This window comes from Neopsephotus bourkii, unplaced genomic scaffold (assembly GCF_033783945.1).
Source record: "Neopsephotus bourkii isolate Nb327-2 ecotype Australia unplaced genomic scaffold, CSIRO-AGI_Nbou_v1 NB_107, whole genome shotgun sequence".
Taxonomy (NCBI): Eukaryota; Metazoa; Chordata; class Aves; order Psittaciformes; family Psittacidae; genus Neopsephotus; species Neopsephotus bourkii.
The window spans coordinates 5,114,968-5,259,146 of NW_026900624.1; the positions used below are offsets into that span (position 1 = coordinate 5,114,968).

General features: G+C 40.4%; 4 protein-coding genes across 6 annotated transcripts; 2 read left to right on the forward strand and 2 right to left on the reverse strand.

Annotated features, from left to right (window-relative positions):
* Window positions 1-1,285: 1,285 nt before the first annotated feature.
* Window positions 1,286-21,709, reverse strand: TTC38 (tetratricopeptide repeat domain 38). Of its 2 annotated transcripts, XM_061358705.1 has the most exons (14): window positions 21,625-21,709; window positions 17,709-17,786; window positions 17,167-17,248; window positions 16,668-16,839; window positions 15,526-15,699; window positions 13,621-13,696; window positions 12,388-12,507; window positions 10,782-10,841; window positions 9,638-9,676; window positions 8,750-8,831; window positions 7,178-7,343; window positions 4,180-4,339; window positions 3,836-3,909; window positions 1,286-2,893 (listed from the first exon to the last, which is right to left on the reverse strand). In XM_061358705.1, the coding sequence occupies exons 1-14, from the start codon at window positions 21,646-21,648 to the stop codon at window positions 2,800-2,802; spliced, it is 1,401 nt and encodes a 466-aa protein (XP_061214689.1). In that variant the 5' UTR covers window positions 21,649-21,709; the 3' UTR covers window positions 1,286-2,799. The 2 variants fall into 2 exon arrangements, with proteins under 2 accessions (XP_061214689.1, XP_061214697.1); XM_061358713.1 differs by lacking the exon at window positions 9,638-9,676.
* An 8,262-nt stretch (window positions 21,710-29,971) lies between these two features.
* On the forward strand, window positions 29,972-38,171 carry PKDREJ (polycystin family receptor for egg jelly). The gene has a single exon (XM_061358394.1). The coding sequence runs from the start codon at window positions 30,152-30,154 to the stop codon at window positions 38,090-38,092; it is 7,941 nt and encodes a 2,646-aa protein (XP_061214378.1). The 5' UTR covers window positions 29,972-30,151; the 3' UTR covers window positions 38,093-38,171.
* Window positions 38,172-39,889: 1,718 nt separating this feature from the next.
* Window positions 39,890-59,174, forward strand: CDPF1 (cysteine rich DPF motif domain containing 1). The gene is made up of 4 exons (XM_061358855.1): window positions 39,890-39,948; window positions 50,305-50,428; window positions 52,639-52,750; window positions 58,380-59,174. The coding sequence occupies exons 2-4, from the start codon at window positions 50,316-50,318 to the stop codon at window positions 58,524-58,526; spliced, it is 372 nt and encodes a 123-aa protein (XP_061214839.1). The 5' UTR covers window positions 39,890-39,948; window positions 50,305-50,315; the 3' UTR covers window positions 58,527-59,174.
* A 7,590-nt stretch (window positions 59,175-66,764) lies between these two features.
* Window positions 66,765-102,423, reverse strand: PPARA (peroxisome proliferator activated receptor alpha). 2 transcript variants are annotated; one of them, XM_061358679.1, is made up of 8 exons: window positions 102,405-102,423; window positions 99,404-99,525; window positions 82,774-83,018; window positions 79,754-79,914; window positions 78,232-78,370; window positions 75,667-75,869; window positions 72,339-72,786; window positions 66,765-69,704 (listed from the first exon to the last, which is right to left on the reverse strand). In XM_061358679.1, exons 3-8 carry the CDS (start codon window positions 82,979-82,981, stop codon window positions 69,457-69,459), a joined length of 1,407 nt encoding a protein of 468 aa, XP_061214663.1. In that variant the 5' UTR covers window positions 82,982-83,018; window positions 99,404-99,525; window positions 102,405-102,423; the 3' UTR covers window positions 66,765-69,456. The 2 variants fall into 2 exon arrangements, with proteins under 2 accessions (XP_061214663.1, XP_061214674.1); XM_061358690.1 differs by lacking the exons at window positions 99,404-99,525; window positions 102,405-102,423 and adding an exon at window positions 86,176-86,392.
* Between the last annotated feature and the right edge of the window lie 41,756 nt (window positions 102,424-144,179).

Below are 144,179 nucleotides of genomic sequence, written 5' to 3' on the forward strand. Positions count from 1 at the left end.
GTATCTCCTCTTTGTAGCTGTTGTGTTCCGGGATACTGATTCCCTGGGTCTGATATGATAAACATGCCTCGCCTCCGTCAGTGATGTACAACCTTACCAATGGTGGTTATGCCTTTTCTTACAAAGTTACATGCATTGTATTGTCCCCAAAAGAAAATACCTAAACTTGTGGAGTCTCTACTGAATCTTAATAAGCTTGTACGTTAAGGGAACTGAAGACCTTCTGTACAAAGATGTCTGCTTCAGGCAGTCTAGCTGGCAAGAGGGAACCATTGCCAAAGATAAAAGAGCAGTAACTTTTGCTTTTAGGTAAGCAAGCTTTACAGTAACATGAATAGCCTCCCACTTACTTTGTCTTCAATACTGATCTGTCAACTACATGTACTACTCAAAGTTTGCATATTACCCAGAGGACAGGGGAATGTATAAAACTAGGAAATCTAACTAAGATTGCAGTCTTGGAACTAAATGAAAACATGCATCAGGAATGCATTACAAAGATTTTACCACTTTTGAAGAGCTCTTTCACATTTGGTTTTCTGTAGAGTTCCTGAATCAAGTTTTGCCTTCTTTGCAAATAAAATGTGGTTTCACTCACTTTTTGCTTAGTGTGCAGTTTCTCTCCATATATAAACTTACGTCTTCTCTATGTTTCTAAACCAGGGAACTGCAAGAATGCAGGTTAGCATTTTAGTGTAGATTCTTAGCTAAGCAGAAAGGATAGAGTACAGTCTGATTCATGGAAGACGGTTCTGTAAAAGAACTTCCTTAAGATACTTTTAATAAATTCAATTCTAAGTTGCTGTGGTAGTTTAGTTGGATTCCTTGTAAATAAATATATCTATATCCCTATACACCTGCATCCAGCTCTGGGGCCCCCAACACAAGAGAGATGTGGAACTATAGGAGCCAGATCTGGAGGAGACCACACTATCTGAGAGCTGGAGCACCTGAGCTATGAGGACAGGCTGAGAGAGCTGGGCTTGTTCAGTGTGCAGAAGGCTCTGGGGAGACCTTGTGGCTCTTTTAGGCACTTGAAGCGACTAAGAAATCTGGAGAGGGGCTTTCTACAAGGGCCTGTAGTGACAGGACAAGAGGGAATGGCTTTAAACTGACAGATTTAGATTAGATATTAGGAAAAAGTTCTTTACCGTGAGGGCAGTGAGACACTGGAACAGGCTGCCCAGAGAAGTTACAGACTGTTACAGGTTTATGAAATGAACCTGAATAACCCATTTAATGCTTCATCCATACATGCAAAGAAGTCATATACTTGCTGCTCAGCTGAGCACATCTTTGAATTTATTGATGTAAAGCAGGCAAAATTCTCAATCACATATCAAAAGTACTACAAATGTCATTCTTCAATTTGTGTAGCAATGGATCATCGCATTAATTACACACTTCACAAGGAGTCAGCAGAGTTCTCAAACTTATCTTCCCTAAAATGACTTTATATTCCCTGAGGGAAAACGTACCTGTCTATCCATATCTTACTTCTCTATGCAGGACCTCCAGAGGCAGTGCAGGGCCAACTATGGAAGTGCTTTTTTAGGTCAAAAGGGAACCCTATGTGGAACATGGGGAAGAGCCTGAGCTGGACAAGCATGTTTGTGTGAAGGAGAGCTTGTAGATGTGATATCAAAGCCAGAGCTCAGGCAGTTGAAGAGCTGAGAGGCATTTCTATTCAGGAAAAAGAAGAAGAGGAGCCATTAGGCTTAGTTTTGGTTTGAAACATCATCTTTTCCTTCACAAGGGACTACTGAGTTACTGTTGCACGACAATCTCTTAGCTCTGCTATGCTGCAGGAATCCAGAGGCTCAAGAACATCACAGAGGTACATGGCTCCCATCGTGCCTCATTCGCAGCACCAAAGCTTATCACATTGCTTGTGCCACACAAAGCTTTGTGTCACTTCCCATTAGCGATCCTTCTATGGCAGAAGCTCCCTCCCAGTCTTCACCTGCTCTGATACACCTCTATAAACATTGTTTTTAAACTCCGCTTTGCTAACATGTAGAGACTTGTGCTTTTGAGAGGGTAGTAAAGCCTGACTTCCCAAAAGTCCAACCTGCCATCCAGCGATGGGGGTGGTTGAGCTAAAATCCAAGCTTTTTTCTTTTTTCCCTGAAAGATTTAAAAGGGCCAAGAGAGTACCTGTGTTGGAACAGTTGCAGGTAGCTACTATCCCTCTTGTCTGGTTTCACTCACACAGTAATATCAGAATGCTCTGAGGTGTTACATTGAAAGGAGAAAGTTAAACATTTTATGAGAGGGAGTTCAACAAAACACACCTGGGAAGAGCCTGAATGCAGACAAATCTTTAGGACAGAGTCTGCAGCTTGTGCCTGAATGGAGAGGAGGCCTGATACAGAATTCGGTTTATCCCTGTATTGGCCCTGACCCCACACTTTCCTATTAGCTATGTTTAAAAGATGTAACAAATTGGGCAAAGGAAGGACTCAAATCCAGGCCTTGTTACTGCACTGTATGTAATCAGGGTCAGAGAGAACTTTCAGGAAAATATACCAGAAAAGCAGTGTCCTAGGATGCTCCCCAAAGCTATGCATTATCAGCAGGTTAGCTTTTTCTTTCCTTGTAGAATCAGGTAAGATACAACTTCCTGAAACAGCTCTCTGTATTTTTTGGAAGGAAATCACCATCAGATCTCTGACTCCTCAGGTACTCTTACCTACCATCAACGTCTACCATGGTTTACAGCAGAGCACCCTGCCGCTCCCTTCACCCAAACTTTGATTCGTAAGCGTATTGTTATATAGCTGAAGCACAGAGGAAAGACTATGCCATTGAGTGAACAGCTGCTGCCTTCCTAATAAGTCGCTCTGTCATCGGTGAATTTGGTCTCATCATATCACGTTCTCTCAGGAGGCACCTGAGAAAGAAGAGGTAGGAGAGAAACAGGGAGATCGTCATCAGTATCCTTGTAAAAGGAGGGAAACAGTGTGTAAAGACCTGCTCGAGGTGAAAGTTTCCCCTGTTGGAAATAGTTGGTCTTGGTAGTAAGTTTAGGTAGAATTCTCGGCATTGTTTTCAGCACTGGGAGAGATTGAAAATGAACACCCGAAGATCGGAGTGCACAGAGGAATCACTTTGTTATTGTATGTCATTTTAAGTTTCAAAGAGACCTCAGGAGGAGAACAGGGAAGGATTCACATTGTCCCAAGGATTCATTCTTTTAAGAAGACCCAATCAATACAACACAACAGAACTCCATGTGGATGAAGCAGCAATACCTACGATTTCTACCAAATGAGACTCCTGTGATTTATACTAAGGCAAGCTCACCCATCAGACTCTGCAAATCTTATTTGGCAGTACAGCAGCTGTCATCATTAGGACAGATCTGATTTTCAGCGCTTCACAGAGAAGTTTAGCAGTCCATTAGGTACACTGACAAACAGGCAGAAGGCCATGTTTTAAGACAGAACCATTTGAAAATCAACTGCCCTTAACAAATACAGAACATTGCTCCAGACTGCAAAAGTGTACTTTTGGAATTGGAAGCTATGTTACTGGCTATCCTAGTTAAATGTTGCTGAATTTAACATAAATGCTCCTGTGCCCAGAGAAGCTGCGGCTGTCCCAACCCTGGCAGTGTTCAAGGAGAGGCTGGAAGGGGCTTTGAACAACCTGGCCTAGTGGGAGGTGTCCCTGCCATGGCAGGGGGTTGGAACTAGAGAATCTTAGGGTCTTCCAACCCAAACCATTCCATGACACAATTCTAGCCTTAATGTATTGGCTTGAGAATACCTGCTGCTTCATACTTTTAGTAATACTGCTACTTCCTCAAATATCTAGCAGGAAAAATACTCACCTTGCAAGGTTTTGTTTGGCTTGTGATTTAGAATTTAGAGCTGCTTGAATCAGTAACTGGCTGAAAACATCTCTCTGAAAAATACAGAGTAGTAAGTAACTTATGAAGTACTGCTGGTTACAGTGTCTTGTTTTCCAAATTATTAAAACCACTGAGGAAGGAAAGGTATCAACAAGAAAATATAAACAGCCAACACTGCTGATAGTGTTTGCAAACAGAATTTAGTCACAAGCACATTTTAGCTTTTCAATTTCTAAGAATGAAGGGTTGTTAATAATGCAAGTGCCTAACAGAGGCTACTGAAAGAGGGTTAAGTAGCATCAGAAAGTCTTACTGATCTTTACCTGAGCATTACTGCCTCCTACTTCGATCAGCTGATACCGGATTGGGTACAACAGGTCTACAGCTTTGTCACAATTTCCATTTTCAAACTCTACAAATGCCTGGCACAATGGCAACCCCAAACTAGGTGCCAGGGAAAGCTCGTGGTCTTCACAAGGTGCTCTGTAGAATGAGAAAGTGTTTAACTCCTGTAAGTCAAATTATGAATACAAGTATTTCAGTGTCACTCCATCATAAACACAATTTATTTTACTGTACAAAGCCTGATGTTTCAGGTACTTCATTTAGACAACCTGCACTAAAGTGTACGGTGTCCCTGCCCATGGCAGGGGCATTGGAAGAAGATGATCTTTAAGGTCCCTTCTAACCCAAACCAGTCTATGATTCTGTATCTTTCGATGTGGCTATGTTACTTTCATCCTTTTGTTAGTCCCCAGTAAATCAATTTTCATTCTTCTGAACTGAGCTGCAAAAGGCCCAAGCCCAGTCCCTCCTGCCTTTGCAATGAACAGCTTTGGTCAGAAAAGTGACAACTGCAGTTTCTCTTCTAGTGATCTGATCAGAACATCCTGCTGCTACTTCTTTGACTGTCCTCACCTCTGCCAAAAGTGGCCATCAGTCCTTGCAAAGAGCTCACCACACAGCACAGTGCCTGCTTCCCCATCTTTCTAATATGAACTGTGACAGTTCTCAAGGTCTCTTTCATTCTAACCATGGCAGACTGCTTCTACACCCATGAACAGCAATGGACTTTAGCTAGCTCTGAAGACACTGGCTTTTCTTTCCTGTTTTAGTGCTTATATCCTAACCCACCTAAGAGTGTAAGAGGCAGAGAGCATGACAATATGCCTGCAGAATAACACAGACATTCTAGTGGGCATCTCTGTCAATATTAAAAAATAAAAATAAAAATAAAGTAACCAAACTGTAGCTAAAGAGCTGGTTTTAGGACAATGTGGAACTTTGTTTTTCCACTCCTACAGCAGCAGCTGACAGTGATCAGGCCTTAGGTAGTGCCATTTCAGTGCCAAAATGTTGGCTGGCAATATGAGGACAGGAGGGCTTTCTATCCCAAGCAGTGTAAGTGATTCCTGAGAACATTGAGCGCACAGTTCAATACTTTAAATTACAACTGTTGTTTGATTCAGATTTTTCTGTACTAAAGTTTCCTAATTAAGTCTTTAACATTGAGGAGCCTTAGTCACCAGCATCTGTTTTGAGTGCTTGCAATGACAGCCAAGAGTCACACTCCCATGCTAGTACCTTAAATTCACCAAACACAGAGATGCTCTGCGTTTTCCTTTTTGAGTCAGTATTACAAACTTCCCATTTCTTCCACTAGGTCAATGTTGCAGTATGCAGTGCTGCTCTATGTGTTTATCAATTCTTCAGCAAAACATGGAACCCTGGGAAGTTAGAAGTGCACAAGAGACGTGCCTTTTAAGTAACCAGTTTGAGATAGCTAATGAAGAAAATGATGAAACAATTCTTCACTTAAACGTTGGCTCCTGCTCTCTGATAAAATGCACAAAGATAGAAGATTCTTTTTTTTCTCTTTCAAGTGATCTGACGCGCTGGTTCATGAAGAACAACATACCCTCTGCATCAACTACAACATTTCTATCCCCAAAAGTAAGCACGTGACAGCAACCACCAGAGAGCGCCAGGGAATACTTCACCAAAAAAATTCTTGTCAACTTCAAATTGCAAAGGCTGGGGAAAAATACTAATGAAAAGCCAAGGATGACTGTTGTTTGTGCCGAAGTTTCACAACTGCTTTTTGAAACACATACAAAACCCATCTTAGCTATAATTCAGTTATTACATTCTTGTGATACACATAAATTAATCCACTAATCTGATCTTTACTATAATCCCTTCATCTCACAGTCTGTTTCCTCAAATAATAAAGCAAACTTTATAATACTTCCACCTACAGCTAGAAATGTACAGCTGAATTACTATGAAAGGCTCAACACACAAGCAAAAGGAAGCACTGGGTGAAAGGGTAAGTAGCATATGTTCATTAAAGCTTCCCTGAAGCGGAGTGCATGTGCAGTTTTAATACTTTATATATACTTACATCTATTTATGTACTTACATAAAAGATATTTACCATTTTCTACTTTAGTCAGACATGCTTAAGATTGATTTGACAGTTACTTGGTTTTGTAACTATTCTTTAAAATTATATTTACTTTTTATGACTTTTGATTGGCAGGTATTACAGGAACAAACAGTGACAATTTCAGTTCTCCCTCCTTTTTGAAGGCAAGTGAAGCAATAGATGTTGAAACAAAGGTAAAATGGGGGAGAGGGAATTGCATTTAAAGCATCTATACCCCTTCAAAAACTTGAGGCAATCTACAGTTATTTAATACATAAGGGAACACACAAAAAAACATTGTTTAGATGAAATACTTAAATATTCAAATCTTTCAAATAATTTAATTTGCGAGCAAAATATTCTCTATTTTTACTTTAACAGTACTTGAAATTCAGTTTCTTGCAGAGGTACTTCTCACACATCAAACACTAGGTATCAGAATATCACTACCAATGTTCTATTATAAAAGAACCTTTCAAACCAGAGTCATAAAGAAGAACCACCATAGACAGCTGAAGTACATTGTTGAATACCCTTACTAATATAGAGGTGAAATACTTTGTTCATTGTATATAACATAGCTTAATGTGAACCCACTGAAATGAAATAGATAGCAACTGTTCAGTTGGTGTCCATGACTTCAAGTATAAGAGATCTCTGCTTAGCAACGTAAGAAACCCCTCTAGACATTAACTCAAAAAATGAATAATTACAGGGATCTCCTAACTGGAGACTGACCTACTTGAACCAGCCATATTCCAGTGACATGCTAGAGCAAAGAGCATGCTGTAGTGCTTTGCTTTACAAAGCAAAGCCAGACACATTATCAGAGGATAAAATAGTTAAACAGAGGATAAAATAATTAAATACAATACTTCCATTCACTTGCTTACTTGGCAAGTTCCTGAAGGGTTGTTAAAATCTCATCAGTAGTTTTGTGGTCTTTGGCTCCAAGTGAGGACATCAGGAAATGCACATCATTGAACAGAAGAACGTGATCTCTGCTGTGCTTCTTTGTCAGCTGGAGAACATTGTTCCACCTGTCTCCAAGCTTTACACCTAAGAATAAAAAGTATTTTTCTCAGTAAAAATACCACACACAAAAGCATGAACTTGCAATGTACTTTCAGCCACTCAGCATAAACTGCATTGCTACTAAACTGAAGAAATGGCAAAATGTATACAGTAATGCTCAGCTGCAGCATGCAGTATTTGCGCAGTTCACTATCAGTAATTTATCACAAATATTCTAGACTGCATTATGTGAGGTTCTGGCTTTATTATGGCACCGCTCATGTGCACATTTTCTGGTGTCCTCAACATAAAAAGGACATGGAACTGTTGGAACAAGGCCAGAGGAGGGCCATGAGGATGATCAGGGGACTGCAGCACCTCCCATATGAAGACAGGCTGAGAAAGTTGGGGCTGTTCAGCCTGGAAAAGAGAAGGCTGCGTGGAGACCTCATGGCAGCCTTCCAGTACCTGAAGGGGGCCTGTAAGGATGCTGGGCAGGGACTCTTCATTAGGGACTGTAGTGACAGGACAAGGGGTAATGGGTTAAAACTTAAACAGGGGAAGTTTAGATTAGATATAAGGAAGAAGTTCTTTGCTGTGAGGGTGGTGAGGCACTGGAATGGGTTTCCCAGGAAGTTGTGAATGGTCCATCCCTGGCAGTGTTCAAGGCCAGGCTGGACAGACCCTTGGGTGGCATGGTTTAGTGTGAGGTGTCCCTGCCCATGGTAGGGGGGCTGGAACTAGATATCCTAAGGTCCTTTCCAACCCTAATTATTGTATGACTCTGATTCTACGTCTTCTTGGAGATAAGGTTCCAGCGAAGCATCTGTAGCAATCAAAAAAACAGAGTGACAAGATGGATTTCATATGCAAAGCCAATGTATCGTTAATGTTTTAGCAGAATACTGTAAATGTCCATCTGTCTGTCATCCCCTCCCCTTCATGAACTCTAGTGTATAAACACTAGCTTAAAAAAGTAAAGGACAAATGCCACTGAGTTAGCAGAGTACACAAAAGCCAGAGGCTAATACATATATACTAGCAATTTCAATCAGTATCAAAATAGGAGGTTAAGTAACTAGCGTGACATTTACTTCAAGGAAACTCTAGAGATTTTTAGACGATTATGTACTTGATCATTCAGCCTCCAATCTCCAGGGACAATTGAAGTGAATTTTTCAAGGAAAAGGTATGTGACCTATGCTAGCTTAAGCTGAACGATACACTATAGTGGCATCGGGAAAAAAAAGCAGCTCTTGGGAAGAACGAAGGTTACGGACATTATGAATTTCACATTCAGGCTTTTCTCAAGAGCAGAATTTTCTTCTGTAAAAGAACTCCTCTGTAACACTGACCAAGCTCACTCTGTATTTCAATACTTCTTCAAAATGCAAGGCAGGGGAAGGGGCGAAATTACAGCTCTAAAAAAGAACGTCAGGTGGACATCCTACCTTCCAGATGAAGCCTGTACAGCATTGAAGAGTTATCTACTATATCCAGCATACTTCCACTTGACAGACACCGAGGAGCAATCTGTAATCACAGATATTCATAAGCTGCCCAACTAATGCGCTAGTGGGAACTCAGTCAGATAATCAAACTTATTTTCACAGTACAGTATTAATTTTATCTTTTTATTCATTGAAAAATACCTGTTTTGCAATAGCCCTAATTCCTGAATACAGCAATTTGCAGTGACGAACACACTGCTTCATTTGTCCTGTTTTTTTCTGCTACAGAGTCAAACTTAGTAAGTATGGAGAGTTATCAAGGCATTCCATTTAAAAAAAAAAAAAAAGCCGTAAGTATTACTTCACTTTGGCAAGGTTAGTAGATAGGATAGCCCAGCAGCTTTCTATTCTATATGTTTCTATTCTATAGCTTCCCCGTTTTTATAACCCTTACAAAGACACGTTATCCTAGAGTTTGATATTGCTTATTTACAAAGATTGCCTTGAAATCTAGACAATGAAGAACTATAATAAATTAGCCAGGAAAGAAAAGATATGCTTCTGCTGACTTAGTGCCATACATGCAACATTCAGTTCTTTGTAAAGGCACGTTGAGACTTGATAGGATAACAAACAGTACCAACAATGCCATTGTAGCTCTTTCAAGCACAAGTGTAAGAAACACTTGAACTACATGAGAGTCTTTTGGGCATTTTACCCAAAACCACTGAAAAATACTTTTCCTTAAAATCTGTAACAACAGATGTAAACAACACACATACATATATATGGCACTCTGTGATAGGTTTCAGTCTCATACAGAAGGAAGAGTGCATGTATGATGGTTTTAAGCTAGTTCTCGGTAAAGAAGAAAAAGGCCCTACTCACATGATTGTCATAAATTGTCAAAGCAGCCTCATATTCACCCTGTGAAAGCAAACAAGCACTGCATGATTAACAGTCAGATACAGTAACCAGAAGTGACTAGTAGTAATCAAAAGACACACATACAATTAATAATGTCATAATACTACTTCACAACCACCTCATGACTTCATCAAAACAAATCACGTCAAAGAAATCTTGAGGTATTAGAAGAAAGACTGAAGTCCGAGATAAACCAGGATTTACTAGGCAAAATATTCAGTACAATTAGGTTTCATTTAACACTAGGTACTAACACTGGTGTAAGTTACACATGAAAGAAAAAGACAAGGTATTACCTCTCATTTTAATGTTCCTTTCAGGGATTTTTGCAAAAATTAGTGCATCCCATGGTGTATGCAAGAAGGTAGGAAGAAAAATAATTTTAAGAAGGCTACAAAAATGTTGTATACATAGCAGGTGGCAATATAAACAGGCTACTAGACTACTATCAAGAATAATGCTCCTTCTATGTCAATAATACTCACCACAATGAAGTTACTGTTTTCTGACACAAAGTACACTGCCTTCTCGATGTCACATTTATCTCCCTAATGAACTGAACTCCACAAGTGCTAAGTATTATTAAATCCAAGGGAATTCTGTATTGCAACCTGACAGGTTGGGTAAAACTGCAATCATTTTTAAAGGGTTTCAATAATAAGAATTACTAACATTAAAAAATAATGGCATTCGTGACCAAACTTAGAGTTACTGCCTCTTTCTTTTACTAAGATTTTGGGACCAAGAAATTCATACTGAATTTGAAGAGATTTTTGCTTAAAATCAGAGATCCAAGTTAATCCTTCTATCAAACTGTGCCAAGTGTAATTAATGAGACTATTTCATCTTCAAACATGCAACAATCTCACAGCAATTTTTCAACATTCTAACAAAGATCCTGGAACTTTGACCAATGTAATTAAAAGTTCTCAAAATAACTGTAATAACAACTAGCTTGTAAACATGGCATTGTGCTATTTTAGAAAAACACCCCTTTAAATAGCTGAAAAGAAAACTACAAATATTAGGTCTTCATTTTTAAAAGGAAGCATTAGGTGTATGACCTATCTGAAGCATGAAACACCTATATGAAAATATCTCATACCTTTTCAATGAAGTATAAAGCCCAGTGCCAGTAATTATGGCAAGCAAGCATATCGCTGTTCTGGGGAAAAAGAAAAGAAAGAAAACATTATTTACAAAGTAACTTTCCATTTAAACATATCTAGTCAGATTTCCGTTTCCTTCTTCAATAAAAATGAGTATTTCACAATATGGAAAAGACAGAAGAGACAAGAACTTTAAATTGGCTGGCCTAGGCACCGTCTCATTTGGTATGTTTGCTCTTGCAGCTATTCAGGCAGACACTTCAAAAGCAAGGTTTCCCCCACATCATTTTCCAGAGAACAATTTAACTTGGATGCCTCAGAATTCACTCTTTTGCAACTTTTTTTTTTTTCCTTAGGGAAAAAAAATCCCATCTAAAACCTAGGTGTCTTATGTAAAGTAACCTAGACAGTGGAAAGAGAAACCCACCTTAAGAGGGCCATTCATCCCGGCGGTCTAGACACCTATCTCAGACACAGAGAATCACTTTGTAACCGTGTTCTACTAGAGAATACAGAAGCTGCACTAGATAGCAAACGCATTGGCAGCTCATCAGATGAGATGAGTATCTGCTGGACTGTACCAACTCTTCACTGTCCTTTTCAGCTGGCACCAAAACTTCAAATACTCTTCCCCAGCTTGCACTTCAAGACAATGTCACTGCAGTTCATTTTTGTGAGTGCATTGAGAATAGACAAACAGGCATATAATTTCACAATCCTTTGGTGGAAATTAAAATACCAGAAATGTTCATCCCCCTCCTCCCATTCTCTCTCCCAGTGCTGTAGTTAAACTTAACATCCTTACAAGTGGAAAAAGCATCTTCATTTTCATGGTAACATCTGTAATATTCCCAGCACATGAGAGAGCTTTAGGGGACTAAGATAAACATTCTGCTAATCTTTACTTGTTTAATATTAAATCACAAACCATACTTGAGCAACTGAAGTAGTGAAGTGTTTGGCAGAAACCTGAAAATACCACGTTTAATATCATACTATCATTCCAAATGTCATACAAACAAGAACATGTGATCACCTCATAAACACATCAAAACCTTTTTACTGCTGCTGACTCTGAGTTCTGAACAAGATTAAACTGCTAAAGGAGAATAGGCTTCTAGATAACTAAAATAAAGAAATAAAAGCAGGCTATGAGAACTTACCACAACAGCTCAGGAGAAGACCCACTGCCATTTAATAGTAATCCTCACTGGCAGAAAAGTCCTCTCTGGTAAGATAATTTGACCCTTTTGATTTTGGGTTGAAATATACATTAAACTAAATGGTACCTGATTTTTTTAGGGGGTGGAGAAGCAAGCAAAATAAACCATTTTTCTAATCTTGGGACTTGTAGGAATGATGACTTAAAAGTGGTCCAAGCTATGTGTCCAGTATGCCATTTTTCCTGCCTCTTGCTTCAAAAGTAGCAAAGATAAATAACAGCTCCTCAAGTGATGGTTTCTTCTAATATGCAAACTTTGCATTGCTTGTAACATGTCTGCAGATAGGAAGGAACTGCATACAGAGGAATCGAGAACTTGGCTGGAGGAGATAAAGGAGATCTAAAAGGAGGGTTTTCAGAGATGCGACAAGAATACTTACCTTCCAGTTGGTTTCTGTTTCCTTCATGAATTCTAACCCTTTCCTCACCTCTGCTTTCATCTCATTTATATGAGCTATAGTATGAACAGACCATGCATCCGTCTTATTTATAGCCAAAGCCTGCAAGTGAAAAAAGGGAAAGCTTACGAACTTTATTTAACAGTATTTAACACTGCTGATATAGAAACAAGGGACTACTTTTTACTTGCTGCAGGTACGATTCCAACTAACCACAGCCAGGAAGTTTAGTTTGTACAGAAGACAATGTTTATTGGCTGATTTCACTTCCCAGCTTCTACGGCATAGAGATTAACACCTGCAGAACACTTTAAAATCCAGGCTTTGATGAAGACTATCAAATGATATTTTATTTCACAGACATGCACCAGTACCAGCTGTGAAAGAACTGCGTGTACAGGCACAATATATTCCATGACATAGTGCCTTGCAGGTAACAATGTCTTCTTCAAGAACACAGCGAGCTCTGAACATTCAGAAAATTCCTTTATGGCACCAACAACTCCCACTAGGTTTTAGGCATTTTGCAAGGTTAACCATTAACTTGGTAAATGTTAATATTTAGTCTTTGTTGTCACTTTCAGCAATTTGATGTAACGGACATTTTGCAAAAACACCCATGAGAGATTAATTATAACTGAGATTCCTGGAGGACAGGGATAATCCTGAGGACTGGAGAAAGTCAAGCATGATTACTATCTTCATAAAAATGAAATAGACGAGCCAATATTGATCCCCAGGAACACTGTAAAGTTAACTGTGCTATAATCCAGAAACAACCATCTGGGAATAAAGGGAGGCGAACCCAAACAGGATGGATTGTCAAAAGTATATTACATCAAACCAATCCAACATTCTTTAGCGGGAGTATACAGTCAATTATACTGAGGGGAAACAGCAGATGGGATAATAAATGGATTTTAAAGTGGTGTTCTGACACCATCTGACAAGGTATGTTCATAAGCAAATGAAGGAAATACAGTCTATATGAAACTGCCATTGTTTGGCAAAGGTGCGCAAATCTTTCTAAGGAACAGTTACTAATAGTCTCTCTGTAAGCATTTCCATGTTAAACTTTAATCTCTTTGCTACTTCAACTAACAACTGGGATGACGGAGACAGTCAGGTCACAGCATTTGTGCAAACCACCACCTAGAAACAGGGACCATGTTTAAGAATTCTGAAACCTTTTAGCACCAGTAGCAGGCATCTTACCTCATGGGCAAGCTCCTCAGCACGATCAAAGAAGTTTGTTTCCATGAGTCCAAAGGAGTAGAAGCCCTTCACATAGCTAAGCAAAAAGGGGAAAAACAGCACATCATCCATTTAGAACTAGATTTCATCTAGGACTGAAAACCATATTCAAATAGCATTTAACTCAAAACATGCAAGTCACAACGACAGTTTTAAGTTTGCAGAATACAGAACAACTAGCCAGTTCTCAGGGGAAATGAAAGGCCCAGAGACACCAGCACAGTAAACAGTAACAAGATGCACGTCACCAGTGTTCTGACAACTGACATTTACATCTTTGGTTAAACTGGAATTAAAGAGTCACACAGAACAATCTGCTGATCTCCGTAACAGCTGCAAGATGAACAATTAGGAGGCTGGAAGCGAGACAGTGCTGTCACCAGAGCTATCTGAGCATCTCAAAAGCTGTTACACACATACCTGATGCAGTCATTTTAAGAAATACTGAAATGCTTTTTTTGCAAATTCATAGCTTGCAAAATACCACAGGATATGTTTGTGCTTCTCAAAATATCTGTTGCGGTTTTGGTTTCAAACTCCTATGGCACAGGAACTATTAAAACACGTGGGGTATGTTGCAAAACATTTATTCCATGGATCGAGATGAATAAAAGTTGATTTCTTTTTTGCCCACATATCAATTAATGTGTTAACTCTATCTACCTGTAAGCTTGAGGATAAGGGGTACTTGCCAGGGTTTTATACTTTAAGAAAAGCTTAGCATAGGAATGTTTCCTGTTGCTTTACTATTGTGCCCACTAAGTGGATAACAGCCTGCACTTTTGTAGCATAGTGTCTAGAAAAGTTTACAAAAATGCTGTCAAAATTTCCAACTTGTCTGTCTTCCCCAGCAAATGAAACCCCCCTATTGTAGTTAAAAAGAACTAAGGGGCTTGAATTTTTCAGAGCCGAGGTAATACAGCTAGAAAAATGAAACTCCTGATACTACCCTCTGCGCCATAAAGATTGTGGGGTACCTCAGGGAGCTTCACTATTATGTTGGCATTCAGTCTGTATTCTCTGCACTGTCTGTGGGAGAAAAAAAAAACAAAAACAAAAGAGAAAAGGTTGCATTCGATGTAGATGTACAGCACATTGGTGTACAGCAACATTCATTATATATTCAAAAAAGTTATGCTTGCCTGTGGGCTGTCTATTCATCTACCTCAGAGTGTTAAATACATGCCTTGACTGATAATTTAATGTTAACTTTTACAGAAAGGTAAAAGCTTTCAAATAATTTAACAGGTCTTAAAAATAATCCAAAAAAATCATCCCAAATTACTTTTTATTAGTGATTCACTTGTCAATAGATTTGGATTATCCTCAACTAACTCTGGGAAACTGAAAAGTTCAGGTATGAACTAAACACATTTTATTTAAAAAGTTCTGCCTTCCTCTCAGTCTTTGATGCACCAGCTATTAAAGTATATTCAAAAGTTTTATTTCAGAACTGTACTTGTGTATTCCAAGTTACAATTCCTTTCTTCCTTCCACTGTTGTGCTCTATCACTCACAATATGAGCCCCAAGTGAAACACTGTAGTACGCATAAAAGCTCAAAAGAGTTCTGCCACTGCCCTCAGTGAGGATGCGATTTTATCCTGTGTGATACATGTCATGTGCTGTATTTGACAGCAAAATTTACTAATTGAGCCTCAGCTCACTTAAGGAAAAAAACAGTGTCAACAGGGATACAGGAAAGATGTTCTGGCTCTGGCCAGGTCTAATTCACTTATACGCCCTTGATTTTGTCTACGTGTCTGTTTGCCAACGGATCCTGTTATTTAGATGTGTCTGAACTTAGAAAGTACAAAGTATGCGCACACCAGATAAAGAGCAGTTTTCAAAATGAAGCATGACCCACCTACTTAGTGGAATATCAGGTGTCCAGAAAGGATAAACCCGGGCAACAGAATCTCGCATCTGTATCTGATATCCCAGGTAGAAGTAAGTGTCCTGAGAAAATCTGAGGGCTAGCAGGTCGGTTGGGTGGCTCTGCAGAATCTGCTCCCATAAATCACAAGCTTTTGGAAGCTGTCTAGAAATAAAAAAGTATTTTAATTGCTGCAAGAAGGCACATATACATGTCTCTACTGTTAGTTCTGAACTCATGCTATTCTGAAAAATACAAAATTCAACATCAAATTATGTTTGGATTTTTTTCTTTGATGGAATTTTTTAAAGTAATAATGGCAATATCTTCACTGAGCACCTTCTGGGAAATCTGAAAGATATGTCTGTGGGTTACAAGTCACTGTAACACCCAAGGAAAATTAAACAACCTTAAACCATAAATCTAACAATTTTCCTACAGGGTTGAATAGCTTTTACAGAGAGAGATCTACCACAATTAACCTAACTTCACAGTCACAGACACCTTCCCTCCTACTGAGAAACAAATCCATACTAACAGGGTTTCAGTAGCTTCCTCTTTACCTTTGTTAAGAAGTATGTGAGGTACATCCATGCTCACCTGTTTGCTTGACAAATAATGAAAGTGAAGCGTTAGCCCATACTTTCTGTAGTGCACGTAAATTCATTATATTGAACGTAAAAATGCGCCTTTACAGCACTTCTGACCCTCTGCTGTCTTCCTGTTTTACAGGGGAAATAGTTTTTGACACAGGGAGACAACAGAGAGAAGAAAAGTCTGTAGCTTTGCTTTTGTGCATACAAGTCTGTGTTCTATCATATTGGACCCTACTGTAGTCAAATATTTAGCATCCTAGTCCTAAACCACTAATCCACTGATGGATCTGTGACAGTTAAAACATGGAGTGCTTAATGATATGAAGCAGTGGCAAAAGAGCACTTCCCCTCCTACAGTACTGCTCACTAACTAGTCATGGTGCTTAGTATGGAGAGATAAACTGAAGGACAACCACTGACATCTCACCCTTTGCTAGATGTCAGTGCATGTGAGGCAACACTACTGCCAACTCTCACTTCCACATGTGGTAGCTAAAACTCTTCAGAGTCCTTTAAATGGGATGACAGTGGACTTACCCACTTGCAAACATGTCCAATGCTGATACATGAAGCTTCTCTCGCTCAGTCAGTGGCTGTGATTTTGAAAGCATCATCATTGTTCTCATTGCACTGTCCAGCTCTTTGTTGAGCCTCACTGAACTTCCAGTACCAATCAGCTCCAAACCGTTAGCAATCACATGTCCCATTGCTACGGAAAACAACACACTACAAGTTGAACTGTACAGCAGCACTACATTCATCCCTACATAAACACAAGAATTGTTTATTTTGAACAAGACTGACTTGTACTCACAGGGGTCCAGAAAGTCTTATAAGCCTAAAGTTCTTAGAGGCTTTTCATGAAAGCCATTTAAAAGACTTGAAATTAAAAGCAAAAGAAAACAAGCCCAAACACACAAAACCATTCCAGCCTGCTCTAGATTCTGAAGACACCTTACAGAATTCTCTAAGCCATCACACCAAGACACCAGGTATTATCCAACACTGCATGCTATGAATTAAAGGTTATACTCACTAAAATTTGGATCTGCTGCTTTTAACTTGGAGAGACATCCCTCAATACCTCCCAGGCTCTCATTATTGGTCCAGGTTGCATACTGGAAGAGACAGAGAGAGAGAGAGGCAGTCAAGGAATGTCCAATGATATTGCTCTTCATTTTGTTCTCCTGGGCACTTAAAATTCAAAAGCAAGCAATGCAAATGACTAAAAGACAAACATTGCATTCCGATAGAGGTAGCATAGTAGCAAATCAGAAAACCAGTTTTCTTTAAGACAGTTTGGCCACCTGCAGAACTAATACCCTGGATTTCTATGTAGTTTATGTTATTGGGTTAATTCTCCATAAGCATGATGGCTGTGACCTTCCCCACAGTGGCAGCACCTTGCACAGCCCTGTGCCAGGAGGGTTTTCTGCTGCCTGCTAATGGCTGAAATCCTCTGGCAGCCTGATTTTGAGGCTCTCACAGTCGTTAAGAAATTTGAAGGTGAGCTACAGCGAAGACTATTTCATGCACAAATTACTTCAAAACACATTTTCTTAAACGTTTTTGTCATACCTGTGCCAACACAGCATCAAATAGCTTACACGCTTCATTGCTAGTAGTGGACAGGACAAGTCCAGCATCTTGCCAGGCCTGCACAACAAACAGATACAAACACACTCATTTTGCATACTTGTTTTCCAAACTACTCCAACAGATTTTCAAATTGATCATATACCGATATTTTTGTCAACTATGCTTTAAAAAAAAAAAATAAATAAATAAAAGCTGGAAGGACAGTGTGAGCAGACACACAAACTTATTTTGTTGTAGTCAAATATAAGGATTCAATTAGTTGGGGTTAGCAATGGAAATAAAGCAACAGAAAGTTGTAAAATATAATAGATCTTGATGGGTTATGCATCTCATTATGACTCATTCTTAATTCATTACAACTCAAGTTTTGGCTAGTCCCCCTGCTGCAGACACACCTAATGTGAAGTTCTTTTAGAACTGAAGTCAATACCTCAGGTATCTTGCAGGCCGAACAGCTTGGCAGAGCAAATCCACCAAGTCGCTGGAGTTAAAGAACAAAGAATTTGGGCCACAGATTTGCACAGAAGCCTTACAAAAAAGGGTCGTACAGAATGGTTTGGGTTGGAAGGGACCTTAAAACTCATCCAGTTCCAACACCCTGCCATGGGCAGGGACACCTTCCACTAGAGCAGGCTGTTCCAATCCCCGTCCAACCTGGCCTTGAATATTGCCAGGGACCAGGCAGCCACAGCTTCTCTGGGCAACCTGTGCCAGCGCTTCACCAACCACAGAAATCAGGCAGACAGAGTTTCTTCAGAAGCTATGCAACACTGACTGAGGTGCTACATCTCCTGGTTAGCTGCTGAAAAACGAAAACAGCTCATTAGCCAGAATGGTGAAACTGAGCTGGCAGCACCCTGTTTCATGACTGTCTCCATGACTGCTCTATTAAGTAACTCGGGCAAACAGGCATGTGAACTCCAGCTGTTTGCAGGCCTTCTCCCCTACACAGGACGGCAACAAAGCCTGTCGTTTCACCAGCTGAGGTGCTTCCCTCAGCAATCTATTATATTTTTAATATGTTTGGGTTTATTTCCAGTAATCACTCTTCATTCAGCATTCTGATACTGCAACCATCATTACCTCTACAACTGTTTCTCAAGCACAAATTTATATTCAGCACACCATATACATTCCCATCTAAGCATACACACTTTTGAGAAGCTGCCCCAATCACTTCAGCATCACTTTTTTTCCAGAACAGAGAATATATAGGATAGACATTTAAAAAAAGAAAGACCTGGGGCAAACCAATTTTAGAGTCCTCCTAACAGATTAGTCCTTGCAGATGCTGCAAAAATTCAGCTCATCTCATTTTACACTTTAACGTAATTCCTGGTTCTAATAACCCAACTTTCACAAATTTTAAGTACCTAGGCAATAAGATCTTTGTTAATATATTCTAAAGCTTTCCCACTGTGACTGGATTAAAGGCTCACATTCCAGCAGCTCAAGCACTTGAGTGTTCCAATTACAAGCCTGAAAGACCAGACCTGAATATAAAATTACAGATTTTCTTTACAATTCATACTGTATCCAGAAACAGTGTAGAGAGAAAAGTCAAGAGGGTAGCAAGGTTAGGCCTGCTACTTACAGGTTACCTTTCACAGTGCCCTAAAAAATAGACCAGGAGCCACTTTCATCACCAGTCATGCTCCATTTGAAGATGCTCCATTTGAAGCAGCTCTTTGCCACAGCCCATTCTACACAACAGCTTAAGGTATTTCCCAAGTAGAAAATGTCATCTGTTTTTGAGATTTGTTAGTGCTACAATTATTAGGAATGAAAACGTTTCTGTATCATCAGAAAAAAAACAGCAGAAAAAGGGTTAGTAAAAAAAAAGGCCTGCACCCCTGATTAAGGACACTGCTGACCAAGCTGAGGTACATACTGTGAGAAATGGTCTCTAGATAAAAATTCTTCTTGTAAAAGCTCAGGGAAGACACAGCTGTGAAGCAGCTATTTATTAGCATTTTTGCAAAAATGGGTGTCCTAGCAAGTAGGCACACACAGCAAAGGCAGAACTTTTACATTTCCTATCCTGTCCACAAGTTACCTTGTTTCCCCATTGCTTGGGTACTCCAAGGTTTACAGCCTATCCATTTATGTGCTAACTGTCCCACCTCTGTTTACATCTCCCCTTACTCAATTTCATATACCCCTTCCTCTTATTCATCTCCTTTTACGGTTCAATTTTATAACTCTCTGGCATACATGCAATACCCCAACTTACTGTTTAATTACAGAACCCATTCACACCAGCTTAGTTTCACAGGTTGTACAAAGACAGCATTCTTTTTAACCACAGAGTGTGTCCGCTGCCCAAAGATGACACTGTCTTTAACTAGTGTGTCTGGTTCAAGTCATGGTATTTCAAACCCTTTGCTTTATTCCCTTGGTAACGTAACCCCAGCCCCAATACTTCAAAGCCTTAATATTGCAAAGCCCCACCCCTAGCATGTGAAAACAACACTGTTTCTCTCATACATGCTACTTCTACCCACTCTACCAAGCCTAGCCTCTAGCCCACATAACTCATTCCTCACTGGAAGACTCACACTCTGCCAACAGGGTGGCAGCAAGGCTCTTCCTGTTGGCGTACCAGGACAAGTAGCTGCAGGGAAGAACCACCCTGTAACAGCTGCTGACTCCTCAGAAAAGAAAAATACCTGCTCCAAACCTAATCAGTTGTTGTCACCAAGAACCAAAGAGCACAGAAAAGCTGGCAACCCTTGTCCTCTGCACCATACACAAGTGGTCCTGCTCAGACTACCTGGTACACTCGTGACTTGTCTGTACTCATATATCAGACTGTGACTGAAGAAATCCACAAGAGAGGGAAAGTAGGTAAAACTCAGCCAGAAGATGTTGTAAAACATTATCAGCTCCTCTTCCCACAGAAGCTGCCTTTGTGTTACACAAATTTCCCACAACCTTTCTAATTCCAGAAAACTCTGTGATGCTTGTTGCAGGAGAGTGCCATGGCCTTGGCTCTCCTTACTCCTCCTTGGCAAGACCAAAGCCCTGCCCTTTATCCTACTTTAGTGTAAGAGTTTAGTCATGAGATCTGCTGGTTATTCGCATTTTTTTCCCTGCTAGAGTCCCAGCTGCATCTGAGAAATATGCTCTCTGCATGCTGCTGTTAGCATATCCTCTATTACTTGAGTGGCAGTTCTCCAGAGCTCTGCTGCTCATGAACCTATGACTCTGTCAGAAGATCTTCAAGACTTCTGGTTACTTCCCCTTGCCTAATTAAACAAAAAATAACAAGAAAAGGAGTGACAACATGAACTTCATCGGGAAGAAAGCACTCAAATAACTAATCAGTAACTAGCCCCCGCAGACAGATTTTGAACTCTTGGACTCAAAGACGATTTAGAGTAAAGTAGCCTGATTCACCTTTGAAACCCACAGAAAGGGCAGGTGTGACTGGTGTGCACTACGAACAAGACCCACAGATGTTCAGCTACGGGTTTGCTTCCCCGGTGGCAGACAAGGCTGCAGTGACTCGTCCCCATTTTCAGATCCCAACAGCAGCCTCACCCCACCTGAATGCACCCGAGTGTCAGATTCCACGGGTTGAGGCTGACGGGTTCTCTCCAGCACAGGCCTCTCCACGCCGGGGGGGCTCTCCGCACCCTCCCGCCAGCCTAGGCCGCCTTCGCTGCTCTCCCGTCCCAGACCCAGCGGCTCTCCCGCCATTCCCTCCCCTCCCCGCCCGGCTCTCGGGCCGGCCGGGACCCCTCCAAGGCCCACCCGTAAGGACACCGCCCGCCACAAGGACGCACCCCGGCAAGGGGGTACGGGCAGAGCGGCCTCTGCGGCAGGGCGCGGGCGGGCGGGAGGGAGGGAGGGCTGCCGGCTCCCGTCCCGCTCCCCTGAGACCTGCCCTCACCTTGCAGTCCCTCAGCGGCGCCATGAAACCCGCAGTCAGAGCTCAGTAGCTCCGCGCCTCTTACGCAGAAGGAGCCGGAGGCGGGGCTGGGCCCGGCGCGGCAGCGGGGAGGGCAGGACGCGCTCGGCTCGCTGGCAGCGGCCTATCCCGAGTACCCGTGTCTTGGGGGCGGGGTGCTGCTGGCGGATGTGTTTCGTGTAGTTTGTAGCCGCCGAAATAGACCCCCCTCCGGCTGAGCACAGACTAACATAAGAGCAGAAGTGGCCTGACATCTGAAAATGGTGATAAATCCCTCCCACTCAGAGCATAAGGGATAGGAAAAGACCGGAAAATGAGCAGGGTGCCACCCGGCAATTAAAAAACAGAGCTTCACAATACTACATTGCATTTATATGCAGATGACTTTGTTAGGATGCCCCTTTGGAAGGCATCAACTGTGGACCATAAAATCCTGTTCCAAAGCCTGGGGGTCTTTACAAGACTTCTGTCTTGTAAAACTGCACCTGCACACGGGTCACCCTGAAACCCCCGTAAGGAAGGGCAGATTGTCCAAGTCAGCTGGGAATGCTACTGTTTGGAAGGGAGCTCTTTAGGCACACTCCAAGTCTGTTTAGAGAGGAGACACTTTATTCTGCGCAGGGTGCTCAGTGGTGCATTTCCACAAAGCAAGTACACCCGATGCAATGCCGGCTTCCTCCTTACGTTTATACGCATAGGTTGCAAGACAGTAAACCCCCATTTTTGCAGTGATTGGTCAGCAGTCTACATTCATTGCCTCCTACATTCTCTCATCTGTTAAAAACATAGTGTAAATTTCATTTCACCACGCGTGTTCCGTGAGTACGGGTCTCTGTGGGCAAGGGTCTCTAACCGCACAGGTCCTGAGCCCCCGCGTCACCGAGGTGGGCCTTGGTGCTGCCAACAGATGTGCTTCATGGAGGTTACTGGCCCCCAGATACTTGTTCCTGGGGCATTGTGTATACCCCCAGGTTATCTGCTGTTTCTGCCATGAAGCACCTTTGGTACCAGCTGTGCTAGGGAGGAGGGTGAAGAGCAGGTTCTGGTTCCAAACGGGAACTACCCAACAGTCAACATCATAATGCACTCGGGCTGGGGGGGGTGGGGGGTGGGGGAGCTACTCAACTGTCAACATCATAATGCACTCTTTGCTTTGTCCAGTGCCTCACAGAGTAAAGCCTTAACCCATTGTTGAGGTCTGTGGCTATTATTGCAGCAAAAATCAGTAACACACCTTGTTTTACTGAAGGTCTTAAGCTTTTACCTTTCCTACTTCCCACACAAACAGGGACCTGGGTATTTTGGTGTCCTCTCTCCCTGCATTATCTTGGATATGATGGAATAATTCAGCTCAAATACTGCCTCTCCTCCCAAAATTTGTATATACATTCATCTCTGCTATGATCTTTTTCCCAGACTTGATTCAGAAGTAGAAAAGTAATCTTACAAAAAGCTTGTATTGCTGAAATTGCCTCTGATGTCCAGAATTCATTACATAAGGACTTCTAACTCACAAGAGCTGCAAACAATGACATCTTCTTTAAACTTTCAAATATACTTTTTCCTTGTCTTTAATTTTAACCTCGTTAACAGTGAAATAAGTGCAGGCTTATTGATTTGTTTCTTTGTGTTCTATACTTATCTGCAATTTCTGAAAGTCAGTGTTCTCTCTCTGGTAGTGCAGTAGCTGGTTTGGAAAGAGCTATCATTGTACGTTATCAATGATGTTTTCTGAAGGAAAAATAATGATTTGTTGATGTGATACAAAGCACTGCTACCAGAGTAAGAAAAACAAGAAAATGGGTAGCATGTTGGAAAGAAATATTGGTAAGGGTAGCTATTACCCACCCCATTGAACTCAAGACGGTTGTGTCTGTGATGCAGTGTGTAGGATTGTAATGTGTTTACATATATATTCTTTCACTGTGTTGCTGCTGAGTGGTAATTAAAAAGGCAAAACAAAACCAACCAGTCATCTCTTTAACATCTTAGTCCAGCTGTCCAAGTTACCACTCATACTTGCGCCTTCTGCTCTTTTCTTAGTTGCAAAGTTGGTTTGATATAGTTTCTTCCTCTTATTCTGGTCACCTTATTTTTATTTTTGCCAACTCAAAACCAGAGCGTTTTGAAAAAGAATAACCAAAACAGCTGGGAGGCATAGAGAATTCTGAAAAATGCAAGACTGAAAAACCTTTCATCTCAATGTTTGTTCCTTACAAACTATTTCCGCAGTCCTGCATAATCAGTAACTTAAGGGTTATTTTTGTTAAACTGTGGCGACCTTGGTTCAGCTGTCTTTACTGTGATCTGCAAGAGGACTGGATATTTTACCACAGTGAAAACAATGAATGGAAGAAGCTCATCAGAGCAACTTCAGCTGCTTGAAAATTTGACTGCTTAGATACCTATCATTTACTATTGAAGGGTTTTATTTAGTTAAGTTCTTCAAGCAGCCCAAGGATTTGACTACTGGGATGTGTAGAATGTGATTTAAGCTAGCAATGCCACTGTTCCATTAAAGAAAAGTAAATGATGAGCAGTGCTGATTTAAGGTGTCCCTTAAATCACACACACCTTTTCAAGAATTTAGACTTCCCCCCCCCCCCCAGTAACAAAAGGATAGTGATCTACTTGAACATCTTCCTTTCCCTGTTTCTTCTTACTAAAAAATTAGATTGGGCAAATGCTGGGAATAAACAACTTCAGAGCCAAAGAAATCACATAAATCTTCTTGAGAAAGCTACTTCATAATCAAAGCCACCAAACTGGAAGCTATTAAACCAGGATAAAAGCTTTAATTTTCTCAGTCCTTTATTCATCAAGTTTATTTTTAACCACAGAAAAGAACGAAAATGATGTTTTCCCTGTAGCACAACCCTGCTGTAACCTTCTCTGCTTGCTTTTATTTGATCATCTTTTAGTATGTTCAGAGTCCCTGCAAGCAGGATTATACTTTTAGGTACACATCAATCATTTCTACCTAATACTCATAGCAGATTGCTAGAACTAATGTGATAATAGGCTAAGCACTTGTATGCCTAGCACTCCCATACAGGCATTTCTTTAACCTGCTGGCCAGGCAGCTGACAATCCAGCGGGAACCTGCTGGCCTGCGCTATTTAAACAGGATCGTCCTTATTCTTCTCGAGTGGCCTTCTGGCTTTACAGTATTTTATCTTGAGATATGGCACTTTACATGTTGGTATTTTTTTCTCAAGTCATTACCCCCGTCTCCGTCTCAAATCCACTTTGCTCTTTACTTTTCTTATCTTGCATGGGATGCTTTTCTGCAGCTTGAGAAAAAAAACTTTTTTCTAAGCTTGCCAAGATTATAGAGCCTGTGCTTCTAAGAAAGGGGCTAATGGTTAGGAATAGGTGAATACCTGTATTGTAGATAATGGAAAAATTATTTTTCTGGAACTTTATTGGGGTATGGAGCCTAGCAATTGCTAATATTTACCAGATACTTGGTGTTTAAACTTGCTTCTAGTGGTTTTTACTAACGGTTTCCACACCTTGAAACCTTTTACTGAAATGCTGAAACTCCCAACTCATGCCAAGACACTTTATGGCAAGGACTACATCGGAAAGAAATGACTGGAACAAAATATCTGAAAGAGGAGACTGCTATCGAACTGCAAGAAGACAAAACATTTGCACATGTAAGAAATTAATATTACCAAATGAGACACAGAAATGAGAACCAGGAAATCAGAGTAAAGAACATGTTAAATACTTGTACACTTTTGTATAAGAAATTGTAGTAGAAGTCCATATTTCTGATATAGATCTCAGTTTCTTTAATACTTATTTCTATGTTTGCTACTAGAAGTACTTAGAATCATAGAATAGTAGGGGTTGGAAAGGACCTTAAGATCAGGGACACCTCACACTAAACCATGCCACCCAAGGGTCTGTCCAACCTGGCCTTGAACATCGCCAGGGATGGACCATTCACAACTTCTTTGGGCAACCCATGCCAGTGCCTCACCACCCTCACAGTAAAGAACTTCTTCCTTATATCTAATCTAAACTTCCCATTTAAGGTTTAACCCATTACCCCTTGTCCTGTCACTACAGTCCCTAATGAATAGTCCCTCCCCAGCATCCCTATAGCCCCCCTTCAGATACTGGAAGGCTGCTATGAGGTCTCCACGCAGCCTTCTCTTCTCCAGGCTCAACAGCCCCAACTTTCTCCACCTGTCCTCATACGAGAGGTGCGCGAGCCCCCTGATCATCCTCATGGCCCTCCTCTGGACTTGTTCCAACAGTTCCATGTCCTTTTTATGTTGAAGACACCAGAACTGCACTCAATACTCCAAGTGAGGTCTCACGAGAGCAGAGTAGAGGGGCAGGATCACCTTCTTCGACCTGCTGGTCACACTCCTTTTGATGCAGCCCAGGATACGGTTGGCTTTCTGGGCTGCGAGCGCACACTGAAGCTGGCTCATGTTCATTTTCTCATCAACCAACACCCCCAAGTCATTCTCCACAGGGCTGCTCTGAATCTCTTCTCTGCCTGACCTCTAGCTGTGCCTGGGATTGCTCCAACCCAGGTGTAAGACCTTGCACTTGTCTTGGTTAAACTTCATAAGGTTGGCATCAGCCCACCTCACAGGTGTGTCAAGGTCCCTCTGGATGGCATTCTTTCCCTCCAGTGTATTAACCAAACCACGCAGCTTGGTGTCATCGGCAAACTTACTGAGGGCGCACTCAATCCCACTGTCCCTGTCAGTGACAAAGATGTTGAACAAGACTGGTCCGGTCCCAACACCAATCCCTGAGGGACACCACTTTTTACTGGTCTCCAGCTGGACATTGAGCCATTGACCACAACTGTTTGTGTGCGGCCATCCAGCCAGTTCTCTATCCACCCAGTGGTTCACCTATCAAATTGATGTCTCTCCAATTTAGAGACAAGGATGTCGTGTGGGACAGTGTCGAACACTTTGCACTAGTCCAGCTAAATGATATCAATTGCTCTACCGCTGTCCATCAGTTCCATAGCCCCATCATAGAAGGCCACCAAATTGGTCAGGTAGGATTTCCCCTTAGTGAATCCATGCTGGCTGTCACCAAGCACCTTGTTGTTTTTCATGTGCCTTAGCATGCATTCCAGGAGAATCTGCTCCAAGATTTTGCCAGGCACAGAGGTGAGATTGACTGGTTTGTAATTCCCCAGGTAATCCATTTTCCCCTTCTTGAAAATGGGGGTTGTATTTCCCTTTTTCCAGTTGTCAGGAACTTCACCTGACTGCCATGATTTTTCAAATATGATAGACAGTGGCTGAGCAACTTCATTTGCCAGCTCCTTCAGGACCCATGGATGGATTTCATCAGGTCCCATGGACTTGTGCACATTCAGGTTCTTAAGATGGTCTCTAACCAGATCCTCTCCTACAGCGGGCCTAGGGTTTTCATTCTCACAGTCCCTGTGTCTGCCTTCCAAGGTGCAAGAGCAAGGTGCAAGGTGCACTTCAAACGTGCAAAAGCAGTTAGCCCCTGAACAATGTTCCTACTGACTTGCTCCTTAGTAGTTCCACCAGATTTTTCTTGCTTGGCAAGCTTCAAGCAATATATCTGCTATATCTTATCTTTGTGCTACTCATTTTAAGTGTCCTTTGTGCTAGTATCTGGGTTTGTTTGTATCTGGTTTTGTAATGGCATTAAAAATATTACAAATAGCTGGAAAGAGGCTTGCAACCTTGCATGGTCTGCTAGACCTTATGGATTTGATGCCAGTATGCTTATTGGACTATCATGTATTTGCTTGTGCTATTGCACCTTGCTGTTGGCTTTCTTTATTTGATTCTCTGAGATGCTCATCTAGCTTACCTAGTTACAAGAAGTAGATGATGGCTCCATCATGGACAAAGACCTCCTTGTCTAAATATGGCACTGCAGCATATTGCCTTCAGCTTCATTGCTGTTGCTCTTCCAAATCTGGAGCTACAAAGTGCACACAGTAGCTCACAGAGGGTTAGACTGCCTTGCCTTTGCTCTGTGTGGCTTTCTCATGGCTGAGCTCGGTCTTGCTTGCCAGTGCTCAGTGGCCTCACACACTAAGCCCTTTTGTCATGGAATAATGCTTCATCCCTAAAGCCGTGGACAGAATTATACAATATTCTGTAGGAATTATATAAATAAACTGGGATTGTGCTTTCTTTTGCTTAATTGATGAGGTGTCTGATACTTTCTTTAGTATGCTCAAGGAATATCTGGTACTCCATATCATTACCTAGACGTAAGAAGGAAATAACAGATAACATGAGATAAAGAATTGAGTGCTTTCAGAAAATCTAACGCATATCTCTGCCTTTCTGCAAAATACCACTAGGTGCCCTCTCATAGTAACTTTACTCCTGTAATACGTATCTGATTGTATTCTGGAATGGGAAAATCTAATAAAATGAAAAAGCCTTATAAGTGCATACCCCAGAACTGCTTTTATCTTGGCTTCTGTAAGATTTCTGAAGCTCAATTTCATTTCTGAAACACTAGAAATATTGGGGTGTTGTCAACTCGTATTTCTGTGCAGTATTGATCTGATTTCCAGATCATACTGTTTGGTCTAAAGATGAAAATAATTTGGGGAAGTAATAAAAAATATGTTACAGTACAAAACTATTTACATGTCTTTCACGTGGAGGCCTACAGGTCAGATGATCAGAAAATAACCAATTCCACCTTTGGACTCCTATTAAAAAGCTGAAAGATTACAGTATAAACATTGTAAGGTCTATGGTTAAAAATGCTGGGTTAAGGCCCATGTGACACGAAACCAATTTCTGGTTGGTATCAATCACTCCATGCAAAGTGGCTTGACATTTTGTGATGTAAGGTACTTAGACAAGCAGAGCATTATTTATTTAGGCATAACTTGACCTGAAAACATGAGGCATTTCATTAATTCTTTGAAGTGCTATGCCATGTCACTGCTGGTTATTCAGTATTCAGTGATGACACTGAATTGGTGAAAAACAGCAGATGATTTAAAATCACAGAATCATAAAATCATTTTAAGTTGGAAAAAGTCTGTAAGAGCATCAAGTCCAGCCTTTAACTCAAATCCACCAATAAACCATGTCACTGAATGCCACATCTACAAGTCTTTTAAATACCTGGAGGGACTCAATCACTTCCCTGAGTAGCCTGCTAAAATGTCTGACAACCCTTTTGGTGAAGAAATTTTTCCTAATATCCAGTCTAAACCTCCCCTGGTGCAGCTTCAGGCCATTTCCTCTCTTTGTATCACCAGTGCCTCACCAGTTCCAAGCACAGGGGGATGATCTAAAAGCTGGGTCCTGCAGCTGGGCCACAACAACTGTATGCAACACTACAGGCTTGGCAAGAGTGGCTGGAAAGCTGCTCACTGGAAGAGGACCTGGGGGTGCTGATTGATGAAGCTGAACATGAGCCAGCTTGTGCCCAGGCAGCCAAGAAGGCCAATGGCATCCTGGCCTGTATCAGCACTGGAGGGCCAGGGCAGTGAGCATTCCCCTGTACTGGGCACTGGTGAGGTTGCATGCTGAGTACTGGACCCCGCACTACAAGAGAGACATTGAGGTGCTGGAGCGGGTCCAGGAAAGGACCACAGAGATGGTGAAGGGTCTGGAGCATGAGCCTGATGGGGAACAGCTGAGGGAACTGGGGATGTTTAGTCTGGAGAAGGTTCAGAGGGGACCTTATTGCTCTCTGCAACTGCCTGAAAGGAGGCTGTAGTGAGGAGGGGGTCGCTCTCTTCTCCTCAGTGACAGAACAAGAGGCCTCAAGTAGAACAAGGGCAGGTTCAGACTCGCTATTAGGAAACACTTCTTCACCAGATGGGTGCTCAGGCACTGGAACAGGCTGCCCAGGGCAGTGGTGGAATCACCGTCCCTAAAGTGTTCACAATCCATGTAGATGAAGCCGTCACTGACATGGTTTACTGGTGGCCTTGGCAGTGCTGGGGTAATGGTTGGACCTGATGACGTTAAAGGTCTTTTCAAACCCGGCTGATTACACGAATGCGCCCCGAGTGGCAGGCTCCGCGGTTGAGGCTGACGGGCTCTCTTCAGCAGAGGCCTCTCCGCGCCGGGGGAGCTCTCCGCACCCTCCCGCCAGCCTAGGCCGCCTTCGCTGCTCTCCCGCCATTCCCCCTCCTCCCCGCCAGGCTCTCGGGCCGGCCGGGACCCCTCCAAAGCCCACCCGTAAGGACACCACCCGCCACAAGCGCGCACCGCGCCTCCCCTGGCCGCCCGGCACGAACAGAGGCCACAGTCCACTGACAGCAGGGCGCTGTCGGGCGGGCGGCTCCCGTCCCGCTCCCCTGAGACCTGCCCTCACCTTGCAGTCCCTCAGCAGCGCTACGAACCCCGCAGCCAGCGCCCGGCAGCTCCGCGCCTCGCGCCTCCGAGGAGGAAGCGGAGGCGGGGCCGGGCCGGGCGCGGGACCAGGCACCTAACTGTCAACGTCCACAACGCTTTCCAGTGACCGTGTGCCTCGCTCCGTGTCCTGCGGCTCACACGCAATGGCAGCGCTCCACCTGCTCCTCCTGCTGCTCTGCTGCAGACCCCAGGGCTCGGGGTTCTCCTCTCCCTGCTTCCAGCCACCGCCCCTGCTGGTCAGCTGCTGGGGCAGTCACTGGCAAGTTTTTCAACGGCAGGACAACGAACACCAGGTCTCATGCCTGTGGAGCAGCACCATGAACCTGCGTTACAAGCCCGCCCTGGGAGCACGGCCCAAGGTAGAGAGAAAAGGGGGGTGGCCACAATCCCCACCCCACTGCTCCTGGTACCTGAACTCGGCCTGGGTGAAGAACACCTCGCGCTGGTCGGGCCAGGTTACGCTGCAAACAGGTGTCCTACCGGGAAGTGAGCCTTCACCCATGGGCTTCAGCCTTCTCACGGTGCAGTGCTCATCTGCTTCATGTGCTGCACCCAAGTGCTTCCATCACAACGTGAGCATCCAGATGGCTGCCCAGGATATGCGGCTCTTTGTGCTTTGGCCACAGACACACCCAATCCTTGTGTGGCAGCCAGTAGAGCTGAGCTGGTGTGCGCGTCTCAAGAGTGTCGGCTGGCAGTACCGCTTCAGCAGCCAGGGAGGCAGCCCCTCTACCCTTCTCCTTCCCAGCAGTGAGCACCAAGAGACGCTACCACTTGATATCTACCCAACAGCTGAGTTGCAGCAGACCTGTGCCACCTACTACAGCTACCGCTTGACTGTGCGCTACGGGCATCCCGGGCTCCATGTTGCTTCAGTCAGCATTGAGCAGATGCCTCAGATAAGCATCAGTGTCTCTCTCAAGGTAGAGCCTGACCTATTGCATGTCCTCAGCATCAGCTCCAAACTCCTTAGTGTTTCTCAACAGCCACTCAGCCTCTCCTGGAGGCTTCAGCCTCTTACCCTGCAGGCACTGGCCTACAGACTGGTGGACACACAGGCTGTAGGAGGTTGGGTCCGTTCCTACAGTGCCTTTACTTTGCAGAGCAACTTCTGTGCTGTTCCCACACCTCAGAGCCTGGGTGAGGTGGTGGTGGCCAGTATTTACTTTCCTGTTGATGGAAAGAGGTTTGAAGAATTGACAGGAGAAATACATCTACTCAATGGTACTCTCAGGCTAACTGCAGGCAAAGAAACACCCACCCATGTCAACCTTCAGCCAGGGAAGACCAACAGTAGCACATACATTTTCAGGTACAACCATGGAATGTTTTACACAACCAAAGATAACCACAGCCCTATTTATACAAATGGCCCTAACACACACACTGTGTTCTACCAATACAAGGGCCTCTCCTACTTATTCTCCATAGAGTTTGTGGCCTTCTATTTTTACAAGTTCAATATATACCTTTATGTAAATCAGAAGAGGGCTTTGTTTAGGTCCCTGGCAGAAAGAGACCTTGAAGTCCATGTTTTCAGCAGCAGCCATCCTTTTCTGCAGAGCTTTACTTATTTAGTGTGGTTTATCCCTGCACAACATCCAATGCTACAGTGTGAGTGGACCTTCCACCTGCAGATTTTTGGAACACAAAAAGACCACCTTCTCCAGAATAGCACGTACACATACAATGATCAGGTAAGAAACGCCACACGTTTTGTCCGTCGCTCTGCTTTACCATTTGACGCAGAGAAATATACAGGGTTTGTGGCAAAAGTGAACTGTACCAGAAGTGCACTTACACCGGCTCTTTTAAGAGCCAGAGTCAACAACTATGCTGAAAAAACCATAGAAGCACCGGTGTCTTGCCAGGAAAAAACGTGTCAAATACACAGCGTGTATATACAGAGACCTACTCTTCATACCTCTATCTTGCATCAGAAAAGGGCATCAACTTTCATCCTCTCTGCCAAAGTGATAGCAGACTGCAGAGTTGTCAGAATTATTAAACCCTTATGGCGAGTCTATCCTCTTCAGGACATAACCACTATTCCAGACTGGACAAACCCAATGAACATTTCTTCATTAGATGGTATAGAAAAGATACTCTTAACAGTTCCTGGATTTGCTTTAGATTATGGGCTGTATTTGTTTAATTTCACTTTTGAGATAATCGTTGCTGCTACCAAAGAAGTTGTCAAGGATTCAGATGGGATTTACGTTCTGATTGAGAGAAGCAGTCTAGTGGCAAATATTGCAGGAGGCAGATTCCGCACAGTGGGTTTTTATGACAACTGGGTTCTCAATGGCTCTGCATCCTATGATCCTGATTCATACACAAAGGAAGGACTAGTGGGAATCACATTTACTTGGTACTGTACTAAAGAGGCATCAGACTACAAAAACATGAAAATCAGCCCAGGAAAAAAATGCCATCCAGCCCAGAGTGATTTGAAATGGTTAAGATCCTCAGGTCCAGTTCAAGCAATGACACCAGAATCCCTCCCTGGAAACACCATGTACTACTTCCGTCTAGTGATTCAAAAGGATACAAGGATGAGTTACGCTGACCAAACTGTAAATGTGCAGCCTGGCTCCCAACTCCTTCTGGACGTGACATGCCTCGAAAACTGTGGGAGCAGTCTCATTCCAACAGAGAGATTTACCTTGTCTGGAAAATGCCTGAACTGTAGAACACACAACCAGCCAGTCTACTACTGGTCCCTTTTGTCAGAAAACTCTACAGAAATTAGCTTTGACTGGTCTTCCAGAACCTCAACAGGGAGATATGGGACTTACCTATCTATACATGCTCTGACTTTTACAAAGACTGCACATCAATCCTACATACTTCTGTTAAAAGTAACTACCTGGGATGGCAGGTCCTCCATCTACAAGTACGCTTTTAAGATAAATATTCCTCCTAGGTCTGGCAAGTGTACCATCAACCCACGCTGGGGTACTGCCTTTCTAACAAAATTTGTTGTTCAATGCAGTGGATTTTCTGGCAGCAATTTACCTCTGACATACAAAGTGATAGTAGCTTCTGACAAAACTACCAAAATAACTTCTGTGAAGGAAAATACATTTGGCATAATTATGTACTTTGGTTACCAGCCTAAAACTCCTCCATCTTTTCTCCCCATTGGAGTGCCATCTCGAAAGTACATCTTGACACTTTACGTTCAAATCCATGATTCCCTTGGAGCATTTACCCAAGTGAACTTATATGCCCATGTGCAAAATCCAGCTGACAGTCGACCAGTAGCTGTTGTGTTTCATGAACTGCTGGCCTCAGTAAGCGGTTTTAGCGCACCAATGACATCTTATCTCCAGACTGGAGATTATTTTAGTGCAGGATATTTGGCTTATCTGACAGCCTCAGTCTTAAACTATATTAAAGCCACACCAACCATCAAGCTCCCTAATGCTCAGTTTCGGGAAAGCCTGATTAAAATAGCTGTGAATATTTCGGTTGAAAGCATAATGGAAATCAATCAAGTAGTTGCTTCTCTTTCTCAAGTCACAGACAACCCTGGTGAATTGAACTTTAGGTCACAAGACCTTGCTGTTAGGAAACTGACAGAAGTTACGGGATTGCTGAAGATACAGAGGAACAAGAAGCACTGGTCTGAAGAAGCAGAAATTCAGAGTAGTGGAATACTAACGTGCTTGTCCAACATCCTGAGAGCTGCTCTTCTGCATCATAGAAATGTCAATGTAGGTGCAGTTAAACAAGTCTTCTCCATCATGGAAAATTTAACGGACATAGTTCTCCAAGGCAAAGTCCCTGGAGAAACAAGTACTTTAATGGAAACAAAACACTGGAACATCACTCTGAGGAAAGACGAAAACCTGAACAGTGTAAATGCTTCTTCTACAACAAACACCTGCAGGAATTGCTTTTACCCATCACTGAAAAAGGGAAATTATTCTGAATTGCCCCATAATGCTGTGATTTCCACTGCCCTTTTTGAGTTTGATGAGAATCCCTTCCCCTGGTTAGGTTACACAACAGAAATTGTAACAACGGTATTTGGGTTCAAAATGGCAGAAACCAAGGCTAATGGGGATCAGCTAGGGATAGTGCCTGAAGGAGCAGAAATTACAATTGCTAGAAAGGATAAGGAATCTTCACCTTTTCAGTTAACAATGGGACCTGATAAAAAAGAAGCTTACACAACTGGAGGATTTACTTTAGAAGTCAACGGAAACACCAAGAGCATATACATCCAGATCCTGACAAAATTAGAAGTTACTTTCAAGGTGCTAGTATTTACAGGCTCCAACGTCACTGATGCTCATCCCATAGCTTCGTTTACTGCTTCTCACAACATGCCAACAGTTGCAAGCAAAACTGAGACGGCCAGCGCTGACTGTAACATCAAGGCTCCCTACATTATCTGTCTCCCAGAGTCACTGCTGACAGCCGCAGCTCAAGAAAGCGAAACCAACACTCAGAACATCTCTGTTGTCTTGATGACACCCTATTTCATAAGGTATCAAAGCCAGAGACTGGTGAGCATATATGTTTTTAGTGATCAGTGCTTGTTTCTGGAGGGGGTTCTAAGTCTGTGGAGAGAAGACACGTGCAGGCTTGGCTCCATGACCAACTGGCAGAAGATACACTGTGTCTGCAATATGAAGCAGCGTCACAGAAGCCTGTCAGTCCACACTGCATTAAATGCATCCACAATTAACATCAGGTTCCTGGCAGCCAAAATAATAGTTCCCCCCAACACAGTAGATCTGGGGAAAATCCTGATAGAAGACATCCATAAAAACCCAGTGACTCTTTTAACAGTGCTGTTTATTTTTGCCATCTACTTTCTTTTGTCTCTCTGGGCCGTAAGAAAGGACAAAGCTGACAGGGTCAGCAAAAACAAGATTCTAGTTCTGCCAGACAATGACCCCTTTGACAAAGTGAACTTTTTGATCACTTTATACACAGGCAGTCGCTGGGGAGCTGGAACCACAGCCAATGTCTTTCTTCAGCTCATCTGCCAAAATGGCATGAGCGACGTCCATTGTTTATGGCACCCACATTTTCCATCTTTCCAAAAAGGAAGCACGGACTGCTTTCTGTTAACTGCTAAGGAAGGCCTGGGAGATGTTTGTTCCCTCAGGGTCTGGCACAATAACAAGGGCCCATCTCCAAGCTGGTTCTTAAGCAGAGCCAAAGTTGAGAACATGTCCACTAGGAAGACCTGGTTCTTTATGTGCAGGAAATGGCTTGCACTCAACAAGGGCGATGGTTTAATAGAAAGGACATTTTCTGTCACAAGCCACAAGAAACTGCTGTCCAGAATTGACTGTTTTTTTATTAAATTTACCAACAGCCTAATAGAGGGCCATCTGTGGCTCTCCATTTTTGTTAATTATCTCACTGGCACTTACAGCAGGTTCCAAAGGTTGTCTTCATGTTTAGCAATACTGTTATTTAGCCTGCTTGTTAACATCATGTTCTTTAATGCTACGAAGAATGAAGAATCATCAGTACACCTGAGGTATTTGAGATCAGTAACACTAGGAATTGAATGTGCTTTGCTTACCATACCTGTGGAAATGATGATAATTGCCTTCTTTAAGTATTCCCAGAAGGAATCTCTTCCTCCTCATGGTGTGGTTCAGAGAGTCCCAAAGGAAAGCTTATACCTCCTATATGGAAACTGTAAGAATTCGAAGGAACACTTGCAAAAATCATACCTCTCAGAACAATCAAGGAGTATCAGTCCCTCCAAGACCCTTCCTGGTGCCAACAACTCACAGAGCCCACCACGTTCCAAGAGGACAGGAAGCAAGGGAGCTCCCCCAAACTGGAGGAATTGCACTGTTCCTGAAAGAGATGCAAATGTAATTGGAACAGAAGAGCAGGCAATAACTGCAAGTTCCCCTCCCGTGGCTGAAGCCTGCCAGGGAAGGCCACCATCACATTCCAGTTTTAGTAAGAACTATGGAGAAGCAGGCGGCAACTCTCAGGAAGAAAGGAAACCACCAGGCACCACCTCCATGCTCCTTCACAAGAGAACACCTATCGTTTTTCATTGGTGGTGTGTCTATGTCTCGTGGGCACTAGTTATATCTGTAACTGGGCTATCATCATTTTTCATTGTATTATATGGTTTGTCTTATGGCTATCAGACTTCACTAGAGTGGCTTATAGCATCTGCATCCTCCTTTATTGAGAACGTGTTTTTCCTTTCAATTCTAAAAATCATTTTTTTCTCAGCGGTGAGTACAATTCGCCCAAAACACTGTGAAGACATCCCATGGTTAACTGAGGACAGGTGTTGTGAGTTTATGTTGGCTGGAGAAACAATGAGTGTCGATGAGATGAGACAGTTGCACTTGAAACTGGCTGAAGTCAGAGGCAGCAAGCACTACAGGCCTTTAGAAGCTGATGATGTTGCAAAAATGCGTAAAAGAGCAAAAATTAAAGTCAAGGCATTTATTTTCACCACAGGTTTCATCAGTCACCTTGTCTTTTTAACACTGCTGTTAAATTTTGCCTATTCTGCTGAGAAGGCCAGCAGTTTCCACTACAACAAGTTCATACATCACAAATTCTCTCTACAACTTTCCAGTGTAGACAAGCTAGAAGATATCTATAAGTGGGTGAAAGACGTGTTCTTACCTTTGATCCACAATGACATTCAGCCAACCTTTCTTCCTGAGAGCTGGTCCAAAATCATCGGCTTGCCCCGAATGAGGCAGGTGCGGGCTAAAGGGACTGAGAAAAAATGTTTCCATCCTCACAGGTTTCTAAATAACTCTGTGATCAGGAAAAGCCACTGTCTTCACAAGTATGGCAGCGATATCCCAGAGAAAGGTGACTACGCCGGCACCTGGACAAGAGTTGCCAACCAATCTGTTTTCAGATATGCCAGCAGTTACAGTGGTTTCACGTATGAGCCAAACGAGACCCCATGGATGTATTATTCATATGGAGATTTGTACACATATCGACCTGCAGGATACACATTTTACTTCTTCCCTGAAGAAGGAAGATCTAATTCAACAACAAGGTTGGACACTCTACAACAGAACAACTGGCTTGATGAAAAGACATGGGCTGTGATCATTGAACTAACTACATTTAACTCAGATGCAGCTCTCTTTTGTACCATCTCAGTCATATTTGAAATGTCTCATTTGGGGATCATCAAACCAAGTTTGTCAGTCCACTCTTTTGCACTCCCAATTTTTAATCAGCAAACCAAAGCTCAGATGTTTGTGTCTGCAATTGGTTTTGCCTTTCTGATCATTTACATTGCAGATGAACTTTATGTCATAGGCCAAGAAAAAAAACACTATATGAAAAAAATTTCCAATCTAATCAACTTTCCCTTAAAATTAGCATTCCTCCTTCTTTTTCTTTTAAAGGGCATAAAGTTTAAGATGGGAGCAGATATAGTGAACTTTTACTTACTTCACCCAAATGATTTCATTTATTTTCATGCAGTTTCTCTTTTAGATCAGTTTTTAAGGGATACAATGGGCTTTTTAGCATTTCTTGTAATTTTGAAAACTCTAAAATATTCTCAGTTCTTTTATGACATGCACCTGGCACAAAGATCACTCTTGGCAGCCCTTCCTGAAATCTCCTCAGTGGCCGTCATAGTAGTGTTGTGTTTCTTTGCATTTTCAGCTTTCGGCTACCTTGTGTTTGGTCAGCATGAAAAGAGTTACAATAGCATTATTCACTCAGCTCAGACCATAGTCTCTTACTGTGTCTCAGCTTTCAGAGATACCGAATTTTCATCCAACAGGCTGCTGGGTGGCCTTTTCCTAGCCTGTTTTGTGGTGGTGATGGTTTGTGTCTTGATCAATCTGTTCCAAGGTGTCATTATGTCTGCCTATTTAGATATGAAACAACCCATATATGAAGAACCATCTGATGAAACACAAATAGTTACTTTTGTATTGCGAAGGCTCAGAAGGATGTTTTATCTTCTGATCTGTAAAAATCCAAAACCAGCGAGACCAACCTTTTTCACAGGGCAGTCTGAGAGAAGATGTCGGCGACATTTAGGACTCAAGAGCAGAAAAGTACATGGAAAGAAAATGGTTTACCTTGTCATATGAGAAAAGAGATACTAGTTTTGTACTCAAGACCACTTTATTCTGTAATATTTATATTTCAAATAATTGTTCATGAATAAATTATTTAAGACTTTTTTATCATTCATCCCCTTACTAGTGCTTGGGCTTAGATGCTCTCCAGACTGTTCTGCATCAATTTCAGTGGCACTTGTCTGTCATGGTGCCACTGGCTGGCAGGTAAGCCCCCCCCAGCTGCTTATACACTCCCCTTGCAGGGAGAGAAGTGAAGGGCAAAAGTGGAGGGAAAAAACACTGTGGGTTGAGGTACTGACAGTTTAAGAAACAAAAAGGAGGCAAACCCCAAACCCACAAGTGATGAAAAGCCGTCACTCATCACGGGCAGGTGGATGCCCTGCCAGTTTCTGAGTCAAAGTTACTTTCAAAAAGCTCCCCTCTCTCCAGTTTTCTTGCGAAGCGTGACCTCGTATCTCATGGCTTTACTAGCTCCGTGCCAACCAGGCCCGGTTTGCACAGGAAGGGATGCCCGTATCACAGAGGTGGTGCATAAGGAGTTGGCTCAGGAGTGTGAGCAGAACTCTCCCCTCTGGCTGAGCACAGGCTAACATAAGAGCAGAAGTGGCCTGATATCTGAAAATGGTGATAAATCCCTCCCACTCAGAGCATAAAGGATAGGAAAAGAGTGGACGAGTTAGCAGGGTGCCAGCCAGCAATTAAAAATAAGAGCTTCACAATACTGCATTGCATTTATATGCAGATGACTTTATTAGGATGTCTCTTTGGAAGGCATCAACTGTGGCCCGTAAAATCCTGTTCCAGAGCCTGGAGGTCTTTACAAGACTTCTGTCTCGTAAAACTGCATCTGCACACGGGTCACCTGAAACCCCCTCTAAGGACGGACAGACTGGCCAACTGGGAAGACAGGGCAATTTGGTGAAAACCCTTATTTCTTATTCATAAAGCAGGGGGCGTCCTTCAGGCAGTTCCCTCCGAATACACAGAGCCCGCTGAATTTTTTATTATTACTGTTTAGTTAAGTCTTACATGCTCCTCGCAGTGCAGCGCGTTTACAGGCAGCACTCCAGGCCATGGGATGGTGTCGCCCATCGGCCCCCAGCCACTTGCTCCTCGCGGTGCAGGGGCAACCAAGACCAAAACCAAAGCCGTTTTCTCCCTTAGACTACAGGAACTTCAAGCACCGCAATGCGGGCCCAGCGGACCCAGTTACCAGGAAAGGCGCCGGCACCGCCTGCCAACAGCCGCGGTGCTGAACGGAAGACGGGCGACACCCGCGCAGGGGCACCCCGACCGCGGGAGCCCTGCTGCACTGGCTCTTTAAGGAGGAGCGGCGCAGGAAGCTGACGTAGGGGTTTGGGAGGGAGCGCTGGTAGCGGTCGGGTGGATCTGGTGCGTGTCGCGGTGGTCGGGGGCCGCGAGTTGGCCTAGGGGTGGACCGAAAGGAGCGGAACAGAACCGGGGCTCCCCTCCCCCTCCCCCTCCCCCCCCCGAAAAGGGGCCCCGGTGTACGGGCAGCGTGGGAAGCCCGAGCTCCCCGGCAACAGGCCAGGTTGGACAGAGCCTTGGGTGGCATGGTTTAGTGGGAGGTGTCCCTGCCCATGGCAGGGGTGTTGGGACTAGACGATCTTAAGGTCCTTTCCAACCCAAACCATTCTGTGGTTCTATGATTCTGTATTATTGAAAGGAGCGAGTTTATATTCTCACGTCAGCTGGGATCTGAGAAAGGTTTTTCTGTGCTCCTTACCAGCCGTGGCCCCTTACTGAAGACCTCCCTCCTTCGGACAGGACCCGGGCTGGCGCAGCGGTTGCTGTGGAGGCTTCTCCATCAGAGCGCACAGCAGTGCCAAAGCATCCCTGCAGAGGTGGGAGAGCAGAGTTCAAACCGTGGATGTTTTCCCCTTTGATGCTGAAAAAGGCCTCTTCATCAGGGTCTGTAGCAATAGGACGAAGGGTAATGGGTTTAAACTTAAAACAGATGAAGTTCAGGTTGGATACAAGGAAGAAGTTCTTTACTGTAAGGGTGGTGAGGCACTAGAATGGGTTGTCCAGAGAAGTGGTGAATGCTCCATCCCTGGCAGTGTTCAAGGCCAGGTTGGACAGAGCCTTTGGCAACATGATCGAGTGGAAGGTGCCCCTGCCCATGACAGGGGGTTGGAACTAGGTGATCTTAAGGTCCTTTCCAACCCTAACTATTCTATTATTTGCTTGGGGTGGGGAAGGTTTAAAGTCTGCTCCTCGCACCTCCAGGGTGCTTGACTTGCTAGAGCATGAGTTAAACTGCCTCTTCCCTTCAGATTTCTGAAGCAAGTGAGCATGAGCCTCTTCAAAGTAGCCTGCTGAGCAGGTTGACTGCTTATTGGGAGATGCTCATGATTCTGGATCTACAGTCAAAGCTTGATTCTGACTTTTCTTCAACACAGGGCTTTTAGTATGAAGTATATTATTTGTGTAATAGAATGTAGTGGCCATAGATGGCTTTTTCTGAGGAACTGCATGAGTTGAGATTGGAGCTACAGGATGCAGCCTCAGAGGAGACTGGGGAGAAGATACCAGGGAAATTCTGAGCTGTCTGAGGGTACTGCTCTTGGATATACACAAAGATGGAGCTTTAAGGACTCTAGAGGTCTTAGGGGAAACCCTTGTTTCCTGTCATATGTAGGCATTTCCAGTTTGAGGTTGCACTTGGATTAGGTGGTGTTGGGACTACAACCTTAGGCTTAGAGGGCTGTAGAGCTCTGTAAATAATTGGGTGCTCAACTCCTCTTGCAAAATGAGGGCAGGTTGCAAGATGTATGAGAGATGGGGTGCCACAATTTCTCTCTGACTCTGCTCTGAGAGCCTATATAGTAATATATATATCCATATCTCAGTGATGCTAGAAATGGTCTCTGCTTAAGGAGAGGTGTTAATCACATGGCTTTCCTTCACACTCAATCCAGGTTTCATTGCTGACCTGTTACTTGTCTCTAAGGCACTTGGGCTTGTGGAAGTCTCTACAGACACTGCAAAATGCCATCAAAATAAAGCCAGTCGGGCCTTAGGCATGATGGCCTAAGTAATCTCTTGAGCTGTCTTCCATCTCTACACATCTATGAGTCAAAGAACTGGATTTATGTACTAACAGCTAGTTATACTAGTACTCACAGGTTTGTGCACTGGTTACATTTGATTTTTTTTTCTTTTTCTGTTAGGGTTTTTCCCCTGCTGTAGTCACAGAATCAGGGAATCACAGAACGTTTTTTGGTGGAAGGGCTCTTCAAAGGTCATCTAGTCCAATCCCCTGCAATGAGCAGGGACATCTTCAACTAGATCAGATTGGCGGCATTACCAGTATACCACCTTGGATGGACACTAGTGGTGCAAAGACACCATGTGCTGATTCATTTCCCTTAATTGGTGTAGTTTACAGGTTGTATTGATACGAACCCTTTTATATTAGCGTAACTAATTATAACACTGCCTTAACTATATGCTTATAATTGAAATTGTATGTTTTATACAAAACAAAATGTAAAATGTAAGAGCTTCATGCTTCCATGCCAAAAAAAAAAAAAAGAAAAAAGTTTTTCCTTATGCCTTAATTTCCCATGTAAACATACAAGTTTGCCAGGCAAAGTAGCTGTTACAAGGGTGTCACTTTATACCTTGTCTCACCTTGTCTTCCCTCCAGTAGAGTCAAGATGTACATCTGCGATCTCTATAAATATGATAAGGTTACATCAAGACAGTGGAGGATCCCCTGCAAGTTTTACTCTGCACAGATACAGCAATATGGGGTTGCCTGGAGGTATTCTGACCAAAGAAGGTTTTTATTTGGTGATAAATAACAGTGGATTGGATTCTGTTGTTAACCTGAATTGGAATTGAGGTCTACTCCCTAGGTTTGTTGAGGTGCTAAACTTCCTAGCCTGTGCATTACCTTTGCACTGGCCTGTTTCCTACTGGCACAAAAGTCAATCAACCAAAAAACTGCAAAGAGTCCCAAAAGTCCAAATAGATAAGTAAAACATGAGATTTGGATTAATAAGTTATCTCTGTGGTTGCAACAGTTTGAGGTTTCTCTTTTGCTCTAGGCCAGGATAAAGCAGGAGAGTGTGTTTTGTTATGTTCCTTTTCTAAATACCTTGGGTAGGTAAAAAATGAAAGCATTTTTCACCTGCTTTATGTTTTATTTTTTTTACTGGCCCTCTAATGTGAACTATGCTGCCTCCTGTAAAGTCTCCTTATAACTACATGCCATAACAGTTTTCCACTAAGCTTTCTTCCCCACATTTTCATTTATTCTGTTTAACACTGAGTAAAGTTACTACTAATTAACCACATGTAGAGGTGTGCTTATGTGCAAAAAGAAAACATGTTTAATTCTGTAACAGGTATCACAGCTTTCTTAAGCCTTATCCATCTAGCTATAGCCAGTACTTTTAAAAACTCTTGATGTAAGTATATGGCATATAAAATGTCTGTCAAGACCCTGTCAACTCTCCTGCTTAATTAGCTCTACTCTGCAGCCCATACTTTCTTCTTGGACCATGGTGAAATCTTAGTCAGACACATCTATGCTTGCTGAACAGATTAAGATCTTAAAACAAAGGAAAGTTCTTAAGTATCTGTGACACATTGAGGGTGCTGCTAATTCTCACTGGATTTTGAGCTGCTTGGGCAAAAAGACACAATTGCAAAGATTTTGAATGTCTGCCCTCCTAGCATATGACCCAGTAGGAGCAGTTTACTCTGTTTATAGAGAATTCCAGGGTCCACACCCTGGAACACCACAGGGTCCATGATTAAATTTGTCACATATCAAAACCCCAGCTTTCTCATCTTTTACCTGTGATGAACAGAGCAGTGAATTTGTCCAAAAGAACTTCTTGAGGGGAAAAGCATAAACACACGTGTTCTGGAGAACAGGCTGTGCAGGCTGCAGAGCATGCACAAAAGAAATGGCTTGGCTGTCTATTGCAAAATGTCTCCACATACTTGCCTAATAATAAGCATAATTTCTCTGTGTCCTACAGAAAACTGTAGAAGTGGTTCTTGTATATGTGCCTCAATACCTGTTTGATGAGAGTATCAGGTGTTGGAAGAAGTAAGTGCAGCCTTAGTACCTGCCTGTTTTTTAGGCACAGTAATTCCAAGCACTGGTTGGGAAGCAAAGTCTGAGAGGAGCAAACAGACTAACCTGAAAAAATGCAAAAAACTCACTGTTTGTACCTACCTGTCTGGTTTCACTTTATTTCATGTTGCTACATGGCTAGAAAAAAGGAATTTACCAGATGAAAGTTATGAAGTCTTGAAGCTGTTTGGATTCTGAAGCTGAAGGATTAATTTCCAATGTAAAATGTAACCAAAGGGGCAAAACTAAAATGACCTCTGTGTGAAGGTGTGAAACAAGGCACCCGTTTGTAAGTTCTTGTAATAGAACTCCCAGCAAGTACCCTGGAAAACTCTAAGGGTTGAGTGACAATGGACTTCTTTGCTTTGTCAGACACACTGGAAATACTCTGGTGTTTTCCTGTGCTCGCTCTTCTCAACAGTTGGGATAACAAAACTTGATGAACATGTCCTTTGGTGGAAATGGGCATGCCTGTATGAAGGTGTGTGTGTGTGACTATGGGCATGAGAAAGTTGTAAGTGTAGTAGGTACAGACCTTTCTTTATTCTCAGGCTTTCTTGAAGCTGACATTACCCCATGCCCCCTGCCCCACCAATAGTTTTGTGTTTTCTTTTCTTTTTGAAGATTTTGTTTTACTTCATTATGAAGTCTTCTGCTTGAGCCCAGTCCTAACAAACTGAGAGCTTCATTCACATTTTACTGGAAAGAATTCTCCTCCACAAGTGTATTAATGCTGAACGCAAGGGAAAGTGGGCAGTTGCTGTCACAGCAAGGACACTGTAACTTGCAACCCCACACAGTGGGAGCTGAGTGTTTCCTTACAGTACCAACTTTGCTTTCTGTAGGGAGATAAATCAGTGAAGCTATATTTATTTCTTTCAGGATTATGTCACGTTGCAGTGTCTTATTTCCTGAAACAGCATGTTAGCCTCTCCTCATGTATTTCCACAAATTCTCGGAGTTCCTATTTTTAGACTCTGTTGAACAGTGTCCTTAACTATTCTTTAAGGACAACTTAAAAGGAATCATCATCACTTATATTAATAGAGCCTTACTGACTTATTCTTCCCCACTATGGATATTAATCTAACAAAGCTATAATAGGGAGCTGCAGTTAACCTCCTCTCTTGTAAGTCCCTATAACTGTGCTGTGAGAAGAATAATAATCTTGCATTGCCTTTCTTTAATTTCTAGGCCATTTTACTGATAGAATGTTAGAATGGCATCATGGATGATGACGTGATAAGCTTTATACTCTGCTTAGGAAGGCATGTTGGAAGAGAAGGAGAAGAGGAAAGAGGGGTATTAAGCAGAAAATCTGATATGATAGGTTAATTCTTGGGAGAAGGAAGAACTAATTAAGAGTATAGTTCTCCCTCCTCTGTCAGGACTGATTGTTCTGTTACACGGCAAAGAGATCCACCACACACTGTGCCTCTCCAAACAAACGTGGAGATGGCTTCCAGCAGGCATGCTTAGGCAGCTTGCTTTTATTTTATTCTGTCATTCACTCCTACTGTGTGATCCGCTTAGCTGGGCTTTTGCAACTAAGTTACTCTGAACAGCTGAGGTGCTGAAACGAGTATTCCCTGCAGCTACTAACGGGGATACCGCCAGTTACCAGGGCAGTGCATGTCCTATGTGTCCACTAGAGGACAGTGGTATCTGCTGGTTAAAGTCTTGTTGCAGCGTTCCTGTGTGAAGCTGTTAACATTCTCGCCTAATTTCAGATTCTTGATTATTAAATGCTGTCTAATTAAGAGCTGGCTGCCTGCCATATTCAAGTAAGGAGTACTTGGGCTAGATTTTTTTAAGTTTTGGTTTCTCAGCTTTGTTAGATCATATGTCTTCTCAATAGATGCCTTTTAGAGATTCATCTTGTGTTCATAAAGCCTTTTTACCTAAGGTAGTGTTTTGATTTGCTTGTCTGTATTACTCATCTCTTCTGACACACCCTACATTCCCTACAACTGTTCAGAAAACATGCTCACATCTGTGACTACCTAAGTTGTTTGTCCTAGGGGATATCCACAGGGAATCTGCACAAGCTGTTGTTGAAAAGCAGGGCTTGGGGCCTGTGATATGACCCTGTGATACTTAGAGAGAAGCCTGTGTGCTGCAGCAATCTCAGTTCCTTCAGAGAAGAGAAAGCATAGCAATACCAGCACAGTCCCCACAGCCTGAAGGGAGAAGTTGCTGCAACAAGTCAAGGTTTAATTCAATCGAGTGATCTTTGCAAGAGGTAGTAAGGGTAAAAGACGTAAAGAGTAAAAAGTGGCCATGGTTGGTGAAATTGCATTCCTGGGCTAATTTGTTATGCTGAACCCAAGGTAAGCCACCTCAAAGGAAGAGCAGGGAGGCAGCCAACAGGCGACCTAAACATGCCTTCAGGCCAGTAACGTGGAGGAACTGGAGGGAGAGAACTGTTCACCTGGGGATTAACTAGTAAGTAAGAAGGTTCTGCTGTTTCATTTACTACCTAAGCAATTAGGCAATTTTCTGAAGGAGACGAGTGCATTCTTGGTGCCAAAGTGTATTTAAATTTATGTCACACCACATACTGCAAAATAAGTTAGCATTTACCAGGCTATGAACTTACTGGCTCCTGCCCTTCTAGTAGAAAACACTCTTTCCCATAGAGAATCAAGCTGTGAATATTATAGTAGGCTTTTGTCATCAAGAGTGGATACTGAAGGAAAATCTTGGCAAGTGAAAGAAACAAGGGTTTAATTGGAGAGGATTAAAGGTGTGTCAATGTTGGTTTTATCTGACACCCTTTCAAATCAAAGCCTGCATCTGTAGGCAGTTTGTTTCTTGTATAGTTTCTCTAGTTTATCAGTGACTTAGAAATACATGAGTCTCCTGTGGAGTATTAAGAGGGGCTTAACCTGTGCATTGTAAAGACTTGTGCTAATGAGGTTTGAAGCAAAGAAAATCAGGTTACTTATCTGTGCTGCTACTTTGCCACTGACCCTGACAATTTAATGGTGATTTATTATTTCTGGCATGCCTTCCAGGCCTGTTAGCAGAACACTCTAAGCAGAACTGCCCTGAAGTTTTTAGGAGTCCCTAGAGAACAACACTGAGAGCCACTACCCCACATCCATATCATGTATCAGTCACAGACAGCATGGAGAAACACTCCTGTATCACTGTCTAACCTGCGCCTTTCTTTCATTGCGATTATTTCCTTAGTATGGCATGCAAATCTGTGTTCTTTACCTTTCACCATGACACGTGGGCCAACCTCACGTCCTGCAGCATTCTGGGCTAGACTTGGCAAGTTTCTGCTGAGCATGCTAGTTCAGAGTTTGCTTCGTAATCAAGCATGTGTGGGTAGCCGTATTCTTTTCAGGAGAGCTATGCATGTGCTTAAAGTAAGTATGTGTTTAAGTACCTTGCAGCTTCCAGCCAAAATGGCAAACGCTTGGGCAGAGTTTAGTTCTAAACAAGCTGTTCTGAAAGACTTCTTCAGTACCAGCCAGGCAGATATTAGACGTGTTACTGGGACATGTTGCTGCTTCAGAAATTTTCAGGGAAAGGACAAAAAGCCAGTGGTAGCACAGGTGATGATTTGAGTCATTTGAGATCAGAAATTTGCCTGTCATTATTATGAAGGCCTAGACTTTTATCTGCTCAAGAGATCCTTCATCCTGTTGTTGGCATACTAGAAAGAAACAAGTTCTCACTCACTCTTCATATGTCTGTGTGGAGGGGAGGCAGACACCCTGTCATAGTTGTCATATCAGGCATCTTACTAAGATGGTGTGTGGAGACAAACCAACAAACTTACTTTGTGATAAACCAGTATTTGTCTCGACTGTGGTTTTATTCCAGATTTGCTTCTGTGTGTTTGCTCTCTGACATACTGTTCTTTTAATTGCATACAAGGTTTTTGGAAGCCTTGTGAGAGAGTACATCTTAGGACTTGTTTGCTTGGTTGCTTAGACTAAAGGTGTGAAGCACATGCATAAACTAAAAGCTTGTTACATTTGCCATTGAATCTCCTTCATAAGAAGGGAAATGGCTTTACTTGGTTATATAGCAATATATGTAACTAATAAATATAACTTCTGAATTGAAGCATTCGCTCTGAAATCTATACATTCACTTTACACCTTGAGTTGGTAACTTTAACATTCCCAAGTGCTGCTGTGTAGACAAATGATGTTCCCAGGGAAATAAAACTGATACCAATTTTATACCAGTGATACAGCTGATACCAGTGACTTGTAAGCTGGGAGTAAAATGGAAAGCATCATAAATTCATCTGTGTCTTGCAGGCAGGGTCATATGCTTTTCAACTGGCATAGCCAAAAATCTGTTTGTACATAGATATCATTCCTTCCCAGTGGTAGTCACTGAACAGATTCTGTTCTACATGCCAATGGACTATAAGAGAGCAGGTGTTTCTATATCTAACGTACTTCAGCTCTGAACCCATGGCTGTTATTTTGACTTGGAATCAGCACACATTCATTCCAAAGTCTATGACCCTCACTGCCATAAATACTCTTTTTTGTTGTTGTTGTTCTGAGTCTTTTGCATTATTTTAAAGAAAATATCACCGTGATATTCTTCTCTGTTTGATTCAAGTGACTTTCCATACGCTACCTGTGTGGGGTTAATTATTTCCCGCTTTAAAAGAAGATTGGTTACAAAAAATTACATACAATGTACTGGACTGAATCTCATTCAGCCAGGTTGGTGTCTTGATAATGCTGCTGACTACCTACAGAAAAGGTAAATTTAGATATGTTTCAGGGGACTTACCTAGTAATCCTAAAATGCAGAGGCAGGGTTCAAAAAGCATATTCTTAGTTGCGTTTGTGTTTTAATATACAGGGAGAAATAGGTAGCATGTTCATGACTCATATCTAACTGAAAAATCTGAAAGCACTTTAGTTAATTAAATCCTCTCAAGCGTCCCTGTGAGGTAGAGAAAATACACAATATCTGCGGGTTACATCACTTTTGAAAAAATGTAGTTGCCAAAAGTATTCATAAGTCATATTTATTTATTAAACCAATATCCACCCCCATTTGTGTTACATTTGAAGAATTTCAAATGACAGGAATGGAAGTAGAAAGGATGATGGTGGAAGAATTATGGGGTTAGGGAGATTATTCCCGAAATTTAAAAGGGTAGGGCTTTCTGAACTGGATGTCTGTTATGAAGCCTCTGTAACCTCTGAATAGCCTGGGGCTCCCTGTTCTTCTGGAACATTAGGTGACAAGTAGTCACAACTCTGCTTCACCTTGCCCCTAATTCACCTTAGCAGCATATGTCCCTAAGGATTCAGTTTCACCACATAGGGTGAGCAGAAATAGCAGCTTACTGTCATTGAAAGAGGGAAATACAGGTCTCTCGTCTCAGACCTCCCTTTCTCCTGGTTGTGTAGTTTTGCCTCTTACCTTGAACTGCTGTTAACTGTTGTTGGATTCCTCTGCAAGCCAATTTAGTTCCCTAAAATAAGAGCAAAAAAGGACGTTGGAGGAAAAAAAAAAAAAAAAAAAAAAAAAAAAGAAGAGGTAGTTCTTTTACTTGTTATTATAGAACCATAAACCAAGGTGCTTTATGTTGGATACCAGCTGCTCACTCGATATTTTAGGATGTTTCAGATTACCTCTGGTGCTAGCCTGTAGACTGTATGGCCATTAGTTAGGTCTTCAGGTTGAAGTGTATTAGGTGTGCTTCTGGAGCACATTTTTCAGTTTAGTTTCATCTGAAACTGTCCAGTTTGTGTGCTTTAAGACTGCTTCATGATACAAACCAAGTGTTCACGTAGTGAACTGAATCAGCTGTGTAGGGGAAGGGTATGACTGCAAAGCTAGGTGAGCGGGAATCAGCTGCAGTCCTTTGGCAGGCCGTGTATCTGCTCAGCTGTGAGCACACTCAACCTAACTGCTGAGATATTGCTCAAATTTGAGTTCCTACTGCTCACCTTCCTAACAGCTTTGTGTGACCTTTACTTCACTTAAAAAAGCTGGCAGATTTGCAGCAGCAAACTGCATGCCATGGAAAGTGTGAATAATGCAAATCTGGGGACAAATACATGGTTAGTTGTGTTTGATCTGATCATACATACACACTAAAACCAGTCCTAAAAGCATACTTGCCACACCACACTCTTGAAAAGCTTGGTGTATGACACCCAACTAAAGTGGTACTAGTGAAGGGTGAGCTCCCAAGTGTAAACCAATGGCCAAGATGTTAAATAAGTCATCTTGTAAGCATCAAAGCTGATGAAACATGTCTTTCTAGGTTTTATATCTCATTGACAGGTAGCTATACCTTTGTAATCAGTGTCTGAAGTCTTTCAGATAGGTACAGTAGCTTTCCTATGTGCAGATTCTCTGATTCATAGAAATACATAGGTATCCTCCATGAGGGTAAAGCAGAGTATCCCTCTTCTGCCTATTTTCATAAAAGTTATAGAACCTAAACTTTTTTAAAGGTACCTCTTCCTCTGTCCTCTGTGGCTTGTATGGGCCAGCACTCTTATCTAGGCACAGGGTGATTACATCGGCATCATTTCCATAGGAAGCCAGATAAGAAGACGGAGCCAGGGTTAAGCTTCCAAAACTATTCGAAGGTGAACCAGAAGCAGAGAAAAACATGTAGTAAATCATTGCAGTGCCTACCTTTCTGGTGCCTGCCTCCTGAGCAGGGTCCCAAACCCCTTCATGGCTCCATTTGCAGGGAGGAGGAGACAGGCACTGCAGACCTGGGATTCCACACAGCATATAGAGAGTCATTTCCTGGGTAGTGCTTAGGGAGTGTAGGCCTTGGCTGAGCAAAGGGTTTTCCAGATCACAGCCGTGTGCTTTGTTACCTAAATTTTTTTATGGATCAAGTTCCAAATTCACAGGTGAACTTTATAGTCAAGCCTAAAGCTATCTAAGGGATTTGTAAGTGTAACTGGGACAGAGAAACCAACTTGATTTAGGAGAAAAGATTTACTCATCAAGGTTTGCAGTAGTCAATTTTCCATTGGATTTTAATCTGCATAGGCAGATGTCTCACATCAGTTTAATCTTCTTGCAGGCAGGAATGTTCCCAGTATTGCTTTTTGGCGCTGAAAGGTGTTTGTGTTGCTTGTAGGTAGCTTAAAGATGGATGCTCCCAAAGAAGTTCAGCCTACAGGAGAGTTCACATGTCAGCTATGTAACTTAACGGCTCCATACACGTACTATGGGCAGAAGCCACCATACACACGCTTTATTGTGTAAGTACAGTCTTTCATATTACAGATTTCATTTATGCTATGAGCATTAGAAGCCTTGTAACATGGAATGACATACAGTGCATGAATGCAGTAACATCATACTGCCCCTGAGTATAAGGCTTGGTACTTAAAAGTGACCTATTTCCAAAGGGAAGAAATATTAAAAATTGTAAGCATTGATAGCAAAGACAAAAATCAACTTTCCAAATCTGCATCAACACCGTGCAAAGATTTTCATTGAACTTATTTCCTAACCCCACTGACCACCCTAGAATACAACTATATTTTCTAACTAGAATGCTGTTGATTGTCAGCCTATCAGTTCTGGAAATAGCCCTCTCCTTTCAGCTGTGTCAGCTGGGAAACATGTAAACACAGAATCAATTAAATACATATGGTAAAAACACTTTTTTAAGAGCTGTTTGACTTGGAGTTCTGAACAGCCATGCTTTTTTTGCATGAATTAGACAATTATTTGGCACATTGTGTGGTATTTAAGTGTGTGGAAATGTAGTGCAAATTTACACTGTAGGAGACCAAAGCCTTTTCCATCTGTGCAAAGTAAGGATAGTTTGACCAGAAACTATGCCATTACAATATTGTCTGCAGGCATTAAACTGCACAAAGCAATTAGCTTTAAATGTACGAATTGCTCTGTTTTGTCCATCCTGGTCAACAAACCCATCAGGCAAGCATTGCCAGGAACTCACTGGAACTGGAAGTCAGGCATGTACTCAGTGTGTCACCCTAGTAAGACTGCTAATTTCTTACAAAATGGACACAGCTGTTGATCACTACCTGCTTGGGCTGTTTTTTATTGGACAGCTGTATTTTTATCATTCCAAATCCCACGCTCCTACTGGTTTTCTCTCTTCTACTCAGCAGAGCAATGGCCTACCTTTGATCAGGTCCATTCCTGAAGAGTCTAAATCAAAGCTGAACATAATCTTTAAGTTATCCAAGCTCTCTGTTAATCATCTCAGCTTTATTTAGGTGACTGAGATTCAAAAAGCAAAAGAATAATGCTGAAGCATAATAATTCTATACATGCGTATAAGAAATAGCTTTACACACTACCTTTATTGGCTTTCTTTCTAGCCTACTCATATGTCCTAAATGCAGTTGATGCGGGAAACGTATGCCAGACATAAAGGCTTGTATAATGCCCAGGTCTCTGCATAGATGATGACTACATTAAGACTGTGAATCTTGCAAGGGAAACTTTGCAAAGGTAATCCAGTCTTTGTGTATTGAGAGACTTGTTGACAAGGTGATCTCCAATCATAGAATGCCTAATCTTTCCCATTGAAGGCTTGAGCTATGCCATTTTTTGTTTGAGTGGAGATTAAAAAGAAAAAGGAATACACTCACAAATGCACACATAAGTGTGTATGTATGTAGACAAGGAGAAGGCAATATGAATTAAAAGAATGTCTTTTAAAATATATATTGTACTCCATGTTACTACAGAATCCGAGTTTAAGTCCAACAATAAGCCAGCCTTGCAGGATGCCATGTGCAGACAGGCACCCAAGTGACTTCTGTAGTACTTTGCCTGGAGCTCAGAGGAAGAATAAGGCCTTAGTCTTTCCCAAGCAGATTGCCAAATTATTAATAAATACACTCCCTTAATACCCTGAAGCAAACAGTGGAGTCTGTGACATAAAGTAAGCATATTCCAGGTCATTGCAAAGCTCTGTGCCAGTAGCTCCAGCTTTCAAGAGGTGGGAACCGTAGCTTTACAGCAGTGACATAACTAAGAGCAGTAAAAACTTCCTGTACTGCCATGCACACAGCTTTGGAATAGAACTTCTAATAAAAAGCTGTGAAATTGAAATGCTAACTTGACAAGGTACTGAAGTTGGCCGTGCTAAGGTGAGCCTGTAAGAAATATGGAAGATAAGAAAATACTTCAAGGTAGAGCACTGAGAAAAACATAGTAAGATAATGATAAAAGGATCACCAATTCCCCTAGTTTTAGAAGACACATAGGAAGTGCAGTACAGGGCTCAAGGCAGCCACAATGTTGGTATTTGAAGAGGAAAGGAGCTGCATATGGGCTGCATTGCCTCATGTGCAACACCAGGCCAAGGAAGTCAAGTAGAAAGGGCTGATACCTTTTCAGCCTCCACAATTGCCCCAGCCTTTCAACTCTCCCCTACTCTGAAATGTACCCTTAAAAGCCTGAAATTACTCTCTTTTTTTTATAGGCTTTTGGAAGAAAGCTACGTCATGAAGGATCCTTTCACCCCTGACAAAGACAAATTCCTCATCCTTGGGTCTCATTGCAGTTTGTGTAGAAGATCAGTGTGTGTTGGTACAGTAAGTAACAACTAAAACAAGCTTCTTCAATCTCTTCTTTTTGTTGCAGTCCAGTGACCTGTTGGAGAAAGACCAAACAGAAAAAGAACAAACAGCCTATTTGTAAGGCAAGCTAATTGTATGTTCTTGTGGATTCCCACAGATAAAGCTTTTTGTATTAAAAGAAAATGATCAGCAATTCAAGTGTCCTGTTTACAGATGAGCACAGTCCAACCTCACAATGAGTGTTCTTTTCCACTTTCCTAGCACAAGGAAATGCAAGGCAGATTGTATGTCACTTCAAGACCTTAAAGTTTCAGTAGATCATACCATACCCAACAATAGATTTTTCTTTTTTGCCTCTAAAGGGAATATGAATGTAGCAATAAGACAAGGGGCAATGGGTTTAAACTTAAACAGGAAGTTCAGGTTTGATATAAGGAAGTTCTTTACTGTGAGGCACTGGAACAGGTTGTACAAAGAACTGGTAAATGCTCCATCCCTGGCAGTGTTCAAGGTCAGGTTGGACAGAGCCTTGGGCAACATGGTCTAGTGTGAGGTGTCCCTGCCCATGGCAGGGGGATTGGAGCCAAATGGGCTTTAAGGTCCTTTCCAAACCAAACCAGTTTATGATTCTATCCATGGATTATTAGGTTTGTCCAGAGCACAGGGCTACCATCCTATTTGCAAAAGTTAATGTTGAAAGCGAGCAGGGAGGAGAGCTGTGGTGTGATAGCTCTCTGCAGAAGAATGCATTTGAGTAGCAGCTGGTAGGCAACCTTAAAACTATGAAATCTGAGTGCGATCCAGAAAGGTGGTGTAAAATTACAGTTGTCTTAATTCCTTCTCCTCAGTGCAGAGCTGGCCCCTTTGTTTGCTGAGAGTTCAAAGCAAAAATGAAGACAAGTTGTTACACAATTATCAGTGTCTGGAGGCTGTACTGTGTGTCTTGGAGGCAGTAAAATGAATTGAGAAAACTTAGGCTCCACTCCTTTCCCTCAGCAAGCCAGTTCTGTGGTTGAAAGAGAGTTGGGACTGCAGTAGTCAGAATTTATGTATGATTCAACCCACGAGGAGGCATCACTGGCTTGTTTACATGGACAACGGCATGTATCTGTTATGCCAAACACCACTGCCCTAATGCCAGACAGATCCTGGCCTCCTCTTTCAAAGTGGTTGTTTGCTATCCTAGAGTAACATGCTTAAATACGAGTGCAGCTAGTAGCATGAGCTGTTAGCAAGAGCACACCTTGGGTCTTCAGTGTCAGCTTTTGCAGTTTTCAGGTTCAACCTTTTCAGCCTGCTCTGTAATTGCAGTGGTTAGGCGCCAGCTCCAGCGGCATGATCCTTACTGCAGGTAGCTAGTAGTGGGAGTTTTAAAACAAACAGACTTAAAACAAAACAGACCTTGTGAAGATGTAGATTTATTTATGTATTTATTTTTCATGTTTGGTGTCCAGTTATAGCTCTGGTGGGACAAAGTAACACTCCTGCCCTCCTCAGAGCACGAGGTGAGGTAATCTGGGCAACTGAGACAGCTCATATGCCAGTGCCAGACAGTTCCTGTGTGGGGACTTGAGGAAATTCTCTTGAGCAAAACAAAGGGTCAGATTACACAGACAAAATTTAGAGGGTTGGACAAACACAGCCAAAAGTAAATTGGCACACTTGGACAAGTTTAGCTGCTATTCTGATTTGCAGGGAGGTAGCACCAAGGATGGATTTGACCGCCTGCCCTAAGAGGAGTGTGGAATAGCACCTTGCTCCTGATTAAATTTCTTTCCTATTTCTGAAGTCTCTTCTGTCATTTAAATGAACGAAAATCACCAGAACGTCAGACTAGGGATTGCAACTGAGATTATTTTTTTCCATTCTGGAACTACCTGAGGACTATGTGGGAGTCAGATGAAGTACCACTGCTCTCTGGTTAAGTCTTTGATAGCTGGGCTCAAATTTCCAGCGCCAAGTAGCTAAAGGCAGTTGTGTGAAGGCAGAGCTCACATGTGAGCAAGATCCTCCTAGTGACAATGTCAATGTCTTGGCTGGAAGTTGACTCACTCCCCCACAGAGCCAGTTGTAGAGGCAGATGCAACTAGTCAGATGGTTAGGACTTATGAGCTCGATTCCTGCCCTGACATGTCAGGTTTAGCCCTCTTTTTTACAGCAGAAGATTGGCAGTTCCGGCACATTTTGGGCAAACTTGAGCACATTTAGCTATCTTCTTTCCCAAATGAATTTCCTGAATTTACGAAGGATTCAACTGGTATTTCCAAGTCTGGCACTTGAATCTGTCAGAAATACAGCCTTTTAGCCTCTCAGTATCTTTCCACACTGGGCATTTCTGAATGAAGGTGGGGCTTTTTCTTTTTAAAAGATTAATTATTCCTGTTAATCTAGGGCATAGCAATGTAAAGAGGATGTTAGCAATGAGCTAATAGAAGCCCCTTCTAATCTTTTTGACATTCCTGCCTATTTCGCCCATTGTGGAAATATATCAATCATTTACTTCTTGTTATCTGAGTCTTCAAGATTCCCCTGATGGTATCACTCAAAGCAAAACCTTGATTGCAAATAATTGAGAATAAATTTCTTACCAAACTGGCCAGACCAGCTAGTGAATCACATCTATGACTATGGTTTCAAAATGTATTTAGCAATACTGCTTAGGTAACATTGAAAGAGACCTGCAGAAATGAAGATTAGTGCTTTAAACACCCACACCACAAAGCAGGTAAACACATACTATTCCTCTTTCATGTAAGGAAAATTAAAAGTCTGGAGAAGCAAAGACTCATCCAAGGCAGTAGAGAGAGATGAAATTAGGATAGTATCTCTCTGGATTGGTTTTGGTTCCTGCTTGTGCTTGACCCAAGTAGATCAACTCAGTCCTGTTCCGAATCTTTCCGTAATGTTGTAACATAACAATTGAAACTGAAGAAGATAGTGCTTTCTTGGGCCTCTTTGGCAAAGAAGCTGGACCAAAGTGATGGGAAGTTTTCTGTGGCAGGTTGCTTTCATTTTTATGTTGACTCAAAATTGCACTGGACTAACCTGTAGCTTTTGTATCTAAGGAGGCTTAGATACAGATCAGATTTTAGGCTTTTCATGAAACAACCTGTGTTAGCTGAAGCGGCTTCCCTTACAGCTGCTCTGCCAGTGAAAGTCAGGACTAAACAACTGCTCTGTTTAATGCTCATAATGCTCACTTCTGCAAGTATTCTCTTAAGCCTCACTCAGTTAATTCACTCCAGTCAGCTTGCAGTGTCCATCACGCTACTGAACCAGTCATTACCACAGTGTATTGGTAAGTGTTATTTGTGGTCCAACTGGAAATAATTCTAATTATTATCTGTAATGTCTTAAAACATGTCAAAACCCCACAGAAAGGAAGATAACAAAAATGCTTTTAAAAATCCTTAGGAAGTTTGAGTGCCCTTCTTCCTGTTTCCCTTTCAGAAAACAGAAGAGGAAGTGATACCATTTCACCATATTAGTAATTTAAAACAGTTATTTCTTTTTTATTGCAACACTCATTAAACATAGGAAAAGAGGTGTCTTTTGGAGAAGAAAGTAGGACAGGGAGCAAGTTTCATCTCTTATTGCTCACCTCAGCAGACAGTGACTACATACTGACCTTGGACATGACTGTAGGTATTAAGTGATAAATGTAACTCTACAGCTACTTTCCACTCGACTTCCAGTCATGCAGGGTCAATCCTGGACACGGTTAGGCAGAACCTTTCCTTTACATGCAACTTCCTTTACAAGTGTGATAAAGATACTATCCCTGTATATATTACTTCTAGACATGATCCATGTCACAACAGAAATAAACTCTGGCAGTTTGCTTTGTCAGCACAGTTTTGCCTGAACCAGATTGTTAAGTTTGAAATTGAAATGGCCTCGTCCTGCCTTGGTCATGGAAGAGGTGAAACCTATTAAAGAATTTTCCAGTTAAGCACTGAAGTCTATCAGGATAATTGTCAAAGAAGGGCTTGTCTATACATAGTAAGGGTAATTTGTAGGGTTTTAAAACAACAGCTAGGCTGAATAATCATAGAATCACATAATGGTTTGGATTGGAAAGGACCTTAAAGCTCATCTAGTTCAATCCACCTGCCGTGGGCAGGAACACCTCACTCTAGACCGTGTTGCCCAAGGCTCTGTCCAACCTGGCCTTGAACACTACAAGGGATGGAGCATTCACCACTTACTTCCTTGGGCAACCTGTTCCAGTGCCATAGCACTCTGATTCCACAGCCCGCCTCCAGGTTAAGTTCATGACTCTACAGTAATGGGCCCAGCGTTCAGATATGCAGTGGTTCATATTCATCATTTGTCTAAGTCCCACTGGCCAAAGTTGGCAGCTTATTTCAGCTAGAAGAATGTAAATTGAGCACCTCTAAATCTGTGAGGAGCTGTGCCTTATCGGAGTTCCCCATCTGCAGAACAGAAGTAAAGCCTCTCCCCTGCTCTGTTATTGCCTGGTGGCACAGTGGCCATCATTGTGGAGCCATGAACTTAACCTGGAGGCAGGGGAAGCTGTGTGTCATTTTGCAATACAAACAAGAATAGCATGGCCAACTTAAACTCTAATCTTCCCTTTTAATTGGCAGCTTAAAGTATTAGGGATACCAAGAGACAAAAAACAATAGGCTCTGGAGGTTGTGCAACTGAAATCCAGTTTCAGGGCTTTTCAGAGACCAAGTCCTCACACTAGCTCTCAATACGAAGGTGCCTGGCAGTCAGCGCAGAAACGGACAATGGATGAAGAAGAGTTGTTCCTTGGGCTTGGAAGTTGCACAGAAGCAGGCTGATAGAGTTGTGATAAAATCGTACTGTTAAAGTCTCAGTAGTGACAAGGGATACAAAAGGAAGAAGCACAGAAATAGCCAAGCCAAGCCCCCAGAGAAAGGCCAGCCAAAAATGACCATGGCAAGAGAAAACTTTGCTGTTTAGCAAAAATGCAATGGAATCCATTACTCCCCAAAAGATGTCCTCAGCCATCTAAATTGATATCGTTATTCATGCTTAAATCCCCAAGAATAATCCATCAGCAATACCAGGACCAGCTTACCCATTAAATCCTATTTGGAATTTAGTGATCAGCATGCTGGGAGAAGCATGTACTTCAGTCTTGCTGCAGGGCAAAGGAATAATACCTTAATAAGCTTCTCTTCCAGTTGCCCAGACTCTGTAGTGTGAATTGGCTGAGACAATTAAACTGAGATTTCATCCATTACCCACCTTTACCTTGAATAAATGTACTCACTGATTAGAAACTAAAAACATACATGGTGCTAAAGCTTGAGCTGATGTCTCTGAACTTTTCATGGCAAAGTATAAAAGCTGTTGTACACAAAGAAGGTATTTTCCCTGCCCTTGAAGTGGAATAATGCTATGATCTGACAGGTTTCATTCACAACTGGTTTGGTTAGCAGTGTTACAGACCCAACATTTTTGTTTTTAAATCAGTTAGCTCTAACCAGAGGTTAGTTATTTAATAGGAAGAAGAAAAATTGCTGGAATATTTCAACCTAGAAGAAGACTTTAATTTAGAATAATTCTAAATATAAATGTGTTTTAATGAGACTGGAATGGAAGCAGTTCCATTTTGTGTATCCTGCTAATAATGTTACTTTCTTTACAGGAATGTAGTCTGTTCTACTCGAAAAGGTTCTGCCTCCCTTGTGTGAATGAAAACCTAAAAGCCTTTCCTTTGGAAATACAAGAAGATATGGATAAAAGGAAGGCCCAAGAAAAATCCTCCTGCAAAAAACCGGATACAAGAACATAAATACTGAACAACCAAGAGAGACAGTTCTTTGGCCAGGGTTTCTCCTCTTTCCCTTTGGAGACTATCATGTTGCTCCTTTTAAAGAAGTGACCTTCATCATCTCACTACTACAGAACACAGTTACACATTTCCTTACAATTGGCTTGGCTTCAAACATTGTCATGCAGCGACTGAAGTGCAAGCAGTATGGCCTGAAGGTGTTGAAGAGCCAGAAAGAAAGGCAGACAAGCCTGTTGTCATCATGCAAAGCGCATGTAGTAAAAAACTGAGCAGTGTATAGGATAGGAACCATGTCCCAGTTTTCACATTTGTTAGTTTAATGTTTTGTATTGTTCTTGACACTCCTACAGTGTTATGAAAATCTGGGACAGATTTCTCTGGCTTAATTCAGTATACGTCCAAGAATGTCAGTGTACACCAATTGTTAACGTGACACAGCTGCCCTGATAAGATTACATTAAGCATGGAATTCAAAGCTTTATTTTTAAGTCTAAAATAAAATAGTTACAAGAAAATGTCACAGATGCCCATAGCAATACCTAGATTCTTCAAGATTAGAATATCAATACTATCACAGCATTAGACTTCTAAAAGTAGGTGATCTTGTAATAGAATACCAGTATAATAATAAAAGAAAGATACAAGTTACTTGCAGTTGCAGTAGTTTTCCCCTCAATCTTCTAAGCCCATATAAATACAGCAACAGGAGAGGATCCTTAACATACCTGGTTTATCTTTTACAAGTAAAGCTGACTTCCTTTTCACTGTCACATCAGTTAGTCTGGAAATAGAAAAGTTCATCTAATAAGTTTAATTCTTTCCTGAACTGGGCAATTAAACTGCAGTGAGAATAGGGGGTTCAGTCTGTTGGGAAAACGGCAGTTTGTTTAGCTCAAAAATTAGGTTCACAATTATCTATGCTGACTTTGTCTTAATTACAGGGAAGATTAAGTGGCATTTATGTAAAAACCACATAGTCCCACACCTTAAGGATATGTCTAGAATGCTCCCTCACCATGAAATCATGTGTTTACTCAAGCTTTTGTTGGCCAGTGGTTCAGAACCCGTTAATGCCTTGGTTAACATCTCTTTGCTCAGCTCTTCCATCCCCATCATTTGTCGTACGTCAGCATCTAAACTTGATCATTTTAGTAGAATGAACCGTGTGTCTGTTAAAAGAAATCAACATTATTTCAGTGAGTTATTTTTAGAGCTTTAAGCTATTTTGGTATCCTAAAATTATCTTAATTTCTGAACCTAGTATATTGGTGTCCTCTGTCGAGGACTGGATTTTCTTGCAGTTACTAGAGAAGCAATAATGGACTTATTCATACCCTTTTCAACCTCTTAGAAGCCTTAAGACATAAAATATATATATTTAATTGTGGGGAAAAAGATACATTTAAAAAATCAGTATTTCAGCTTTCTTTTTGCAGTAACAAGAGCCTATTCTTTTAAAGAAAGTGATATTAAATTTATATAAAATTGGAAATTTCATTTTCATGTTAAGCACACCAAAAAACTGTAAGTGTACCTATCTGCTTAAAAGCTGTAGTGTAACTATCTGCCCTGTACGAGTAACAGAAGGACATCCCATGCTAAAACATCAACTGTAAAGAGAATGAGAGATGCTCAAAAAAGAATTACAGCACTTTTCCATCTTAAAATTCTAGTGTTATAATCAAGCTGACAGAAAGCAACAGTTACATGAGATCACATAATATGTTTATACCAGCAAATGTTTTTCTAAAACATTTTATTTCCTGCATTTCACAATGCTTGCAGCAGGTTGCATCTTAACTCTTAGTTTGAAAATAGGTTTTAAAAGCCTGGCTAGCACAGTTCCCATCTAAATGAGAATGTGCCTTTTGGTTGTATGATGCCAAATCTATTTTGGCACTGGGAAATGCACCCACTAATGTGCTGGGAAGTATCTCATGTCTCTGAGCTATTCTTCTTGTTCAACCTCCTCTCTGCCCTTTAAGAAAAATGCAGTTAACTTAATCATAATCATTATCTTTGCCATCATGCTAAAATATAAGAATCACTTTAAGCCCTCAGAATTGACCCTGCCTTTAAGTACTTATTAAGTTGAACCACAGCTTAATGGTGGAGATGGAGTAGACTCACGCATTGAAAGGTAACAGAATCTGTAACTACAGACTTTTTACTTTGGCCTAGTACAACTCATCTATCTCGAGTAGAGTGCAAAAAGCCAAGTTAAGGATACCTCTGCTTCACAGTACGTGGTTCTGCATACCTTTTAGGTAAAGAAAAGCACACTTCCAGCAAGTACCACAAAGTAGTTCAGTAGCCCAGGGCCATCAGATACGTTCTGTCACCTCTGGTCCATGTTTTCGGGAAAGAAGGCTGACCTATATGCAACTTTGTGTTTCCTGGAATGACAAAGGATTACCATCTGTGCCCAGCTTTTAAAAATTAGGTATTCCATGTTCTCATATTCCCACTGAACATGAGCATTATGGTCTCGGTATCATAATTCTGATATATATGGGATTTCATGGGCCAAATGCCAACATGCCCAACTTACCAGCCACAAGGCCTACTCTTCAAGATAAGAACAACCTTTGCAATTTGGTTTCATCACTGTTTTATCAGCTTAATAAATTCCCAGATTCTTGACGGAAAACAGTGATCTGCGACACATTGAAGCTATGCTCATCAAATTAGTTAGCATGCTACACTACATGTAAAAGTGGATTCAGTGTTTGTGAAGTTACAGAACCATAGAATGGTTTGGGTTGGAAAGGACCTTAAAGCTCACCCAGTTCCAGCCCCCTACCGTGGGCAGGGACACTTTCCATTAGACCAGGTTGCTCAAAGCCCTGTTCAACCTGGCTTTCAGCACTGCCAGGGATGGGGCAGCCACAGCTTCTCTGGGCAAAAACTCGACCAGATGTCTTAAACTGGTCATACAGTCAGTGAAAATGGAAGCACACAGCAGGACTGTGGGTCAGCAGAAAAACTGATGAAAAAAATATATATATTATAATAAATATATTATGGATGCAATGTATATATGTATGTTGCACACACATTCCTAACTTAAAAGGTGTGTCTAACAGTAAATCTGTAAGCATCGGCACTTTAAAGATACCTTCAAAATGTCCTTGCAATACACACATTATGTAGCAAACATAATTAATACAATTTGTTAACAGATACTTGATGCTAACCCAAAACAATCTTGGCAACAATCCCAACAAAGGTTGCTTATCTACTCTTGTTAGTACAAAAATGAGCACGATTACTCCCTGGTATAATGTTAAGCAGCTGAGAGTTTCTGAAGCAGGGCTTTGTATATACCAAATGAAGGCAAATCAGGTTAAGGCAAAACCATTTGTGCAGCAGAGCAGCACAAAAGACACATTTGTGCCACAGGTACTGTTGTGGAAGGAGTGACGACGGGTGTCACCATCCTCAGGTCTCAACTGCAAACATTTACACAAGTTATCAGGTGAGATCACAAGTGGTTGTACGAGGGTAAAGAACACAACTACTTTTGTGTACATAAAAGTTACTCATGCAGGCATGGTCACTGAATGAAGGACTCAGTTAAGACTTGGCAGCTGCTTTGGATAACGTGCAAGAGGCATCCATTAGAGGGTAAGGAGCGTGTTTGTCTCAAACCTATGACATTACAGTGAATTACTTCCCTAGAAATAAAAGATCAGCACAAGTCGTAAAATTCACTTTTAAAAACACTTTATTTTTTTTCCTGAACCATTAAGGCAAATCCGTATTTCAAATTAACTGTGTTTACAGTCTTAAAGGGTTACTCTTTTGTAAAGCACATAGGTTCCTACCAGTCTCTATACAAACACTATGAATCCAACCTCTTGTTTTTAAAGGAGACAGAAAAAAAAAATCAGAATGTAAAAAAGAAAAACGTTTAGTTCAAGTTTGTGTCATCCTAGATCAGAAGGCTGGTAACATTTGAGAATGCATCATCCTATTTAACCATGTGTCATTTTTACGTGCACAAGTGCAAGTCTTTCCCACAAATCCATGCAAGACCAGGGCTTCCATTCTTTCTTGAAAATGTCATTTGCATTGTTCCGACAGAAAGAAACTTGGAACTTGGCTTGAATTAGTGGTATTTTACTGGGAAACAAGCATTCCATGAGAATTAGGTTTGACTACTCCCTGCAAGAAAGGCTGTTCTTTGTAGGTTCCGTATTTACCGTCATAAAATGTACCCAAAACCTAAAACTAGAGGTGACTGGAAACAATGATCTGTTTTTTGTTGTTTTTTTTTTTTTTTAATTCTTTAATATTGATATCTTGGTTTAATTAAACACTTGTTAGCTGCAGTAATTAGGATTTGGCAACCTTAATAAAAATGTGCTTTTTTGTGTCATATCAGATATCAGACCATTTAAGACGTGATAAAGGGTGTTAACATCATGATGTAATTAAACTGTTGTGTTACATTCCTAAAGAAAATTCAGAGCTATTGTTTGCAAAATCTGTGAAGTAGCAGGAGCAACATGAAACAGCTCACCTTCGTGGCTGATAAACCAGACTTTGGCAAACAGTCACGAGGGGTGTTCTTGTTCATAATATCAAAACGTTGATTAGATTTGTCGAGACTAAAGCAATAACTAAAGCCGCAAGTGTTCGTCCACACTTCTGAAACCAGAGGGAAGTACTTGTGGCTACTGAGAGGGAGCCACGGTTTCACTTACCCACCTAACCCCCAGGGTTCTTTTCCCAGGGGAGTGATTTGATCAGAAGCAGCTCTCTGCCGCTGTCTGCAGAAGCACCAGCAGCAGAATTGCTGCAGCAGGCTCCTCGGTGACCCTCGCCGAGCAGCACTGCTGGCAATACCTGCAGATACCTGAATACACGCACGGCACCACAAATAGCTCTTACTAACAGGATGGCAAAGGCACCTTGTCTCCACAAGGGCAACCCTACGCTACCGTGTGGCAAATTGCACCTAGAGTACCCCAATGTGCCAGAGGTAACGAAGAGTGGATTTGAACAGCGCTCTGCATGGTTATTTGCATATGAATCAGCCACCAGAAGGTTTGGTAACCTTCTGATGCTGCATGGCACAAACACGTTTTGAATGATTACACTGCATTCCTACGCAGTAGGTGTAGGATGCGGTATTCGCACATTGCCAACAGTGCGGATGGTTTGTGTTTTCCCATGCCACCAGTTTTTTTTCCTTTCAAGTGTAAAGAATGCCAGGAAATGTCTTGCATTAATCATAAGGCTGGCTGGTGTCTTTTCCACAATGGGGATTCTTGTGCCTGCATATCCAGCCTAAGAAAACATACCAAAATACTCAAAACCAATTTTAAGTACCTCATGCTTGATCTTGCAGTCCTTATTTAAGGCCCAACCAGTAATCAGATTAATCTCTTTTGTGTATGCAGCCTATCCCCTGGGCAGAGGCAACTCATCTGAAATTGAGGTCCTTGCAATAGAAATTCTCTTTTGAAACACCCTGTCAATGGAATCTGACAAGATCACAAGCACAATAAAGGTGCTTAAGAAAAACAAAACAGAACAGCTTCAGAAGCAGAAAAAGATTAAAAACCCCTGTAAGCACATTACAGAAAACAAAAGAGGCAACACCCTTGCCCTAGGATGGGTGCAGTTAACAATGAATTTGTATCAGGTATTTACAGTGTAATGTGACATCTGTCAGTACCTTTTACAGGGGTTTTTATCATTGCTGCCTATGAAATTCAGAAAAGAAGTATCTGTAGGTTACCACAAGAAAGTCCAGCAGAGCTTTCACAAATATGACACAAATGTCTTAGTAGGTAATATACCTGTATGGTGACACCCAGCAAGTGAAAATGGCAAGTTGCAGTGATTTGGGGAAATAAAATACTATCTATTACAAATAAAATGCACTAAGTATAAATTGCAGCTGCAGCATTCGTAATATACTGTGCTTGTACTAGATGCTGTTTCTACTACAGCAAAATAAGAGGCGTACCTTTAAAAGGTAACTTAAAAGTATTCTAGTACCAAGATTTGTTAGCAGGAATGCTGTAGGCACAGACTGTCACACTTGAGTCACAGGACACAGAATCCCTACAAACAGATTCTGACTTCATCTCTACTAAAAATCATCAAGGGAATGCTCCTATATAGAAAAGCCAGTAACGGCATTTCAGCATCTTGTGCTAGAAACTCCACCATCAGTCAACTTGATTTAAAACATTAAAAATACCAACTCGATTTTAGGATTGCAGCTCTTCCTCACCTAGGCTTACTTTTCTTAAAACTGAATAAAAGGAATTCTATGTTCCCTGTGAAAATATATTCTAAAATGTTGTTACAATTATACCAAACACTGATAGGTTGCAGAATTTGTCATACTTCTTCACAAATGGTACATTAATAAAGACAGGGATAAATAGCAGTTTGTCCTTGACTTCAGGCCCATCATCCTTGCCTCATAAAAGTACATCTTTCCTCACTGTACAAAAGGGTTCACAAGATAAAGTATGAAACATATATTTAAATTAAATAATTTATATATTTTTCTTAAAGCACATCTGCAATATAATTTAGTGAAAGTTTATACCCTGCAATTATCTTCTTGTATTTTACAAATTGAAACATGAAGAAATGGTATTACATTAATTTAAACAATAAATCCCACAACACATAACAATATCAATAACCTTAGATCAAACCCACATATAATTTAAATCTCTAGTAAAAGGAGGATAATAAAGCTGATTAAACCTAGATTAAAAAAAAACAACATATGCAATGGACTATCAAGAAAGCACTTGAGACAGAAGCAAGCACCAGATGCCACGTTACACCTTACATTTCAACACTTACTAAAGGATTAGGGCTTTCAGGGAAGGACCATTATTTGTAGGGAAGACCTCATGCCTAAGCAGTATCAGAATAGCTGCAAATGTATTTATTCAGCGAAGTTACAGGCTTTCAGCCAAGTAAGAGATGGTCTGAGATGGTGCATGAGTCTTCCAGGCTTTCCATTAGAAATTAAGGTGGAAATTCAATTCAATAGTATGTGACCCAGCTCCCGTGATGCATAAATCTCCCCAAGTTTTAGCAGTTTGAATAAACAAACAAATGTTTAGATGCTTATTATAAGCTCTTTGATATGCAAACTTGTGCTAGCTCTCTCATGAGAACAGACTTAGTGCAACTGCTGGTATTTCCTAAATCTGTGCGGGCCAGAAATGAGGCAAAAATACACTCTTTGGCAACAGTTCAGCTTCCTAGCAGCTGGCTAGAACCAAAGCACAAAGGCACATAGAAATGACTATTAAATAAAAAAGTTTCTTTAAATGCAAAGAAGGCTTCAATTTCTCAACGTTTTAACCTATTGTCTGTCAGCTGGTGTTTAAAATAGAAGAGGGATTCTGAAATTTAAAAAGGTACAAAGCAATTGATTTTTGCTTTTAAGTGGCAGTTGTGTGCTGTTACACTGAAGACAGTACACGTTTAAATAAAGTATCTAATAGGGAGATGCAAATTAACATCAGATTTCCCTAATACAGGACATGAAAACTTCGGTGTTTTTTAGTTTCCCCTTGTCAAAGTACCTAGGGCATCCCAATAAATAAATAACACCCCCCCCCCCCCCAAAACCAACCGTCAGAAATGAACAAGCTGAGAACTTTAGTCGTACCATTGTTTCCTAGGATTTTTCTCTATCCATCTGCTGTCTCTTGTCTCAAGCTGTTTGTGGGTACCTGGTTGCTAACCAGAGCACTTTGGTGCTATGATAGCAATTACATTGGTAAGAATCAGACTAAGACTATACCTAACCAGTCAGTAAATCTTTGATATTTCTTTAATTCTAAAATCTGATCCCTTTATTTCCCTCCACAGAAGGGGCATTTTAAAGTATTAGATGACCTGTATAAGGTGGAGATGCTGAAGGCTCCTCAGTAATAGATTTCAAACTAGTTCAGTTTCCAAACTTCCAACAAAGGAACACAAATGGGGTCAGTTTGAAATGGCAAAAGCCTGCTGCAGTCACCTACTGGAGTAGTGAATGTACTCCATTAAAAGTGGAAAGTAGAAATTCAGAACTTGTTTGGCCATTAACGCTGGGGAAGTGAATCGTCTGCCCTGCGCCACTCCTTAAAGAGGCTGTGGGTAAGTGCACAGTGCAGCAGTGCGGGCAGTGGAATCCATCCAGAATTTTAGGCTATATGAACATCTTGTTCGTATTTCTGTAATTCAGAGATGTGTTCTTTTTGGTTTTTTTTTCCTTCATTAAAGGTCTGCAATTTAATTTAAAACTTTAAATTAAAACTTCAGTGTCCAAGGAACTAGTCAAAAAATGCTTGCTGCTTTTCAACTAACAAAACAAAATGGATCTGGGACAGGAGAAATGCAAATCACACCCTTTACTAATGCCAGTAATAGGAACCTGTTACAAGCAGCTGCTAATACAGCTAAACATTATGTCTTCCACTGCATTTTGCTGTTTTCAATTCTTTATAGTTTAGCTGAGAATTTATATATTTGTTATTAAATTTTCCAGGTTTTTCAAAATTTCAGAAAACTGGTTTAGACACTTTTGAGAACAAGAGCAGGAAAAACAGGTTTTGTCCATGCTGACTGTGTCTGGGTTTCTTGAGAAACTTCCGTACTGCCAACTATGGAACATGACTTTGGGATCTGCTCTTTGCAAATATCTAAGCTTTGGGGGAAGAAAATTCAGCTTATACATTTTTTTTAGAAGATAAAACATTTGGGTATTAGAGCCATCACAGAATGGCATTGAGTAAGCATTGTTGCAGATCAATTATTTCAATGCTGAATGTCTTGCACTTAAACCCCGCAAGTCCTCTAGTGAAACATAGCTGACTGGAAGAACAAAGCAGCATCACTGCTAAAAGCCTCTTGTTATTTCTGAGGGTACCTGTACTGCTGTAAACCACAAAAGACAACCCATTTCTCATCTGCTGTTTCCTGGGAAGACCAACAATCTTCTCTTAATGAAGTGTTAGAAGTAGCTGTAATGTAAGGCCTATTTCTTCCTGTTGCCCACTGGCAGCAGGGAAGGGGAGAAATTTTTGTGCATGCGTTTCATTGCTTCTATCCTGACCTCAATGGTCACCAAATTTGAGGCCTATGCTTCAATATTTTATACTAAATATATCTGACACCAAAACCTCTGCTAATGACCATTGCCTGTATAAATGACAAGTTGCTTTAAAACCTGTAATTTATCCAGTGTCTAGCCATGCCAACCGACCTGTAAAGAAACGAGTGACTAAAACGAGAATCGCAGTGTGATGTCCACACTTCAATGATCTTACTTAATTTGTCTAGTAAAGGTGTATGATTCTAAAGTCTTCAAATGTGCTATAATAAAACAAGTACAAAGTGTTCTCCTGTGCCGCTGAAAGCTTAACTATTGTGAAAATGCTAAGATTGGCTCCTGAGATCTTTGTGTTATGAAACAAACAGTAAAATACGGAAAAAATGTGAAGTCACCATATTACAATTGAAAAAGAAATAGCACAGTGTCTTGCATGCGGCTAGCACTTTTGTGCGGTACTCTCTGATAAAAGATCCTGTAAAATGGCAAAAGTCAAGCACTTTCCTTATGGCTTATTTTGCATTAGCAGTATGTACTACTGTAAAATCAGAGTTTGCTCTCAGTAATAAATTCACTCTCAACTGTGTTCTCTTTCACAATATTGCACAAACGACACCTACAAATGCTGTTCTTGGTAATATTGTCCCCTTAGCCACTGCGGCTGTATGGACAAGGACAAAATTTGGTGATGTAATCTAGCTAATACTTCTATTGACAAGGCCTAAGACAGAACAGAAAGAAATACAGGTGAGTGGACAATTGGAAAGAATGAAACACCATATTCATCACAAAAGTAAGCAGATCCAAACAATTCTGTACTGCCAAGATACTTGTCAAGAAAGAAGGTGCCTTTCCTATACAATCAAACCTTCAGAGTCAGCTATCACGGCACTAGAATGCTGTGCAGTTGAAATTCTTTCCTCTGGGCTAGGATCAGAGTTTTCAGTCTCTCCAAACCTCTTGCTAATACAAGATAGCATTTTTAAGCCAAAATTGCTTGAGCTATTACAAGTTCTCAAAACTACACATGGTATGACATATTTTTCCTCAGGGACACTTTCATATTTCCTTAAAACACTTGAAAAAAGGGTTCCATCGCTTTACCACATTCACTCTCCAAGACACACCTGAATGGAACCTCTCTGCTGTATTTTAGATAACTGTTTGGACTTTAATCCATTTCATCAAAGAACCATCTTTTAAACGTGCTAGTCCTAAGGTGTAACCTTACCAGGATACACCTAGGCTAATCCTAAGGTATACCAATGTAATACTATATGAAGCTGTACTGCATTTCATGGAATTAAAGCAACAGTGGATCAAAGGTCTTCCAAATTTTTTAGATGTGCATGTACAGTAATATCCAAGCATTTCATACACCTAGACTGACTGTGTAAGGAAAAGTGTTAGTTGGTTCTCAGTAATTACCATTAGCCAAAAGTGCATAACCTTTATGATTGTGCATATACCTGCAGAGAATCTGTGGGATTTGTTACAGTAATTCTAAAATGACTAAGCCAAGAGGAAATGCAATTTTGTTCTTTTCTGTTACTTAACATTCTGATTTATTATACGAATATGTATTCCCTACCGATCTTCAAATTTCCAAGTAAAAGAACCATTGTAAGACACTTCACGAGCACTATGATCAGTAGTTTTCTGCAGAAATCTTTCAAAAAAAGACAAAAGATCCCAAACCAAAAGAAGTGTAACACTCCAGCTACCCAGCATTAGATTCTTCTGGGCTGAGTGAACAGCAGATAACTGTGCAAGTAGTTTTGCTCCCATCCATTATTAGTATTGCTCGTCTTTAAATAGTGTGGAAAAAATTACTAAAAATCCTTAGTACATATCCCTGTAGATTTCCTGTAGTAAAGGGTGTAAATGTGCATCAGATTCAGTCTTCTTAATTATCTGAACAAGCTGAGCGTGCTCTGTGACTAGTTGTCGGAGGTCAGCCATTTTTTGGAGGAGTTTCGGGAAGAGGAAGGTGTCATCAGGATGGTTGGTTTGCAAGTGAAGTTTCAGTACATGCACAATGCTCTCCTGCATTTTTTCAATGTGTCCTACATTCACAAGACCGGGGCGATCTGTTTTCAACACAAGCAAAAGAATACATGTCATCATTTTATAATTATTCCTTAAAGTAAGTTACTTTATAGGTTCTATATTGTAAGCTACAGTGTATATTTACATTATATGCTGAGCGCAATGAGGCGCAAAATGAACCTGAAAAAGAAAGACAAGAAAAAAAGTAGTCTTTCTTATCCCTTTTGCCTAACTTTCATCAATGCCGACAGTTATTTGAGGAGAGATTTCATACCACTGAATACAACTCATGTCACAAAAGTACGAACCCCCACCCATTCTCTCACCCCCAAAACCAGACGTATCCAGTTTTATATTCTGCATGATAACAGAATTCAAACAGTAACGATGGAAAAAGCATGTGGGTATTTCTAGAGAGTTCTTGAAGTTTGGTAGCAATATAGCAAGACATAAGTAGCAGGCCTTCACTCTTGGTTCCTGTACGTTTACTGTCATAGCACAAGTTATTGACAGGGTGTAGAGAAGCCCCTATTAAGGATGTTTCACTCTTTCTAGTACATGAGCTCTTTTTCAGCTACTTAGTCCTCTAATACCTTCACTCTCCAGATTAAACTTCTCTGTAAGAAGTCTGGGACAACAGACTACATATGCTTCTTGAAAACTTAAGCTAGTTCTTAGGAGGAGGATAGAGGGGCAAAGCAAAACAAAACGTTTTGCCTTCAAAGAACTCTCTTCATTTCTGAAAATGTTAAAATACCAATTTATTATGCAAAAATAAGTCAAGATTTAATCTTGATTTGCTATCTAAACTAGCATATAAAGCTTCTGAAAGTCCACAGGTTGTATGTCTCCTTGTAATTGCTAAGGATGCAACCAGGGCAGTGAAACACCCTGCGAGTTTGGCAGAATGCAAAAAAAGGCAGGCAGGAACAGTTGTTGGAACTTTCTTGATCTTTTATTTTCTTTTTTTCTGTTTAATATCTTTGTTGGCAACAACGACAGTGGGATTCAATGCACCCTCGGCAAGTTTGCTGATGACACCAAACTCTATGGTTCAGTCAACACGCTGAAGGGAAGGGATGCCATGCAGATGGACCTTGACACACTTGAGAGGTGGCCAGTGCCAACCTCATGAAGTTCAACAAAGCAAAGTACAAGGTCCTATACCTGGGTGAGGGTAATCCTAAACACAAATACAGGCTGGGCAGAAACTGGATTGAGAGCAGCCCTGTGGAGAAGGAGTTGGGGGTTTTGGTTGATGAGAAACTGAACATGAGCTGGGTTCGGGGTGTGCTCGCAGCCCAGAAAGCCAACCGTATCCTGGGCTGCATCAAAAGGAGCGTGACCAGCAGGTCGAAGGAGGTGATCCTGCCCCTTTTCTCTGCTCTTGTGAGACCTCACCGGGAGTCCTGCATTCAGCTCTAGGACCTAGGGCAACTAAGATGATTAAGGGAGTGGAGCATCTCCCTTATGAAGAAAGACTGAGGGAGCTGGGTCTCTATAGCTTGGAGAAGAGGAGATTGAGGGGTGACCTTATTAGTGTATATAAATACATAAAGGGGGAGTGTCACGAGGATGGAGCCAGGCTCTTCTCAGTGGCAAACAATGATAGGACAAGGGGCAATGGGTACAAACTGGAACACAAGAGGTTCCACTTAAACTTGAGAAGAAACTTCTCAGTGAGGGTGACAGAACACTGGAACAGGCTGCCCAGGGAGGTTGTGGAGTCTCCCTCTCTGGAGACATTCAAAACCCGCCTGGACATGTTCCTGTGTAAACTTATCTAGGTGTTCCTGCTCCGGCAGGGGGATTGGACTAGATGATCTTTTGAGGTCCCTTCCAATCTCTAGCATACTGTGATATTGTGACCTGAACATAAGAGGGACGTGGGCCCGTTGGAATGAGTTCAGAGGAGGCCATGAGGATGATAAAGGGGACTGGAGCACCTCTGCTATGGAGACAGTCTGAGAAAGCTGGGCTTTTTCAGCCTGGAGAAGAGAAGGTTTCGGGGAGATCTTAGAGCAGCCCCTCAGTGCCTAAATGGGGCCTACAAGAAATCTGGAGAGGGACTTCTTATAAGGGCATGTAGTGACAAGACAAGGAGGAATGGCTTTAAACTGACAGAAGGGAGATTTAGATTAGACATTAGAAAGAGGGATTTTTTTTGCAGAGAGGGTATTGAGGCACTGGCACAGGTTGCCCAGAGAAGCTGTGGCTGCCCCGTCCCTGGCAGTGTTTAAGGCCAGGTTGGACGGGGCTTTGAGCAACCTGGTCTAGTGGAAGGTGTCCCTGCCCGTGGCAGCGGATTGGAGTGGGATGACCTTTAAGGTCTCTCCCAACGCAAACATTCTATGATTAAAAAATAATCCTTCAAACCCCAAACAAAACCCCACCAACACTCTTCACATCTCACTTATAACAACAGAGAGTAACTAGACCCCTCTCCAATGAGGCTTAACAGTAACTCCAAGCACATCTAGAATTCTACAGTCAAATACAGCATCAAGACTGCTAATGGTTACACAGTATCTTCCATGAAACATGCTAAAAGGCAAAATGACATTGTTAGAGGTAGAACTGAATCTTCAAGAAATATATAAGCTTTTCCATTAAAATTACTGATTCACAGGAATATTAAAATTTACCACTTTAAAGGCCAAAGATGCAGTTCTTACCTCCACAGCAAATGATGGCAGCAACAAAAAGGGATATATCACTATCATCCAATTCCAGTGCATTGAATTTCATTGCAAAATCAAATTTTGGCTCCATTATATCACAGAATGGCTTTCTCAGGCTTTTCAGGAACTCCCGGGTTATAAAACCATTTCCATAAGCGACTAGCATCCCATCCTTGTTCATCACAGATGCTAACATGGCAAATATGGCTTCATAAACTCCGTATTTTAACAGTGTCACTTGATCATTCAAGTCGAGATTGGAGAAGCCAGGTATAGATTTGGCAAATTCAGTAAGTTCAGTGACTGTCTCTACAGACGTACACTGGCAGCAGTGGAAGATTCGAACCTCTGCTTCCTTGTTCTGAATTCCATTGGCCACCAATTTTGCCACCAGGGTCTTCTCTGCCATGCACAAGGTATCCATATCATGTATAACAAATGGCTACAGAGGAAAAAACAAAACTAATTCAGTTTCAAAATAATGGTTATTAATCACTGCTTTCCTAAAAAATAGGAATTTTGATAATTAACTTTCATGCTGATCAGTCTTCAGCCATCAATAAACCATGAGTTCTTTCATATTTCGACATAGAGAAACCAAGTATTATAGAATGACAAACTGCAATATCTAAGTCTGCTCTGCAAACAACAATGCAAATAGTAAAATATAAATATGTATGATATATCTTTAATCTAGTTCTGTGTAGCAGTTTTAGTGAAGATTCAGAAGTAGTGTGCTTAATATGCATATATCCATCTTAGAGCAAGTCCCAGAAGGTTCACAAAAGACTTGTATTACCTTCTCCAGAAGTCCAGGTTATTCTGCCTACACTCCTATCGATTCCTAAACTAACTACACTTGATGCACATCATGATGCTTTCCTGAAGTATCCTAGGGGGAATACAGACAGTCATTTAAATATAGGACAGCATATTTGTACACGAACATGAATCTTCTACTACTCTTGTGTTTTATCAGATTTTCACAGACCATGTCCCAGCTGATCTTCCACAGAAATTCAACTCATCTTTCTAGCTACAATTAGTGCTAAGTCATCTCTAAACCCAAAATCCCACTAGAACATCAGACAACACAGAATTCCAGTCTTGATCATGGTCTTTTCAATAATCCCCTTAGCTTAAAGAGGTATGTGCATTACAAACTGATGAGCCAGTCTCTTAAAACATCATATAAGAAAAAGTATTCAGACTTTTTTAAGAACAATTAGAATTCAAAAATATTTTGCTACGTGTCTGAAGAGGGCAATCCACTAAAGGAAAACGACAAAACCCAATGCTCCCTGGCCTACTAAAGTCATGGTGATTGAAAATATACCTAGTTCTGCACATGCTAAGCAAAGCACCTTCCCTGTGCTGTTTTGGGCATCTCGGATTAAATATCATGAGGAACACCTGGTGTTCTGTTAGAAACCCACAGAATTCACTTATTTCACTTAGAAACCTGTCAAGCATGACAGTTTCCCACAACTGTCCACTTTCAAATGCTTACGGCAGCTGCACTTTCCAGCTCACTTCTATACTTAGTGTCACACAGAACAAATGAATGGAAAGTGGCAAAGCAATAAACACATTTCTAAACCCTTTGAAAGATGCAGACTATCTTGTAAATCTTTTGGGGAATTTATCATCATTTCACTATGCAGAAAATATGTATGGCCAATGACTTAGAAGCTAAATTTAAAAATGATACCTTGCCATTGTTAAAAACACTAGTTAATTCTCAAATGAATTATAGTGGTGACAGGAATTAGGATTCAGTAAATCAGCTGTTAATACACTGTTCAGAAGCAGGTGGATTACTAACAACAAATCCCCCCTTTTTTTCTATTAATTTTATGTTAAAAAGTCACAAGAAAATTAAAATGTTTGTTTTCCCAAGAGATGATGAAATAGCTTAAAAAACCTCTTCTCTCCCCTGCATATTGAAGAATGAGAAACCAGTCTGTTTCTCTAGTATGCCTAACATACTAGGCCTTATTCCTCATTAATGTTTACTTGTAAATTTACCAAGACACACGCCAGCCACTATTAGCTAGTCAATCAGATGAATATAATCCAAGAGCCTTGATTGCATAAATAGAAACTCAACAATTAGGATGAAGTGATCTGGGATCCCCACATGTATGATACATACTTTAACTTGTGATTCTGACATGTGGCAACAAGTGTGAAAAGAACTTTATGCAGATACCTACTTGGTAAGGTGTTAAAGCATGGTATTTACTGTAGGCTTATGTCAGCTTGTACTCCAAAAAGTTTAAGCCTGTGCTTAATTTTAAACATCCTTTTAATCCAACGAAAAAGGCTGGGATTACTCATATGTCTCTCTTTTAATGTAGAAGTCTGTATTCTTGGCTAGACTAGACTATAATATGCCAAGTTCTATAATTTAGAAGACAGCTTGCTTACAATTTTTGTAACACTCATCCCCACAGTTACATGGGGTTTTTTATTTTGGCATATGTAAAGCCTCTTCCCTGCAAATTTTTCGTGAAATTAAAAATTGTTGGTAAAATAAGAGACAGATCTTCTACATATAATTAACATAAATCCCAACAGAATTTAAAAACATATGCATAAATGAAAGAAGTCAGTCCTTACAAGGGTTATACAATCTCATGTGCTACACAACAAAAAGCGAGTGACAGCATTAGGTAGACCTTGGCTAAATTATCCTGAGAGAAAAATAATCTCTACAGCATACATGTCTTCACAACCTTGCTCGCTTCTCCCTGTCAAGGTAACCATACAGTAAAGACCACGAAGGCTGGGTGAGGAAGTGACCACAACTGTAAATAAAGAATTACAAACTCAAGTTTTCTTTTCCCTCCTGCCATTAATATTATTGTGATTAAAAAAGAAGTCATGCAGAGCTCCTGTATGCCTTAAAAGATAACAGTATTTATTCTGGCATTTGTGGCAGAGAAAAACATATTTATTTTTCCGCTGTCAAACAGGAAATTATTTTGGAACCATTTCCCCCACCCATACCAAGAGGTATTCACATTTAGATGTCATTTTTTTTTTTCCCTTTAAGAACTAATTATCTTTCCCTTGTGTGTCTACTATAATTTAAGATTTTAAGCTTCCATTTACAAGTTAATCACCTGATTTTCCTTAAGTTTCCTATTCTTCTGATGGTGGCTAAAAGCAACTGTATTTACTACAGGTATTCTTTTAACATATTTATTGTCTATATTAACATGATACTTATTTTCTAGTAAATCTGATTAAGAGTTCAACAAATTATTATCTTATATACCTGACAGCTTTACTTTAAAGTTACTGCAAAAATACTTACTGGATTGTTACTAGTTTTCCCTGCAAGGATGATTCGAGCTTTAACCTTGTTCATATTGAAGTTTTTCAGGTAAGCATCGTGAATTCTTTTGGCAAGTGATTTAAGATCTGCCATTTCTGAATCTTCTACATAATTTTCACCTGTTAGAATTTCTGCCTTCAACTTGGCTTTCTCAGACCTTGGCATTCGTCCAAAACGTATTGCTGATGGGAAGACGGAGTTATAAAACAAATGTTAGTTACACAGAAACCTGTACCTTTTAACACTGCTGATTAGAGCAGTAAGACTTTGTGACTAGAACAACTGAGACAGAGGCAGCATCCTTATTATGAGAAATTCACAAGTGAAAAAATCTCATCCTTTCTAATACAGTGATGAAGTATTTATACAAAATCTGAAGGTAATCAGATGTTTCAAAACACAACCTGGTATCTACAATGAGCTAGAATGCATGCTTTTTTTCCTTCTGTATTACCTAAGTAGATGCATTTATTCTTTTTCTCTCCTTATTGTGTTCTACAGCTCTCAATAAGAAACTCACAGTATGCCTCGGGAATTCTAAAAACTGAGTAAACTCCTGCCAGGAGTTTGGCAGAGAGTGCACGTGCCAGCTGGAGACCTGCATGGAAGGTTACTCCACAGGGAACACTGCAACAAGGTTGGGCCCAAATCCCACTGCTGATCTTGAACCTGCTGGGGCATTCAGTTCTTTATGCACTCCATTTTCATTCAACATATCTGTACTGTCTAATGAGAACAAAACAAACCAGAGAATCTGATTTATGCTTAAAGGCTATTGTCAACAATACCTCTCCCTAGCCTCAGCATTTTATGCTTCTTTTTCTTCAACAAAATAGTCCTTCACGACTGGAGAGGATGAGAACAGAGTCTGAGTATCCAATCTAGCCATCAGGATATTCTTTTGAGAAGGTGATGTAAGTTTGCAACTCCACTGGGATGGAGGTCTCCCAGTTCTTGGGCAAGTGGTCTTGCCATTTAACAATAAAACAGGCATGTCAATATCCTTCTTTACTTTCAGTCAAAAACGAAACCAGCTCTATTTTAAAAGGGGCCTTACCCTCTGATGTTGTGCAAGGTTTGAGAATGGCTAATAGAGATGGTTACTCTAGCATGTTTCAGCATCTCACCAGTGAGAGGACAGAATCTCACTGCTTAGACTGAGCAATTCAGAGCATAGGCAGAATTAGCCCTTCAACATACCCGAGCAACTTTCTCCTGACTTGAGGAGATATCTCATGACATAAGGAGGTGACTCTAGGCATGACCTGAAATACAGTTTTGGATTTCAATGGAAGCCCAACATGGAAGGCCTGTTTGGAATCTGGCCATGGGTCTATTGGAAAAGTGGAAGAATATCTGCTCTAAACTGAAGCTTAAAGCTTCAACTGAACGTTAATTCCTGCCAACCAGCACAGCTCCCTGTTCAGCACCCACTCCTGGGCTATTAGTTTGTTGGCTGGCACATTCTCCTCAAGCCAACTGCTTCAGGAAGGTTACCACCAGTTTTGTAGAGACTATTAGCTGTCTCCCAGTGGAACTTAATCTCAGTCAAGGCTCACCCCAAGGAAGTCAGAGTTCCCCAGAACCAGAAAGTCAACTCTCCCAATGTCATTCTAGGAGTCTAGACTACCATGTCATAGGCAGCTTCCCCAACCACATTCCCACCCAGCTATCTATCTTGACTGCGTATTTTCCTTAGGAAGTCTCCTAACCCACAGCTCAGCATTTTCACCTACTTTTCACTCATTCCCAAATTGCACCTGCTGTCAGGGTCAGCCTTGACATTATCGGACCTAGGTAGGAAAAGCAAACTACTGTCATCTGCCTGAACAAAATGTGCTTTCTCATGGCTGGGCCTCTCCCTCTTTGCCAAAGTTGCTTAGCAAGCTACCTACTGTGCATAAAACTGCCTTGTGGGTTGAAACTGGACCGTAAACCACAGGCTTACCAGCCTTATCTTAAATCATTAACACAATAACATAATTTTTAAACTGAATATCTAATCACTCTGATTTTTTACCATTCCATTTAACAATCAACCTACCAGATTTTTGTTCCACAGTCAGCACAGATCTTTGCCCTCCCTCACCACTCCCTGAACCATCTGCCCAAGAGCTGTTGCACTGTAACCTGAAAAATAGTAAGTCTGGTTTCCTACAGACTTCTATCCTACGTCATTCCCTCCCGCAATGAGCTAGTTGTTCTCCTACTCATCTAAAATGCCCTTGATGAGAATTCTTCCAGTATTAAAACTTGTTTCAATGGGAGTAATGGTGCCAAAGTTCTAGGTGAAGAAAGCAACTAAATGAACACTCATATGGACAAATAAGACATCCAGCACAACTGAGTGTAAAGCTCATAACAGTACATTTGGCAGCTATGTATCAATTACATTAACTACTCATTATGGAAAATGGTGTCCCCCACATGACTGTAAAAATCTGAGGTTCAACTCGTATGTACAAGTAAAAACACTATCCAAGTGCATGCTTCCAGAAGCAGACTCTGGGTAGGACCAAACAAATTAAGGGCACTCTTACCTACCATTATGTGACATTCCAACTGAAAGGCACTTTTGAAAACGACAGTATTGGCACTTATTACGATTTTTTTTCTGAATTTTGCAGTTGCGATCACATTTATCATAGATGAGTTTTAAACGAATTGTTCTTCTAAAAAAACCCTATAGAAAGTTTGAGAAAACAATATGCAATGTTAAAGAAAGTTGACTACTAAGCCTCAGTCATACAGGTGATTTTTTTTTCTTTCATTGTTTATTGATGTCACTAGCAAAACAGTACACAAAGTATAACCTCTCTGAAGGTAAGAATCTATGCAGTGAAGTGGTAAGTATAAAGGCATGTACAGAATAGAAAACACAAAAGGAAGGAGTAACTCCCAGCTCTTTTTCTTGGGAGAGGACCAAGAGCCCAGAGTACCTGGGTAGATTTGTCCTTAAGGATTAAGCAAAACAGTGACATACTGCGTTTGTACACATTCTCTCCGCATCCTCTGTCAGAAATAACCTTCATCTTTCATATGTATAAGACACACAAACACACAGATTTAACAAATCTTTTCTTCATCCAGCAAATATGAAGCGTATGACAACACAGCACAGTGTATGGAAAAAGCCAAGGACAACAAAAAAAAAGCATTACAGAAGAGCCTATAAGTCAACATCATACCATGATGTCTTGGTACTGCAATGTAAGGTTAGTCTCATACTACAAAATCATAGGGTTAGCAAATTTAGAGACACTGCACAATTTTGTATTACATGGCATAACAACAAGTCATTTAGACTGTGGGACACAACTGACTACAAACTGGCCCCACACCTCTCATAGGTATTGTAGCATTATTCTGGGAGATTTATATTGGAATTATCATATTCTGACATTGTGCATGAAAGAAAAATGTACACGTATACAATTACTTATCTAACTTTGCATTATAATATAGAAAAAAATGGAAAACTAAAACATTGGAAGGAAAAAGAATCTTCTAATTCATTGGCCAACGATCTATGATAAAATAGATGATGATAACACTGATGATAACATTAATTTGCCGCAGAGACATGCACTGGCCCCAGAACTAAAAGAGGTACAATACTAAGTGATTCAGGCAGAATGTGGTGAAGATGAGAAATCCAGCATTTGTTACTGTTATAATGGAAACCTAGCAAACTGGCATGCTTCTCATAGCCATACTCCCAACACAAATAAAACACTAGTGGAGCAAGTAGGCTTTGATTTTTGGTCACAGTTTAGTGTTTTAAGTTGTTTTAGTGATTAACTATCTATATGCAGAAAATCAGCATTAAAAGTATCATTGTGAATTGCCCCTGCTTGATGAAGGTCTGATATTGAGTTGTGGTATCCAGGTATGTATCTGAACAATTTATTTCAGAGAAAAGAGCACCAATATGTTTACTATTTAAATATTTTTAATGGCTATAATTATATTAATTAAACTTTTATGTAACAAATGTTTATCTTCATATAACCCTGTAAATAAAGCAACATGATTTAGGTTCTTAAAAAGAAAATTATGACTGTACCTTACAACCTTCACAAGCATGTACTCCGTAATGGTAGCCTGAGGCTTTATCCCCACAAATTCTACATTCAATGTTTAATGCTCCACTGGGTGATTCATCTATGCTACCTGGAGCTGTGGCAAAATTAATGGATGAAGGACTGGATGCTGGTGAAAGGGTGTCTAAAAGAAAAAGGAACACTTCATAAATGCTATACTATCAAAACTGGTACCATTGCTATACTAAAACCACAGGAAAAAAAAAAAAAAGCTTATGCTAAAAAATAATGAGTTAATAGTCATTAAGTGATATTATAATTTGGCCATAAGTGTTTGAAAATAATTCATATTTATATTAACAGTGCAAACAAACACAAAACACAGGGTGTGCCTTGCTAATTTTGATGAGACATACAATGTCAACAAACAAAAAGCCTTGCTGAAGTAACTCTGACAAGAGCTAGAAGGCTGATAATGGTCCTTGAGGATTCAATACACAGCACACAAACTAAGAGAAAACCAAGCTATTTTGGATCTTCCTACATTCCATTTTTTATTTGGAATGTTTCAAATGTTTCTCAATTTGATGTGAACGTGATTTTTTTTATCCCACAACTTAAAATAAGTAACAACACCCATCCCTCCCTCCCCCCCCGAATTGTTATTTAATTTAAATCAGGGAAATTTTCTTAACCATAAGAATGTACATATATCATTTTCACAACATGAATTTGAAACCAAAAAAACAGTATTCAGCATGCCCAGAGAATTTGTGGCTGCCCCATCCTTCCAGGTTGGACGGGGCTTGGAGCAACCTGGTCTAGTGGAAGGTATCCCTGCCCATGGCATAGCGGTTGGAACTAGAGGAGCTTTAAGGTCCCTTTCAATCCAAACCATTCTGTGATTCTATGATTCTATGTACTATTTGTCTTGAGCAGTAGATACAAAATATATTAATAAAACCTACCAAACCAAAAAACCCAAAACAAGAAACACCTCAACCCAAAGCAGAACCAAAACCAATCAGCCTATCAAAAAAACCCACAAGGAACTAAAACCCCCCATGACTTCAAGTTTGTATCATAATACCCATTTAACCTGTAAATCGTGCTTTCCAGAAAGGTTATTAACATCTCAACTTGCCATTATATCTTCCATCTCTTGTGCCTTAGTGCGGAGCATAAGATCTATTGCTATGGTATGACAAGAAACACATTCCTAGCTCATGGTGAGTTATACTTAAGATACACTTAAGGTCCCTCCGACTTTTGAAGAGGTACTCATAGTTTTATAAGCTAATCTAAACTGAAGTCTAAAAAACAGTTACACAACTTCTTTTTCTAGAGATTTTCTCGAATTGAAAGCCTGATCCTGCACATCAGTAGGAAGGCTGAACAGGTATTAAACGGAAGGTAACACAAACATCTGCTTCCAAGATAATTTAGCAATAGAAGTCTTGCTCAGGTATTTTATGTTTTGATTATAATGGGAAAAGCATTTCTGAATTGTTGTACAATGAAAAAACCTCTCCACACATTTTACTACTCGATGAATATGCTAAAGACCTAATGCATTCCAACTTTAATTATTTCAATTAATTTTTCCACCTTCTTCAAGGAAAATGTTTTCTGAGGCCAGAATTTCTTTTATCTTCCATCTTGCACCACATGACTAAAGCAAATTAATGGGTGTGTGATTTTAAAAGAAAGATTAAGAAACACTCATGAATGTAGGTCAGCAAGTATTATGTTGGAAAAAAACCTTGGCGTAGAACTCAGTCTGCACTGCCAGCACTGCCAAGTCCACAGGCATTAGAGTCATCAAGAACAGCCTAAAACCCAAGAGGTTTTTTAAGGTGTGATTTTAATTTCTTTTTACTTGACTTATGGAATTTGAGCCTTGAAAGTTTACACTTTCCATCTTCTCCAACAGCAAAACTAGAACGTTTTGCAATGAACACTGAATAGTCAAATTAGAAGGTGACACTAGAAACTTGTACACCTATATACACAATTAATTTAAAAGCCTCATGTTTCAGAAGGATGATGCTATAAACCATATAAACTTTTTCTGTAGAAGGCATCTCTCTAATGTAAAGGTCTACAACCAAAAGGGACACAAATTGCTGTTCTACAAACATTTCTTTGGGCAGTAGTGCCAAGAGGCAGCTCTCCCTGCTGCCTTTAAAACTCACACTATTCCTTTCAACCACTTCAGCACAGAGGCACACCTCAGATGCATTAGTGCAGTTTTTGTAAGGTAAAATAGCAATCGCAGCCAGTAAACTGTTTAAAGTAAGAAACCCCAAAACAAAACATAATGTAAACCAACCAGAAAGTTAATCATAAACTGGCTCTACTGCTAAAAGATTTGTAAATCCACAGTTTCAAAAGGAATACCTTACTGACATTATTGCAGTGCCCCATACCACTTCAATGAATTCCATTTTGATCTCTCAAAGCCTCTCACTAGGATCTTTAGACTAAAGATTATGTAATGTATTAGCACCCTGAGAGTATTACTTGAACCAGGGTAGAATTCATTAGCTAAATAATATTCCTCTTTGGAAGGGGGAGAAAACAGCATGTTCAGAACACCACTGCACCAAAATACGTGGGAATTCTAGGTGAGCTTTTATGGGTCAGGTTTTTGGCAAACATTTCACAACACTTTCTGAATATATGTGATTTGAAGAAACTTAAAAGAATTAGGAATTCCTTCAGTTCAATGTTGTGAATTCCTATATGACTACAATATATAGTAACGTCTTTCACAGTGATTTTTATAAGCTGTTTTGAAAAAGGTGTTGATATTAATGATAATTTAAAAGTGACTTTACAGTCATTTTTAAACAGCATTTGTCTAATAAGTTAACTTCAGCCTTAAATATTTTATGACTGTGCTATAAATCAGCTTATATATTTCCACTGTCACCTAGTCATAAACAACAATTATTATATTTAAAAGGTTTTTAATTTCTATCACTGTGCAATACTACATGTATTTATAAAACAGAGTTTTGGTAAACCAAAAAACTCTTACCTGTTATGACTGATCCATCAGATCCTGGACCATTTCCCAGTGACTGGAACTCTGTTAAACTTAAAGCTCCAGAGCTATCATCACCTAGAGACTGAGAGAGGTCTTGAATGTTCTCCATATCTTGTAGGAACTCTCCAGGTAAAGGGCTGCCTATATCATCCTCCTCCAAAGGAGTAAGGGGATAGAGCTGGTTTTCAGTGTCCACCATGTTGATCAAGTAGAGCGGTCACTTAAACTTCTTTATGCTGGTGAAAGAACAATTAAAAAACCCTGTATTTACAATACCATAATATTGTATTTTTTATACATATTTGAATCACAGCACAGAATACATGAATTCTAATCCAATAGTGAAACACTATACAGCATTCTGTTCCTCCAGAAGCTTTATGCACCATGAATTGTCAACAGGACAGGGGAAAAAAAACCCAAACCATGCCCAAAATATTTCATTCTGAATTAGAGTTATGAAAAGATTAATCTGTGGGTCATTGTTTTCTCTCCTTTGCTGATAAAAATTACATATTGTGTATTATGCACCTCGCATCAAAATTGATATAAAAAATTACAAATATCAACACACGTGCATTTGGCAAGTCTTCTCACTTTATCCAACAGGTTTAGATATGTTGATTTTGTCCTCTGTTCTCACCTCTCAAATTTGTTCAACAGGTCTTATGACACTGTAGGGAACAAAATACTCTTACACTAAAATCTTTGTAGAAGTGGCCAAAACTAATACCTTTTTTTGCCTACTTTGGTCAGATAACATCTTCAGCATTCCAATATATCAGTAATTCCTCGAGTTAATTTCCTACAGTGAAGTAAGTTTTCAAAGTTGCCTACAAAGCTAGCCACCACTGTCATCAACTTTGAGTAACAGCACAAATCCCTTAGAAAACATCACAAATTGTAATTATTCTTTTGTTGACTTCTCAGATAAGGAATTAATAAATGTGCTGCAGAATGTTAACTACTGCTGCATAGATATCCTTTGCTAAAAGAAACTTCTCTGTCACACTGAGTAACTAACACTTGTGCATACGCATAGCGCTGCAAGTCTTGTCTATGCAATGAATATGCACGAGCATTTAGAGAAGTTCTGACTGTTACTGGGGTTACCACTCAATGCTGGCCTTTCCAAAGAACACATGTTCACAGCAGTTTATTGTGAAGCTTGAAACTACCAATAAGTGGCTATATGGACATATACAAATGCTGATTTTAAAATAAAAGTGCAATGTTCTGATTAAAAAAACAAACAAAACTACCTTGATATTGAAGTTTTAAATACCAACTAGTTTGATTCATATGACACTGAACATTTTAGATTAAGAAATCAATCCTTTTCTCTGATAATCTGTGATGGATTCATCCTATGAAAATCAGTCATTTATTCTGGAAAAAAACCTAACATACAGAGTAGCTTAGCAGATGAAGAGTGCCTTACAAAACGTTACTACTACAAAGAAAGAAAGAAAAAGAATCAACTGCAAACATTTCTGGTTGGCACCATTTATTATTCTCTGGCAGTACTTTCAGTATTGATTATCTTTGTACAATTTCTCTGTTGAAGCAGCATGAACCAGCCCAGTAACAGCTGGAACTAACATGCTGTTTGCTGTTTGCTAGGTCCGAGCCCAAAACATTACATTATTCACCTGATATCCCTGACATAATTGGAATATACTAAAGCTGAGAAATGAGAAATCACTTCTGTATTTTATTTGTGAAAATGAAGTTAAACTGCTATCCCTGTGATGTAGCTGTTTTGTGATGAAGAAGAATAAAGAAACCTTGACATACGTTGGTTTTGTAATGACGGCTGAGAATAACTGTTCTCCAGCAATGCAAAGCAGACTACCAAATTTGTCTCCCTAAGGAGCCATCAACAAAAAATGAAGAATGCAATGGCAGAGCACATGATTGGCACTGCTCCTCCAGAGTACTCTTCATGAACTTATACCAGGGTAAAGAGTAGTTCACAACACAGAAACATATTCCTCAGCAGATACATAGCATGTTCTTTACTGTGAGGGTGGTGAGGCACTGGATCAGGTTGCCCAAAGAAGTGGTAAATGCTCCATCCCTGGCAGTGTTCAAAGCCAGGCTGGACAGAGCCTTGAGTGACGTGGTCTAGTGTGAGGCATCCCGGCCCATGCAGGGGGATTGGAACTTGATGCTCTTAAGGTCCTTTCCAACCCAAACCATTCTATGATTCCATGAGTAGTATGCCTCAGGATAGCTGGGAAGGTTCCAGGACACACTACTCTCCTTGTACTCAAATTACTTCAAGTACCCTACTGAATGACATACATCTCTCCAAGTATCACTTCTTCATCTAGCAAGAGCATTTTTAAAAGATTAAGTGAATGCTGAAGTCTACCTTGAAACAACAGGGACATTATTTGACATGAAAGAAAGCAAAGGCTTGATAGCTGAACACAACATGGCAACAACTCTTCCAGCAGCATGCCTGGCATTGCCCAAGTTGCACCGTACTTTTCCACATTTACAGTAAATATTTAAAATTCAGCAGTCATCTTAGCTGAATTGATGTAAGAACAACCTAAGAGCTAGTGAAACATAAATTGAGTTCTTACTGTTTTAACTATTAAATTACATACCCTTTTGTACTTTCAAACACTACTAGTGAATTACAGCTGCTTAATCATTATGGCTCTTGTCAAAGATTAACTAGCTACCTTAGGAACCATGGCCATTTCTGAGACTCTCCATTTCTGGAGACTGTCAAATTATACTGATCTTTTCTTTACTGAAAAGGTTATACTTATTTTTTCTATAAGCACAGAAAACCTTTAGGTGAAATGTCTAGAGTTCATGTAGTAAACCATTTGCCTTCTGTCTTCTCTGTATTCTGTGCGTGTTTATACATGTGTATGCTTTCATTGGCAGGTTTCACTTAATATGCATTGATCCTTGCTTGTATGAAAGTAAAACTTCTAAACTAAAAAGGGTAATGAGTATGAAATTCATTTAAGTAATATTCCCAGAGAGTATTCTGCTTTGAAAAAAAAGCTGTACATGTTACAACAGTAGATGTGGTAGCTGCAGCATGATAATTCCACTAAAGCATCTGTATAACTTCTAACTCTTAAGACTCTAGAAAAATCCTGTGCCAGACATTCACAGAGGATTTTCTCAATTCCCCATGTAATATTTTAGTCTTCATACCCCCTTTCCTATACCCACATACAAACACACACAAAGTAAACTGAAAACGAGAGAGCATGACATGGAGAGGTAAGAACACAATTTCATGTAATTATGACTTTAAGGATAAACAGCCCTCTCTCACAGCCTTTTATCTCTGAAGTAAGTCTATTTTCAGAAGTCTTCCTTTCCCACCACTACACTGCAAATACCCAATGAGTAACTTACCTATAATCTTGAAACAGGTCTTAAAGAAATCATGGTCAGCCTATCAAAGAAAAATACCTAATCATGCAGCATTCGGTTATTTGCTTCATTTTTGGAAAGGGGTAGCGGGAGACTGAACCACTGGTCCTTCCACATTCAATACTTGCCACGCTAGGGATAATCCCTTGGGTTGCCAAGATGCAAAGGTCTCTGAGAAGCAGCAACAAAGTCTGGATTTACTGCATAAACAAATTGATCGTGTAAAGGGCTTGCATGCAAACATCAAGGTTAAAGTTGAAACAATCATTACCTCTCGGTCACTTTGAGAATGCTGTAGCTGAACACAGCACATTTAAAACTAGTGGCTGAAGTAGATAGGTTTAGAAAACTTAGGTAAATAGGAAGAGGTGAATTTGTAAGCTACGGGATATTTCCAATATCCTGGTTCAACACATAAAAACCAACTGAAAATAAAATCTGGCACCTAAAATATGAAGTACAGACATCTGATTCAGTTTTCATGCTTTGTAACCTTACATACTAGTAACATTTTATATATCACAAAGTATTAAGAAGTTAAGGCGAAGAGAATTTACTATGCATGGGATTAAAAACTTTCATGAGCCATCTCTTCAAGACTGCCAGATGAACCCCTCCCCAATACAGAGTTGTGCTCCAAGGTATCCTATGCAACTTACAAGCATCCTGGCACTTAAAACAAATAAAAAATCCTATACCCTGAGTTTGAAAAATGATATTCGAATTGCACACTCTTAAAAGCTATGAAATTTAACAAAAATCTCAGTTCTTAGAATGTCACTGTTTTGTTAGGCATTCAGTTATTTTTACTTTGAAAAAAATGGAAGGAAATTACTTAATAAAATTACAAAATGTAATTAACAGCTCAGTGCTACAAATCCACAAGTTTCCTGGTGCAAACCACTCTTAAAAAGTAAAAACATATGTAAGGAAATACTAACATAAGCAACACCTGTCATGTGGCAAGAAGAGTATTACTGACAGTAAAGCGTAAGATCAGGATACAAATTCTGTAGAGAAAACAAACAAGGGTTGTGAAAGATGGGGTTGCCATACTAAACATGAAAGACTCCTTACATATTACATGCAAAGTAGCCATGATGCAGGATCTGCATTAATAAAAGATTAAGGCTCTAGGAACATCTGTCTAACATTTATGTCCCTCCCAAGTAACCTCAGTCTATATTGCCACAAAAAAACTCAGTTAAAGGCAAGGTATACAAAATCATCTTGGATCACTAGACAAAATGCTACTGTATCTCCTCATGAAATAGAATTTTTAATTGCTTATGATTGCTGTATATACAAACACGCAGTTAGGAAAAAAACACAACAAAATAGCACTTTCACCAATACCACAAATTTTTTTAGGTTGTGACCAAAAAGCCCAAAATACTTGTTGATTTCATAACACTACTCAATTCAAAACTTTGGGCAGACCCTACACAGCAGCAGACAGAAAAAGACAGGAAGAAAGCAACTAATCAGCCAAGGATGGTGTGGAAACGTGGACTGAAAAACTTGGGAACGATGCCATAATCACTAACATCACTACGCAACTACTTTGCAGCTACTGAGCCAGCTTCAATCCCTGTTGGCATCTCCCTGTAGCATCTTTCCAAGATTCAGTGGCACAGGGTAAAAGCTACTTCATGGGTCCCGACTCCAGGAAGTGGGAGACTCATTGCCTAGAATATATTAAAGATACAAGTCTCTGAACAGGACCACTCATTCTCTTTTTAAATGCAACATCTCTGCTTTACAACTGTGCAGCTTCTTTCTGTACCTTCATGATTATGAGCATGACACTGGAATTGGTTGCCCAGAGAAGCTGTGGCTGCCCCATGCGTGGAAGTGTTCAAGGCCAGGTTGGACAGGGCTTTGAGCAACCTGGTCTAGTGGAAGGTGTTCCTGCCTGTGGCAGGGGGGTTGGAAACGAATGAGCTTTAAGGTCCCTCCCAAGACAAACCACTCTGTGATTATAAAATCACTATTTCTTCCAATGTTTTCTTTCAATCATGTAACACATTCATTACACTCCAAACAGTTCTAAAAATTGTTTGTTTTGCCAAGATTACTGTCTAAGAAATAGCTAATAGCAAGACAGAACAAAATTATTCAGGAAGTGATTAAACTATCTATCTCAAATATCATACCCTCTCACTTTCAGATAACAGACACAATTAACAATGGAGAAAAAATATTACAAAGCAGAAATCAGTTTTCAGCAAACAGAAATAAAAGCAGTAATTCATCTCATGTCAAGCACCTCACATGTTTGGGTTGAGTAGAACTCAATGGGCTTTCCAGAGCCACAACTGATCTCTGAGGCCACGATTACAACTTAAGAAGTGGTACTTTCCGATCAGATTGCTTCCCTGATCAAGTTCACTTCAAAGCTTTACAAATATTTGTGTTGGCTCAATGGAGGGAGCAGAAATAAGCAGCTGGGGAGAGGGATACATGTGCTGCATGGCTAACAAATAAATGTGTATGTGCAGCCTTAATCCCCTCTGAAGATTCCCATAATTGTATGAACAGGCTGGCCCTGTAAATCAGCCACTTGCTTTGCCTGAAGTAATGCAATCATGCCTCTTAAGTCTCTGATGAGGGCTGAAAACTGCTCTACAGATCAGACAGCATCTCTATTACATTAAGCAGCAGCATCTTTTGACAGGGCCATGGAACTGTCATATAGGTTGGGGAGATAATGTACATCCTACACTTAATTCATCATCCTTCCTTCCAGCAGTAGAACTCCCACAGAAATCCAGTAAATGGAAGATACAGACATTTACTCTGAGTTAAAACAACATACTCCAATAAATAAATAATTCCAATGCTGGAAGCTCAAGCTGAGAATAGAATCTAGCTTAAAGACAGATTTCAGCTGCTTGTAAAGAATAAAACAACATCCTGGCATCAGTTGGGTTTCTAATGGGAAATTTTAAACTCAACAAGCCCCTAAAGAACTTGGTAACTAGGAACTCAGTTGAGAACACTTTACATTTAAATACATTACTTTAACACTGATTTTATATTAGACCAGAAAATATATTTCATCATATATAATCCAAAACATTAGACTGGTCAACCTCCAGGCAGACAGAGCTCAACTTAAGATGTAAAGAAATACCACAGCTCTAGGTTATCAGTATAATGAGATCAGAAGCTTCCCTTTAAGCCTGCTAACCCCTTTAACATCAGAGGTTTGACTTCATCAGCAACCAACATAAAGATCTTGCGACCTCTGCCTTCAGGCTCTAGAGACAAGACTTAAAAGTCTATCACCTCAGAGTTACATCTATCTGAAGTTATGCTTGCTTTCTTCCACATGAGTGGAATGGAATCAGATGCATTAAACGTGGTATTACTCAAATTTGTATCAATATATTTTGTATCAAATAATATCTTTTAAACTAAACTATATTCCAGTTTGATGTTTAGATGATTCCTGACTCTTAGAGCAAGCACTGTCAAAAAAGACTTAAGTGGAAAACTTTGTGTTAAATTCTTTATTCTCACTTCAACTTTTATTGTTGAGATGCCTAAAAATCCTGAAAAACTGGCTATTTGTAACTTTTCTATTTATCTTGTCTCTGTTTCCACTTTTATAGTACATAATGTGCTCTGACACATGGTTGAGAATTGATTACAAGCTTAATCTATAGAATAGAGATTATATTATTAATATGACATTAAAAAGAAAAATCAGCCTGGACAACAGTATGAGGGGATTTTTTTCAATTTATTATGTTAGTTATTAATGCACGTAAAGCACAATATTCAGATTGATGTTAATAATATTCTATATTTTTGAGACATGATCATTCAAGCAAGTATATTTTATTAACAAGAGATTCAAAAGAACAACAGTAATATTTTCTTTCTGCAAGAAACTAAGCCATGGCAACATCTTAGTAACCACTAGGGTCACAGAGTACTCTGTGTTCTCTGACATGTGTTCTCTTTCAAGTTCAAATACAGTTCCACAAGTACTACTTACAGCTCACCAGTTACTAATAAAACCTCCACTTCACTGTTTTGTATACCTTTATGCTTGCAACACACTCTCCCTTTTCCTCTCTCCAAAGAATCTCCAGGTTTTGCGTTTTATCCAGTGCATTTTGATGTCAATATCTCTTCAAGTCACTGTTCTATTTACTCAAATTATTTCATATTTGAGCAAGATTCAAATGTTTACATGCTAATCACAGCAGCCATGGCAATTTGTGCTTCAATCTTTTACAGATTCTAAACCCTTCATGACAATATCTTGTCATGATAAAGCTAGACAGTGAAGCTAAAAGAATACACCGTTTAGCACACTGATGCTCTGTGTGTTTGCTGAATGGTGAAGACCACAGACACTGTGAAACGAAAATTTGATGCATCATTTAAGAGGCCGGGGTTTTTATATGCACATTAAAAGCTATGATTTGATTTATGACTGATATTTGAACCAATGCAAGGTCATCTTCAGACAAACATGGCACTTATGTATTTGCTATTTGATCCAAGATCCAAGGTCACGTTCACATAGATGTATCAACTGAGTATTTGCTGTATTTTCATTACCCAGCTAATGAACTCAAAGCTCTCTCAGTTTCCCTGTGTGTCCCAAAACTCCTTACCTATTTATATAGAAGTAATTTGGTTTTCCTACGTTTTGCAATACTGTAGAAACGTCTGACAGGCTTATTATATAAGCGAAGATTTTGAATTGATTAACAGTTAGGGATATAGTTCGGGATACTGCAACTTCAGAAATCAGTGCTCAGGCTGAGGCTAAATCTGGTTGCACGGTATCCCTGGAATTAAACCTTTTTTTTTTTTTTCCTTTCTTTTTTTAAAAGGAATAAACCAAAACCACCACAAAAACTATGTCTTGTGAACTCCAAGCACTAGTGCATGTTCGAAATCATTACCAAATTTTTCCTAAAAACAGTATGTAAAAGTAACTTCGGGTGGTGAATTCCAAGTTGATTCTGACATGTACAGCATTTACAAACAGCCTACGCATCTGTCCTGACATGCCACTGACTGGAAACCAGATCCTTCAAACTAAATTGGAATGCTGCAATTGTTTCCTTACACACGTGATTACAGCATCTCAGATTATGCAAAGCAGCTTCTCAACAATTTTCTAACGATACCCTGATACTCTACAGAGACTTCATTTGCTGAAAGATAAAGATATCTGAGAGTAAGATGCAAATAGAAATTGCATTTTAGTGTGGTGACTAAGTGATTATCTCCAATATAATCAATTTTTGAGGTAAATAAAACATCAGCCCCTTGCTAAGTCTCCTGCAGAGTACATTTTCGCTACATATGGTAAAAATAAACTTCAGAGGGTACCAAATTAAAGACATCTGTGCAACTAAAATTGTCAATTAAAATTATAATCTAATACATACAGAGGCAGTGCCAGGCAAAACTGGCCATTTTCCATTAAACATCCTGGTTGTGCTGTTACATAAACCTCTATAAGCCAAAAGCTTTACTTGCTCACATGCTTGATAAAAATGAAACAAAACAAAACCCCATCAAGACTAATGACTGTTCTATTCAGAAAGACATCATACCTTCTATAAGCAAAGCTTAACTCACACTAACAAAAGTGAAATTTTAGACATACTAATTTATGAAAATAAATAAAAAACAATTGCTATTAACAGTCAAAGACTTTGATGCACTTTCTAAAACTGGTATTTCAACACTCTTTAGGGTTCATGTACATGTACGGATAACTTAAAATGTGTTCTTATAAACTAGGATATAAAAATCCCCTTTGTTTTATATCCACAGATTTTATGTGTGATAGCAATTTCTATATATTACCAATAATCCCTTGGCATAATTATTGGCAGGACTGGTAGTAACATACTCTTTACAATCTAGAATCCTTGCTGGGTTATAATTAAAAGTACCTGTCTTAAGTTAAAATTTATAGTAAAATGAAGGATAAGATATAACTAATTAATCTTTTGTTCTGAGAGCAGATTTATTCTTCCTGTATGATTTCAACCTTGCTTGAAGACGAATACTCCTATGACATCAGTACTTCAACTGAATACAACCTAATTCAAATTATATATAATATGAATATATTATTATTTTTCAGCCACATAATTTAACATTATACAGAAACCAACTAGCATTATTTTAAGTTGTACATAATTTTGCGATTTTAAACAACATGATAAAAGCTTGAGAGCATTAAGTTGTGACAGTACACACATCTGAAAGGTAGAATTCATATCAGTATTTACTATTACTGATATTAAAATACCAGGAAAAGAGCAACTTTGGTGAGAAGAAATAAAAAAGCAACTTTAATTTTTATTGATTTGTTCCCAAGAACATAACATTTTCATAGCACTGTCACCCCACATTGACATGTCATGTCCCCCTGTTCCTTCCCCTTCTCATTATACTTACAGCTCCCCCTCCCCACACAATGTCCCTGAACTACTTACTATGCAAACAGCAAACATGCTGTAGCTGGTTCAGAGCTGCATGTTGCAACTGGCTCCCTATTGCTCCTATGCTGATTGGCAATTGACAGGCCAAACAGAACATATAATTGTTGAATTCATATTGCATCATTTCCTCAGGAGAGTCAATTACTTGTTTTCCTTTCTTCTTCCCAGTTACCAACTTCCATAAAAATTAAAGAGCTTTAATGCCTTTGACACCACTACTCTTCTGTCAAATTCAAAAGACCTGCAGGTTCAAAGTTATTGGTGGAGGAGTTATTGGAGAGGACAGCAGACATACTGCATATACCTGATGTTCTTAGGGAACTAGACTAAGAGAGATGAGAAAACAATCTTGAGAACAGTTTTCAGAATAGCAGTTTTGGAGCATAAATTTCTTCCAAGACAGATTTGGACATTTCCTTCCCCCCCCCCCTTTTCCTTTTTTCAGTTCACTTTAAGTATTTGTTTTATATTTACTAAGGTTTGTAGAACACACAAACAGAACAATGGGTGCCTGAAATCATGTCAGTACTCAGAGTATTCTACAGTTTTCCAGGGTCACTCACTTTTTCTCCTAATCACATACTTTATTTAGAAAAAAGCAACTGGCTGCCCTTGAAATACTGGTTAAATATTCACTTTGGCTGATGATTTCTGACCTGTGGGCAAAAATACTAGTTCTTACAGACATCTTGATGGCAACATTCTTTCTGAATGAAGAGCTATTGTTTTGTAACGATACTTTTAATCTGAAAAGGGTGGAGGGGGAGAAAAAAGGTATTTTACATTAAAATTACTTAATGTAAAAAGTTGAAAGATGACCTGGACTTCTTAGCATACTGATTTAAGAAGTTTCACTAGAATCCTACCTGCCCTTCAATCATAACCTACACCTTGCAATCCCCCTTTTTTAAAACATCTAGGCACAACTTTCCACCTGACCAAGCACAGATTTTGCCACCCTGATCTCATTGCACAGGTCCTGCTCAGAATAATCAAAATAACTCCTCACCACAACACTGCATCTGTATGTTACTACAATAGCTCTCCTACTTAGGAACAGCATTCCTTTAAAAGGAACATGAAGTCGCATAGTTTTCTCCTTTCATTTACAGCTTAAACTTCCACACCTAATCGCTGTCTGGCTTGGGGTAAAAGTCCAGTTACTTTGGCATCTGACGTTGCAACTTCTGCTTCAAAAATCAACAACAACAACAACAAATATCTTTCTGCCTCAAGTGTACCTCCTTTTCAGTCTCCACATCCCCAAATTTCTGTTCAGTTTTGCCTTTACCCTGGCATACTCAGCTTCGATACTCTTTCAGCTGTCTTACCCTTCTCTTTCATAAGCCATGTCAACCCATCCTCAAATCACCTCCTTCATCCCCTCAGGTCTTCTAGTCTTCTATCTCTGCCCTCTAGTATCTGCACAGCTGCACTCCTCTCACCATCTGCAACGCCTTGCATGATTCATCACCAAACACAACAGACCGTGATTATTCACTATTTGAAAAGCTACAGTGGAATTTACATCTGTTTCTGGAAGACATTCAAGAAGCTTGAATTAGCCTTCTTAGTAGAGAACACCACCACTGTGTATTTGCAGTGGTTTTATTTCACTGATAAACTTTATTTCCTTGCCCACACATAATAACAAGTCATATTCGATAAACTAAATTCAGCTTAACAGGGTTTATATCCTAGTGAAGAGAATGACCCTCAGGTAAGATATTACAAGTTTAGGCCCCTTCCCCTTGCAACTCTCTTTTTGAAAATTAATTCAGCAATCCCAATGGGCTAGCTTTTATACTCTTCTATTGGTAGACAAAGTCTAATGCCTCCTATAAACAGCACCTGGAGTTGTGTAGTTTACTCATTTTTTGGTGTAGCACAATTTTACTTATTCCTTCAAAGTGTTTTTACAGGCTCTTGTTGCTCAGCTAGTACATTTAAATAAATAAATAAATAAATAAATAAATAAAGCTATCTAAAAATAAACTAACTGATTTAATGGCATGCCACAACTCAGAGCACCCAGACTGGAACGTGAAACAAAATTCTCTTTTTGTTGCTGGTGGTTTGGGGTGGGGCTTTTTTTTTTGTTAAGAAAAAGACCTTCAGTTTTGTTCTGGTAATTAGAAATTCCCACCTTAAAAAGTTTTTCTTTGTGATAAATTCATCACACAAAAGCAACATTCACACTGAATTAGCACTGCTGACAGGAGTCTTGGCAACAGGTATGAATGCAATGAATCTACATTATTTGGCAAATGGACATCCAAGTACTTGTACTTTCAAGCTACTGACACGTCAGATAGAGGATATACTTGGGACACATGACTTCACATTTCTAAATCAGGTCACTCACTACAGTATAGAGATCACAAGCCTCACACTCCTGCACAATTAAAAATATGTCAAAATATAACCAATTACTTTCCTGATATCTAACCTCTCTACTCATCCTTCAAATGACATGAAGGGCGTCTACTTACTGGTTTAACAGCCCCATATTAAAAGCATCATCACTGCTGTCTGCCTGCCACTTCACTTCTCCTTCCCACTTGCTTTGACTAAGGAAGCACCTGAATTGCAGAAAAGTGGAATAAAAACAGCAGTCCAATGAAACAGGATAAGATAACTTGTTTAAAAAGTCATATATGTACTTTCACACACCAGTATTAATTCACTTTGTAATGTATTTCAGCTGATTGAGATAAAGCAGTTATAGGGACACAGCACTTGAAGCCTTCTGCTGAGCTAAACTAAAGTTGGTTGCAAAATAAATTTATGTTAAGCTACAGTTAGACAAACCAGCTTAAGTAATGTAATAGCTCCCTGACATCAAAAGGATATCCCTTCTATAACTCCCTGACATTGTCAGCTCTGCATCTTCCCTCTCCCTTATTTCCAGCCACACAGCTCCATCCTGCCTGTTCTGGCTCTCTCACTTGCCTGACCTCTCTGACCACATCTGTAACAGTAAATAAAACAGGGCCAGAGCACAGGCTCAAGCCATGCTGTTGGCATCCTCTCTGACACCATTTTGGCCCATAGCAGCTTGGCACTCTCCCAGACAAACGCCCAGGCACAGTTAAGGGGACAGCAAATGAAGAGCAGCAAACTGCTCTCCACTGGTACCTGGATAAGACCAGACTCCTTTTCAGGATGAAGACTATTAGGTACATGCAATCTTGCTACTTTGTTCTAGGTCCAGAGAACAGTCCCTGGCATATTTTATTCCCTAGTGTAGACACAGCCTTAGTGAAACAATTCAGCTCATTTAGCTGGTAGAAGTGTAACAGAGATAAAAAACATTAATAGTTAGAAATCGCTGAACAGACTCACTCTCACTAAGGGGCAGCAAAGAGGAAGGATAGAAACACATGAATGGTAGCAAAGGAAAGAAACATAAAGGAGCCTGGCTGATCTTTAACAACAGTTGCTACATCAGATCAGGCCATGCTGTATAACCACACCTCTGGCTGTAAGCCTTAGATCTGCAGGTCTGTCAGGAACAACACAGAGAGGGGAATATCCTTTTTTTTTTTTCTTTTCTATTTATGTGTTCATTCATATACACAAATACACCTCTGTGCTATATAGAAGAGAAAAAAAAAGAATGATAGCTGCAAATTGAACAATTCTACATTCTTAAAGGATAATCACTATTACGTTTCCACAGGATTTATAATCCTTAGAAAATGCAACTCCATGTAAATTTGGTTAGAATTATGGCAGGTCAGTAGGCAGAAAAATCAGTTACCCAAAACATATATGCAAGTTGAACATTTGACAGCTGCTTGAAAACATTGGCCTATTTACGTATAGTTACACCTCTGTAGAAGCACAGTACATAAAAATGTACAGCTGCTGCATTTTTCAAAACCAGTATCCCTTGCTGCTTGTCTCTTAGTTACATATACAGTTAAGCTTTTACCTGACTTGCTTCTAATCAGACTGGCCTGCTTAAGTGCACATAGCAGTCTTGTGTCCTTAGGTGGGTTAGAAGAAAGAAATTACATTTATGTATGTTTATATATATATATATATACACACAAGTTCATTTCAGAGGTAAAAAAAGCAGTTCTAATTTCTTATGTGCTCTTCTCTGTTGGCAACTATGTGCAAGATGAATAAACACATTATACCATATATACAGTATAACAACATAAGTCTTACTTATGCTCACAGAGTAAAATTTCCAACAACCAGCTGGTCAGAAATAACCACAGACAGAACATTCTCCTGCTTACAGCTCTCTCTTACAATGAAACTGTATCCATTCAGCATGTTACACTGATAGAAACCCCACTCAACCCTCCCTCACAATGCAGCATACTTACTGCAAACCGAATATTTACCTAGAGTAAGAAAAAGGTTTTGAAAACCACACTTAAGCATTTCCAACCCTGCTGAGTAAACTTCAGTGACCAATATTCTGTGCATACCTGCATTGGCTAGTTTTTAAAATTATTCTTAGAATTCCTAACCATCAAGAATCCTCCATCAGAAACATAATTTTTATGCTAGCAATGAATAGTTCTTGTATTCTTCCCCTGAAAATTGCCAACAAGCCACCAATATTCATTACAACCTGCAGGCTGCAATTAATTTTATTTTAACATCAGAGCGGGTGAATTCCTCAACCATTGTAATACAGCATTCATCAGCCCTATTGTAAAGAGTACTGCTAAGCACTGCCTGCTAATGAATCCAGGAGTCACCAAAGCAGTCCTTCTGACACAACACCCACCTTCTCCCTCTTCCTCCTCCTCAAACCCAAATGGTTCCATATTGCATTTTTCAGCTTTACTACTCCAGGAAACATTTACCATCCATGTTTAATAAAGATGAAGGAAGGATTTGTTTTGTTTAATGTGAGCCAGCATCATGACTCCAATGCCATGTACTTCATGACATTCCTGATGAAGCAGTAACACTAACAGGAGGCCAGGAAATACCATCAGGAATTCAAGTCTCCGCTTTCAAACAGATTTTGAAAATACACAAAAGTTGATCTTTGCATCTGCATAGTCACATTCTGGTTTAAATTCAGTGTTTTCTTCTGTGAATTGTTACACCAAGCATTTCCAGTAAATAATTATTTAAGCCAAAACAAAACAGGCATCTTACACTCTTATGTCTGTAACAAAAAAATGTAGTGGCAATACAGGCCTCTATGAAGATAACAGAACTTACTCAGACAGAGTAACTTTGCTGGATGCATAGGTTCATAAAACAAGGCAGTAAGCCCTGCCCCCAATACTTAATCATAGGCTGTAGAACAGTTTCAAATGACCCCGTTTTTGTTAAATCTAAATAAACGTAGGACAGATTGTGGTATCATTTTTCCATGCAAAATAAATCAAACTCTAAACTATTCACAACAATTGCTCTCAGCTGTAGGATATTATACACTTATCTGAGTAAGAAGTTACTCAACCAGCAGTTAATTTGCACACTGAACAGCAGTTCTGGTTTCCTTTTATACACTTAGCAACAAACTGAAAATTGACTAATGAGATAAAAAGTACAAGATATGAAAGCACTGGACTAAGTTGCTTTCACATGTATTTCAGCTGCCTGGAAACAAATGCCAAAGAACCTTACAACTTCAGTGGCTCAAGAAAGAGACATTTTTTAACAAGTTCATTTTACTATTTGGAAAGATTAAGTGAATAAGTTGACAATTTTTTAAAAACCATGGCAGTATGTCAGCATTTCTAGAAAGGGAGAGGTAATTTGCCAAATGCTTGCAATTCTATCATACTGTTAGTGTTTCCACAGGCATGAGAAAACTTGAACATAAAACAATAAATTTAGGTTAATATAGTGCCATAGAACAAAAACTGTCTGTTTGGTAATTCTCATCTATCAATCTCCAAAGTAAAACAAAATAAAAATCTACTGCTTATGCTTACAGCATTTTAAAACACAGCAAACAATCACACAAACCAGTCATGTAACAACTCAGGCACCAATCAGGACTAGCACACCAATGAATTGTAATTTGTATCAACCTGTGCACAAGAAGCCCTCCACTGGACACAGAAATTGTATTTCCTAGGTACTTAAAAAGACATCCTAGATACTTAAAAGGCACATGCAGTGCACTTATAAATAAATATTGTTTCATAAGCAGAAACTATGAGAACTGGTATGAGGAAGTGGAATCAGATTTGGCAACACTTCAATTCCACATGCAATCTGGTCACATAACAATCTCCTCGTACCAATTTAATGTTTTTAAAACATGCCAAATATCACACTTCTTAAAATTGAGAGATTTTACATTTGAGGATATCAGTGACTTTGAGCCTAACTTTACTGGTTAAGTACTTTTTCACTTGGTGAATACTCAGCATTCTACTTCATAAAAAGTCCTTCAACATTTAATTTTACAGACCTGTCCCTCTGAAATGCTGAGCACTCCTGAAATATTCAGGGTTCTGATGAATAACACATTTATACAACTTTCACATAGCAGTCTAACACAGCAACAGATATCAGAACATGAGGAAATTTTATTTACTCTGTTCTTCCAATTGTGCTACTACTTTCCATTTATCAACTATCTGTTGGCAGTTCTTGCTCAGACTTCTTTCCTTATCAGTTGACTATACATTAATCACTCTTTACAGAGATTCTACCTCCAATGTTTTTCCTTCTTCAGGTGTTCAAAAACAATCCCAAGATAGCTCCCAGTCTATGTATGTACTCACCATGTCATGCAACATCTTGCAAGGGTGAAATCGGAGTTATTTGCCAGATCTGTTCATTTTCCATTTCATGTGCACATTGGTGATGACTAGTGGCTTTTCGTTAAGAGGAAGCTGCTGACATTCTTTAAAAATAAATAAATAAAAAATAAAGAATTAACAAAATTTCCCAAAGCTTACTATTCTAATTTTATAGTGATAACATGTAATATGCTTTTTTATATTTATGCTTTTTCAGAAAAAAGTCACTGTCATTTCACCTGAGCTAAAATTATTTTTAAATGACTGACGCTTTTAATACATTAGTTTTACAGCAGGACTACACTGACATCTAGCTAACTATGGTATATGACTGGTATATCCCAGTATCATTCTGACCTATTTTTTTCATACTAGAAAAATTCAAAACCACTCTACCAAAACTACTACATTATAAGGACTATTCTCACAAGAGTCAAAGTCTTTACATAAACTGTCAGAGTAGTTACAGTTTTCAAAGTGCACACATACATGTCCCACAAGGTTTCTTTTGCAATTGTCCTTTTAAGTACCATTTACACCTCAAATGTAGAGATTTTACTTTTATATACCTTATAAGACTTGTTAAACAAAAAAAAAAATTGCTATAAAAATAAATAATGATTTGTTTAAAATGACCCCCCTGTCTACTCCACTAAAAACAAATAAGATTTAGAGAGATTTTGATGAAGCTGTCAGATTTGTTAAAATTCAAAAATCCTGTAAGAAAATGTTTGTAATTATAATAAATATGAATTCAACTATTTTCCAAGCCAAGTATAGTGTTCTCTTCCTTCCCCTTGCAAAAAAATATGTCATATGCAAGAGAAACAGAACTCAGAACTCCAATCTCAGCAGGTAAGCTGAAGTAAGGTAAAGAGAAAACAAGTGCTAACTGAAGTAAGAGCTTCTTCTAAAAAAATACTAGGAAAATTTACATTGCCCTCTTTGACCACTTTGGATCAACAGTGAGCATTATAATCTATTTTCTAGAACAAGATGAACATCCTAGGCCATGTATCCTACTCTGTAGAACATTATCTTCTTTAATATTTTTATAACACTCACACATACAGGTATAAGGATACAAAAATCACAACTGAAATGCAACCCTTTCTAAGGGTTAAAAAATCATAATGCACTTTAAGAAGACTACAGTATTGAGGGGCATGAATAGAAAATGAAGATATTAAAGAACTACTGAAAAGCAAATGAGATAACCACAAGGTTTTCAGGATGTACAGGTTTGTAATAGGCAGCCAAAACTCCCATGCCACCTGACTGTAGAGGATGACAGTCAATATAAGGCATCAGCAGATTGATAAGAACTCTTTTTTTTTTTGGACTATGCCAAGTGTTCCTTCCAAACATGGGAAAGGAAAGGGAGCGTGCTGGCTGTGCAGTTCTACAAACCTCTGATAAGGACTGCGCATACTCTCATCCTTCTGAAGCACTACATCACACTACTTAAAATCAAGAAAGTTGCCACCAAAAGTAACTAAGAGCCAATGGCTGCTTGATAGCTCATGCCAAATAACAAAGGTTATGATACTGGTTTAGCTTTGGGTAGACTTGTGACCACATCACATGAACCACAACTGCCGTCAGTTTCAGCATGAGACCAGGTAGCCTCAGTCTTAAGTCAGTGATTTAAAATTCATAAACACTTTTTATAGCCTATCAATTTTGCTACCTGGAAAGACCACACAAATTTCAACCCAGTCACCACTGTTAGATGCCGTTAAGAAAATCTGTGTTCTATAATACAAGTACAGTTTGATTGAACCTTTCATTCCCAACAAAACTTATGCAATGTTTTTATTTGTGCAGTACTACTAACATCCAATGCCACCAAACTGCCAAACATCATTATTCCGGATAATCCTGTCTGACAAATCTTACACTCATGCTTTTTCCATGAGAGAACTTAGGAACAGCTACTCATGTCAGTGAGGCTGTGCTAATCTTAAGTATAAGGCAATTCCTTTTAGCACTCTTTTCCATTACTTTTTGAATGCTACCTTTTCTCACTTGCTTTTCAGAAGACAACTGGACAGCCCCGTAGGGATAATCAAGAGCAGGTTTTTCTCATTAAACTACAAAAGCAAATACAGGGGGAGCTCCCACAAACCCACTCCTCCCTCCAAGGATACAGGACTCCCCTCTGACCAACTGGCGAAAGCACAACCCGCCTGATCAAGCCAAGCCAATAGATATAACCTGCAAGCACGTATTCTTGCCTGGTGCCCAAGTTCGTTTCTCAAACCAGCTAAGGACAATTCAAACGTCCTGCACTTAAGAGACATGACAGTTCCAAAACAGCACCTTATATGACAGGACGTTGTCTTCTCCACCCCTCGGTACACTGAAGTTTCCCCACCAAGTTCCCGAGATCGTTCTTTACCTACAAACGCCAGCCTGCACCAGGGCCGGCTCCCACCCGTCCTTTGGCCCCGGTGAGCCTGGGCTACCGCCCACCGCGGTCCTCGCACGGCATGCAGCTGGCGCGGAGCCCGAGCGCGGCAGCAGCTAAAGCATCTCCCCAGGCCAAGCTAACTCCTGCTCCTGGCCTTTGCCACCGGCGGGCTTCCCCAGAGCTTTCAAAACGCGGCGGCGAGCTTAACTAAATACACGATAAAATAAAAGCCAAAGAAGGGAGGGGGAGGAGAATAAAGGAGAGGTCATCGCCAAACCCGCCACCGTGTTACCGAAGAGGGAGGTCACCCAGCCGCTCTCCCACCGCCCCCCGGGCCCCTCTAGGCCGCCGGAGCCCCAGCCGGGCCACAGGCAGTCCCTGCACCGCAGGGGGCGGCTGACAAGGGGGTACCGCTAAGGCAATACCGCGCGTTACAGCACAAGCGCGCCCAACGCCTGCCCAACCGCGCCAGCACCTCCTCGCCGCCAGCCTCAGGCCCTGGCGCTGTCAGCGCGGCGGGCGGGGGTCGGTAACGGGGGAAGAGGTGGGGGGGGGGGCGTGCAGAAGTACCCGGGTCCGGCGGCTGACTGACTGACTGACTGACTGCCGGCGGCGGGGTGACAGGTACCGGAAGTGAGGTCGTGGCACACACCTCCCGCCATGGCCGCGCGCGATTGGCTGGGCGGGGAGGCAGCGAGGGCACGCGCGCTCCTCACCCTCATCCGCGCCCCCCCCCCCGCTATCCGCCTCAGCCTTACGCCCCCCCCCCCCCGCTACTCCCGGTTCCTCCGCGCCTGTCACCGTGGCCTGCGAGGGGAGCCGGGGCCGGCGGAGGGAGGAGAGGGGAAGGGAGCGATAGGGGTGTGAGAGTGAGGCGGCCAGACTGGCTGTCAAGGGCGAATAAAGCCCCGCTCGGAGGAGGAGCGGGCGAAGCCTGCCCTCGCCTCCCCTGAGCCGGCCGCCGGCTGAGGGGGGTGCCCAGGCCCTGAGGGGACGGGGTGTGGAGGTGCCGGTGGCTCCTCGAGTGCCGCTGGCTAGCAACAGCTTTATCCTGTCTGTAGATTGGCCGCGGATCACGCTGAAATAAAGCCTGAAATCCTGGATGAAATTCAGCAGTCTCCTGAGCAAGGCTTTGTAACGGACTGCGCCTTCCTGAAGTTCTTAGGTGTTGGGAAGACAACCAGAAGCATGGATACAGTGGTTTTACAAGAGGGTCAGCTTCCCCCAGCTCCTGCTTTTTGGCTATGTCATCTGTATTACACCTCTTGATGACCCTCATGATTGTGTCATCACAAAAAATACCACTAGCTCTTTTTCCTTTTTAATCACATAATTGCATTTTCACTTTCATTTTCCTACTCCATTTAATAGAATCATAGAATCAGTTGGGCTGGAAAAGACCTTTAAGATCATCGAGTCCAGCCATCACCCCAGCACTGCCAAGCCCACCACCAAACCATGTCACTGAGGGCCTCATCTACACAGTTTTTCAAACACTGCCAGGGACGGTGACTCCACCACTGCCTTTGGCAGCCTGTTCCAATGCCTGAGCACCCTCTCTGTGAAGAAATGTTTCCTAATATCCAATCTAAACCTCCCCTGGCACAGCCTGAGGCCATTTCCTCTTGTCTTATCACTTGTTACATGGAAGAAGAGACCGACCCCACCTCACTGCAACCTCCTTTCAGTTGTAGAGAGCGACAAGGTCCTCTCTGAACCTTCTCCAGACTGAACCCCCCAGTTCCCTCAGCTGTTCCTCACCACACCTGTGCTCCAGACCCTTCCCCAGCTTTGCTGCCATTCTCTGGACCCACTCCACTCACCTCTTGTAGTGAGGAGCCCAGAACTGAACACAGGATTCAAGGTGCAGCCTCACCAGTGCCCAGTACAGGGGGATGCTCACTGCCCTGGCCCTGCTGGCCACACTGCTGCTGATACAGGCCAGGATGCCATTGGCCTTCTTGGCTGCCTGGGCACAAGCTGGCTTATGTTCAGTAGCCGTCAATCAGCACCCCCTGGTCCTTTTCAGCTGAGCAGCTATCCAGTAATTGCATTTTCACTTTCATGTTCTCATTCCATTTAAAGGGAAAAAAAAAAAGAAAAAAGTGGCACTTCGGCACTTTATTACTGACCTGAGCAGTCAACATGATGGGTGCCAGGAGGAGAAAACATGACTCAGTTCACCTCTTTCTAATGGGAAGTTGTTTCAGAGGTACCAAGCACAGATGCAGCTTCTGCTTTTCTTTTTTTACTTGATGGAAATATAGTCTGTGGCAGTTCAAAAAATAGAAATGCATGCCCAGAAGGGAAGGAAGGAGAGCACTGAGGCTTAGCCCCTGCTGCAGTGAGCACCATATTTTATTCCATAACCTTCTCATAAATTTGGTTTAAGCACATGAACCTGGGCACCAGAGCACTCAGTAGTGGAACAAAAGCAACAGTAGAGGCTGAAAAAAGCACCAGAAAACAAGCCTCAATAGCAAGCAATAAAAGGCAGTGTTCACCATGTGAAACAGAAGCTACAAAAGCCCTCACATTTATTTAAAGACTATTTTCAGACTATTTCAATATGGTTCTGGTTACAGCCCAACTTCTCAACCACTACTGCTGCTCCAAGGTCTGTCCCAGGCTGGGCCAGCAATCAGTGCTGCAAGTATCAGTTGATTTGGTAAGTTAAGTCTCAATTTTAACACCTATGTATTCCCCTACAGAGCGTAACAGAGATCAGCTGATAAGGATCAGGGACTATATACATAAAAGATGTTATCTGAGCAGATGAGGTTTTATCTTCCCTCCCTCCTTCCTTTCGTCCTCCCTCCCTCCTCCCTTTCTTCCTCCCTTCCTCCCTTCTTTCCTTCCCTCCTTCCTTCCTTCTTTCCTTCCCTCCTCCCTCCCTCCCTCTATCTCTCCCTCCCCCCTTTCTCCCTCCCTTCTTTCCTTCCCTCCTTCCTCCCTTCTTTCCTTCCCTCCTTCCTCCCTCCCTCCCTCCCTTTCTTCCTTCCCTCCCTCCCTTACTTCCTTCCTTCCTCCCTTCCTCACTCTCCTCCCACCAACCCCCCCAAATATATATATGAATATGTATTGGTTTTCTTTGGGCATATAATCATATCTTAAAACTGTTTCCCCTCCTCTTTTGGCAAGGAAGCTATGGAGAGTGAAGTTCTGTTTGAGTTTCCATATTGAACTTTCAGACTGGATTTAGGAGGTCTGTTTGCGTGCATTGTTGCTAGTGCCTGAGGTGACATTGTACAAGTACAGTTCTCAAAAGTAAGATCATAGTATGGTTGTGAGCTTTTTTTACCTTAGAATATGCATATTTTGAGAGATTTACCACATCAGGACTTCGCTGTTGCTAGTGAGAGGCATGCCAGGCTGTCTAGACTTTATTCTAGCTGCTGAGTGCAGCTAGCTTTTCTGAGGGCAAATGCTTCATGCATCTTGTCCTGGCTCAGACACTGATGCTGTCCCAAAGGCAGTGAAATAGCAAAATATTTATTGGTATTTAGAATGAGTTGTATGCTGTTTCCTGTTTATGAGCTGTGGGCTCCCATCCCACACTCCCTGATAACCAAACTCATAGCAACCTCTGCCTACAGTGTGGTCAGCAGAGGACCATGTTATCCAGATATGGAGAAGACCTCTAGTTTAATCCCTGTTTTGGAAGTGATTTCTTCTAAAGAAGTTGCACACATTTTTGCCCATAAAAATGGCTGGTGTCACAGAATGCATCTGCAGTGAACAAGGAGAATGTATTCCGCATTTAAAAAATTCACCCAGGAGACCATACTGATTCCTTTTGTACCAAAAGTGCTTTTAAAAGATAGATTACTGACTGAAATGTGTAAATTTGCATCACAGTTCAAATCTTAATAACATACTAAATATTATAAGCTCCATTAGCTATTTAAATGTGCAAGCTTTTAGAAATCAGAAATTAGATTGTTTGCTAGGCTTTTAGCTGGAATAAGCTGTAACAAGCTGTAACTGGTGTTATATTCCTTCCATATGCAATAACCATATTACTATTGCCTAACAGCTCAACAGTTAAACAAGGAGCCAGACTTGTGCAGTCGTTGATTTTCTGTTTTTCCCGTAGCCAGCTGGCTTTGTCAGAGGTCTCTATGGTCATGCATAGCATTTCCATAGCAAAATGTTTCCATTTGCAAAACAAGAACTCCTTCCCTTTTATATAAAGGCCAGATACAGAGTCTCTCGTAACAATTCTGTGGAAGCAGAGCAGATCCAAGTCAGCACAGGCTCATTCAGAAGTCTGGGAAATGAACTATACCAGGAAAAGTTGGCAGTGACTTTGCCACCTCTTCAACCATGGGTAAAATGCAGGAAGTGGGCTGACCCCCATGCTCAAATATTTGCTGTGGTTTCTCTTGCTGATAGAGATCTTAGCAGACAACATGCCTCCTTTTTGCTGGGTCATCATGAAAGACTTTCTTGACAAAGTCAATATAATAAGCAAAATAAAGCTTTCCCATTTGGGAGCTGAAGAGACTAAGCATCATAGCCAGCATTTTGTAAGCTGAAACAGCGTAAGTGTGGTTCTGTTTCTCTTTGTGTGACTACTGAAGTTTTACTGAACTAACATGCACTAAATGAAAATTATTCTAAGATTATTGAACTACGTTTCTTAAAAGAACAGAAGTGGCTGGATCATCACAAGACAACAAGTTTTATAAACAGAGGTAGAAAACAATTTGAGAGTAATTGAAGACTTCTTTGAACACAATTTTATGCATGCTAAGTCCTGCTCATTCATGGTCAAAGTAAGTTGAAGCCAAAAGTCCCATGTGATAATGAAAACGAGATGATTACATCTCGTTATATAAGTTAATACGTGGGTTACATGCATATACAGTATGCAAATTATTGTTAAAAGAGCTCACCAAATCAACCTCCTTAAAACAAAAACAACAATCAAGAAAACTGTGAGACAGAGGAGACCTGTGAGGTTCAACCATCCTGAACTTTCATTATGAAGCTCTGTGCCAGCACATCAGCCTTGTTACGGAAATGTCTGCGCTGCTTTGCTTTGTTGTTGGTATTAGGGCAGGTTGGTTTTGAGGGTTGCTTGTTTTTATATGCACATCTCTCCTCTATTAAACAAAGCTCTAAGACTGAAGGTGATAAATGAAAATGTTTTAAGATTAATCATATGATGCTCATCTGTCTCGTTTTAATATGACAGGTTCTGGATGGAACCAGGATGCACGTTACAGGTTTACACAAGTCTAAAGTTCCACAAAACAATTTAGACATTGTGTATATATATATATATATACATTTAAATATGACTTTTTATTTCCCAACAAAACAAGCAATTAAAGTTGTTACTTATAATTAATTTTCATCAGACACATTTACCATGGTATTCCATCAATATAAGGTATGGATTGCCATTCAGATAATTTCTATCCATCTCTGAAAGTTACTTTGCTCATTACTCTTTACTTACTAGTGAACTCATTCATCATTTTTCAGCGTCAAGAACAAACATTCTAGAGGTACGTCTCCTACATCAAAAAGGCTAAGCAAAATTGCATGCAAAATAATGGTGCTTTAAACTTATCAATTAACCCTTCTTAACCCAAAATGTTTAGACTTTCTCTAATAACCAGTGCTTTTTATGGTGGTGCTGTCGTCATCGCTATGGGCAGCTATGTGATTGGCAGCAATGTTGAGAATTACTGAATTAACGTATTTTTTTTTAACATGACAGTTCTTTCTCCCTCTATCATTATTATGGTCAGTCTGTTTCATATCTCCATTTTAATAATAAAGTTCTTTAGAGAGGAACTGTTAGCAGTGACCATTGTGTTTTCCAGTTGTGCAGCATACACAGTAAGGGTGAACAGGAAGAGAGGAAGAAAACAGTAAAGCCCAAAGCTTTTTTCTAAAGGACAGCCCATACTTGAGCCTTCTGCAGGATGTGGAGGAGCCATAGAGGAGGATACCAACTTGAAAACAGTTTTTGGGAATAACTAATTACTCTTAAAACCCAGCTGTGCTTTTCTTTCCCATATCTCCCTTCCTCCTCACCTGAATCATTTCTTCCTCCATTGTAAGATTCCTTTGCTATAAATTTCTTTTTGTATGGGACAGTGAATTACCAAATTCAGCAAGATTTAGCAGATTTATTTATGGTTTGGGTTTGGTGTCTTTTATTTTTTTTTTTTTTGTCTCTGAGGACTGCTAAAAACCCAGACTTAGTATAATAAAATTATGAGACTAAGTCAGACTTAGTATAATAAAATTACACCATTTTAGAAAACAAATCACTGCTCCATATCTTGAACTGGGGAGAGTTGTTATTCTATTACTGGGTTTTTCGCTCCTGCCTTCCTTTGGTGAGCATGATATGTGGCTGAAGGGATAACAGTAACCTCCTATATGACAGATTTTTTCCTATTATTCATGGAAATAGGTGTAATCTTAGTTTAATTAATTCTTAATTTAATTGATTAATGAATTTTAATTTATTGATCCCTGGTTTTCCACTCCTTTGAACTGAATACTATTTGAATGCTTCCTATTTCAAATAAAGAGTTTTTTCTTATCCAGGTTCTCACTTCTGCTTTTGCTCTGTTGACTCAATGAAGCCTTTGTTGCCCTTTTTTTCTCCAGTCTCAGTTTCACATTCAGTGTTTGATCTGACTCACTGAGATTCTGTTCTTGGATGACATCTTTAAAATCTCTCCCTGCCATCACCACCGTAACTGTGATTCTTATCTTATTAGCTGACTATTGCAACATCTCTTTCGGCCTTCATTATTCCTCCTCTCCAGCTAAAGCTATCTTTTACTGTTCCTCTCAAGTCTCTTTACAGCCCTGTACCCCTTTCTGACCTCTGCTTCCAATTCCCAACCCTTGTTTCCTGTAACAACCTGTGCTCTCTCTACTATTCTTTAACAGTCATGCAGAAAATCTACACTTTCCCCAAAGAGCCTGTATGTTAGCACTACGTATCAGAACACAGAAGCAAGAAAGAATGTGTGGTGGATCGTGTTTCTTAATACAATTAGCAACTTCTGCTTGGTTTTATTTTAAATGTGTCCTCCTATATACCTCTGCAGTACATATGTGTTATCTTGCATGCCTAGACCAGCTTACAGTGTAACTGATAAATTCTCCCAGCATACTTCAGTAGATACTTATTTATTCTTGTCTGGCTTTAGTTGTAGCCTTAATCTAAGCTTCAGTACTTTCTGGCTTGTGTTTTAATGCAGATTTCCAGGAGGAATTACCATGTAAATGTCAGCTTGCCATGTTCTCATCTCTCTGTAAATAATTCTGTCCAAGTGCAGAAATTAAAGCTGAAGATGGAACTTATGTTTGCCTCCATACTGATCATGTACTCTTAAGATCAAGTTCTTCATGCACCAAAAGCATTAAGCAGATGCAGTGATTTGTAAGAGTTGTGTTTTTGCCAGATCACTTAAGGAGAGTCAGTGTGAATCACGTGCACGTGTATTTGTTCAGGTGCAAAGTCCTGTGGCTTTTGAAGGTGAGTTTAAGGCTAAGCTGTTTAGGGTTTTTTGTTTGTTTTTTTTTTTTTGTTTGTTTGTTTGTTTTAGTTTGTTTTCTTTTTAACCAAGACAATTAAAGGGAAAGTAGAGGCTGCATGATGCTTTAAGAGTGGTAGCACATGGCGAGCAGGTAACACACGCACCAGGTGGCACTGGTACTTCGTATCCGCTCCAGTGCATTTTCTACAGCTCATCTAATCACAGTTTTGCTGCCCTCCAAGATCCTTAATGCAAGCAGTGTCTTTTCCTGTTGCTTGTTCTACTGCAAATGCAGGTTTAGAAAGCCCCAAGATTCCCCCCAACACCTCGCCCTGGAGAAAGGACAAGTATATGTCTCCTACTGTCAAGTAAAAATTTTGAGTTTGTGTTCTAGGGTGTGTAAATCTGAGACTTAAAGCAATTAGCTGAGTAACTATTCACCTTAACAATTTGTTTTCCTACCCTGTTTCCAGGCCATGACTAACACTGCGCTACACCCAGTCTTTTCCAGCATTCACAACTGATACACTGAGCTAGAACTGCCTTGCATTGAAATCAATCATAGATTTCATTTCTGGACTCTGCTCAATCATTGCATACTTACAAGTCAGATGTTTAAGCAAAAGTAATACATGTATAGTTGCAGTAATGATTTTCAGGTGCCAGTTTTTCCCTCACACTTTGACTATCCATGTTCTCATTCAAGACTTTCTCACTATTCTTTACACTGACCAGCTTTACTGTGTGTATAGGAACTGCTCACAACTAAGTCCTATACAGATTTGTTTAAAACAAGACTGTATTTCTAAACTTGTTTGAAGTGTTTGATAAAATAATTTTCAAACAAGACATTAAATAACATAGAAGACGGAGGTGAAGTGAGATGAGGTTTGAAAACACATGCAGATTTACTGTGCTGCAAGGCATACTAACATACTAACAATCTCACTACTTGCTAGAAAATGAGTGAAGGCTCATCTCAGGCCACTAGCAGAAAGGCCACTGTTTTCTGATCCTTTGGCCTCAGAAACATCCCAACACCTAGTTCCACATTTTTTGTCTTCATGCAGTACTGCACCACTCCTCAATTATCCCAAACCCAGCTCTTCGCAGAGCTGTGTTGTGAGCTAGATCAGGTTCCACTGAAAATAATAAAAAGGAGCAGCAGGAAATAAAAATGATTTCCTGATCTAATTCACGGCACACTCTCCACATCCTGGAGAGGTGGCGTGCTGTGCTGAAGGAATGCTGGCTGAATTCCTTCCATCTGCGCTACCTCTGAAATCACCTTGGCATCAAACCACGGTCAAGCCTGACCAAATAAACAGAGAAGATGACTGTAGTGGGTAATCAGGTAAGAAAAGAAAGTAAAGGGCTTATTTTAGTGACAAGGCAACTGCAGGGAATCCTGGAAAAAGAGGTGATTTTCAACTGGATTGTGAGGAGCAAAGCCAGAAGATGTCTGTAGGACTGGAAAGTGCACAAGTCCCAGTTGTTTGGACATGAGGAATGTAAGCAGCAGCAGAAGCCATAGAATTGGCTTTCTTAGGGCTTCTGAGCTTGGAGAAATGGGAAGGATGTCATTTCAGCAACACGAAAACACCAGCCACTAACACTATACTTATCCAAACCGTAAAGAACAATTTTAAATAAGAAGAGGTTTCAGAGCTGTGTTTAGCTGGAAGATCTGTGTGGGAGAGGGGTGGATACCTTTGGACTTCGTTAATAATTAAGTGGAGGAGTATGTTTAAGCCTATGGAATGGATAGCATGGTAGCAAAAATGCTGTGACTCACTGAAGTTGGAGGTTAGCAAACAGGCAGCAGTAAACAAAATTGCACATGAACAGATCCCTGTGTAGCTAGACCTGTCTATCTTCTGTGAAACCGTGCCTGAAATGCTCCATTCAATTCTGGAAACCTCATGAAAATAATTTGATACTGAACCTGCAAGACATAAAAACACTTTATTCAGACAGAGCTGGATGCAAATCCAGCATGTTTTCCAAACCTTTCCTATAATATTTGCAATATTTGGTGTATTTTCCAAACTTTTTTTTTTGCCTCATAATAATCCTGAACTTATGTCTTGCTAGTCAAAAAAAAAAAAAAGTACACATAGAAACCTTCTTTTCTCAGATCATTTCACTTGCTCCAAATGCAGCAAAAGTCAGAATAAAAATCTGGATACACATAGTTTAAAAAAGGCAACAGTGAAGACTTCTGTAAGCAGTAGGTCTTTGAAGTTTGCTTTTCTGCATAACAGTGTCACCAGCTGTTTAGCTTTTAACTGAGTTATTTTAATTAGCTTTTCCCATTTTAAAAATAAAAATCTTAACTTTTGCATATATTAATATAATTCTCTAAATTTCTTCTTTTTTGTCTCCTGTTTATGGCTCAAGGTACACTTGGCTATAGAAACTGAAAGAGAAAATTCATAAAGTTTGAACATAAAGCAGCAAATACTCAAAAGCTGGTCTCCTGCCAGCTGCCAGCCACTCGGGGTTCACATACGTTTGTCTGAGTTCCCTGTTTTAACAGCCAAAGCTGGAGATCTCAAATGTTCCCAAGCCTCTGGGAAATGCCAATGACAGTACAAGCAAATGCACCAGGTGGATCAATGCTATTCAAGAAGAAGCTAATTACAAGAACCATAGAATAGTTTGGGTTGGAAGGGACCTTCAAAGCTCATCTAGTCCAGCCCCCCTGCGATGAGTAGCCGTATCTGCAATTACAGCAGGCTACCCAGAATCACATCCAGCTTGGGCTTAAATGTCTCCAGGGACGGCTCATCCACCCTCTCTCTGGGCAACCTGCTCCAGTATTTTACCACCTTCGCTGTAAAGAATTTCTTCCTCAAATCCAGCCTGAACCTCCCCTTTTAGTTTAAAACCATCACCCCTCGTCCTATTGCAACAGGTTCTGATAAAAAGTTTCTCCCCATATTTCTCACAGGCTGCTTTTAAGACCTGAAAGGCCACAATAAAGTTTCCTCAGAGTCTTCTCTTCCCCAGGCTGAGAAAGCTCAACTCTCTCAGCCTTTTCTCACAGGAGGGGTGCTTGAGGCCTTTGATCATTTTTGTGGCCCTTCTCTGGACCCTCTCCAACAGCATTGTACAAGAGTGTTTAATTAGAGGTGTATCAAAGATTTGCGTCCATTTTGAGTCATGTTACCCGATTCCAGTTGCTTTGGTTACCTAATTCATCCATGTGTAACTCTGCAAATATTTGCTAAAGAACACAAAATATTTGCTGTTTATCCTAGGTTTTAGCATTCCAAATGTTTATTTAATGTCCAGGCTGGGATTTTCAAATGCACCCAATAGCTAAGTATACCCTCAATTTATTTCTATTAAACCTGGAGACAAAAAAAAAAAGCTTGTCTGTATACCTACCTTCTATGTCTCATCTTGAAATGTTTACATTCTTGGAGTTTACCTGTTGAAGCTATGTAAAAGATAAAGTGCCTTGTCACTCTCCTGTATGTCAGCAGGCTTGTCATTACACACACAGAGACTCAAAAGGCCTTTAATGCAACATACATAACACAAGCTACCTGTGCCACTGAAAAATGGGTGAAGGCAAGGCACTGTTATGTTATTATAGGGCAAATGAGGCTGGATTAACCAAGGGTGTGAGTGTGCTGACATCACCTAATTACTTGGTGGTAGAATTACAAGCGCTGTCTCTCCACTTCAGATTTTACAGTTAGATTAACTATTACATATTGCTGTGCTCTAAGACAGGCACTTTGGTGTCAGTAAAAACAAACAAGCCTTTTTTTTTTTGACCCAGTAAATCTCTAATTACAACACAAAGTGAAAATGTGTCTTTTTTCTTGCTAAGGATAATGTCATAGGGTAATTTTAGGACTGGAAACTGAGTCAGGAAGAAATCCTCAAACGTAAGTGTCACAGGCTACAGAACTATTTTTTGTGGTATTCTGGCAGGAGAGCAGTCCTTTGGGATAATGTTGATGTAGCTGCTCAGCATTGCTGAAAACACAAAATCCCATTCTCTTCTCCTACCCCTTCCTTGAGGCATGGGCCTCACAATTTACCTTCTTTGGGCTTTGGTATCTGTGAAACCCCTTCGTGAGTCAAAATCTGACTCACTAACCTGCCAAGAAGACTTCTGTAGGTTAGTGAGCTGAGTTGACTCAAACGGGAGAGACTGAACACCAGAACACGCACAAGGGTGAGGAGACGACCTCAGAAGAGGGCAGGAGGAAGCAAGATCTTCCCCCTTGCAGCTGCAAGGTATTACATCAGTTCAGTTGTTTGTTAAACCACACTTTGGAAGAAGGTGGTAAAGGCCACTCTGGATATTTAGAAGTAGATCAAGGAGCTGTTGAAATGACTACCAGGACATTTGGTTTCCCACAGTATCAATATTAGTTTTATTCTTCTTTTCTTCCTCCCTGTCTACAAACCCCTTGACTGGGGCAGTGTCCCTCTTAACATCCATCCATTATCCTTCCCCATCATCTTTATATAAGTCCTCAAAGCCTGTTAACCTATTTATTTTGCAAACTTTTTTTGATTAGTCAGCTCTCTGTTGACAGCCATCAACATAATTATACTGGAATTCTTGCTCCTGTTTACCTGAGTATTGGGTTCTTTGAGGCAAAATCTTAGCATTTAATTTAATTTTGTAGAGTGATCTTTGCCTATCTAAACAGTTTAACAACTTTCATGTGCTTTTAGAGAGAAGACAAAGACTCAAATCAGGTAGTATCCCACTATCAATCCCATAAACTATATAGAGGAAAGTATGTATTATTAAGTAAATAAAGGTGAACTATATATTAAAAAATCAGAGTGAAGTGCTGGAGTCAAAATGTACTTAATCCAAACTCAATCTCTGATTAAAAATAAAATACTAAAACAATGCTAAAAAATACTAAAACAAAAATATTTTAAAAATATCTGTAATTCCTAGAAGAGTCCCATTGGAACAACTAACCCTTTTGCATTATTTTTTCTGTTTCTAGCTAGCTCTTACATTGGTGGGGTTTTTTTCACTCTAGAAACAGCAACTTTACAGCTGGTATATATCTTACACTAATGATGTCTGATTTAGAGATGTATCTACAGATGTTAAATTAATCTAGTCAGATTTCAGTTACCTTTGAGATCTAGCTACAGGGTTTTCTTGTAGAATGCATTCACATTGTATTTGTCCTGGTGGGTCATGAAAGTCAGGCTGTCTTTTGATAAATTACAGCTGATGTCACGTTTTCTCAGATGTCCACACAGGTCCATAAATTTGAAAGATGTGTATTGTACTACCGGAGAATGTACTTTGAAATCAGTTTTAGCTTTGGCTGCTAATCTCATGGTCCTGCTTTTGCCTTCCGTAAATATGTTAAATAGTGACCAATGGGCCTGAGTCCAGCAAGGCTGATCACTAAACAGCTTCCAGGTAGAGATACTCCTCAGTGAAGGGACAAAGCCTATGCTAAAAAGGATGTTTGGTAATATGAACGTATGAAAATCTATACCAAATGCTTCTTGCAATATACATCTCTTTGCAGGTTTCTGAATTCAGATAGCTGAACTGGATACCACTCCAGGCTGTACCTAGAGCACTAGTACCTGACAGAAGGTTTCTGATAAGCTCCTGGATACCAAAAAGATTACTGAGCAAATACGTTTGATACAGTAGTCTACTAACTTACACAGATTTTCCATTCCTGATCTCCTAGGACTAGTGAGAATTAGGTAATTTAATTCTAAGGCTTTGTTGCTCCAGTGGTATTAAAACTTTCTTTTAAAAAGTATTTATGTGTCTTAGCAAAAAAATAAAAAACCCCAAACTTTGTTCACTGACTTAATCACTTGGAGCAATGTACTAAATACACTGAGCCATTCTTTTTGTGGAACATGAGGATCAAGCCTTGGTTCTTGGCAGTCATGTCCTTCATGCCGTGCATACTGTAACCTACTGTTGTTATTTTTTATTCGTCACGGGAGAGCAGGGTGCTTTACAGCAAATAAAGGGACAGATCCTCCCAGAGAAGCTTGTGATACAGTAGGAAATGACACCCAGGAAGAGTTGGGGAACAAAAAGGTCACTATAAAGGTCATGATGAAAGCTTGATGTGGCACATATGTTCTGTTAACACCACTTTGGACTTGGCATGCTTCATTGATTTTTGTGGCTCAAGAATTGGAAGGTTCAAGAACTGGAAGCTGGTACATAAAAAAGGAAAATAATGGACTGCCAAGATGTACCAGATGCAGAGACGTCATGGAGGGAAGGAACTGAGACCTTCCATTTGTACTTTGTTGACAGTGAAGAACTTTGAGGGAGTTTGCAGGCAGGAGAGCTATCGACAGCTCTGCCATTTTGTCTCTATTAGTACTAAGCAACCTGCCCATCCCATAACCTGTGAGCAGGTTTTATCTCTTTTGTGGGGGTGCTCTTCAAGATAAAACTGTTGGGATTATTTTTTGCCTTTCCTCATTCACTGGTGTAGAAGAGTGAAAAAACACAGGAAGTTGTTTTTAAAAATCCCCAACAAACAGCAAAATTACGTTCTTGTCTTCCTCTTATGTCATTACCAAAAAGCATTAGTGGTCAACACAGCAAAACTACATCCTACAGGACAGTCGATGGGAGGTCGGTTCTCATGCATAACAAAGACAAAGTTATAATCCCTGTCTTAGAGGTAACATATAGGGACGCATATATTTCTTATATATGTTCACCTTTTACTGACATGCCTCTAAAAAGCTGTGCCAGAACTTACAGAGAGATAAAGGCAGAAGCAGAGAACACATTGCCTTATGCTAACTTTTCTAGCTTTAAATGGATTTTAAAAGTATTGTTTTTCAGAAACAAAGGAATAATAACTAATTATTAGCTTAGCTTTAAGAAGTGCAATCATTTAGTGTTAACAAAGTTAGCTACTTGCCAGCATGCACAGAAACCTTGCACTGCTCACACTCAGAAATGTATAGTCAGTGTATAGTCATCTTCATCTTAAAATTGCTTTTAAGAATTCAGCCATGCCGAAGACAGCAGAGCTCATCGAGAATGCTGACAGGATGTACTCATGAGCTGTTCAAGCTATTCCTCTAAGTATTAGCCAGATGTACTCATGAGCTGTTCAAGCTATTCCTCTAAGTATTAGCCAAAGTGAACTTAGCTATTGCAGGGTTTACAAGGACTGTAAGTATGGAAGTAAAACACCTTTTGTGTTTACCTCAAGACAAAACACATTCTCAGACCCCACATGAGATGGTGCACAGCAAAGCTCAAACAGATCTGTAAGGGATAGAGAAGATGTTGGTACTAAAAAGAAACAAATGGAAAAGTTGTCCATGAGATTGTTGTCTTGCTTTAGCAGTTCAGGACACACCAAGGTGCTTCTGAAGCTACAAAAAATTACAATTGAAAAACCCCTAAACATTAAAACTGATGCACAGTGAGTATTGTAGAGACTTCAGGCATGATGACAAGGCAGGAGTTTGATATAACATGTCATATTTTAGAATGACTTTTTAACATTCAACATATTTACATGACTTTTCTGCAAGCACCATCTACATGAAATGAAAATGAGTGTCCACCTACCAAAATTATATTCAGATTTACTGGAAAGCACACCTGACTTTCAGATTTAATAGAACCAGTTTTCTCTCATTTACAAACATTTCCCCTTGCATTTCTCTTACAACATTACAAGAACACAAATAGGTGACTTCCCATAACAACAGAAATAAGTAATACATAATAAGATTTTGTCTCTACCAGTAACAAAGAATACCCTTCTGGAAACGATTTTAACCTGAAAATGAAATATTTTCTGCTGAACTTACTCCCTGGTTGGAACACAATGTTGCAGGACCCTCTTCTGGGAACTTTCTCAAAAGCACACAAAGCTTTATGGCACAGGCAGCAGAATCTGAGCAACTTAGTCATCAAAGTCACAAAAGTAAACCCTAATTCCAGTTTTAGAAAAACTATAAAGTAGTATTCTACAGTGCTCTGTGAATAGTTCTGTATTACCAGTAGCTGGTTTAAAATAGTAACAGGACAATTATGCCATCCTCTAAAATAAAGATTCTATCATAACAAAAATATTTGCATGAAGTAAACGGACATTGAGTAACTGTGGACTTTTGTACCAGTGATTACATTACATCAAGCCATGTTGAAAACAAGGTGGAGAGACTAAAAACAACCCAGACATAAACCAACTTGCAGCCTTTTCCCCATCCCACTACTAATAAGAATATCCATTTGTCCTTTGAACAAAGACAAAAAGACATTTCTACTACCAAAAAACCCCCCAAACCCACACTCCCCCATCCCAAATAAACACATTCTTTCCTATTCCTGATCCATCTGACTGGTTCTTCAAGCTTTGTGACTTTTATTCATTCTTCTGAAAACATCTTAGAGACTTTTATAGCAGAAAAAAAAAAAAGGCAAGAATATATATCCAATGGATTATGGAGTTTTCCGTATTAGACCAGATCCTGGCAGATGTTCTGAACTGACAATGCACTTTCCTTAATCATAATCCTTAGAAGAAAAATAGAGCATATCTCTCTGTGGATGAGAAGGGAGGCTAACATGATCCAGCACAAAGAAATTTAGGGTATAGTCACCCCATGTTTAGACCCTGAAGTTGGAGCCATGTGAGTTTGATGTCTTGATTCAATTTCTGCAGTTTAAAAGCCACTCTCACATTCCTTTTTGGAAGTGTAACTCCAGGACATCACCATCTCCAGGTGGCCTTTTTTTTTCCTTTTTAACAAAAAAGGCTTAAAATCTCTAACAAAATTCAACATTTGCCTGTGAATACAGTTGATTTTACAGCTGTCTCTAAAGCTCACTGATGGCAGAGATCTGGTGAATATCCAGGTGCTCTGAATATTTACTGTATTGCTTCTTCTAAGAGTGCAGCTCCATGTAAAGTTCAAAAAGAAAAGCCAGACTTGTTTATAGATGCAGTAGTGAACCAAATATTTGTGGTGGACCTTGTCTTTTTGCTCTTAGAATGCTTTTGTCTTCGCTCTAAAACACTAGTGAAGTTACAGAGATCCTTTCACTGAGTGAAAAGCAAGTTTTGAAATATAATCAGGTTAACTTCAAAGAGACTCGAGCCGTCAAAAGAAATGGAATTCTGCTTCTGTATGTTCCTTTGTGTCATGGCAGCTAACAGCATGATTACAGGTTTAACTTTCAACTACTGGTAACCAAAACAGGGTATTGCAGAGCTTCCCGGTGCTGCCCTTCATCACCCAGCCCTGAGGTGATGAAGTTTATAAATATATAGATATATACATATGTATATAAAGTGGCTTTACAGACTGATTCAGCAGTGGCCTGCATTTCTGAGAAGAAAAGTGCGATTTCTGGAACTACAGTCTTGAAAATGCTAAAGATTTGGTTTAATGTGTGGCCTATGGCTTTCCATGGTAATTTCAATGTCTTCCACTGTTCTGGAGTTTGATTCTCTATTAATTAAAATGGACACAGATCTAGGGAAGTCTAGGGAAGAGAAGAGGGCAACTGCCCTGAGAAGAGAGTAAGGCCCTTTAAAAGCTGGCTGTTAAATCAATTATTGTGTTTATCTATTTGATAATAAATTGAATCTCTCCGGAACTCGGAGCTGTCATGCTTTGAGTTTTTCAGTGGCGAAATTTATGCCACCCCTCAGCCTGTCAGGGTTCTAAAACATTGCACCGAAGGTCCCTTGCAATTTTGCATTGAGTTACAGATTAAATCACAAATTCAAAGTAAGTATTTCATAAAATATATTTAATATATTTAAAACATAGCGATGACAGTGAACAAAAGACAGTGCTCAGGGACATATGTCATGATTGCTGTTTCCATCACAGAAATCTTTGTAAGAGAATTTACTGCCTCCTGAAAGAGGTAGTGAAGGAAAGAGTAAGCTTTGTAGACGGTCTCTGTGCATTTAACACAATGTATTCTACATATTTGATGGAACACATTTTAAAGAGAAGCTGGATTCTCTCCAGATTTTTTTCTGGGGAGAATTGTCTCCAGTGCAAGGCTAGCAAAACCAGAAGCTTAAACTTCTGGAATGGCAGCAATGCTTGGGGCTGGTTCGCACACATCCAAAGGCTGCATCCAGAGAGCCTAGAGCTCTTTTTTGCTACTGAATGGTTTCTGACAAAATATTGAACCCAGCTGTTTCATTCCCCAAAGGAAGGATGGCAGATCCTTGCTTAGGTCTATGGAACAGAGGCATGTCATGAAAACAGTCTCATCAAAGAGAAGGCTAACTGGGGAGTTTTTTCCTTCTCCTGAGCTGTTTTGGTCCTTTAAGAACACCATTAATCATTTGGATATCATCTCGTGGTGTTTTCAAGTGACTGTCAGGCTGCTTACTAAATACCTGTTGCATAGGCTATCGCATGCCATTGGCCTATAGAAGGCATCACCATAAGATCATTTAATGAGTGTTCCTATGGACACAAAGTGTTGGGAGTGCAACAGCATAGGTGGAGTTCTGCGGAGCTAGATGGTATTGCAGTGGTGTCACTGGCTCATACTGGTTTAGTTAATTGATTTAAATAGCAGCTTATTTTAACAAGTTAAGCTCTTGATTTTTCTTAGGCAGTTCTGAGCCTTGCTCAGCAAATCATTATGTAATATATATCCTGTATAAAAACAATGAAGTGTTCATGATCTGTGAAAAGACAACGTATTTGGACCTGGAATGGTTGTTCTACTTGTGTTAGTCTGTATGAATATTCACTGCATTCACTGGGAAAGACCAAACCCAATAAACTTCTACATTCTTCATATTTTCATACAAGGTAGTATTTACTGATTCTGTAGCTAATAAAAAGCTTGGGAACAAGCTGGGAAAATTAAGGACTTACTTTAGTAGGACTATTTCTATACATACACACATTGTGTGAATGCCAGAAGACAAAGACTGATTTCCCATGCATTTTGTGTGATGGGAACATCAGGTGGTCATCTCCTCTCCCCTAGTTTCTTTAGCTCCATATTCTTGTTTTCAGGCCTATAGTGAAGAGTACTTTTCCAGCATCCACCATTTTGGGGTAAAATAGCTGATTTGTTCCTATGCTCATGCTGCCTGCCCAGCTGACTACTCCGTCTTGCAGTGGTAAGAGACCATATCACTAGGCAAACACTGATCTCTGTTGGTTTTGACTATTCAGTTGCTAATTTTTACATAATTTGTGATGGCTTGATTTGTTTGAATCCAATATCCCTCTGGCAACTTTGGTTTAAGTCAAGTCAGACATTGGGGTCTACGTTGCTAAGTCTACATCATTTGTCACTGTTCACCTGCCAGAACCCAGTCTAAAGGCAAGAAACAGAAATATCCATCACCAAATGAGAAGCATATTCTTCTAGTTAGGGCTGGTACAAATTGCTGTAAAAGAAGGCTTTATAACTTTCACAAAGTGCAAGCACTGCATCTAACAATTGTTTTCACCATTACTAATGTGCAAACTATAGCTTCTCTATTATTTTTGATACAATAACTCAAATCAATGAACATTTCCTTGCACGTTGGGAAGGTTCATCTTTGTACATAGCACGCTAAAACCTATGAATTTCTTACACAAAATTCTCATTGTCTTCTGATTCCTAAAGAACACATATGCTTGGTATAAAGTCTCAATTCATCCTTGCTCTCTATTCTAATTAGTATTTATGTTTACTTGTAGATACATAAGGCATTTTGAAGCGACTTTGTTTTCAAACTGTACAGCACTAATGGTTATTAATGACTCTAAAGAGAATGATAAACATCTGACCTCTAGTGGCAGCTATCTCACAAATAACGAGCATACTTGCTGTGGAAGAAGCAAGGGACTTGGAAAAGGGAAAAAAGTGGTTATAGAGGAAGATGGAATTGTGAATTGGAGCCTTAACTTTCATTAGTTCCTTTTTACGTTTTAGTTATCTTTTGTATCAAGGTCCTGATTCAGAATCCAGGATTTTTTTGTTTCTGAAACTTGTCATTTTTGAATCTTATTTATTACTATGTTTAAGAAGTGTGTAAATAGTCTTCCAAAAAGAGGTTTTCCAAAAAGCAATACAGCAATATTCTAACAGGTTTTATATCTTCATATAGGAAGGTTTTGGTAAGTTGCTTTTGTTGTTCTCCCCGCCATGCCCACACAGTATTCAATAAGCACATTTGAACCCTCAGACTTCATTCCTTCTCCTCAACTGACACATAACATTTCCCCAGTGAAAATGCATGCTTCACTCTCAGCACTCTGTACATCAAAGCTTTCATTCCTATTGGGCTAAAAATACAGAATCTATTCCATAAACACAAGTCATACCCTTTCTATTCAAGTGGTTAATCCAAATATTAAATCCCCTCCATGAGAAACAACAGTCTTGTTTTTATCCCTTCTAGGATTAAATGTCAAAGTGCTGATTTACACAAACTTTCTCCTAAGCCAAAAACATTATCTGCAAGCTGAGGTTAAACTCACTTTTCACTACAGTCTTGTGAAGCCTTCAGTCCATGGATAGTCTTTTTAACATGATGGTGGCAAATCTGCAGGAGGACTGGAGCAATAGCACCTTCAAAGTTGAGCTGGAGTTACAATAACATACACTTATTTCCTGAAACCAGAATGAAAATGAAATTAGGTACAACTTAAATAATTTTGTACATTAAAAACAAGTTGACAGAGCCATATGAAGGTAGGGTTTCTGTAAAAACAGCTGTGATAGCAAATATTTTAGCCCATTTACGTGACCAGAATAACTGGGACATAATAGGTATAAATTTGTGTTTTCCTTATGGCTGACAAGCAGTGATTTGAGAAGGGCATAACCAAGTACTATATTGCTTAATTCTAATGTTTCTCATTAAAAAGTTAAATTATCATGGTTAAATTTAGACATCCTGTTATCATAGAATATAGAATCATAGAATCACAGAATGGTTTGGGTTGGAAGGGACCTTAAAACTCATCTAGTTCCAACCTCCCTGCCATGGGCAGGGACACCCTCTACTAGACCGGGTTGCTCAGTGTTTGAGCCACTCATATGTTTTCTATTTAATAGAAAAATTTCTATGATATTTTTCATCAGAACCCTCTGAGATTTTCTTCTCTTCAAATTTTTTTTTCTGTCTGTAGAGACTAATTCCACATCTCTTTCCCGGTCTTCAAGGTGCTTTGGCACAAGCCCAAGATACCCAATGTCTTGTCCTACACTAGATGTCAGAGTGAATTAACACCAAAAAAGATGTGAATTTAAAGTGAATATAATTCAAGCATATATAATTTCTCTACGGACACTCATTTAGGAGTCAGCTGGCCATAATTACCTTAACTTAATTCATTCTCAAAGTGAATTAAGCTGAACAGAATTAATGGTTTATCAACACGGAAGAGACACTGTTCAATAAGCTTGGTGTAAATTCACAATTCATCAGCTACTTTGCTCTGACTTCCCTTATGGAAATACAGCATGCCCTCCAGGTGCCATTCTATGAGGTAACTTAATTTTTTTAGGGGAAAAAAGTGCTATGTATGGAAGTGTGGGCTGATTGATAGCAGGTGCAGAATGATTGTATTTCACTGGTGCTACGTGTGGAAAGAAGGTCAGTGTGTATCATTTGAGCAGTTGAAGCTTTTCTACCATTTTGCAACCATAATGGCACTCGTTGTGCTGCAGGGTCTATTTTGAACTGGAGCAAGCCAAACAGCATTTTTGGTGTTTCTATGGGAGGGGAACAGGCAGCAGATTCATACCAAGTATCTTGTATATTGTCAATTCATATTTTTATTCACTGTTCAGTTACTCCATCATGTATGAGTGTAGAGAAGCCTTAACCATTTCTGAACAAAAATATCCCAAACCAGTTATATACTTTAAATTTACACTCTCACCCAGCTTGGTTTAACTCCAATGAATATCTTGGTATTAATTTTCCCCTAAATGCTTTCCCACATTTCATTCTTTATTACATTTAACAGCATTTTCTGTTAGCATAAACAAAGCAATGCAATAAGAAACATGGAGAACTATCCCTACTTGCCGTACTCCCTTTAAATTGAATCAGCATCATCAGGCAGTCTCTGACATTATTATCCAGTTATGAAAACATCCACGGCCCTGTTCATTCAGCCATTTCTGCTCATTTTTCCAGGCACAGACCGTTTGCGCCATAGCATGCCTTGTCAGATTTGGAGCCCTTCCAGTACCTGATGAGCATATTAACAGTGCTCCCATTCATAGACGAGAGCCTGCCAGTTCTATCTAATTTTAGTTAAGTTTCTATTTATAGTTAGATGGCTGCGTTTCCCCCTGTGAAAGCCTTGCGACTTTGAGGCGCAGAGGGAATAGATTTTTGTGCTGTTTTAGTTGGCGCACAAGAAGCTCACGGTTGTAATTTACCTAAGTCCAAAATACTCTGCAGTCCACCCAAAGCAACGGCCATGCTCCTCGTAACAATTTACACCAAAAATATCCTGGCACTGCTGGCTGGTTTTTTTTCTCAGGCCAGTGAGATGCTTCCTGTGTTGATAGTATAGGAGAGCCAGGAGGCAGACGATAGCACAGAATCATAGTCTTTGCTAAATATTACCGTATGCAGAAAGGCTCCAAGGTCAAAAGGATGGGGGACAGAGAAAGAACTTTGGGTCATCTCTCTCTATATTGTGACACCTATAATACAGGCCAGTTGAACTGAATTCTTTCTGCCTTGTTGCACTGTATAAGAAATAACATGTTAACAACATTAGTAATAACACCTACCTTTTCACTACAGTATTTTTGTGATATAACTTTGCAAGTACCGTTAGATGCCAAAAAATGTTATGGGGAGAGATTTTCTGCTGTAGACTTGGTAGTCAAATTTACATCTATAACTTATCACAACATAAGCATTTCATTAATATACCAAGAATTTATGCCCCACTATGTCTCTGTGTACATATGTATACATATATAGACATGGGATACTGAGAAACAGCTAACAGGAAATCAGCACTACAGTTCATTTTATCTTGCACCAAACATGCATATGAAAAATAAGCACTTCAAAATGATTTAATTTAGAAACACTGTGTTTAGATTATATATAGTCTAGTGCTGCAAAGTTGTATAATGGTCCTTGAGCAAACACAAGTTGGCCTCTTTCAGTTGAAAAGACACTTCATTACATGTTTGATTATTTGCTCCCAGTGTTGTTGACATGTCAGGAAGGTGGATGAAAGATTAAATTTGTTTCCTGTAAGTTGAAATTGGGGTTCATTTTATCTTGGAATTTCAAAATGAATTCTGGCTTTGGTAGGGGGAAGATCAAGATACAGAGCCTCAGTCCAGTTTTGGCTTCTAAACTCTAAAAAAAGACAGTGTTTGCTCTTGTCTCTATATTGGCTTCTGATGTTGGTAATATATGTCTTCCATGTTTGTAAGCAGTGCCTGCAGGGGTTGTTTAGTGTTTTTCTGATGTTGCATCAAACTGGTGTAGAATACATATTCTAATCATCCCTCATTCTTGCTTCCAATAGCCATGCAGAATTTGGAACAGATGCAACTACGAGAGTCACAAGAAGTCAGAAAATAAACTTCATACTCATCAATCTTAATTGTGTTCTGGTTCCTAGATAATATGTGTCTCACAACAAAAAAGAGGCATTGAACCAGCAGAGATTTTGGTTCAGCTGAAATTTGTATTCAGACTCTCTGGGACGATGCCACAGCAGAGCTGAAATGGAACTGAACCAGAAAAGTAGCTGAAGAAAGAAATAATGGTGTAATTCTGCACCTATTGTAGTTCAGAGGACAAAAATTAATGTCTTCCCTATTAATTTGTAGCTAACTGTTCCACAGGATGAAGTCCATACCCACGAATCCAGAGGTCATGGGCTGGCAGAGGACTGTAATTTCTCTAACTTTCAGAGGCAGAAATATGCTTTAGCTGCATGGTTGTCTCAGTAAGACTGTTTACCTCCCTCCTCCTCCAGCTGAACACATGTTCCAGAAAAACAACTGGTTTAGATGTGACTGCAGATAAAATCTGCAGTGTTGACCAATGAGAATTACAGGTAAAGCTGTAATACAGCCTTAAAAGGGCCCTAGATTGACAAATATTTAGGTTAGTTCAAGCACGGTTTATGGCGGATGAGGATGCTCCTTGTGTGTTATTGGCAGGGTGACACTGAGAAATCGTTGCAGCTTTAGGTGTATTTGGTTCTGTTTTTTTCAGGGATGTAGGAAGAGAGGCAATACAGTACGTGAAAGTGACAGCATTAGATGAGGGCCAGGAGTCCAGAGGGTTTTAAGCTCTTGTGTCACTGGCAAACCCAAACATCTGTGTAGTGGGTAAAACACAGACATGTGTGCTTGGGCAACCTGTGGCTGGAATCATACCTATGTCTCAGTGAAGTCTTCAGAATCTCAGATGGGACCAAGAGGTAAGCAGTCCTTTTGCTAGGTGCCCACACCACAGGCTTCCCTTGCGCAGTCTGACAAAACAGCCAGCACCTTGTGCTTTGCCAAGACCATGGCTACAGCTCCTCCAGCAGAAACCCACAGCTCATGTGGTCGTCTGAAGGCCAATGCCTGGGCACATACATTGCCTCCCCTGCTGTAGCTAACTGCAGTAGATTATTAACCCTGTTCTATAATCACAGATCAAGTTCATTTTTTTTTAATCATACTTATTGTCTAATGTTTTGATCTAATCACTTCTGAGAAGCTCCTCCAAGCACAGCAACTCACAAAAAAACCCACCACAATCTGAGAGACGCGTCTTACTACACAGGCTGACAAATCTCTGTCCTTGCATCACATTGAGCTCTCTTATTTGCTTATCTTGGGTTGCTTTGTGGTGTCTATTAAGCAAACTAATTATATTGTCCTTCTTGTTTGCATTACTGTATTTTACAAGTCTTTGCAGGCCTCCCAGAAAAAGCTGACACATTATTGCTGCTTCCGTAAGTTGCACTTTCTTCCATGTTTTCTTGTAACCAATGGAGATTTTTCATTGTAGGATTCAGGTCTAATGCAATTCTTCTTCATAAATGCTTCTAATTAAAACTAATTCATCATTGCTTGTTGCTCTAAACACCGTAAGAGAGGGTAAAATCGTATGTAGTGACCAGCCATAGAAGCTTCTCCTGCCACCACCTGGTGAGTTGCGGCTGGGCTTTGCAGGCACAGAAAGGCAATGTCTCCATCCTTGAATTTTATCTGGCATTAGTGCTCCTACTCATCCCAGGCATTTAGAGCATTGATGAGTTTAATTACAGTGACTTTATGGAATGATTTTGAAATAATCACCCAATATAAAATTGCTGACATTTTTCATACACCTGTGGTACTCAAACAGCTGCTGAGTTTGCCTTTATGGAGATCTGGCAGAGGGTGAGACAGGGATTATAGCTTCAGGGAAGGTTTTTACTTATGTGCTGAAATAAGGCACTTTCCTCTACAGCTGATATTTGCCTTTTCTAGTTATTTTAAGGTAAACCAATTGCTGCCATCCTTCCTAACCCCTCTCCAACTCCTTACATATCAAGTCTATTCTAGTTTATTGTTCCCAAACCAGCAGTAGCAGAATCGTTCTACAGAGTTTTGACTGATGCTGTTTCCCTAGGAAATTTAGACTTTCACAGTAACAACCTTCCACTCTCTCTTATGACACTCTTTTTTGTCTATAAATGCTAGCATCTATTTCCAAAGTAAAAGATAATTTGGAATACTGGAAGGACCCATGCCTCTATGTCATGGAATCTTGACAGCTTTTAATTTCTTGCCAAACTTTTAACTTCCTTTTGCAAGTTCCTTGCTGCTGCAGATTCTCTCTGCCAGTATGAGCCAAAGCAGTCGAGTTTTCTTGTTCTTCTATAATTCTTAGGTCATTTTCTGATCAGTGACGGGCACCTGGCTGGTGGCTTTACCCATCCATCTTGTCTTTCCGAACTGGCAGCACGGCAGCTGCGCTTCCTGATTTGCCCAGACACTGTGTAGCTGCCCAAAAAGTTTTACCTCCTCACTCCTATGTCACCTGTAAGCTCATCTTGAGAAACTATCTGCTGTGGCTTTAAGTATTTTGGGGAAACATCCAGCTCTCATTTAAGATTATTTTGTCACTGTTTTGTTTTCTGAAGCTGTCAGAGTTTGTTCTCTTTAGCCCCAGCACTTCATCAGCTTTCAGACCTTGCATGTTATTTCTACTGGGAAGACTGATAGATAAATAAGCGCAGGTTGTTTCTTTATTTAATAGAAACCTGCTTATTTTCAAAGAACATACACAAAGTGCTGTTTTCCCCAAAGCACCTCTCTGCTTGTGGCTTTTACCTTGGACACACTCAACCTCACCAAAATAAGGACCTGGCTGCCACATCTGCTCTCCGAGGCAGGAGGTCTATTAATGAGGCTTCAGCTCACAACCCACCCCAGTACTGCCATGCTGATTTGCAATGGGCATGGTGGCATCTGCTACTTCAGCTTTCCATAAACAAAATGGATGAAAGTAGCTGTGGTGTCTACAAGTTTCAGTGAGGCTGGGGGCTTCCTAAGGATCAAAGACACTCTACTTGTAGAAACTGCCCTGCCTCAAGCATAGCAATTCATTACTGCCCTAAAATACGATGCATGCTGTTGGTGTACAAACAACCACAGAGAGTTAAAAGATAGGACAAAAATTAACTGTGAAGTTTACGAGGTGTTCAGTATCACGCTGCTGCACATTGCTCATCATCCCAGAAGCAAGGTGCCCAGCTCAGCAGAGTGCATGCTGGATGTGCTATTTGGAAATCAGGAACTTTTGTTCTCCCTGTGCAGCATTTCTGTCACCCACCTAACAAGCACACAATGTGTCTCTCTCTCTGAGGCCCCTTCCTTCTCATTGTCAAAGCCTGTCTTTTCCATTTTGCCCACTCTCTCTTCATGAAAGCGCGTTGTCTTTTTAGATGAGAACATCAGTTCTGTGACTTTTTTCCCGACCAAACTCGTTATTCATTTTTCCATGAGCATCTAACTGCAGCTTTCAAGGTTTCATGCTGTGTAATTCATTTGTGAATAAACTCTTCCCCTGAAAAGTTAAAATTAAACCAAGCAGCTTCCTGCTCACATCAAAGCCAATACAAACAGGCCTCCGCCGGGGAGTGAAGAAAGCAGCTCTGCAACTCAGATTTTGGTGGGAGAGGAGCACAGAGTTGAAACAGAAATATTTAGAAGTGCCAAAAGGGAACGTAACTCTTCCTTCAAAGAGCAGCTTTATATTAAGTCTGTAACACTTGCTGCAGAAGGGTTGAAACTTTGTATAAAGGCAATATTGTACATGGAAAACATGTTAAATAAGTACCAAGGGAAGAAAGGAGATGTTAGGACAGATTTGTACCCGGGGGCTGTGAGCAATAACTGAAGTTTCAATGCTTTTCTTTATAATTTCTACTGTTTCTTTATAGTAGAGATTATGAAGTACTTCAAAACTTTTAAACTATTTTCTTAAATGAGATTTCCTACTATTTTAGGTTCAATTTCTGTCTTTTGCCAGGGAGCTCCACGTACAGCTCCCAGAATCCCAGATGAGCCTAGCAGCTGAAACTCCAACCCAGACTCCCAGTGTCTGGAAGTTGAAGAGACCTTATTTTGTATTTCTGATCCATCTGTTGATATAATGCTTCCACATCCCTGCTGTGATCACTGATGCCCCAGTGTGATCTTTCTCCAGCCTTTCTTCAGATCTGGTTTATTTCAACTTGATGTGCTGTGTTAATCCAGTATTTCTTTTTTCATCCTTGCCATCTTTAAAACACATACTGCCAATTTTGACAGCGGTGAAACTTCACCTTTCTCAGCAGCTCCCCTGTGTGTCTCCAAGTCCCCTCTACCAGCTCCCCCATACTTCAGTCTTCAGTGGACTTTTACACCTGCAAGCCAGTAACAGTACTTCTAAAATCTCTTTTCCCCTGACTCTTTTTTCCATGACTCCCTTTGCACATTAGGAACTTAAAAGCTTCAACAGCTGCTGAAGATTGAATTGCAGGAGATCCTTCTGGCTCTTGCTTGGCTTGCAGAATCTCACACCCTCAAGAGTTCGGATATTGTTTGAGACAAACTCTCAGTTTGAAGACCAGCTCAAGTGGAGATGTTTTAAGTTAACATATACCCCTTCACTGATGCTGGTCTGTTGAGCAGGAGGAGCCTGCATTTTTAAGAACTCAGATTGGATTGATCAGGCTCAACTTCAGACTGTCTGCAGCATCAGATTTCTGCCTCCTGATGAAGCCAACTTCTTCCACTACAGGTTCCTTTTGGCATCCTCCCAGCTCAACCAACCATTTTTCCATCCTGATCATGTTGCACATATGCAATCTCAGCTGCATTTTCGTCACTGCTTGAGTAACTCCCTGCATCCTCCCTTCCTCACGCTTCTAATTTTCCATTTTCTATATTCTCTCCTCCTCTAGGACAAGTGGACAAGGATCATCGTATTGGCTTTCAACCTTATCTTGGCTTACAGGACTTTTAGCCCACTTAACATTTGATTTAGCATCATGCTTGACACATTTCAGAGCATTAATTATTGGATTAATGGATTATTAATCCATTAGTGCATGTCCAGACCTTATTCTGCTCTTCAGGAACTTGTTATTTAGTTAGGTTATGTTAGATAATATGAACTTAAAAATAGCTAACTAAAGGGCTTCAATGCATTAACTGTGCTGTTCATCATGGCAGGAATGCAGGAAGAAACAGGTAGATTTTTCTGTTTTTTTAATTTCTATTAAAAAATCCATTAGATTTTGTATTTTACAACATATTGCTATGGATTTCTTATTATATGGCTTTGACTCGTTTCACCATGCTTTAGTCTTCATGCCACACTGCTCATGGCAGGACAACTGCCACAAAAAAAAAGGATGAAATGGGCAAAATAAGTAAGTTGAGAAAGGCAGAATTTGTTTTAATGCCTACATTTTGATAAAACAATCAGTTTTGTTGCTGTCGTTTGGTTTGGTTTCATTTGGTTGTTTTGAGGTCTCATATTTGGACTAGTATCTTGAAACAGGGATGAGTCAGTCTATGGTTCTGAGCTTGTTCTGGTACAGAAAAAAGTTCCTTCTGTATTTCCAAGCTGAGTTTCAGATGTTTTAAGATGAAGTCTTTTGTTCTTTTAATCCACACATTTGGAATTTTACTATTCCATATGAAAACAAACTTGAAGTAGCAGTAAAGATGTCTTTTATCTGTAGGCTCTCTCTTCATTTACTTTGATTTGTGTGATCACTATTGCAATAAGTGGAGCTTCAGTTAATGAACAGGTATACTGGTGGTTTTGTTTTGTGATGGGGCTTTTGGGTTTTTTTGTTTTAAAAGCCTCCCCTCAGCACAAAACACAGGTGTCTGTTTTGGTTTAACAGTAGCTGATTAGGATACTCCTAATTCAATAGTCTTCTGGAGGTCTCCTAATACAGCTATGGATGCAAGCTTTCTCTCTATTGATCTAGCTGGGTATACATCAGCAACAGCCACAAGAATGTGAGAAAAGTTTTGGCTATGAAGACACCATCATTTAGCAATGCATCAGTAGAGTGTGTAAGAGGGAAGACGCCATATGGGTGTAAATCAAAGACCACTGTAAATAAATGAAATTAATAGATTAATTTTTGATCAAAGATATAAGGCATGGTGATCTGGTCCCCAATATACATGACCTCCAACTTTTGAGAGCTAACTAGAACTGTTTATTTCATTTCAGAAGCTGTTTTCTGCAGCAGTTTGGGCCACATGTTCTCCAGAGGTACCCTCTAACCCAGACTTTCCTGTGAATTAGATACGGGGCTTACAACATCACATCCATCAAACAGCTACAGTGCACAGGGGTGCAGAGGGAGAAGAGGCCAGCTCAGGCTGGAGTGCTAGGATAGACTCAGGGCACAAATCATCAGGAAACTGCATTTCATTAAATGTTTATAGAACGGCGTGTCAAACATTGCTAACATGAGCAGAGCTCGTCTGGTTCTAAAGCATCAGCGAGACATTTCCTCGAAGCTGCCAAGCTACTTAAAGCCAAAATATAATCTATTGCATTAGTGCTGTCATATCCATTAACTGTCAAATGTAGTTCCTGCTAAAAGTTCAGCAATGCCTGGCTATTTAGAGCACAGGGAAATGTCTCTTCAATTAGGCAAATAACTCAACAGCTGATATACTATGCGTGTAAAGCAATGGGAGATCAGTGCATTTAGTTAACAGAAACTTTTTACATAGAGCGTGCACAGACACTTGCTGGATAGTATTAGTTGAAAGGCTCCTTAAGTGAAATTGAAGTCAAAATCATGGAGTGTCTCTAGGAAGAGTCTTATATATATTTCAGATGCAAGAGTGAGAGATTGCATCAGCAGATTTATAAATATCAGCTTGCTTTTAATTAAACTTTTTGCTTGGCTCTGGAGTCTGCAGCATTTATTGCAGCTAGGGAATTGTGGCTTACTACAGCCCCTGGTTGAGATTAAGTACTCTATAGAGCCAGAAGAGTGTTTACAGGCCTTCATTACTGATTCATGGGTATTTTCTGCTTGTAGCTAAGAGGTAGGAAACTAAAGCTATATTTGGGAGTTTTGGGGGTTTTCCACATAAGCTGGATCTAGATTTGCCACCAAAAGAAGAATGAACATTTTCAAAGTTTAGAGCTGATGAGTGGTCTCTCTCACTTATGAGCAGTGTGGTCTATATTTGAGTCTTTGGCTGTGTAGGAAACAAGAGGCTGTGTTCACCCGAAACTGTTAAATCTAAAGCGACAGCAAGTGTAAAAGGTTCAGTCTGCTTGGCTACTGTTTGAGAGTTAAACAGTATCTGACAGTTGTGACAAAATATCACAGTCATGCTAAATAAAACTTTATGCCAGTAAACTTACAGGAAGTCATAAAACTGTCAGATTTTGTGCCCTTAAACTTGTAGTAAGTCTTGGTACATAAGCATACAGTATAATCCCTGTTCTGCAGGTAAAGATGTCATGTGCCATTTTCTGCAGTGGTGCAGGATTTTGACCTTTATGTAAATATGCACAACACAGCCCAGCAGGAAGCGCCAAACAGTTTAAGCTACGACTTCATCTTTTCACTTTATGGTAAAATCTGAGTTATATATCCCTCTGGAATGGCTATAATTGAGCACACAAATCAAGTGCATAGCCAAGAGGATCCTGGCAGGAAGAATAGAACCTGAGGAACGTCCTCAGGACTCTCGCATAAGTGTTATATTATAAAGGTAGTGAAACCTAATGAAAAAATTACTGACTAGCAAGTGAATTAATTACCCCTAGCAAGACTGCTTTCAGCTGGAAGTCTACCTCCGGCCAAAGTGGGGGACCCACAAAACCACAGCAGCTTTGGGATTTACCTTAACCATGTTTATCTCCACAACATTCACTTTAAGCCATGTCACTTATTGCAAAGCAAGCATATCAAAGACAAAGCCATCTAAATGAAAGCAAGTTTAGTACTATGGCAGATTCTTGCTGTAATTTTCTCGAGCCAGTGCTCCTTACCATAAGAAAAGCCTTTTACAACTTTAAAGTGAAAAAATCCCTTCATAAAATTAGACTATGTCCTCCCAAGGACCCACCCTTAGCCGAGACAGGAGTGCTACATCTGCTATGGTCATCCACATACGCTTCTCACTCTTACTGCTCTTTGAGCTACCAAGGGCACTGTGATACACTCAGCAGAAAATATTTCCACTCTTTAATCAGAACAGCTTGAGATAAAGCCTCTCTTCTTGATCATTTTGAATCTGCCATTGCTAGGTCTCTTACTTGAGGCAGGATGCAGTTGTTCCCTGCTCACCTTTATCCACACCAATAATCAAAGACTAAGCCGAGGATAATCATGTACTAAATACACAGGATCTTCTGATGAGTTAAAACAGCAAAACAACAGTGGTAACAAAAAAGGAGGTAGCATATCCATGTTCATATTGCACAGAGTCTTGCGATATGTTACGCATAACGCATTCCAAACACACAAGAACTGACCAATTTAGATATTAGACTTAAACGTGTGCTATAACGTTAATGTTTCCAAAAGATACCAGTTTTGATGTTAAGATAGACAGCACATAATCAGAAATTATTGATTACTGAGAAACACAGTAATCAGCTGAAAACCAGAGAGCGAGCTGGGGAGCACAGGGATCCCAGGGTTAGCGGGAAGGCACACATCTCCCCTTACGGCAAAGTTACATCACTCACTCCTATTCAGATGCCATTTTGGAGCAGACCACATATCTCAGGAGAAGACCCACGGCTGTGACCTCCTAGGGCAAAGCACCAGGCTTTGAGGAGCAACACCTGGGGAAGGAATGGCAGCAGCGGAGCTGTGTGACAAGCCTTCTGCAGACTATTTCCAACAATTGTTTTCCTTGAAAGATGTTCTGTGTTGAAAACTACAGAGGTGCTGCTAACTTTATAAACACCTCTGGACTCGGGTAAACTGATCTGCCCGCAGAAGATCCCAGCGAGACAGTTTTCTGCTGACCATCAGTTCTGATGTCTATTTTGCATCTTTTGAGAGTCCAGACTTCCAAAGAAAAGGTGCTTCAGACTTTCAGAAGTGGTGCTTCAGAGCATCTATGGCCCAGCCTTTTTTAACCTTTTTTACTTTGGAAAGATCTTACAGTGTGACCAGCATCAAGCAGCTGGAGAACTGGAGAGTGTGTGGGTCTGGCAGCTTTGAAGAGCAGGTAGGCTGTTATTTGGACTGCTGGGTGCCTTTCAATAAGACAAACAAACAAACAGAAAACCCACCCAAACCCACATGCCATGGGAGCCTTGCTATAGCCTTGGGCTGTAACCAGAAGGAAGACAAATTTCTTTCCTCAGATAGAAAAACAATGATAATAAATCTGAGCAAAAGGGAGCACATCAGAGCCTGTCTTATTAATGAAGGGAATGATACCATAGCTGGAGAAGATTATGGCACTCACCTAGGAGAGTAAAAGCTCCTCTTCCTGGTTTCAGTTTCAAGACCAGGGCCTCAGCAGTAGGTGTTGGCACAGGAATCATTTGTTGACTGTAATTACAGCTTTCCTCCCTCTTGCCAGCTGCTTTGCTTTGCATCTGGATGCAGAGCATTTAATGCAGGCTGTGGGCCTGCAGGTGACTCTATGCAGATCTGCCCTTGTGCTTGTGTCATCCTGTTTGTGCTGCAAGGTCCCACATTATCCATCTGTAGAGTAAGGGCAATGCCTGCGTTTTTGCTGTGTGCTACAGGTTTGGAATAATTGATGAGCATATGCAAATAATGCTAGGAGTACAATTATTTACAGCATTACTTCCCTCCTCACAGTATCCTATCAATGGAATCAGGCTTAGCTTTCGCTCCACTTCTCTATGAAAGACTATCACAAATTATTCCCCTTCAGCGCCAAAAGCAGAGTTGCTCTGCAGGATGTTGTTAACCTAGGAAAGCACAGATCAGTGCCACAGTAAGAGATGGCATAAGATAGAAAGCCTGTTCAGATGAATGTGGGATTCCTACCTGCCCTGATGAAATCTGTGTTCCTGGGGCTCTGTGTCTAAAATTCATTTATTTCACCTGTGGTATTTGGGGATTTCCTGCATGTGCTAAATCACAATAAAAGACATCCGTTGATGGCGAAACGTCTCAGCTCAGTGGATTACAGGCCCCTCCCTGGCCATTGGATAGGGCTGCCCGAGACAGCCAAAATCCACTTGAGATTGAAAAGGTGTGAGCAGTAAATAAAAGGAAATCCTGGATCACCGTGTAGTGTTCAGCTCCCACACTTTGACCTCCTTTGGTCCCTTCTCTATTTAGTTAAGATCATATTTCTTTATGTGCTGCCTGGCTTAAAAGTCATCATAAATCTGTGGTGTGCATTAAGAATAACAGAGAAGGCACCGTGTAATACAAGGGGCTATAACTCCATCCCAGGCGCTTGGAGAGAGTCATAAATCAGCACAGTGAAGCTTTAGCCAGGAGAAGCAGGGGCCGAGGCTGGGAAGGCGGCAGCAGCCTGGCCTCTCCCTGAGCATGGTAGCCAGCAGACCCCAGCCTTGCTCAGGCTGAGGTGAGCCCACTTGCCTTACTGGGGCTTGCTTCCTTACTGGGGCTGGGGGGAAACAGCCTTTCCTTCCCATGCTGCAGAGGAGGGGCTCACCCCTGCCCTCTTCCCCGTTAGCAGAGAGCTGTGCCCAGCACCCTGCACCCTCTACCAACATGTATCCGACAGGCTGCTCCAGCCCCTCCTGGGCTCCTGGTACTCTCCCTCCCTCAGCCATCAGGCTAGCTAAATGAAGGTAGAAATTGTAAGCATCTAATGAGAATGAGTAATGTACCCTCTGTGCTCCTGATGATTAAAAGCTTGGTCTGCAATTAGCCCAGAGCACACAAAAGGTGTTCCTAGGGTTCTCCAGGCTTGGACAGTGATAAGAATGCTGGTTTTGGGGAAAAGCTCACATTGCTGCCTTTGAGGAAATACCCTGCTGAACGTGATGGACAGCTGCAGGTTTGTGTATTGGCAAGTTGGAGCAAAGCCCTAGCACTGCCCATGTCGTGTATCAAGGTGTTTGCCTTCACTAGGCATCATCTGAAAAACATAGTCACCACATGTTTCTGTATAGTCAAACCTCTTGTCTTCCAGCTGCAGACACTGAGTGTGGTTCAAGTAGCAGGAGGCAGGAATACACCACCATCAGCTGAGGGCAGTTTCCTTTTGTAGCTCCTAAAGCTTTACATGAGCAATGGCCACTTCCTATTGTGTGTTCACTTTCTTAACCAAACTCATGTAGGTGTAGCTCCTCTGTTAGAAATTTGGGAACAGCTTGAGCTATGGATACACCACCTCGATAATCCAATCTCTTTCTTGCCTCTAGTGTGAAAAAGCTTCCAAGCATGGACACTTTCTGAGGAAGATTTTCCTACTTCTCATTTTGCTCAAATTTTAATAAAATCTGGGAATGATGATTTCTTATTTTCTGTCAGCTAGTACAATATGTTGAATGTCTGAAATGCAATGCATTTATGGGGATTCTTTTTGCTACAGTTAAAACTTAAGCTTTGGAGAAGCTGCTGAAGCAGAGAGGGGAATGAAATGGAAACTAATTTGTCCAATCAAACTTTCAAACTCTCTCTCTGTTTTGATAAGATGGGGAAATAGAAAGTAAACCATGAAATCCTGGGCCATCAATAATTTTATTTTATCCACCGTAAATAGCAAAAAAGGGGTGAGGAAAAGAAAACATAAAACAAAGTTTTGGACATGTTGAAACTTCAGAGGAAAAAAAAGGGTTTATGTTGTAACCATGGGTACGTATCAGGGCCTCACCTCAGCGGAAGTCACTGGAACAAGCCAACAAGCCAACCCTAAATAAAATAGAACCTGTGTGATTTCCCACCTGATTTCCAAACAGTCACTGCTGCAGCACCATTTGTGAAGCTTGCAGGGTAGCTTTTAACAGGTGTAAGGCAGATGGTACCAAATTCAGGTTAAATCCAGAGAGAAGAGTGTGTGTGTGTCCGCAGGGGAACACCCTTCTCAGAATGAGATTAGGTTGAAACCTCCCAGGCCCTCAAGTGCTGCAAACTGTGTTTTGCTCTTAACAGTTTCACAAACAATGAGATGTTTTTGTCACAAGCAAAATGTTTGAGGCCTGGCTTGCTGTGTGAAGGAAGGATGAAGGTGCTATTTTTCACAACAGATAAATGCCAATTTACCTTATCAGGAATCACTTTATTTGCAGTTTAGATGTTGACATTGAGAAACATGTAAGGAAGGTACTTCTGTTTGTGTAAGTTCTAAGGGCATCAAGGGTTTCTTGCACTCTTCCAAGTGTTAATTAAAACTGTACACTAATACGTAAACCACTGCACACTTTCAGCTGATTGAGAGACCTTTTTAACACACTCATGCCTTTGTCTGCGTTGTAAAATCTCACTTGGGTTCCTTGAGGATGGAAGTATTGTTGTTTACGTTTGCACATGCAAGCTGGACAGAGAAAAACTCAAGTAAGAGCCTCAGGCCCTGGCTGGAATACAAACAGATGCCACATCAGGGAACTTAGCTACAGTTTGGTTGTCTCTTAACCTGGTTACTCATATGCTTTTGATTTGTGTTGGAGACTAGACATGAACTGTATTCCACAGCCAGACAAAAACCTTTATACCACCAAATGCTTAGCATGACTGGTAATCATTACTGTTAATTGTAAAATAATTAGAAGTGCCAAAGTGACTTAGGAACACAGACCTATGTGAAAATCAGTGTGTATTTAGGCCTTGGGGTTTTTTGATGTCTTTGTCTTGCTTTGTTAAGCAGTGCTGGTGCTGATTTTTTTTTGTGAGATCTGGACATCTAAGTCACTGAGTCCCAGATCCTTGCAGACATCTTCACAGGCTCCCATCTCCCATAGTTTTTGTATTGGAAGTTAGTACCTGGGTACCTTCACGGATGGTTTTGAGCAATACAGCAACACAAATGCCAATATAGCTTTAAAATGTTTTGTAAATGCTTCTCTCATTCAAGTTCGGTGTGCTGCTCTTAGGACTGGGCCAAGTTTTACTTTTTCCCACCGATTCCACTTCTTGCATCTGCATTGCAGCAACAAAGATGTCTGCAGCTCAGCTTCTCACAGCTCTGCCAGTTCTGCAAAGCCAGTGGTCCTGGAGGCTTTTTAGCAGAAACCCAGATTTGCTTCCTTGATGTTGCCTTGGTGAAACTCCTGCAGTGCACAAGGAGAATAAAGCCAGGCAGACATGGCTATGTGCTTCAGCGTCGCCCAGGCAAGTACATCTACAAGCCTGGAATAAAGGAGTTAGGCTGCGCTACAGCGTAAACCTGAATAGAACTTTGAGTTCAAGCACTATGGAAGACAGCTGAGGTTGTATTTAATCAGAGCTACAGGCTGTGCTTGAAGGCCCTGGAGCATATCCTGGGCAGTAAATTTTTGTAAGGGCCATTCTTTTTGCTTCAAATCCCCTCCAAACATTACCAGCAAGTGGGACACAATTTGGTGCATCCTGTTACTAACTGGCCGCTGTAGGTGGACTTCAGCTCTTGCACTTCCATTGCATATATTAATTAGTGTAGTAATTCAGACCAATGCAGACAGCTACAGGGGAGCAGCCCAGCAGAGCCAACACCTCTCACACAGAGAGAGACTTGAAGATACAAACACTTCTTGGTGTCTGTAACTCTTGTAGCACTTTGACGTCACTCCACTTTGCCTGCAGAGATGCAGCATGTGCATGGAGCTGCTTCTTTCTATCTGCCTGCCTGGTGGAAAAGTCAATTCAGTGCAAGAGGCAGCACCTTCCTGATTAATGGTATTCCTGTTGTTTTGTTTTGTTTTTCCCCCTAAGCATTTGTAGTTTCACCATGGAGTCCTGGTCAAGTTCCTGCTTGTATGAGCACCACCCTGCTTTTACCAGTCCTTTTTGCAGTTTTAATCAAATCCTCTAGACTACCTTCCCACCTCCAATTTGCTGTTGCATTTCACGACAGAAATTACTTTATTTCATCAGTAGTCCTGATAACCATTATTCCCAGAATTGGTATGCATTCACATTGTGAGAAATGCGCAGTGTTAGTTACACAATCCCCTCCAAACCCAACCAGATTTTACACCATCTCTAGGTAACTGCTGTGCACATCCACATTCATGGTAATTACCAGTATGCTGAGACCTCCAGTTCTCTGAATGGTGCATGTTGTTTCACCACAGATGACTTTTGCTCACATTTTGTTTTGTTCTCAGTTAGTATTTGTGTTCCAGTATGAGCACAACCCTGGGACCTGGTCTGGTGTGAGGAACCTTTCCGAGCACAAGGGAAAGCAGGCATTTTTTACTTCCAGAGGAGCACCAGCTCTCTCTCTGCAACCATAAGTGCCACCCCTGTTTAGCAATACACAGTGTGTCATGTTGAATGTGTACCAGCACAAACTGGCATGCCAGCTACGGTCTGAGTGCATTTTTGGATTCTCTCCCAGTACAAATCCCGCTTTGTAATTCGTGCTTTCAGTGGAGTGCCTGGGAACTACTTCTGTGTTCAAGGTCTTTGCGCTCTCAAGAGCAACCATGGAGGAACAGCCCCAGCAGCTGGCATTTCACGGTACCTATGCACAGTTGCAATGCTGGATTTTCACAAGTGGGGCTGGCAGCACAGCCTGTTGCTAGGACTGCCTAAAAACATTTACCTTTGCATTAGTGTTTTGCCAAACAAAGTCAAAATTTTCATGCTGGGCATCTGGGTTTAGAGAATATGGAGGTTTACTCACATTAAAATCAGCAAAATCCTAACAGCTTGAACAGGATCACAGAAGAAGAGGTATAATGCTTCATGCATCCACACAGCAGATGTAAAATTCCACAACAGAGGCTTTAATGGCAGGGATCCACTTGATGTCTTTTTTGTACCTTGTCTCAAAACACCCCATACTTTCTCCAAGGCACAGAAGGGAAACTAACAACTGTAATGGTGGCCTCACCAAAGACCCTGTGCTCACTAATTTTCACCTGGCCTGTTATAAACAAAATGTCCAGGCTTCGTTGCAGCAAGATGCATTAAGCTTCTGTTCATAAATTACTGCTGCTGTTACACTAATGAAAAAGATAGATAAAAAGATTAAGATGACACAGATTATAGAAGTGTATGTTATATTTATCAGGTTATATGTACTCATGATTATTCTTTTTCCTCACACCTAATGTGGGTAACACAGTGGTGCGTGAATTCAAGAAGTGATGTTGACTTGAGTTTTAAAAATCAGCTTGTTTTTCATCATGATTCCAGCAGCCCAAGCTACTACTTATGTTTTGATACAAACATTTTCAGGATATAGTTCTGGAAAATATTTTTTTCCATGAAGTTGTGCTTTAAAGTTTATTTTGGAGTTCCCATTAGCTATAATGACACCTACTGCTAAGGACAGACATGATTAACTGCAGGCTTGCACACTGCTAAATATAGGCACATGTTTTTGCATTTACTGTAGATCCTAGCGAAGAGAACACTATGGATTTTTTTGGCCCTTTGTTTTAATGGGATTGCCAGAATGACTAGAATCTGAAAACTCACAGCTCATTACCAATAACAAAAAGCTGATCCAGGCAGAGCCAGATTTTAAAATGACTTTGGAGACAAGCTCTAACAGGCTGTTGTAGAACATGGAGAGAGTTTTCCCTCTTTTCACCCCTTTCTCTCATACAGAACATTTGCTATGTATTTACTGGATATAAGACTAAGCTAGAAATTTCTAGACAAGTTTGTACCCTGGAGAGGTGCAGGATGTTTTAAGCTACACACAACACAATCACTACTCACACTCATCTAAGATGTTTCCACTGCAGCTGTGAGTCTGCACTTTCAGCAGAAGAAAGAGTTCAGAATCTGCAATGTGTGTCCCGCAGCCCCTGAGCAGGGCCAGTGTGGTAAGTATCCTTACAGCAGTTTTAAATTCAGAGATCCTCTTTAAACAGCAAGAAGAATAGAGAAGATTAAAACCAGCCACAGTATCGCCTGTTCTCCTATGTTTTTCAGACATGCAGCAATTTTCCCTCTTGTACCAATGGCCTTTATCCCTCTCTATGAGCATGAGTCAAATAACATTCCTAACCTTTCATTAAAGGTATTAACAAAAGGCCCTGTTTCGAGGTGTTGAATGACCCCAAATATAATTTGAGTCCAGATACATGTGGTATTTTTGGACCAAAGAAGCAATAAATACCCAGTTTTCCTGTCAAATGTAACATCTTTTTTCTTTTCATTTGTTCTCACAGTGGATGTCACAGCTTGCCTAGCTACAGATGGGAGGGTAATGTTTTCTACATGAGCAAGGCTTTATTTTATGTAGCATATCTCTATAATGGAGCTAATATTTTCTATCCATGGTTCTCCAGATGCAATTTGTACCTTAGACAGCAGAGAATTCTCTTCTGGGGGCATTTAAATGAAATGAGCCTGCTTATGGGAAACTGAGGGACCAAAGCAATGTCTGGTTTTGGTTTTTTAAATCTGGTCCTTGATTTTCATTGTTACTTTCTATTTGTAATATAAAGCTGACCTGCTGAAGAATGTAGTGTGACTTAATCTGACATTATTTGTAAAACACTGGAAGATTCCTGAGGGGGAATTAAGGTTGAACAAAAACAGTGCATTGCTAGTAAAATTTGTTTAATTCAAATTTAGATGTCCAGGAAATATGAACATCTTGAATGCAAGTTAAAAGTGGTTTTGGAATCATTTCCCGTGATAACTTCATTCCACTCATACGAACCAGAAACAGAACAGATCAAGAGCAGACAAACTTTGAAATAAGGAAAGTGTCTTTAATTCAATTTTGCACAATAAAGACTTTAAAAAGATAATTATTTTGCTGGAAGTTATTAAAAATAATACGAGACACTAGATGTAGAACTAGTAGGGATAGGATAATAACAATTATATGTAGACTTACTTTGCTGGCCTCAGAAGTGTATTTTAGCTCTTGTTTTTCCGTGACTTAAGACAGTAATGTTGTTATGCTGCTTATCAGGGAAGGCAGTAGGTTGTATAGTTATCTCCTGATTGGGGCAAAATCACTACCCTGAAACCACACAACCTACTACCTCATCCTGTTAGAGCATCAAGTATGTCTTCTGAAGGGAAGTAACGTTTCACCATTTGCAAGTAATGCACTTTTTAGCCCACACTTATTTTAGCCTTAAAAAGATCATAATTATGCCCTGTTGGAACTTCCTCACAGTTCTACCTGGAAGTCAGTCAGAATTGGTAGGGTGACTCCAAAGACATAACCGCAGTGGCAAGCACTGTCCCTCCAAATTAACATTGTGTAATAAAAAAGTAAGTTTAAATCAGTGTAGAAAAGACTGATTAAAGGAAAACTCTTCATTTAGGGCTCAAGTATTTACCAGTTCCATGGCAGGATGCAAGCAACTGGAAGACATCATCATTGTTTTTTGTCCAACTCATCACTTCATATTTCCTCAAACATCCTATGCAAAGTGGATTTAAATAGCTGCTGAATGAAGAGTGGCATTTTCTGTTGAAAATGAACACATATGTCACAAAGTAAGGAAAATACATCAGCTATTTCTAAATGGCCACTCTCATGGCAGTCCATGAAAGCTGAGCATAGTGAGTCCATTGCAGGTTGGGCTTAGCTCTGTGCCCTGTCACACCCCACCTTTTCTGAGAAAATGACAGAAAGGAAATTGGTTTTGAACCTGAAGGGGAAATACAGGGATCTAAACACTCTAAGGGAATTTGTGTACTTTCATAACCCTGGTATGAGAACCAAATGTAACATGTAGACAAAGCCAGAGAAAGTTACAGTTGAAAAATATTTGCTTTGTCTTTTGAATTTATATCCAGCGATGATATCACAGCCACTTCAGGAAAGACAGTAGATTGTATAGTTATCTGACAGGCAGGGCATAACCCTAAAACTATACAACCTACTACCTCACCCCAAAGGACAGTCAGACTCTGATCAGATGAAACAAAAGCTGTACTCCCAGACAGCTGGATTGCTTGGTGACAACCTAGAAGACAAAAAACTCTGGAGACAAATATTAATAGTCTTGAGTCTGAAGCAGTTTGCTATATACCAGTCAACATTTTGCTTAATGAGCTCTAGTTTCATGTTTGAAATGTTTAATAGATTTGCAACTTGTGAAGTCATGTCACTGACAAGATACACAAGGCGAAAGAGGATACAGCATTCATTTTTAATAAATGTACTTTTGTACTTCCAGCTCTGACTTGACTGCATCTTATCAAACCAGTTTTGTCACTTCATGAAAGGCATCGCTATTAGTTAAAAGCGCAGTGGCTGACTTAGAGGGATTGTTTAACATGCTTCTAGATATTTCTCTATTATCCTAACATGGAAGAGCTGTGCTTCTCTAACTGAATTTCCCGAGTTCTGCAGGGTCAAACCTGTAAGACTGGACAAAGAATTTGTTAAGATTGTGTGTAAATGTTATGGCCTAATAAACAATATGCCACTCCTCAACGAACAGTAACTGAGCTCTGTAGTACCCTATCGGACGACAAAGACTTTGGTTAATATGACTAGTAAAATTGCCACTATAGTATAATCTAACATCACACATATGCTAGAATTTGAGGGGGCTGTTATTCCCCATCAGCTGGTTTGATGGTCCGTAGCACTGCTCGTTTGAGGCAGATCTAAAGAAGTGAAAATAACTGACATACCAGTCCGCACTGTAATATAAATATTGCTTTAATAAATAAGTGAACTTTGAAAGCAAATACCCTGACTTAATCAGCTAACTTACTTTTTGTTAGCAGTTAGCTAAAGAAATCGCTAAATGATACATACATCATCCACAGATAAATTAAACTGATGTTTCACTATAAAGCAGATCTCACCCCAAAGGTTGTAGGTCATATTTCAGGGTAACTGAAATAATCCGCACTGCTTTCAGCATAACCGATCCGGGGACCTAAAAAGAGAGGAATAAGAGAAACCACATACATATCAGTTTCATTTCATTGCGTACTGAAAGAGTTATAAGGTGAGTGAGAACATATGCAAAAACAGAGCAGCATCTCTGTGCATTTTCTCTGGGAGAACCATGCATGGGATCAGCTTTCCTATTCAGTTGTTACTACCACAATTACACCATGGCTCATGGGGATCCCCGATTCAAAAGAGAAAGGCAAGAGAAAAAGTATAGTGAAAAAATAGAAAAGGTGTTTTTTTAGGTTTACTTAAACGCTAAGAACATTGCAGAGACAGGAAGGCAGATGTATTGTCTACTTCACCTTCAAGGAACAAGCATACTTTTAAAAGAAGTAGGTAAGGAAGGAGAATGCAGATGTCTGA

Excerpts from the sequence above, each read along its gene's own strand:
- PPARA (XM_061358679.1), bottom strand. The coding sequence starts at position 82,981 with ATGGTGGACACTGAAAACCAGCTCTATCCCCTTACTCCTTTGGAGGAG. Across the intron at positions 78,371-79,753 it reads ATGCTTGTGAAGGTTGTAAG|GGTTTTTTTAGAAGAACAAT; the intron begins GTACAGTCATAA and ends AACTTTCTATAG. Across the intron at positions 69,705-72,338 it reads TGCCATCATTTGCTGTGGAG|ATCGCCCCGGTCTTGTGAAT; the intron begins GTAAGAACTGCA and ends TGTTGAAAACAG.
- PKDREJ (XM_061358394.1), top strand. The coding sequence starts at position 30,152 with ATGGCAGCGCTCCACCTGCTCCTCCTGCTGCTCTGCTGCAGACCCCAG.
- TTC38 (XM_061358705.1), bottom strand. The coding sequence starts at position 21,648 with ATGGCGCCGCTGAGGGACTGCAAG. Across the intron at positions 4,340-7,177 it reads ACCCTTCAGGAACTTGCCAA|AGCACCTTGTGAAGACCACG; the intron begins GTAAGCAAGTGA and ends CTCATTCTACAG. Across the intron at positions 2,894-3,835 it reads GCCAAACAAAACCTTGCAAG|GTGCCTCCTGAGAGAACGTG; the intron begins GTGAGTATTTTT and ends CTTCTTTCTCAG.
- CDPF1 (XM_061358855.1), top strand. The coding sequence starts at position 50,316 with ATGGATGCTCCCAAAGAAGTTCAGCCTACAGGAGAGTTCACATGTCAG. Across the intron at positions 50,429-52,638 it reads CCATACACACGCTTTATTGT|GCTTTTGGAAGAAAGCTACG; the intron begins GTAAGTACAGTC and ends TTTTTTTTATAG. Across the intron at positions 52,751-58,379 it reads GATCAGTGTGTGTTGGTACA|GAATGTAGTCTGTTCTACTC; the intron begins GTAAGTAACAAC and ends CTTTCTTTACAG.